This window comes from Cetorhinus maximus, chromosome 23, assembly GCF_964194155.1.
Source record: "Cetorhinus maximus chromosome 23, sCetMax3.hap1.1, whole genome shotgun sequence".
NCBI lineage: Eukaryota > Metazoa > Chordata > Chondrichthyes > Lamniformes > Cetorhinidae > Cetorhinus > Cetorhinus maximus.
The window spans coordinates 8,179,593-8,323,771 of record NC_135901.1 but is presented as its reverse complement, the minus strand read 5'-3'; the positions used below and the strand labels follow the sequence as shown (position 1 = coordinate 8,323,771).

Genomic DNA, 144,179 nt, shown 5'->3' with positions numbered 1-144,179 from the left:
CTGGTGTGTCAGCAGGTTGAATGACTGAGTGAATCCCTTCCCACACACGGAACAGGTGAAGGGTCTCTCTTCAGTGTGAACTCGCTGGTGTCTCAGCAGATTAGATGACTGGTTGAATCCCTTCCCACACACAGAGCAAGTGAATGGCTTCTCCCCAGTGTGAATGCGTTGTTGAGTTTCCACCTGGGATGGCGATCTGAATCCCTTCCCACAACCCCTGCATTTCCAAGGTTTCTCCAAGGTGCGGGTGTTCTTGTGTCCCTCCAGTTTCGATGATCAGTTGGAGCCTCATCCACAGACAGAACATGTGTACAGTTTCTCCCAGCTGTGAATGGTGTGATGTCTTTTCAGGCTGTGTAACTTGTGAAAGCTATTTCCAGTCAGTGCACTGCAACAATCTCACTCCAATATGTGTGTATCTTGGTGCTTTTCCAGTCACACTGATGTTTGAAGCGTTCTCCCACAGAGAGAACAAGTATTTCTCCTTCCACATTCAAAGGATGATGATTTTCAGACCCTGATGAATTGAGTGACTCTGTCAGATGTTGATGTTATGTTTGGTTTAAGTTTCTCACCTGTAAATCCTCCCCTTCTGATTACCCTGTAAAATGTATTTTCAGAAGTTATCACTGTAGGTACAGCATAGAAATTCAGAACAGACTATTCTAATTTCGATAGAACATTTCTTCCTATTTGTCTCAAAGGTGTATATCCCCGTCCCACACATGCTCCCCAACGTGTGGAGATCCAAACCCTTCACACCACTTCCACCCTCCACTCCCAGTTTTATCCCTTTCTACTCCTGCCCGAGTTTAGTTCTTCAGCTCCTGTGTGCAGAGTGAGACTAAAATGAATGAATCAATCATTTTCTCTCCTGATCACTGGGACCCTGAAGGCCCGCCCACTCTGTTACGACACTAATATGGCCGCGCTTGCGCTCTGCACCCCGCTGAAACAAGATGGCGGCCGTTGACTTCTGGGAAAAGCCCTGAAGCTGCAAACGCGGGACCTACAGGTTCTAATTCGGGGCTTGCGGCCTTCACCGGGTGTTAATGAACCCTCTCCGCCCTCCCGCCGGTTCCCCGCCGCCGCCTCTTCCCGGCTGCCGAGTGACAATACCCAGCGTTCGCTGCAATAAATGGAGAAATTGTTGGAAATACCCAGCAGTTCCAGCAACATCTATACAGAGAGAGAGAGTTAATGTTTCAGGTCTCTGACCTTCCGTCAGTCTGTAATAAACCCCTCCCTCCAGCCGCTTTCGTTCAGCCTCTGGGAGCCGCACTCGCTTCACTGAGGCTGCGCACGACCCCGCTCAGCCTGGAGCCGCACCGCGCATGCTCAGCGCAATCAGGCGGACTGTGGACGGGGGGGCTTCCCGCGCTTGCGCGCTGCGGCCCTTCTGGTGGAGATGGGCCATATCCACGCATGTGGTGTATTGTAGGTAGGACCATCAGCCATTAATTGAAACAACAGAAGAATATTAATGTGTCAGAATCATTGAAAAATAGCATCGGAGAAAACAGTGAACATTATCTACACCCATTCCCATCAGTCTCTCCAAATTAATATGTTAATACAAATAATTAATTTGATAATTATAAAAGGTGTTTGCCTTCAAGTTTATCTAATTGTGTTCCCGCTAATTCATGGCCACAGTTTATTTCTTCCTCCCAGCCCCTGAACTTCCCCTGAAAGTGAAATATTGATGAGTGGTGAACGATTGTCCTGGGAACCAACAGGAAATGGAATTCAGAGGCTGGAGGATCAATGGAGAAGCAGCTTCTGCGTAAAATTACAGGGCTTGACAGCTGGAACCTGAGTTGACAAGTTAAATGGGTCTGTGTGAATACCGATAAACAAATTATCTTTTAAAAATTTATTCCAGATTTCTTTCATTAAAAAACAGCTTAACTGTTGTTGGTATTTTGTTTTTCTGGTATCAGACTCTTCATCACCAGTTGGATCAGGTGTTTAAAGGTAATTCCTTTAAAGGTGATTCACCTTTCCATATTGCTGTTAATTAAAGATTTGGGGATTCATTTGTCCCTCATTATGCATCCATATGTGATATTTAGAGGGATAATTTCTCACCTTTCTACATGTTTAATCGTTAAATAAGCATCCTTTCCATAATTAGTGATCCACATTCCGTATTGGGGAGATGCATGATGTTTTCAGCCTTTAAAATTCTTGTCCGTTTGTTTAATTCTCTCCATGACCACACCCCTCCCTATCTCTGTGACCTCCTGGAGACTCCAACTCTCTTAATAAGCAACAACTAGATCCAGTGTCGGAAGGATTGGTGAATAGTCAGCTCAGGTTTAAGTTAACATTGAAAAGAGCACGAGTGGATATGAGACATTATTCTAGACATGATCTGGAATACACTGCCTGAAATGATGGCGGAAATAAATTCAATAGTAACTTTCATAAAGTGATAAATTCTTGAACTGGAAAAAATTGCACATCAGCAGACAAAAGGCAGACAAGTGGAGCCAGAATGGGTATGATGAGCTGAATGACCTCTGCCTGAATCGTATCATTTTCTGATTTTCTGAACTCATTGTTCCTCTAGTTCTGGTTTCTTACTCATAAAAAACCTACTCACTGATTCTCAGTTTCAGTTCCACCAGGGCCACAGTGCTCCAGATCTTATTACAGCCCTTGGTACAAACATGGACAAAAGAGCTGAATTCCAGAGGTGAGGTGAGGGTGACTGCCTCTAACATTATAGCATCATTTGACTGAGTGAGGCATCAAGAACCACAGTAAAATTGAACTCAGTTGGAATCAGTGTGGAAAACTCTGCTTGGAAATATATATAGCACAAAGAAAGATGATTATGGTTGTTGGAGGCCAATCATCTCAGTCCCAGAACACTGCTGCAGGAGTTCCTCAGGGTGGTGTCCTAGGTCCAACCATCTTCAGCTGCTTCATCATAACCTTTCTCTTGTCAGAGTTCATTCCTTCACTGTCACTGCACTTACACCACATAGATTGCAGCAGTTCCAGAACTGGATCACGATCACCTTCCAAGGGCAATTAGAGATGGGCAACAAATATTGTCCTTGCCAGTGATGCCCACATCCCATGCACAAATTATAAAAAGGAATTAAGCTATAATTGTCTGTTCTGAATTTCTATCCTGCACTGACTTTTGTAAACACCTTTTAGAGGATATTTGAAAAGTAGGATTTCCCCATCAAGGCTGGAAATTCAACACAGTCAAAGTAGGGTGAGGCCGTGCACTGGCTCCATGTGTGGGAAGGGATTCCCTAATTCATCAGCCCTGCTGATGCACCAATGCATTCACACAAGGGAGAGTCCATTTGTCTGTTCCCCATATCGGGAGGGATTTAATTGACTATCCAGACTTTTGAAAGATTGAATTATTTTATTCTGACAGTTGGCTTTGTTTCTGCTGATGTTAATGAACCATATAAGTGGGCCGCTCTTTAATATTGCAGATTGTTGTACATTTTTGTCTTTCCCATCTGAGTGTTTAGCCTCATCTGGTTGGAACTCAGAAAGGACAATATGGGGGAGGATCATATGGCAGGAACAGAACTTCAGCCTGGTCTCAGTCCTTCAGGGTCACACCGAGAGGGACAAACAGCTCTTTGATCTTTCTCATCTCACTTCACTGACAGCAAAACCCAAAGGCGGGTGAATCCTGAGGTGTGTAAGAAATGTGTCCCAGACATTTCTGTACAGTCTAAAGATGGCGAAGGTCAGGCTGTGAGGAGTCCAAGGCCACATAGAAAAATGGATGGAAAAATACAAACTCCCTGTAAATCTAACCCTCTTTTTTTATATAACCATCGTGTTTCAAAGCTCCATGGCACTGAGTAGAAGGCTGTTTTACAACTGTGGTTGAACAACCTGAATCAGGCAGTCTGGAAACGTGCCGTTAAATCAGAGATTGATGTAAAACTGTGCCCTGTTCCTGACTGAAACTGAAATGACAGGATTAAGTCACCAGTTTAAAAATGACTGTGGTGATTATTCTGTGAAGTTTTTAAGGTGCTGTCCTGAGTCCACTACTTTAAGCCAATGTTACCAACAGCTTGTATTGCCATAGCAACTTTAAGTTAAATGTAGTTAAAAATAAATAGTTTAAAGTCTGTTTCAAAATAACACATGGAGGAGTTCACAGGTTCTGTTTAGCTGTTGGGACAATTACAAAATAGTCATTTACCTCTAATTGAAAGGGACTTGCAGCAGTTTCAAGAAATGTCTTATTTTAATGATGTTTACATGTTAGATACGAGGATTTTGTTGCAATTTTCTTCAGCATTAGCTGAATTTGATAATCAATTAACTAATAAATATATCACTTAATCACTTCCTCGTGGCATTGTTCAGTCTACTATTGAATTAAATATTTAATGAACTGTGCTACAAAGTTTTGTTTCTTGGGAATTCTTATCTGCGATTTACTGTAATTCTGCTCCCAAATTTTTAAATTGGAGTTCCAACCAGGTCCATCCTTTTATCAGTCTGAGTAGCTACTCTTAACATCTGTCTGTTTTCTGTTTTGTAACCAACTTGCTCCACAACATTAAGTACAAAGTATTTTTCCTTAGTTCTGATGAAGAGTCATTCGGACTTGAAACATTGACTGTGTTCCTCTCCGCAGATGCTGTCAGACCTGCTGAGTTTTTCCAGGTATTTTTGTTTTTGGTTTGGATTTCCAGCATTTGCAGTTCTTTGCTTTTATTAAGTACAATATACAAGATGACCAAAATCAGGCCATGTGAAGTGAAGGGCCAGGGAGCAGAATGGATGGAAAGATGGCAACAAAACCGAAATCAGAGGGTTAGATTTACAGGGAGTTTGTAGCCATCTTTCCATCCATTCTACTCTATGGCCTGACCTTCAACCAGACCATCAATATAAGGGGAATTAGCACCATCTCTAATACCAGGAGGAAAGTAGAATCTGTAATTATCCAGGAATGTTAACTGTATTTTTCACTATCTCCCGGGGGAGGGAGGGGGTGGTTGGGGGTGGGGGGGGTGTGCTAATCACCCAGGGTGACAGCTCATTGTTAACGCTTTGTCATTGATTCTGTCCCAAATGTTGTTCACCGTAGATTTAAAGTTCAGAGAAAGGGGTGGGACTGGATGGCCAAAACTGCTTGCAGTCCCTGCAGGGTAATGCTTAGTTAAATTTCTAGAACATTGTGGCCCATAACCCAATATCCATCAGGTTGATTGGTGTCAGGCAAAATGTTGTCCGCCTGATCAGATTGGTAGTGTCCCACTGTATGCCTGTGAGTGTGTGCATGTGAGTGCTGTGTAAAACCTGATATCGATACAACCAGTCCCCATTTATTTTGTAATAACATGAAGTGTCTGCTGCTTTCCAGACCCCTTCCTTTCTCCTCAATATTATCCTCATATAGTTCACAAATTCCTGTGTATATCATCCTCCAACATGTCTATGGTCTCCATCGAGAGTTCCATCTGTCTTATCAACAGATAACAATGGGATTGGTGCTCATATGATTAGTTCTGACATACTGTCAGTCTGATTTTAAGGCTTTCTGGATTAATACATTGATCCAGATCTTCCCATTTAACACTAATCCATATTCACATTTGAGTTCCAGGTTTTTTTTTACATGACTCTCTAATGTAGAAAATATTTAACCCCTTACAACCCGATTCAGCACACTCCCTCCACACATACTACATAAGATTTCCTTTGACATAATTGTTCCTTTATAGTCTGTGTTCAGAATGATGACGGTATTAACCTTCTCTCTAACCTTTTTTTTTGCAAAAATATACTTTATTCACACAATATCTTCAACAACATTTCAAACCATTTCAAATTCTTCAAAATCACCATCACAAAAATACAATCTGGTTCAACTTTTACAACGTGTATCACGAAATGCAGCAATACAATAAATGAATATTACAATCATTTGCAGACATTCATTTTGAGCTGTACAGCCTGAGGGGATTTAAACAGTTCCCAGCCCCTCGATGCACTGTGGCAGAAAGCGACCCTTCCCCATTGCGCCTTTGCGGCGGCTGCCCCAAGCTTTAGTGCATCCCTCAGCACTTAGTCCTGGACTTTGGAATGTGCCAGTCTGCAACACTCGGTCGGGGACAACTCTTTGCACTGGAAGACCAACAAGTTTCTGGCAGACTAAAGAGCGTCTTTCACCGAGTTGATGATCCTTCAGCTGCAGCTGATGCTTGTCTCGGTGTGTGTCCCTGGGATCAGCCCGTAGAGCACAGAGTCCTGTGTCACAGAACTGCTTGGGCTGAACCTCAACAGAAACCACTGCATCTCTCTCCAGACCTTCTTTGCAAAGGCACAATCCACCAGGAGGTGAACAATGGTCTCCTCCCCACCACAGCCACCTCGAGGGCAACGTGCCGAGGGGGTGAGACTCCTGGCGTGTAGGAAGGATCTGATGGGGAGGGCCTTTCTCACCACCAGCCAAGCTACGTCTTGGTGCTTGTTGGAAAGTTCTGGCGATGAGGCATTCTGTCAAATGACTTTGACAGTCTGCTCGGGGAACCATCCCACCGGATCCACCATCTCCTTTTCCCACAGGGCCTCTAAGACATTACGTGCCGACCACTGTCTGATGGACTTGTGGTCAAAGGTGTTTCTCTGCATAAATTTTCCCACGAGGGACAGGTGGTACGGCACAGTCCAACTACTTGGGGCGTTCCGCGGCAGCGTGGCCAGACCCATCCTTCGCAACACCGGGGACAGGTAGAGCCTCAGCATGTAGTGACACTTGGTGTTTGCATACTGAGGGTCTACGCACCGCTTGATGCAGCCACACACAAAAGTGGCCATCAGTATGAGGGCGATGTTGGGCACGTTTTTTTCCCCCTTTATCTAGAGACTTGTACATCGTGTCCCTGCGGACACAATCCATTTTCGACCTCCAGATAAAGCGGAAAATGGCTCAGGTGATCGCCACCACGCAGGAGCGTGGAATGGGCCAGACCTGCGCCACGTACAGCAACAGCGAGAGTGCCTCACACCTGATGACCAGGTTCTTACCCGCAATGGAGAGGGAGCGTCGCTCCCACATGCCAAGTTTCCTTTTCACCATAGACACTCGCTCCTTCCAGTTTCTAACACATTCCCTGGTCCCTCCGAACCATATCCCCAGCACCTTCAGGCCGTCAGCCCTGACAGTGAAGGGGACAAAGGACCGGTCAGCCCAGTTCCCAAAGAACATGGTCTCGCTCTTCCCACGATTTACCTTGGCTCCCGAGGCCAGTTCGAACTGGTCACAGATGTGGATCAGTCTGCGCACCGACAGCGGATCCGAGCAGAAGACGGCGACATCGTCCATGTACAGGGAGGCTTTGATCTGAGTGCCTCCACTGCCTGGGATCATCACTCCTCTTATGTCCGGATCCTCCCTTCTCTCTAACCTGTCCTAATTCTTCTGCCGGTTCATTTATTGAAACCAGGGGCTCTCCTTGTTCCAATGGTGACATTCCCTGTCTGCCCAGTTATTCCTTGAAGTCAGACTTGAATTGCTTGTGCATTGCTTCATCATGTTCCCACATTTCACTAAGAACTGTTGAAATATTTGCTCCACACCCACAGGGTTTTATCTGTTTAAAGCCACCAACGGAAAGGTCCAGTTTTCTCCTGGAGTTTGAGACAATTCAGTTTTCAAAATGATGCAGAGTTTCAGCCAATGAGGGAGATCCGGGCTCAGCCCCGCCTCTCGTTCATTCCGATTGATTGGAGGACCAGCCGATCACGCTCGGGCCTCCAGTTCCTATTGATGCAAAACAGCTGTGAATCAACCAGGCATCTTGAGCTGGAGCATGCGCAGTGCCAATGGACACCAGCACGCAGGCGCAGTGTCGGGAAGTCTGGAGCATGCGCAATGCGATTGATGGCCTTGCGGGAAGAGGCGCCTGATTGTCCCGGAGAAGCGGGGTCAGAGCGAGGCGGTGGGTGGGAGGATTTGGAAACACTTTGTGGATCCGCAAACCCCGAGGAATCATTGTCAGCTCCTGGTTTGCAGCTGCGGGGCTTCTCCCTCCCGGGAACAGGCCCAGGTTAACGGCCGCCATCCTGGGGCAGCGAGTGGAGGATGGTTCACATCAGAGGATGGGGGAGGGGGGACAAGAAATAAGAGGTTACACTTTGGGCTCAGATCAATCAGGATCTGATCTGTGGGAAGGAAGGAAACCCTGGGAGGTGGGCGGGGAGGATTCAGAAACACCCGCTGGAGGCCCCAAACCCCCAATAAGACTCATTGATTTTATTGTCAGTCTGCAGACAGGAGCTGGAGAACTGAACCCAGGCAGAGGAGAGGGAGGGAGAAAACTGGGAGTGGAGGAAAGAAATGGTGAGATGGGTTTGGATTTCAGCCCAGGGGGGAGGGAGAGGGTGTGGGACGGGGATTTACAGCTTTGGGGGAACAAGAGAGGAAAATATGTTCCATTGAAAGTAGAATTGTCTTTTCTGAATTTCTATCCTGGACTGACAGTGATGACTTTTGCAAACTCCTTTTACAGGTTAGATGAGGGTTTGCAGATGGGAAACTTGAACCAATCATCACGTCAAGATCTGACAGAGTCACTCAATTCATTTGAACCTGAGCATCATCGGCCTTCGAATGTGGAATGATAAATATTTGTCTCTTCAGTCGGGGAGGGGGAAGATTTCAAACATTTGTGTGACTAGAAAAGCAGCAAGACACACACACCCAAGTGAGAGCGTTCCAGTGCACTGACTGTGGAAAGATCTTTAACCGGTTACGCAGCCTGAGAAAGCATCACATTGTAGTGGGGAGAAACCATAAACGTGTTCTTTGTGTGGATGAGACTTCAACTGATCATCCAGCCTCGAGAAACACAAGGACACCGGCACAATGGGGAAACCGTGGAAATGTGGGGACTGTGGGAAGGGATTCAAATGCCCATCCACGCTAGAAACTCATCGACGCAGTCACACAGGGGAGAGACCATTCACCTGCTCTGTGTGTGGGAAGGGATTCACAGAATTATCCAGTCTCCAGTCACACCAACTCATTCACACACAGGAGAAGCCATTCAGCTGCACTTTCTGTGGAAAGAGCTTCAGGCAGTCAGGCACTCTCATTACACACCGGCGAGTTCACACAAGGGAAAGGCCGTTCACCTGCTCTGTGTGTGGGAAGGGATTCACTAAGTCATCCAACCTGCTGACACACCAGCGAATTCACAGTGGGGAGAGGCCATTCACCTGCACTGTGTGTAGGGAGGGATTCACTCGGTCATCCCACCTGCTGATACACCAGCGAGTTCACACTGGGGAGAGACCGTTCATCTGCTCCGTGTGTGGAAAAGGATTTACTGATTCATCCTGCCTCCTGTCACACCAACGAACTCACACTGAGGAGAGACCGTTCAGCTGCACTTACTGTGGAAAGAGGTTCAGGAGTTCATCACACCTCATTGCACACCGACGAGTTCACACTGGGGAGAGGCCGTACACCTGCTCCGAGTGTGGGAAGGGATTCACTAAGTCATCAAACCTACTGACACACCAGCGAATTCACACTGGGGAGAGGCCGTTCACCTGCTCCGAGTGTGGGAAGGGATTCATTAATTCATCCAACCTTTTGGCACACCAGCGAGTTCACAAGTGACTGCAGGGACTGGATTATTCAGTTAATCACATCCAGGACTGAATCATTCTGACAGTTCAGCTTTGGTTCTGCTGATGTTAATACTCCCGGTAACTGGGCTTGAGTTTAATATTTGTAACTGTAACTAATTGTGTTCTAGGGGCTGCAATTTTTAAGAACTGCTGTCTGTGACCTTCCCTGTAGTTCAGGAACTTGCATCAGTAGTTAGTTCAGAACAATATTATGAACTTTTTCTTCAATCCTAAATTGATCTTTGGTACGAACTCTACAAATCAGTGACTGAAAGGTTTCACTGATTAACATCTCCAATTAGAAAGTGCTGATTAATCCTTGCTGACAATTCTTACTGACATACATATTACACACAGTGACAACTCCATTATCCACCAGAAAGAAGGGGAATGGGAATTGGTGCAGAATCGAGAGTCCCCAAATATTACCCCTCCCATCTGGTAGAAATCCCTCGAGTGGGAATGCAGACAAGTCCAATCCATGTAATGGGCTGTAGGAAATCACCATCTATTAACCGTAAGAAATCTTAAGTAAGTTGTTGAATATTGTAGAAATAACTCTCTTTCTTATGAAAAAAGACTCCATAGCAGCTTGGTGCTGACAAGCATGGATAGGGCTGTTGTCTGAGGACATGTCTCTAGCACAGGCCCTGAAGCAAGACATTTCTAACCCTGATACCACTGGATCCCATGACCCAGATGTAAAGCAGCTGTCTGTGGTTTTTTTAAATTCAATTCATTCATAGGATGGAGATGTCACTGGCTCAGCCAGCATTTATTGCCCTTGTTCAGAGGGCATTTTAAGAATCAACCACATCACTGTGGGTCTGGGGTCACATGTAGGCCAGACCAGATAAGGACAGCAGATTTCCTTCCCTAAAGAACATTAGTGAACTAGATGAGTTTTTTATGACAATGATTTCATGGGCATCAGTTTTTTTTTAATGAATTCAAATTTCACCATCTGCCATGGTGGGATTCAAACCCAGGTCCCCAGAGCATTAATCTGGCTCTCTGGAATACCAGTCCAGTGACAATACCACTACTCCACCGCCTCCCCAATGACTGTGTAAAGGTTAACACAGGCTCTTGAGAGGAAAAAAAAATCTCTTTGACTAGGAAGAAAATTCCATACTGATCCACATTGGCTCCAGTACAACACCCACACTTTGGCTCACACCAGCAAACTGTTGAGAAGAGTCCGCTGCCATCAGCTACAGAGCCCAGCACTTACTCTGCATCATCCATCTGTTTGTTCTCCGGGACAGTAAACTGTTCTCACTCCTTCAGCTTCAAGGGTCTCTTTCTGAAAGGGCTCCAGCCATGAGTCTGTAGCATGTGGGGTGTTTATGACACTATGGCAATGACCTGGAACAAGTTGTTTCAACATTCCCATGGGTCCACGAACAGACCCGTGATAACTCCACAAGCACCGATGAAGAGGAAGACCCTTGCCTGGCCAGAAATCTGGACCATCCAGGAACTTCATGCCAGGAAGGGATGACCCAGTGCATCATCCTAATTGTAACCAACTGGTCCACTATGCCCGTCACTGTCACGATAGGTGCAGTGTGGATACTGACAGTAACTGTGAGTCCTGCTTTCCCCCTCCCCCTGCACAGGAGAGTCCTGATCCTGTTGATCAGTGGCTGGAAAGAATGGAGGCAGTGATAGAGATTAGGTGAATTAGTAACAGAGTTTTGCTGGCTGTCATAGTGTATCAGGTACCCCAGGCACATATCTCCAGACTCCCAGTGACTTTAGCAGGGCTCCCACAGAGTTGTTTCCCCTCTCTGACATGATAGTGGGAGATCGGTATTCTGCATTATCGGTATTGATAATGAAGGCCATCAATAATCCACGATCTTCCCCCCGACCCCATGAAAGGTGTGCCCCAAGTTTTATCAGGCTTTGCAGAGGAGCACGAACCCGTCACCTCTGGTGATCCTGAGGTCCAGGCAGTTCTCGAATCTGTGCCAGGTGCATTCACATGGTTGTGGAGACATGACCAAACTGGAAGATATTAGCAGACTGAAACATCCTCCCATGAAGAAGTGTCCTTACCCTGCTGAGAGTATACCATACATTCGAAACACCGTCCAGTCATTGTTAATGCAGGGCATTGCTCGCAAATCTCAAAGATTCAAAAATTCTTTCAAGAAAGAACTAAAAAATTTGGAACCATTTGGCATTTAAGCGAAAATGCCACCAACTTAGGTGCTGAGAGAAGTGAAACGTTATAATTACTCAGTGAAAGTAAATCTTTAAGTACGAATTACAATGCACTTGTACAATTGTAACAGGCATTGAAAGGTTTGCTTCATGGAAGAAACACTTTAGGTTTCAAGTTATGTTTCAGAGTTGAAACATAACCAGTGGAAAGCTCCACCTCCTTTAACTCTTGTTGGTCTAAGAAGGTTGAATCTTTTGTTTAACAGTAAAAGCTAACTTTTTAAATTTTATTTTTCCTCAGTTCTAACACAGTCATTTGGAAAAATACTTGAAGAGAGAATCAAACAAAATAATAAAATTTGGGCAAAGATAAAAAAATTTAAACAAATGATTAGAAAAATAAGTTTAAAATGGTAGTTTCATTCATCGTTGATCTGAAGAAGTTATGTAACGTTTCCACAATTGTGCACATTTGAGAATGTTTGCTCTGTGCTTTTGCAAACATGCAGAAAAGTTAACCCTTTCCAATGACGTGATGTTTTGAACTAAAAATTTGGCTTTATCCCATGTGTTATCTTTAAAGACAAAGTACTTGAGAATGGGAGTTATCTCCAAACTGATTGCAAGTACCTAGACTTCTTTCTCTGATCCAATTACACCATATTATGAGAATATTAAATTGGATGGCAAAGTTCCTCCATGGCTCATGAATGAGATAGAATGGTAATTAATGCGATGCCCCACTGAGAATAAAAGATAGAGTAAGTTATACCACCAAATGGGAATTGGAATAACCCCCTCTCCCTACCTCGGGTACACTTCAATAGAATAGATCAATCTGGTAGCCATGTACATTCTAGTGAAACTCAGAGAAGTTTCGATGGGATGAGTAAATTGATAGCTTTCTTTGTTTGTATCCTTGCCTCTGAACTCTTAAGAAAACTGCATTTGATAGTCTGGCCACTACCCAAGGCATCAGAACCATAAGCAAAGATCTTCAGTCAGATGCCCTGTTTGATCTTTCAATAAGATCACATGAAAGTTCAAGAGTGGTTTGTATCAGAAGGAGCATATGTGGCATGATACTAGCATACCGATGTGAGTGTGCAGGTGTGATTTGTAACGTTTGAAAAAATTCCGAGGAGACTGCGACCTCCAGCCTTGGAGATCAGCATCCCCCTGATCCAGGACCAGTAAACCATTCCGAGGAGACTGTCACCTCCAGCCCCGGAGATCAGCATCCCCCTGATCCAGGACCAGTAAACCATTCCGAGGAGACTGCGACCTCCAGCCACGGAGATCAGCATCCCCCTGATCCGAGACCAGTAAACCATTCCGAGGAGACTGCCACCTCCAGCCACGGAGATCAGCATCCCCCTGATCCAGGACCAGTAAACCATTCCAAGGAGACTGTCACCTCCAGCCATGGAGATCAGCATCCCCCTGATCCAGGACCAGTAAACCATTCCGAGGAGACTGCGACCTCCAGCCACGGAGATCAGCATCCCCCTGATCCGAGACCAGTAAACCATTCCGAGGAGACTGTCACCTCCAGCCATGGAGATCAGGTTCCCCCCCTGCATATCCCCATCCATTTGTTCACACCGGGACCAGTAAACCATTCTCACCTGTTACGGGTTGTATGTTCTTTCTGCCTATTTAACTGATGTATCATATCTAAATTGTTGCTTCTTAATAAAATGCTTTAAGATCACCTAGTACTTCGACCCACTTTTTGGGTAATCTGTGACTCCCACAGTAAAATCTTACACTCGTCCATGAGAGTAACCGAAGGTATGAGGACTGAAATAACCTGGCTAATGATGAAGTGTTAGTTGTGGCTCAGTGATTGTATTCTTATATCTGAGTCAGGTGGTTGTGGGTTCAAATCCACATCCAGAAACATGAGCATAAAATCCAGGTTGATATTTTGATGCAGTACTGAGGGAGCACTGCACTGTCAGAGGTCCCATCTTCCAGATGAGACATTCATCTATGGCCCCATCTGCCCTCTCAGTTGGTGTAAAAATTCCAATAGTGTTATTCCAAAGAGCAGGGGAGTTCTCCCTGTTGTACTGCTTCATATTTATCCCTCAACAAACATCATTGAACAGATTACCTGGTCAAAGTCACATTTCTATTAGTGGAAAATGGCTGTGCATAAATTGGCGACTGCACTTTCTCCATTACAGCAGTGACTACGCTTCAAAAGAACTTAATTGGCTGTAAAGCACTTTGGGACATCCTGATGTTGTGAAAGGTGCTATTTCAATACAAGTTTCCATTAACAAAGGAGAAAAGGCCCAAAAATGAAACAGACGGTAACAGGATATCAGTCAGTCTCCTCTTAGAGAAATCAAGGACTCGAACACTGTGTTTGACACAAAGCTGATTTATTTAACCTATATCCAGAATATTAAACTCGAACCTAGTTACAGAGATTATTAACATCAACTGAAACAAACTCCAGCTGTCAGAATGAACATGGTAACAGCATAACACAGAATAACAGCAGAATCCAACTCCTGCAGTCACTTATGAACTTGCTGGTGTCTCAGCAGGTACGATGAACAAGTGAATCCCTTCCCACAGACGGAGCAGGTGAACGGTCTCCCCCTGGTGTGACTGTGTCGATGAATTTCCAGCACGGATGGGGATCTGAAGCCCTTCCCACAGTTGCCACATTTCCACGGTTTCTCAATGGTGCCAGTGTCCTCGTGTCTCTCCAGGCTGAATGATCAATGGAAGCCTCGTCCACACACAGAACACGTGCACGTTTTCTCCCCGCTGTGAATGGTGTGATTTTTTTTTCAGGCAGTGTAGCTGGTTAAAGCTCTTTCCACGGTCCGTGCACTTGGACACTCTCACTCGGATGTGTGTGTGTCTCGGTACTTTTCCATTCACGCTGATGGTTGAAATCTTTTCCGAAAGACAGAACAGACAAACATTTCTCCTTCCACATTCAATGGCCAATGATATTCAGGTCCTGATGAACCGAGTGACTGTCAGATCTTGACATGATGTTTGATTTGATATTTTCCTCTGCAAATCCTCCCATTCTAATATCCTGTAAAAGGAGTTTACAAAAGTCATCACTGTCAGTGCAGGATAGAAATTCAGAACAGATTATTCTAGTTTCTATGGAACATTTTTTCCTCTTCCTTGTTTCCTCCTAGCATGTTGCCCAATCAAACTAAAAGAAACCAAAATCAGCAACAAAGTCCCAACAAAAGCAAAGGGAACTTTCCCAGCTAAACCAGAATGTTGTTTCCAGTGTCTGAGACACTCTGTACCCTGAAGTGCCCACCAGTTGTGGAATGTACCAAGTATACCAGTGGACACTGTTCCCTCTCCAGGGCCACCTGGGCACAGACAAGACCATGGAAAATAGGTTGGTGGCCAGAGTGATTCCCCCCACCACCCTCCCCATGGGACTCACCCATCCTGGATCTACAAATGACTGTTTTAACCAGGTCCAGGACATCACGCTCAGTACAAGCATGAGATACTCGATATTAGAGAGTGTAAGGTCATACTTTGTGAAACTGGCCACAAAACTCTGTTAAGATGGCTGCAACTTAACATGTGACTACGGACATTAAACTGTGAACAGCGTTCGATTCCGTGGCCAATATTTAGTTAAACATGGAGCTGAATAAGGGAACTTCATAGGCACCTGTGAAGTTTAAACATCTCACTGTGCAAGGATGAACAAGCATGTGGGGAATATGAAGTCTCTATACTGTCGGTCTCAGGGTGCCATATCTAATAAAGGATGATATTTGAGCTCAAGGATGGGCAGAGATAAGAGTGAATGACCATTATCAACTTCTTTTGTTTCATGGTGGTCTGGACCCCAGAAGTGTTAACCCTGCAGTCTTGTGACTGGAATTGACTGTCAGTGACTGCAGTATAATACAACCTCAACAAAGCAAATCTGTGTCTGAAAGACATCTGAAGCACCAGGAAACATCTGAAACAACTGAACCATCATAGCTGAAAGTCTACCAATGCAGCCAAAGTACTGTACTTGTTCCAGCTTCCAAGCCTACCTGAGAACCAATCTCCTGGCTGTTCATTGACAAAAGGATGCACAGTTTGATGAGAATTATTTGCTTCTAAAAGACCTTCACTCCAACTAAAGGAACAGCTCAGCCAAGAAGACAACAGGCCCGTACTGATATAAAGACTGAGTTATAAATTCCATTTATATAATTACGGCTTTAACTTCATCTGTATCTAACTTCTGTGTGTGAGATACTGTGGGTGAGAAGAGTGTTTGAGATGTTGCATTTAAACATCCAGGGCAAGAGTGTGACAATAAATAACCTGTTTTACTTTTAAAAATCACCAGAAAGCCTACTGCTGGAATTTATTTTAAATTAAGAAAAAGTCACTCAGAAGGTAAGGAAATGACACACAAACATCCTGATTATGGACTGGAAGGGACCACCTAAATTCTGTCTGTAACAATGAGAAGATCCTCTGACTTACCCACCCGCACCCCTCCACACTTGGCAGTCAAAGATTAGGAGCCTGGGGCTGAAGTGTAACCAAAAGTTGTGTAACTCATTCCAGTAACAATACGGGGACTGCAGCCCTGCACTATATACGTGCCCCTTTAAACAAAACAGCACTAGGACCCGGTTGGGAACACAAATCCTGAAACCCCGCCCACTTTGTTACATCACCAATATGGCCGCACATTCACCCGCCCCCTTGAATCAAGATGGCAGCCGTTAACCTGGGCTTGTTCTCTGGAAATAGACTAAAAGCTGCAAACGCGGGAGCTGCAGGTCCGTATTCCAGATTTGAGGGCTTCACCAGGCGTTTAAAAACCTTCCCTGTCCACCCGCCGACTCCACCGCTGCCTCTGCATTTCCCTTTTCTTACCGGCTGCAGATGAGACAAAGAAGCATCTCGCCCAATCGCCATCCCTCGTGTTGGGCATGCACCCGACACTGCGCCTGCGCACTACTCTCTTGAGGCGTGGATAGGGAACATTCACTACCGCTCGGAATGCTGGGTATAGAACCCGCCATCAAAAATCAAATAAGCGAATAGTCATTTTTCGCTGTGATGTCGAGATTGGGGCAGGGTATCGCAATGAATAACATTCGGATCAAATCCTACTGCATTTCTGTCTCTGGCCACCGCATCTTTCCATCTGGTCTTAGACCTTCCCCTTCTTCCTGACAGTCCCATGTCCATTACTCACCTCACCACATTTCCTCTCTCTCTCCACAAATGAAGACCAGACCATTTCAATCTCTTCTCAGCTACTTCCATTGATGTTTCCACAATCTTCACTGACCCCCTGATGTACTGGTTCCTGATTGTATCCTTTCTTGTCACTCCACACATCCATCTCAGTATCTCTATCACATTAGTATCCAGGCATTGTTCTTCTCTTCTTGAGATTGCCCAAGTTTCTGCTCTGTATAACAAGGCCGGTCTCACAACTGCCCTGTAGATTCTTCTTTTTCAATTTCAGTGACAATTTTCTATCAAATCACACTGCACTGCACTTCTTCCAATTACTCCAACCAGAGCTAATCCATTTCCTAGTTTCCATACTTCCATCTCCTGCCATCACTGACCCCAGGTACTTGAAGCTATTCACATTCTCCAAGCCTTTGCCTCTAATCTTACACCATCACTCTGATTCTCTTCCCTGGACTCGAACTGACAGTCCATAGATAAAAGCAAAATACTTCGCATGTTGGAAATCTGAAACAAAAACAGAAAATGCTGGAAAAACACAGCAAGTCTAGCAGCATCTGTGGAGAGAGAATCAGAGTTAATGTTTCAAATCCGAATGACCCTTCTTCAGAGCTTTTCTGACAGACCATAGATTGGGTCTTTGGTTCACTAATGTCCTTTAGGAAAGAAATCTGCTGTCCTTACCCAGTTTGGCCTACATGTGACTCCAGTCCCACAGCAATGTGGTTGACTCTTAACTGCCCTCTGCAATGACCGAGCAAGTCAGTCAGTTCAAAGGCAATTAGAGATGGGCAACAAATGCTGGTCTTGTCAGCGACTCCCACATCCCATGAAAGAATAAAAACAAAACTAATCTTTATACCTGTGTCTTCCAGTGCATTTCTCCAGTTTCCCAGATATTGATACAAACATATGAATTAGGGGCAGGAGTAGGCCACTTAGCCCATCGAGCCTGCTCCGCCATTCAATAAGATTATGGCTGATCTGAATGTAACCTTACCTCCACATTCCCACCTACAACTCCCCGCCCCCCAAGATAACCTGTCACCCACTTGTTAATCAAGAATATATCTAACTCTACCTTAAACATATTCAAAGACTCTGCTTCCACTGCATTTAGAGGAAGAGAGTTCCAAAGATTCACTACCCTCTAAGAGAAAAAAATTCTCCTCATCTCTGACTTAAATGAGCGACCCCTTCTTTTTAGACAGTGGCCCCTAGTTTTGATTCTCTCATAGGAGAAAACATGCTTCCACATCCATCGTGTCAACACCCCTCAGGATCCTGTATGTTTCAATCAAGTCACCTCTTACTCTTTTAAACTCCATCGGATACAAGGTCACTCTGTCCAATCTTTCCTTATAAGATGACCTGCCCATTCCTGGTATTAGTCCAGTAAACCTCCTCTGTCCTGCTTCCATTTACATCTTTCCTTAAAAAGGAGACCAATACTACACACAGTACTCAAGTGCCCTGTATAATTGGACAATAACCTCCCTACTTTTGTATTCAATTCCCCACGCAATAAACAATAACATTCTATTAGCTTTCTTAATTGCTTGCTGTACCTGCTTATTAACCTTTTGAGATTCATGCACTGGGACACCCAGATCTCTCTGCATCTCAGAGCTCTGCAATCTCTCATCATTTAGATAATATGCTGTTTTACTCTTCCTGCCAAAAGGGACAATTTCACATTTTCCCACATTATATTGCCAGATCGTTTCCCACTCACTTAACCTAACTAAATCCCTTTGTAACCTCCTTATGTCCTCTTCACAACTTATTTTCCTACGTACTCAGTCATGTTCTCATCATCCTCACCACATTGCTCAATGTCATCTGCAAATATAATTGACCATGGCATTTCCTGTTATTCTTGCTCAGTTAGAACATCCGCGGCCATCAGGAAGAGGAAGGGGTTCAGTGTCCATCCTTGATGCAATTCAACTTTGACATTGAAACTCTCTCTCTCCCTCCATACTGCTTCTTACTCTTGGCTTGGCACTCCTTGGACATGTCCTGTAATAGTCGTACATGCTCCTCAGGGACTCCATGAATTCTAACACATCTCAAGACTTCCTCCCTGGGCACCCGGTCATAAGTCTTCTGTAGATCAATGAATACAGTCCTCATGTTGCATTGACCTTCCAGATATTTTTCCATCCCTTGTCTTAAAACAAAAATAGCATTGGGATATGTTTCTACTGATGTTAAGAAGCTCTAGCCCAGTTATATATGTTAATATTCTGGATAAAAGTCAAATAAATCAACTTGATGTTAACAGAGTGATGAGTCATTTAAATATCCCTAATACAAGTTTGTTCCTTTTGAAATGTTCTCTCTCTCCCCTGTTTTCTCCATCCTCACCTCTGACAACAGAAGAGCTTATGGACTTCTTTGTCTCTAAGATTGGGACATTCTGATCAGCTGCCTCTGCTGCTTCCCTCCACTCCATTAGTTCACTGGGCTAAACTTCCTCCAAAGATCTGACCAGCCCCAGCCCTGAACTCACATCTTTCTTTAGTTTCTCTCTTATATCCTCTTATCTTCTCACAAGCTCATCTTGTTCATGAGACCCAGCTTCATCTCTATTTACCCTATCCCCACTGGACTGCTGTCCACCCAGGAGAGTTTTGGAGGAGCGTAAGCTTATGCAGGGTGGAAGTTGGGAGACCAGCCAGGAGGGCAGTGGAATAGTCGAGTCTGGAGGTAACAATGATGTGGATGAGTAGCAAATGGGTTGGCGTGGGATGGAGACAACAGATATAGAGTTGGAAGGAGGCGATCTTCATGATGGAGAGGATATGTCATCGGTAGCTCATCCCTCAGCTCAGAGTCAGATCGGAAACTAAGGTTGCAATGGATCTGGTCCAGCCTCAGAATGTGGCAGGGAGAGGGATGGAGTTGGTAGTGAGGGTAACTGAACTTAGGATGGTGGGTTTTTATAGGCCTGAGTATTAATCCACCTCATGGGCCGCAGCTGTACAGACCTGAGCATTAACCAACCTCTGCCACGTATGATTCCATTACAGTAACAGGCCTTTCAGCCCAACCTCGATCTATAAAAAAAATGCCTGTTCACCAATTGGGCTTTCAATGACACTGTTACAATCCATAATTCTCCACGTGGCCGAATATGTTCCATCAGTGACTGCAGAGCCCAGTGTGATTACTCAGCACTGGGTTGTACTCTGAGCATGTGCAGTACAAGTGATGGATGTGGAACATGATGATCAGGATTTGATAGGAGATGACATTGAATTACAGAGAACATCGAGTCTGGAAACAGACTATTTGAAGCAACTCATTTGTTTTCATGGTTATCTTCAAAGTATCTCACTCCATTCCATCTCCCTCACTTCAGCCTTTCAGCTTTTCTTTCTAATCTCCTTTCTCTCGTGTACTCATCTAGTTTCCTTTGAAAGCAACTAAGTTACTTCACCTCAACTGCTTCCTGTGGTAGTAAATTTCACATTCTAACTACTCTCTGACTAAAGACATTTCTCCTTATTTTCCTGTTGGTCTTATTAGGAACTATCTTGAAGATATGGTCCTGGTTTTTGATCCCCCCCCCCCTCCCCCATGGAAACATTGGCTCCACTTCTACCCCGTACAACCCATTCATAGTTTAAAGAATCCTCTGGCAGGTCACATCTAAGCCTTCACTTTTCTAAAGAACAAAGCCCTATCCTTTTAATTTTCCCAATAACTGTAACCGCTCAGTGAGGATATCATCCTTAAAAATCCTTTGTGCACAAGCTCCAATGCTTATTTGACTTTTTAATTGTATGGAGACCAGAAATACCTACATGGTCCTAACCAATTTGAACAATATTTAATTATTTCTTAATTTGGTACCCCTGGAAATAAATCCAGGCCTTTTGTGAACATTTTTATTTGATTTGCTGACTTGCAATAACGTTTTTCATTATTCATCTCTTTCTAGAGATTGCATTTCTCTTCTTCACCATTCAGTTTTTTATTCTCTAAGGTCTAGGCAATGTTTGTATTTTTGCTCCCACGGTATATCATTGCTTATTGCACGAATATATGGGCAATGAGCAGGAGTCGGCCATTCATCCCCTCGTTGTTGAAGTTCATTTGCCACTTAACGACCAGTCTGCAGGTGTTCTAATGTCTTCTTGTATTATGTTACATTCTTCCTCAGTGTTAGAAATGCTGTTTGGCATCAGCTGCCAATATTTTCATTGTTCCCAAGTCCCGGTCCGTAGTGTAAATGATGAATAACGGTGTTGGATCATCACTTTGAACCTTCTTCCAATCTGAAATTGCGGGTGGATGTGGTGGTGATTGCATAGATTACATCAGGGAGGAGGGTCCAGACATTCGGGTTTCCACATAATAAAGTGTTTATTTTATGTATTGTGCCTCTCGAACTGACCTTAATTGGGATGCCGAAACATTACATTCTCTGCCCGCATTCAAGCTATCAATGGCGGCTTATTTACCCAGAACAGCCCGCGCTCCAGAAGGTCCCCTATCAATGACTATAGGAGTCCAGTGCGCAGGTGCAGTGTGGGTGTGCGCTCTGAGCATGCTCAGTTTCAGTCATGGTGACAGAGTGAGGAGGAGCGGACGGTTTGGGAGGCGGGAGGAGATTGTGGGCACAGGGTAGGAATGGAAACCGCGGCTGGACTGGGAACTGGATCAACTTCTGGGGTAGGCCTGAGACCCCGAATAAGAGGCCCGAAACCCCGCGTTTACCCCGCGGTGACAGGCCCGAGGACAGCGGGCTCACTGGCCGCCATCTTGCGAGTCGGGGCGGGGCGGATCCGGGAGGCGGGGCTTCCTCCCCAGTGACAGACCCGGGTTATTAAAACAAAAATTGCAGGAAAAACTCGGCAGGTCTGACATCATCTGGGAAGAGAAAGACAGAGTTGACATTTCGAGTCCGTATGACTCTTCTTCAGAATTGAAGAGAAGTAGAAATGTGGTGAAATATATATGTTAAAGGGCGGGGCGGTGGGGGCGGGGGTGCGGCGTGGGACTGGTGAAGCTGGATAGGAGGCCAGTGATAGGTGAAGGCAAAGGAGAATCCGATTACCCGGGCAACAGGCCGCCGCCATCTTGGGAGAGGAAGGCGGGGCTTGTTCAATGAGGGGGCTCTTGGGCGGCCATCTTGGTGAGGTAAGAGGCAGTGGGCGGGGACTCAGGGACCCATTGGCCTGTGCAGCATTGTAAGATGGAATTCACTTCCCCACTTCTCTGGGGAAGTGAAATAAAAACAAAAAACTACTGCGGATGCTGGAAATCCAAAACAAAAACAGAATTACCTGGAAAAACTCAGCAGGTCTGGCAGCATCGGCGGAGAAGAAAAGAGTTGACGTTTCGAGTCCTCATGACCCTTCAACAGAACTCGAAACGTCAACTCTTTTCTTCTCCGCCGAGGCTGCCAGATCTGCTGAGTTTTTCCAGGTAATTCTGTTTTTGTTTTGGATTTCCAGCATCCGCAGTAGTTTTTTGTTTTTATTTCACTTCCCCAGAGATCAGTGAAGGCTGGGTCATTGCACATTTTCAAGGCTGAGTTAGCTGCATTAATTTTTGATCCACAAGGCAGTCATGGGTTATGGGTGCGAGGAGAAATGTGGCGTGAAGGCCAGAATCAAATCAGCCATGATCTCACTGAGCAGGTTTGATGGGCCGAATGGCCTCTGCTGCTGTTATTTCTCACAATCTTATGAAGGTGGGCTGCTTCAGCGAGCGGAGTGCATGTTTGGCCATCTTGTTGGGGAACAGAGAATTGGTGGAACTTCAGCATCCCAGTCATCAGGAGATAAGAGGGGAACGTATGTGAAACAGGGTGTTAAACCTTCGGGGAACCAAGAGAGAAAAAAATGCTTCATAGAAACTAGAATTTTTCACTCTGAATTTCTGGTCTTTCCTGACAGCGCTAACTTTTGTAAACTCCTTTTACAGCATATCAGAAAGGGAGGATTTGAAAATGGAAAGCTCAAACCAAACATCACAGCAAGATCTGACAGAGCCACTTGTTTCATCAGGACCTGAATATTATCCGCCTTTGAGTGTAGCAGGAGAAATGTTTGTCTGTTTACCCGTGGGAAAAGATTTCAAGCATCAGTGTGACTGGAAAAGCACCAAGACACACACACCCATGTAAGCATGTTCCAGTGAATTGACTGTGGAAAGAGTCTTAACCAGTTAAACAACCTGTAAAACATTACCCCATTCACAGTGGAGAGAAACCACACACATATTCTGTATGTGGATGAGGCTTCAACTGATCATCCAATCTGGAGAGACACAAAGGCACCCACACTATGGAGAAACCATGGAAATGTGGGGACTGTGGGGAGGGTTTCAGTTACCCTTCTGAGCTGGAAATTCATCGACGCGCTCACACTGGGGAGAGACCATTTACCTGCTCCAATTGTGGGAAGGGATTCACTCAGTCGTCCAGCCTGCTGACACACCAGTATGTTCACACTGATCAGAGACCTTTTGAATGTTCTGACTGTCAGAAGAAATTTAAAAGCAAAAAATATCTTCTCAGACACCAACACATTCACAGTGGGGAGAAGTCATTCACCTGCTCCATGTGGGAAGGGATTCACTGCTACATCTAACCTGCAGAAACACCAGCGAGTCCTCACAAATGAAAGACCTTTTAAATGCCCAGACTGTGGGAAGTGCTTTAAAAGTTCTGGGGAAGTGATATGCCATCAACGTGTTCACACAGACGAGAGACCGTTCAGATGCTCTCACTGTGGGACTGGGTTCAGGCGATCATCTGAACTCACTGTACACCAGCGAGTTCACACTGGGGAGAGGCCGTTCACCTGCTCTGCATGTGGGAAGGGATTTACTCAGTCATACAACCTGCTGAAACACCAGCGTATTCACTCTGCTATGAAACCCTTTAAATGTTCTGACTGTGAGGAGAGCTTCAAAAGCAGCAATGATCTGCTGAGACACCAGCAAATTCACACTGTGGAGAGACCGTTCACCTGCTCCGAGTGTGGAAATGGATTCACTGACTTAAAACGTCTACTGAGACACCGGAGAATTCACGAGTGTCTGCAGGAGTTGGATTCTGCTGTTTTTGCTACTGTTAGCCACATCCAGTATTAATCACTGTATTAACCTCTGTATTAATCCTGAGGTGTGTAAGAAATGTGTCCCAGCCACTCTCTTCCATAGTTCAGAGCTCCAGGCATGGAACAGAAGGCTCCTTTATAACTGTATTTGGAGTCAAGAAGAGCAAGTGTGAATGCTGGAAAGTGTAAGATTTTAGTCCAGAAGTCACAGATTACCCAAAAAGGGAGCTGTTGAAGTCATTGGTGATTTTTCAGCATTTTATTAAGAGGCAACATTTAGATACGATACATCAGTTAAATATTCAGAAAAGATACACAACCTGTAACAGCTGAGAATGGTTTACCAATCCTGATCTCTGTGGCTGGAGGTGACAGTCTCCTCGGAATGGTTTACTGGTCCCGGATCAGGGAGATGCTGATCTCCATGGCTGGAGGTGACAGTCTCCTCTGGATGGTTTACTGGTCCTGGATTGGATGATCGGACAGATGAAGCTGATCTCTGCAGCTTGATGTGGCAGCCTCTTCTGTTCTCATTCTTCTGGATCTAGTCCAAGTGTTTGGTGTTAATCTGAAGCCAGATCATTATGGATCAGTTTGAAAAAACCTTTACTGTCCAAAATGATGTTCCCTCTCGAGCCTGTTTAAACTTCACTCAGACAGTTGGTTTACATGTGGGTCATCAGATCCAACCTGATCAGGGTTAGAGATCTCTTGTTTCAGGGACATTGATAGAGAGATGTCCTTGGTAGAGATAACAGGCCTGTCCTGTGTTTGTCACCCAGCAAGCCGCTGTGGAAGCTTTCTTCGTAACAGAGAGTACGAGAGCTGTTTCTATTAATATTCAATGAATTTCTTAACATCTCATGAAGATTATTAGATGGTGATATTTTACCAAACAAACTGTTAAATCAGAGATTGGTGTGAAACTGCGACCTGTTCCTGACTGAAAGTGATGTTTCCAGTCTGAAAATTTCCAAGCGTTTGTGTAACATTCTGGAGTCTCCCAATGTCAGGCAGTGACAACAACAACTTGGATTTACCCTTGAACAGATTAAAATGTCCCGAGACCCTTCACAGAGAATCAAAAGCTGGGTCGAAAAGGTAAGAAGGAGACAGGTTTAGTGAGGGAATTCAAGCCCCGAGGACCTCAGCAGGGTGAAAGCGCCTCCGCCAATAGTGGAGTGATGTAGGTGTGGGGAGCTGAAGGGGTCAGAATTTTATTTTTGTTCTTTCATGGGATGTGGGGGGTCACTGGAAAGGCCAGTATTTGTTGCCCATTCCTTGTTGCCCTTGAACTGATGGGTTGCTCAGCACAAGAGTCAACTACATTGTTGTGGGAGTTTGGAGTCACATGTAGGCCAGACCAGGTAAGGATGGTAGATTTCCTTCCCTAAAGGGCATCAGTGAACCAGATGGATTTTTACAACTATCGATTACTGAGACTAGCTTTCAATTCCAGATTCATTAATTGAATTTAAACTCCATCAACTGCTGTGATGGGATTTGAACCCATGCCCCCAGAGGATTAGCCTGAATCTCGGGATTACTGATGCAGTGATATTAGCACCACACCACACCACTGCCCTCAGCCCCTTGATTTCAGGAGCACACAAAATGAAGTTGAACACAGTTAAATGTGAGGTAGTAGATTTTGGTCAGAAGAATGAGGAGGTCATTTATTACTTGGAAGGTGTGAGCCTGGGTGGAAAAAAGGAACTAAGAGATCTCTGAGTATAATTGTATCATTCAGAGCAAGGCCATAAAATGAGCAAATCGAGCACTAGGTTTTATTTCTTGAGGAATGGAATTGGAATGTGGGGAAGTTCTGCTAAAGCTGCCTGGAACCCTGGTCAGACCACACTGAGAGTAATGAGTACAGCTCTGGTCACCATTTTATAAAACAAATAGAGAGACACTGGAGAGGGAGCAGAGAATATTTACAAGGATGATACCAGAAATACATATGAGGAAAGGATTGACAGACTGAGTCCCTTCCCCCTGAAAAATAGCAGGCTGAAGCGTGACCTAATAGAGGTCTTTAAAATTGTGAAAGATTTCGATAGAGAGGAAACAGAGAGAACGTTTTCTCTCGTGGGAAAGAGAATAACCAGAGGTCTTCAATAGAAGATGGTGTAAAATTATTAACACTGAACTCTGTTAAAACCCCTTTTGTGTTATAGTGAGGAAGGAAAATGGAGAAATAGGGCATAATATAAATTAATTCCACGGGAGAAAGATTCTGGGAAATAATGACAATCTTTAAAACACTTACTGCAGCTAAAAACTAAAGTTCTTGAAGATTGGTTGTGTAAGCCAAAGGCAGGAATGTAGGGGCCTCTCTGAGATAAATGGCAACAGGATGTAGCAGCCTGCAGGTACGAGGAAATAGAACCATGGTGAATACACGGAACATTACATGATTAACCAAGGCTAACATTCCTGACATGAACTGTGAATACGAAAATTTAGGTGATTAACTAAGGCTAACATTGCTGACATGAACTATACCTGACTGGTTAAGAGAAACATTCTCAGGGCATGATCACCACAGGGATGAATATTGATTGGGATGGGGCAGAGGTTAATTGGATAAGAGGCAACAAGAAAGAGATCCTCCTGAGCAAGGCCATGTGGAGGAGAAGAAGCCGAGACCAGCAGCCAAGAGAAGGAGAAACAGAGAAGAAACAGATTTGACACAGGTAGAATAACCCACATTAAACTGTAAATCATTGCCAGAGCTTGTTGCTGTAGTTTACATTAAACTTGATAAACTTGTCCTGACTCTGTCTCCATAAAGTTGTTTCACAATTGAAACTTTGTTACTATGTCTGTTTCTGTTGATAAATGAGGAATTAAAACCTCCCAAAAGTACAGATTGAGTTACTGTTTATATTAAAATAGACTGTATCGGTATTTATGTTAAAGTAGAATGTATCTCTGATTACATTACTGAAAACACTGTCTCAGATTCCTGCACTAAGCCAATGCCTCTATTTATAACATACTAGGATCTACCTCAGTTATTACTGCATTGCACCATATCTCTCCTTATATTACAATCGGCTATATTCAAGATATTACTGCACTAGACCCTATCTGATTATTACCAAACTCGACCATGTCTCTCTTTATATTACACGTTACTCTGCCTCAGTTCACAGAATTGTTACGGTGCAGAAGGAGGCCATTTGGCCCATCGTGTCTGCACCGGCTCTCTGAGCATTGTAACTTGGTGCCACTCTCCTGCCTTTTCCCTGTAACCCTGCACATTGTTTCTATATAAATAATCATCTATTGCCCTCATGAATGCCTCAGTTGAACCTGCCTCCACCACACCTCCAGGCAGTGCATTCCCAACTCGAACCAGTCGCTGTGTGAGAAAGTTTTTTTTCACATCACATTTACTTAGACCATAAGACATAGGAGCAGAAATTAGGCCATTCGGCCCATCGAGTCTGCTCCGCCATTCAATCATGGCTGATAAGTTTCTCAACCCCATTCTCCCGCCTTCTCCCCGTAACTTCTTTTGCAAATCACTTTAAATCATTGCCCTCTCGTTCCCTCGATGAGTTTCTCCCTATTTACTCTATCGAACCCCCACGTGATTTTGAACACCTCAGTCAAATCTCCTCTTCACCTTCTCCTCTCCAGAAGAACAGTCCCAACCTCTCCAAACTATCTTCATAACTCAAAACAAAAAACAGAATTACCTGGAAAAACTCAGCAGGTCTGGCAGCATCAGCGGAGAAGAACAAAGTTGACGTTTCGAGTCCTCATGACCCTTCAACAGAACTAAGTAAAAATAGGAGAGGGGTGAAATATAAGCTGGTTTAAGTTGTGGGGGGGAGGGGGAGAGAGAAGTGGTTGGGGGGGGGAGGTGGTTGTAGGGACAAGCAAGCAGCGATAGGAGCAGATAATCAAAAGATGTCACAGACAAAAGAACAAAGAGGTGTTGAAGGTGGTGATATTATCTGAAAGAATCTGCTAATTATGACTGGATGGCAGGACACGCAAGGTACAGCGTGGCGCCCAGAACTATATACAATATTCCAACTGAGGCCTAACGAGTGTCTTATATTGAGGGAACAGCGCCACTAATTGGCGAATACCTGTATTGCAGCCAGTGGCCCAGGAAGGCGGTTTGTCTCCTTTTAAGGCATTATGCAAATATAAATGGAGGACAGTATATCAGCTACCTTTTCTCCATCTAGAGGGATAGTTAAGCATGTTCTACAATACATGAGAAAAACTGAGCTGTTTAATGGAAAAATATGAACAGGGTGACGTTATGATTTTTAAAAATTAGTGTATGTGACTATGAGAGGTAGTGCTTGATGCCGGCTGGCAGCGTGTGAGAGTTTGGGGTATACTTACCTGGCAGGGGAGCAAACAATGATCATGCAGGTTGTTCTCCCAGGATGAGGCTATCCCATTGCACTTCGGGTGTGCTGATGCCTGCGATGTCCCCAAATGCGGGATACTCGACTGCAAAATTTGTGGTAGTGGGGGACTGCGTTCGCGCTCTCCCCTGGTTTACAATTCAAAAAATAGACTTCAACTTATTTGTTTAATGAGGTTCTTTGTTATATCTTATCCAATGTAAACAATTTGGGCCACAAAATACTCTTTCGAAATCTAGACTCTTTTGTTTTCCCTCCCGCAACTATCCAACCCCCATTCTTTTCCTCCCTGCGATTATCAACAGGCGATTATTCCATCTCCGCATCATTTTATCGCTGTCATTTCTTTTGCGGCCGCCAAATTCCACGCGCCATTTTTAACCCCGTATTTGCCCACTCCAATATTCTCTCTCAAACCCCCATATAATACCCAACCCACCATCAAAACAGTCCCTGCACTCCTTCCAGCACCACCCTCCACCTCCCAACCCACCCCGTATCTCTCTGGACTTCGTTATAATATCATCATTCATATACATTCACCATTTAAAACATGCAACTGCGAACCCTCACTATTTCAAACATGTGCAAGTACCCTGTCCCCATGTACATTCTAATTACCCCCCTCCGAAATCAACAGCAGCCTCCTACCCCCTCTGTATAATCTCCCACTTCAACAGCTCCCTCTGTGATTTCTACCTTCTCAAACTCCTGCCCCCCTCTCCCCATGTGTAAAGTCTTTCCCTGCCCCTTCTGCAGCTCACTTCCCCTGCTGTGTGTTTATCTCATAAACAGGCTTTCCATTCACTTGCCATTATTTCTTCAAGACTTCAATAGCGCCAAGCGAAGAAATAAACGGAGAAAGAAAGCTGGAGAGAGACAGAAAGAAATCTAAACCCAAAACCTCCGTAAAATGAATAGAAAATGACCAACAAGAATCCCGTTTCTGGGCGGCTCCTTTGTTGTGAGTCGGACTCGGTGGAAATGGAGAAGAAACCGGGAAGCCGCGGCGAGGATGGGGGAGGCGCTGCAGCATCGCTTTAATGGGCAGCCCCGACCCCCAGCCCGGGGAGATCACCGCACGGCCGCCGGGCCCGGCCGCTCTCATTCGGCCTCTGAGAGCCGCACTCGCTGTTCCTGAGGCTGCGCTTGCCCCCCGCTCAGTTTCTCCATTGAATCCTGTTTCTCTCCTTGTTTCTCCCAACTCATATTCACCGCCTCATTTTCTTTTCTTCCTCTGAGCCCCTGAACTCCATCTGACAGGGTCATGTTGGAGAGCGGACATTGACTGTCCTGGGAAACAACAGCAAGAGGAGCTCAGAGGCCGGAGGAGCAAAGGAGCAGCGAGTTCAGTCACCAATCGGGGGCATTGAGGACTGGACCCTGAGTCAGTCAGTCAGGGGAGTCAGAGTGAACCCCTGGGGAATCAGTCATCTCTGAAAAATTAAATGAGTATCTCTTTTATCAACAACACAAGTTAACATTTCTCAGTGTTTTTTTATTCTTTGTTATCTCAATCCCAGGACATCTTTGTTGGAGTTCCTCAGGTCAGTGTCCGAGGCCCAACCATCTTCAGCTGCTTTACCAATCACCTTTCATCCATCATAAGTCAGACTTGGGAATGTATCGCTGTTCCTTCACTGTCGCTGAGTTGAAATCATGGGCCTCCCTTCCTAACAGCACCGACACCACGTGGACTGCAGCAGTTCAAGGAAGTGGCTCACCACCATCTTCTCAAGGCAATTCCAGCTGGGCATCAAATACTGGTCTTGCCAGTGACACCCACATCACATGAACAAATTAGCAAAAGGAAAGAAACTGGAATTGTCTGTTCTGAATTTCTATCCCTTACTGACTTTTGTAAACTCCTTTTACAGGATACTTGAACAGGAAGATTTGCTGACAGGAAACTCAAAGAAAACATCACGTCAAAATCTGACAGATTCACTCAATACATCAGGAGCTGAATATCATTGAATCTTTAATATAGAAGGAGAAATGTTTTACCAATTGCACAGCCTGAAAAACCATTGCACCATTCACAGCGAGGACAAATTGTGTGGATGAGATTTGAACTGACCATCCAACACGGACAGCCACAAGGACACCGGCACCATGGTGAAACCGTGGAAATGTGGGAACTGTGGGAAGGGATTTGGTTCCCCATCAAAGCTGGAAATTCATCAACGCAGCCACACTGAGGAGAGGCCATTCACCTGCTCCGTGTGTGGGAAGGGATTCACTCATTCATCCAACCTTCTGAGACACGAGCACATTCACACTGAGCAGAGTTCAGTCATCTGCTCCGTGTGTGGGAAGGCAATCAGTCATTCATCAAACTTTCTGAGGCACCAGCAAACTCACAGTTTAGAGAGGCCATTCACCTGCTCTGTGTGCGGGAAGGGATTCACTCATCCTACCTGCTGACACACCAGTGCATTCACACTGGGGACAGTCCATTCATCTGTTCCTTGTGTGGAGAGGGATTTAACCGATTATCCAGGCTTCTGACTCATCAGAGAATTCACACTGGGGAAAGTCCATACACCTGCTTTATCTGTGGGAAGGGATTTAATCGGCCATCCAAACTACTGACACACCAGCGAATTCACACTGGGGAGAGGCCATTCACCTGCTCCATGTGCGGGAAGGGATACACCAATTCATCTGACCTGTTGACACATCAGCGAGTTCACACTGGCGAGAGGCCATTCACATGTTCCATGTGTGGAAAGGGATTCATTCGGTCATCCCACCTTCTGACACATCAACTTGTTCATACTGATCAGAGACCTTTTAAATGTTCTGACTGTGAGAAGACCTTTAAAAGTGAAAAGGATCTGATTACACACCAGCGAGTTCACGAGTGACTATGGGGATTGAAATCTGGTTACTGTTGCCGTTAATCCTGCTCAGGATTGAATTCTTTCATTCTGACAGCTGGAGTTTGTTTCTGCTGAAATATAATTGTGCAAAGGTGGGTGGCAGCTCAGAAAACTGGACAGAATTTAAAAAAAGAAAAGAATGACTGAAAGATTACTAAAGAGGGAAAAGGTCGAGAACGAGAGAAAGCTAGTTAGAAATATAAAGACAGATAGTAAGAGTAAATATTTATATTTTAAAATGAAAAGAGTTAACAAAGTGAGGGTTGCTCCTATAGAAAGTGAGTCTGGGGAGTTAATAATGGCAGATGAATTGAAGAGGGATTTTGCATTGTCTTCACTATAGAGGATACAAGTAATATGCCAAGAATGGCTGTAAATCAGGATTTGGAAGGGGGGAAGAGCTGAAGAAAATTACAATCACCAGGGAAGTGGTACTGAGCAAATTGTTGGAGCTGCAGACTGACAAGTCCCCCTGTCCTGATGGATTTCATCCTCGGGTCTTAAAAAAAGTGGCTAGTGAGATAGTTGATGCGTTGGTTTTAATTTTCCAAAATTCGCTAGATTCGGGGAAGGTCTCATGAGATAGGAAAATAGAAAAGGGAGGGAGACAGAGAGCAGGAAAGTATAGGCCAGTTAACTTAATATCTATCATAGGAAAAATGTTACAAGTGTTATAACAGGGCACTTAGATAAATTCAAGGTAATCAGGCAGAGTCAACAAGGTTTTGTGAGAGGGAAATCATGCTTAACCAATTTATTGGGGTTCTTTGAAGAAGTAATAGGTGCTGTGGATAAAGGGGAACTGGTGGATGTACTGTACCTATATTTGCAGAGGGCTTTTGATAAGATGTCACATTAAAGGTTATTTTGGAAAATAAAATCTCATGGTGTAGGGGGTAACATATTGACATGAATGGAAGATTAGCTAGCTAACAGGAAACAGAGAGTGGGCATAAATGGGTATATTTCTGATTAGCAGAATGTGATGGTTAGTGTGCCACAAGGATCAGTGCTGGGACCTCAACTCTTTATAATTTATATAAATGATTTGGATGAAGAAACCAATGGTATGGTTGCTAAATTTGCTTATGACACACAGGTAGGAAAATAAATTATGAAGAGGACATAAGGAGGCTACAAAAGGATACAAATAGGTTAGGTGAGTGGGAAAAGATCAGGCAAGTGGAGTATAATGTGGGGAGATGTGACATTGTCCATGTTGGCAGGACGAATAAAAAATCATATTTAAATGGTGAGAGACTGCAGAGCTCTGAGATTCAGAGGGATCTGGGTGTCCCAGTGCATGAATCGCAAAAGGTTAGTGTGCAGGTACCACAAGAAATTAGCAAAGCTGAAAGAATATTATCGTTCATTGCAAGGGAAATTGAATACAAAAGTAGGGAGGTTATGCTTCAGTTATACAGGGCACTTGGTGAGCCCACATCTGGAGTACTATGTGTAATATTGGTCTCATTATTTAAGGAAAGATGTAAATGCATTGGAAGCAGTTCAGCGAAGGTTTAGTTGATCATTACCAGGAATGGGCGGGTTGTCTTATGAGGAAAGGTTGGACAGACTAGGCTTGTTGGACATAGCATGTCAAACTTTGTTTTTCACACATTGTTGTACAATTTTGTCTTTCGTACCTGAGTGTTTAACATCACCTGGCTGGAGCTCAGGAAGGACAAACAGGGGGAGGATCATACAGCAGGAACAGAACTTCAGCCTGGGCGCAGTCCTTTAGGGTCACACTGAGAGGGACAAATGGCACTTTGGTCTTTCTCATATTTCTTCACTGACAGCAAAACCCACATGTGGATTAATCCTGAGGTGTGTGAGAAATGTGTCACAGCCACTTCTGTGCAGTATATACAGCCTAAAGATGACCAAGGTCAGGCTGTGGAGTCCAAGGCCACGTAGAAAAATGGATGGAAAAATACAAACTCCCTGTAAATCTAACCCTCTGATTTCTGTTTGGAATCATTGGGTTTCAAAGTTCCCAGGCACCGAGTAGAAGGCTCCTTTACAACTGTGGTTGTACACAACCTGAGTCAGGCAGTCTGGAAATGTGCTGTTAAATCAGAGATTGGTGTAAAAGTGTGCTCTGTTCCTGACTGAAACTGAAATGGCAGGAATAAGTCTCCAGTTTAAAAATGACTGTGGTGATTATTCTGTGAAGTTTTTAAGGTTTATTGGTGACAGTCCTGAGTCCACTACTTTAAGCCAATGTCAACAACAACTTGTATTGACATAGCACCTTTAACATAGTAAAACGTAGCTAAAAGTAAATAGTGTAAAGTCTGTATTAAAATAACACAAGGAGGAATTCACAGGATCCTTTTAACTCCTGGGACAATTATACAACAGACATTTGATCTCCAGATAAAGAAGGACCTGCACCATGTTTCCAAGAATTCCCTGCTATATTGATGTGTGTGTGTTAGATCCCAGGATTTTGTTGCAGTCTTCCTCAGTATTAACTGTACTTCCCAATTTGGTAATCAATTAATTCATAAATAAATCAGTTAATCACTTCCTCATGTCATTGTACACTGTGCTACTGAATTAAAGATTTAATGAACTGTACAACAAAGTTTTGTTAACTGGGAATTCTTATCTGTGATTTACTGTAATTCTGCTCCCAAATTTTAAAATTGGGTTTCTGATTTCTGAGTCCAAATCGTTTATATAAATTTGAATAACAGTGGTTCCAGCATTGCTCCCTGTGGAACATCAATTCCCACCTTTTACCAGTCTGAGTTGCTACTCTTAACCTCTTCTCTCTGTTTTCTGTTTTGTAACCCGCTTGTTATCCATAACAGTGTGCACAAGGTGACCAAGATCAGGCTGTGTGGAGTGAAGGGCCAGGCAGCAGATGGATGGAAAGATGGCTACAAAACCGAAATCAGAGGGTTAGATTTAGAGGGAGTTTGGAGCCATCTTTTCATCCATTCTGCTCTGTGGCCTGACCTTCACCGAGACCATCAATATAAGGGGAATTATCCGGAATACCAATAGGAAAGTAGAGGCTGCAATTATGCAAAGATGTTCTGCATTGTCTAAAATCTCCCACCAGGGCTGATCACCAGAGTGGCCATAAACCGCCTAATATCTATTGGTGGCTTAGCTTTTTGTCATTATGTCTGTTCAAGATGTTGTCCATTATAGATTAAGGTTCAGAGAAAGTGCTGGAATTAGATAGTCAAAACTGCTTTGAGTCCCTGGAGGGTGATGTTTACTTGAATTTCTATAACTTTTTGGTCCTTACAGACACTGATATTTTATCGCCAGTCTTAGTCAGTAACTTAGTTAGTTGGCGGTATGAGGCAAAACCTGGTCCACCTGATCGATAGGAAGTGAATTCATGTGGGTTTGTGTGTGTGTTGTGTCAATCCAAGTGGAAGGTCCCATGTCCTTTGTAACAACATGAAGAGTCTGGTTTTTTTTCAAGATCCCTTCCTTTCCCCTCACTATTATCCTCAGTTCAGAAAACCCTTGTGTACATCATCCTCCAGCATGCTACTGTCTCCACTAAATACTTCCATCGGTCTTACTAACAGATAGGAATGGGGTCACTGATATCACAGGAATAATTTCTGAAATGCTGCCATTCTGATTTTAAAGCTTCCTGGAGTAAGACATTGATCCAGACCTTCTCACCTAACACCAATCCTTATCCACATCTGAGTTCCAGATTTTAATGTGATTGTCCCATATGTTTAGCATCTGTCCATCTGTGAGAGATGATGGGAATGCAGCCTCAGAACTTTGGTGAGATCAGATGAGACGATCTGCTGCACTTCATCTGATGGCTGAACAAGTCGATTCTGTAAAGGCAAAAGTGCCTCGTATGAAGGTTTTCCTTACTCGTGTTGCGAGATGATTTCTGCTGACACCTTGTTTGTCTGTGTTGAAGTTTCTGAAACGACATGTTGCTGTGGTGGTGAACTCCTGCCCACAGCTGGTGTTTCCAGTTGCATCAATCATCAGTTAGCTTCCCACTTGTCATGATTAATGTTGAGGGCTTTCATGTCTCATCTTTGAAGCATTGTGATTGTGCAATATGGAAAACATGTTTAACCTCTTTAAACCTGGTTCAGTACATCCCCTCCACACACATTACAACAAATTGTCTTTGAGATCAGTTTTTCCTTTACATTCTGTATTGTTCTGAATATTAACCTTATCCCTGACCTGTCCTAACCCTCCTGCCGGTTCATTTATTGAAACCAAGGACTCCCCTTGTTCAAATGGTGAATTCCCTGTCTGCCCAGTTATTTCTTTAAGTTTGTGCCTTGTTTCACCATGTTCCCACATTTCAGTAACAAATATTGAAATATTTGTTCCACACCCACAGGGTTTCATCTGTTTAAAGCCACAAGCAAGAAAGGTCCAGTTTTCTCCTGAAGTTTGAGGCAAATCATCTTCCAAAATGATGCAGAGTTTCAGCCAATGAGGGAGATCCTGGTTAGGCCCCGCCCCTCATTCACTCCAATTGGCTGGAGGGCCAGCCGCACCCCTTTGGTCCTGCAACCTCTTGCTATTGGCTCAGAGCTGCCGTCAATCACCCAGGCATTGTGATGGGAGCATGCGCAGTGTGGTTGCTGGACATCAGTGCGCAGGTGCAATCCCGCCTCGAGTTTGGAGCATGGGCAGTGTGTGAGGGCAAAGGAAAGCTGCTTGTTTGTCAGGTCCGCAGCCGGTAAGATAAAGGGCGGAATTGCAGGAGAGATGCAACCGGCGGGTGGACACGCAGGTTTCGTAAACACCTTGAGCCGCTCTGAAGCCAGAATAACAAGCTACCGGTTCCTCGCTGGTATCTGTGGGCGGCAGTTGCCCCGATCCGCGTTCCTCGGTGAGAGGCCCGGATTAACCACCGCCATCTTGTGCAGCAGGGCGCATGCGCGGTCATCCCTGCCCCTGTCAGCAGGAGGAGAGAATATTGTGCATTTCTATCTTGGACTGACAGGGATGGATTTTGGAAAAGTCATTGATTTTATTGTCAGTCTGCAGACAGGAGCTGGAGAACTGAACCCAAGCAGAGGAGAGGGAGGGAGAAAACTGGGAGTGGAGGAAAGAAATGGTGGAGATGGGTTTGGATTTCAGCCCAGGGAGGAGGGAGAGTGTGTGGGACGGGAATTTACAGCTTTGGGGGAACAAGAGAGAAAACAATATTCCATTAAAACTAGAATTGTCTGTTCTGAATTTCCATCCCGGACTGACAGTGACGACTTTTATAAACTCGTTTTCCAGAGTATTAGAAGGGAAGGATTTGCAGATGTGAAACTCAAACCAAACATCTTCTGACAGAGTCAATTGATTCACCAGGACCTGAATATTCTCAGACTTTGAATGTGGAAGGAGAAATGTTTGTCTGTTCTGTCAGTGGGGAAAGATACTGAACTTCAGTGTCACTGGATAAACACCGAGGCACACACACACACCCGAGTGAGAGTGTTCAGTGAACTGACTGTGGAAAGAGCTTTAACCAGTTAAACAGCCTGAAAAAGCATCACATCGTTCACAGTGAGGAAAACCATACACATGTTCTGTGTCTGGACAAGGTTTCAACTAATCATTCAACCTGGAGAGACACAAGGACACCCACACTATGGAGAACTGTGGAAATGTGAGGACTGTGGGAAAGGATTCAGTTACCCATCCCTGCTGGAAAACCATCGACGCAGTCACACAGGGGAAAGGCCATTCACCTGCTCTGTGTGTGAGGAGGGATTTACTCAGTCATATGGCCTTTGGTCACACCAGTGAATTCACACTGAGGAGAAGCTATTCAGCTGCACTTCCTGTGGAAAGAGGTTCAGGCACACTTCAGCACTCACTGTACAACAATGCACCCAAACTGGGGAGAGGCCGTTCACCTGCTCCGAGTGTGGGAAGGGATTCACTCAGTCATTCCATCTTCTGACACACCAGTGAGTTCACACTGGAGAGAGGCTGTTCACTTGCACTTCCTGTGGAAAGCGTTTCAGACAGGCATCCTCCCTCATTTTACACCAGCAAGTTTACACTGGGGAGAGACCGTTCACCTGCTCCATGTGTGGGAAGGGATTCACAGTTTTACCCACCCTGCTGAGACACCAGCGAATTCACACTGGGGAGAAGCCATTTAGCTGCACTTCCTGTGGGAAGAGTTTCAGGCAGTCATCCAACCTCACTGCACACCAGCGAGTTCACACTAGGGAGAGGCTGTTCACTTGCTCGCTGTGTGGGAAGGGATTTGCAAAGTCTTTCAACCTGCTGACCACCAACGCACTCACATTGAGAAGAGGTTATTCAACTGTCGGTGTGTGGGAAGGGATTCACTCAGTCACGATGCCTCCTGAGACATCAGCAAGTTCATAAGTGACTGCAGGGGTTGGATCCTGCTGTTCTTGCTGCTTGTAAGCTTGTTTAATATTGATAGTCTGGCAATATTTTGTTTCTGCTGATGTTAACAACCCTATAACTGGCTGGAGTCTAATATTCTGAAGGTGTCACTGATTTTCAGGGCTGCAATGTCCCTTTTTAAAAGCACCATCTGTGATCCTTCCCCTTAATTTGAAAAACTTTCAGCAGGACCCCCTTGACAAAATTATGAACTTTTACTACAATCGTAAATTGATATTTGGTGAAAAATCTACAATTCAGTGTCTGAAAGATTCAACTGCAGGGATCTAAATATTTTTTTTCAATGCCAATGGGAAGAGGATAACCAGGGAAAGAGTAGGGCCCATTAGGGACCAATGGGCCTTGACATCTTGACCAACATTCAAGGCTATGGGCCAAGTGCTGGTAAATGGGATTAGGTAGGTAGGTCAGGTGTTTCTCACATGTTGATGCAGAATCGATGGGCCAAAGGGCCTCTTCTGCACTCTGTGATTCTGAGACGATTTCAGGTGTGACGGGAAAAATGCAGAGACACACAAACCCAGGTTAGAGCATTCCTGAAGAACTGTGTTCAGTTCTGGGCAACAAACATCAGGAAAGATAGAATGGCCTAGGAGGGAGTGTAGCACATATTTACCTGAGTGATCTGAGCTCCAAGGGTTAAGTTACAGAATGAGATTACACATAAGAGTCACAGAGTCATTATGGCACAGAGGAGGCCATTAGACTCATTGAGTCCATGCCAGCTATGTAGAGCAATCCAATCAGTCCCGTTCCCCTGCTCTATCCCCGTATCCTTGCAAGTTTATTTCCCTCATGCTTCTGTCCAATTTCCTTTTGAAATCACTACCATGTCCATTTCCACCCCCCTCATAGGCAGTAACCTCCAGGTCATCACCACTCACTGTGTAAAAATATTCTTCCTCACATCTCCCGCAGCTTTTACCCAAAATTTTAAACCTCTGTCCTTGAGTCCTTGTATGATCAGCTGATGGGAATAGCTTTTCTTTGTCCACCATATCTAAACCTGTCATAATCTCGTACACCTCTCCCAATCTCCCCTCAACCTCCTTTGCAGGAACCATTCTGGTAAATCTCCTCTGCACCTTCTCAATGACCTTCACATCCTCCCTAAAGTGAGGTGACCAGAACTGGATGCAATTCTCAAATTGTGGCCTAACCAGAGCTTTATAAAGAATTCAACATAACTTTCCTGTTTTTGTTCTCAATATCACTATTTATGAAGCTCAAAATCTAATCGGCTTTGCTAACCACTCTCGTAATACATTCTGTCACCTTCAGAGATCAAAGCCATGAAGCCCCAGGTCCCTCTGTCCCTGCTCACTCTTTAGAGCTGTGCCATGAATAATATTTTCCCTCTCCCTATTCCTCCTGATAAAATACATCACCTCACTGTGAGGGTTGTAATCCCTGGAATTTATAAGATTAAAAGCTGATTTGATCAAAGTTTTTGGGATATTGGAACTGACAGGATAGATAGAGAGGAACTATTTCCACTGGTTGGGGAATCTAGGACCAGTGGGCAGAGGCTAAACATAGAATCAGGTTCTAGCACCTTTTCAGGGAAAGGGTTCCAGATCAGAACAATTCTCTGTTGGTGCACTTCCCTGTTTTTGTACTCAGTACCTCTATTTATGAAGCCCAAGACCCCCATATGCTTCACTGATACCCCCTCAATCTGTCCTGCCACACGAAATTGGTTCCACAAATGGTTTAATCATCACTCGTACTCACAGAACCTACATAATGATACAAGATTTAAAACAGTTCCTGTAATATGTGCCCTGAACACCACACACCCGTCCCTAAGGTTATGTCATCCCATCTACAAGGACCTTGATGTTAGGATGATAAGGGAATTATCCAGGAATTTCATAAGTCAGAATGCAGGGAGAGAGATGGGTGGACTATGACCACCCAGTAGCCAAGACCCCGGCGTTAAGGCAGTTTTGCAAAACTCTGCAATCGTTCCTGTGATAGTGACACCAGTAAAAAGGGTGGAGGGAAGAGAGGGATCAGTGACTGGGCTGGAATAGGGGCCACGGCTGGCACGGCCGCTGGGAAGCACTTAGACATGGAGAATATGTGGGAACAGGACGAGGCTGTGAGGCAGCAATGGACAGGAATCTTCAGTAAAAGAAATAAAAGGCAGAGAGATGAAATCCTGGAACAACAAGAAGGAGTGAAATCCAGAAAAGAGATGGTGGACGGACGGATCGAGAGAAAAGGAACGGTCAGTGAGATCATTCAGCAGAATAAGATTGAGGTGAAAAGTCAGAACATGTCTAAAGCTGTTCCCTGTGTGATGTAAGGAGGGTTTTTATTGGATCAGATACAACAAGGCCAGGAGGACATTGAAAAGCAATAGAGAGTCCAACAATAGAGAGCCCAAAGGGTCTGGAGGGGGGAGAGTTAATAAACTCAGGGAATCACAGGCTGCACGAACCTCAAGTGTGACCCCAGACCCATTGTAAAGCAGTGAACAAATAAATCCCTGATTTTACTGAGACTCTTTTCCGTGTCGCAGCTCCTGTAAATACTGACGGGAAAGGGACCGGAATCTCAGGAGGCTCCAAACCGCTGACTGCTCGTGTGGAAGTGATCTCCAATCAGATTAACGTGCTTCTGCTGTGAGTATTCAATAAAGTGTCTGAACCTTTCATTGTGCTTCCTGTCCAATATCCCCCTCATCCATGGACTTTCTGTTTTACCAACTGGGGGAAACAAAATGCCCGTTCACTGATTGGTCTCGATGGCGGCTGGTTTATCCAGAATGCCCTGTGGGTCAGAAGGTCCCCTATCAATGAGAACAGGAACCCAGAGCGCCAGCGTGGGGACCGGGCTGTGCTCTGAGGCAGGGGCACAGCTGGGCGATGTTACTGAGGTGGAAATGGGTGGTTTTAGTGATTTGTAGTCAGAAGCTCAGCTTGGGCTGAAATATGACAAGAAGATTGTGAACAGTCTGGTTCAGCCTCAGAGACTGCAAGAGGGATGGAGTCGGTGGTTAGGGAGTGGAGACAATGGCTTTCATCTTCCCAACATTTAAATGGAGGAAATTTCTGCTCATCCAGTACTGGATGTCAGACAAGTTAGGACAGTGTGTGAGTTGGAGGTGATGGTGTTCATTGACACCTGTTACCTTCATACTTCTAGGTAGTGGATGTTGAGGGTTTGGGATATTCTGCCAAAGTTCTGGTTGAGCTGAAGATGTATTAAACACATCTTCACCCCCTGCACCTCCCACCTCTCTCTTTCATCCCATGGAGGCCAGAGTCTTGTGTAGACCCAGACCAGGTGACAGGTTCCATTCCCTGAAGGACATTAGTGAACCAGTTGGGTTTTTATGACAATCCGGCAGTTTTCGTGGTCACTTTTCCCTCGTGCCGGCCCCACAAATTACCAGATTCATTCAGCTCAATTTCACAACCTGCATTTGTGTTTTTGTGGATTCTCTCTCACACCTTTTTTTCTGTTTTAAATCAATTTCACAGGGTATTAGAAGGGGATGATTTGCAGTCGGGAAACAGAAACAAAACATCACAGCAGAATCTGACATTCGCTCGATTTATCATAACCTGAATATCATTTGATTTTGAACATGGAAGGAAAAAGTACCATTCACAGTGGAGAGAAATCGTACATGTGTTCTGTGTGTAGACGAGGCTTCAACCGATCATCTGGCCTGTCAAGACACCAGCGCAGCCACATCGGGGAGAAACCATGGAAATGTGGGGACTGGGGGAAGGGATTCAGATTCCCGTCAGAGCTGGAAGAGCATCGGCGGAGTCACACTGGGGAGAGGCCGTTCACCTGCTCAACGTGTGGGAAGGGGTTTACTCTTTCAAGCTACCTGCTGAGCCACCAGCGAGTTCACAGTGAAGAGAGACCTTTTAAATGCCCAGACTGTGGGAAGTGCTTTAAAAGTTCCTGCGAGCTGATGTCCCATCAACGTGTTCACACTGACGAGAGACCGTTCAGGTGCTCTCAATGCAGGACTGGGTTCTGGCGATCATTTCAACTCACTGTACACCAGCGAATTCACACTGGGGAGAGGCCATTCACCTGCCCTCAGTGTGGGAAGGGATTCACTCAGTCATCTCACCTGCTGACACACCAGCGAGTTCACACTGGGGAGAGGCCATTCACCTGCCCCCAGTGTGAGAAGGGATTCACTCAGTTATCTAGCCTGCTGACACACCAGCGAGTTCACACTGGGGAGAGGCCATTCACCTGCCCTCAGTGTGGGAAGGGATTCACTCAGTCATCTCACCTGCTGACACACCAACGAATTCACACTGGGGAGAAGCCATTCATCTGCCCTCAGTGTGGGAAGAGATTCACTACCTCATCCAACCTGCTGACACACCAACGAATTCACACTGGGGAGAGGCCATTCACTTGCCTCCAGTGTGGGAAGGCATTTATTAATTCATCCCACCTGCTGACACACCAACGAATTCACACTGGGGAGAGACCATTCACCTGCCCCCATTGTGGGAAAGGATTCACTACCTCATCCAACCTGCTGACACACCAGCGAGTTCACAAGTAACTAAAGTGGTGGGATTTTGCTGGTAATCACATCCAGGACCGAACCATGTTCATTGGGATCTGTTTCTGCTGATGTTAATAAACTACAGACCACTTAGGGGGGCTAATATTCTGGATAAATATCAAATAAATTAGTTTTGTGTTAAAAGACACAATGTGTTGAACCTTTTTAATATCTCTAACACAAGTTCATTCCTTTTGAAATGCTCTCCCTCCATCCTCACCCCCAACAACTGGTGTGAGGATCTCATGGAGCTTCTTTATCACTAAGATTGAGACAATCGGATCAGCTGCCTCTGTTGCTTCCCTCCTTTCCACTCGCCCTCCCTAAAATTCCCCATTACCCGAGCTCTGAACTCTCATCTTTCTGTTTTTTCCCTTCCATCTCCCCTCATGCCCTCTCAGAGTTCATCTTGTCCATGAAATTCACCTCTTGCTCTATTGACCCTACACCCACTAAACTACTGATCAATCAACTTCCCCATTTTCACTGAATATGTCAACAGTTTTCTCTCTCAAGTACTGTCCATCTCTCCTTCAAATCTGCCATCATTATACCCATAGAACCATAGAAAAGTTACAGCACCGGAGGCCATTCGGCCCATCTTGTCCATGCCAGCCCGAGGACACCCAGGTGCTCTTTCTAATCCCACCTTCCTGCACCTGGCCCATAGCTCTGTAGCTTACAGCACTTAAGGTGCAGATCCAAGTACTTTTTAAAAGAGTTTAGAGTTCCTGCCTCTACCACCAACGTGGTCAGCGAATTCCAGACACCCACTGCCCTCTGCGTAAAAAAGTTCTTCCTCATGTCCCCCCTATACCTTCTGCCACTTATCTTGAATCTATGTCCCCTGGTTTTAGAATTCTCCACCAAGGGAAACAATTTTATCCTGTCCACTCTATCTATTCCCCTCATCATTTTGTACACCTCAATCAAGTCACCTCTCAGCCTTCTTTGTTTAAGGAAAATAACCCCAACCTATCCAATCTCTCCTCGTAGCTACACTTTTCTAACCCTGGCAACATTCTTGTAAACCTCCTCTGCACTCTCTCCAGAGTTATTATGTCCTTCCTGTAATGTGGTGACCAGAACTGCACACAATACTCCAGTTGTGGCCTCACCAGTGTTTTATACAATTCCAACATTATATCCTTACTTTTATATTCTATACCTCTGCCAATGAAGGAGAGCATTCCATATGCCTTCTTTACAACCTTGTCTACCTGAACTGCTGCCTTCAGGGACCTGTGTACTTGTAGGCCAAGATCTCTCACTTCATCTACCCCTCTTAGTATATTCCCATTTATTGTGTAATCCCTGTAACTGTTTGACCTCCCTAAATGTATGACCTCACACTTCTCTATGTTAAAATCCATCTGCCACTTTACCGCCCACTGCACCAACCCATCTATATCGTTTTGGAGATTATGGCTATCCTCTACACTATGCACTGCTTGGCCAATCTTTATGTCATCGGCAAATTTCCCAATCTTTCCCCCAACGTTCACATCCAAATCGTTAATATATAACACAAACAGCAAGGGTCCCAACACTGAGCCCTGTGGAACACCACATGAGACAACTTTCCATTCGCAAGGGCATCCATTGACCATTACCCTTTGTTTCCTGTTACAAAGCCAACCTTTTATCCAGTTTGCCACATTACCCTGAATCCCATGGGCTTTTACTTTCCTGACCAGTCTGCCATGTGGGACCTTGTCAAATGCCTTGCTAAAATCCATGTACACAACATCCACTGCACTACCTTCATCAACCCTTCTTGTCACTTCCTCAAAAAATTCAATCAAATTTGTGAGGCAAGACCTTCCTTTAACAAATCTATGCTGACCATCCCTGACTGGTCCATACCTTTCCACCTGACAGTTAATCCAATCTCTCAGGATTGATTCTACTAATTTGTTCACTGCTGATGTAAGACTAACTGGCCTATAATTGTTTGGCATTTCCTTTGATCCCTTTTTAAACAATGGAACTACATTTGCATTTCTCCAGTACCTCCCCTGCATCTAGTGAAGATTGGAAAATCAACCTCAGAGCATCTGCTATCTTCTCCCTGACTTCCTTCAGCAGACTCGGAAACAATCCATCTGGCCCTCGTGACTTATCAGCTTTCAAGGATTTCAACCCTTCGAGTACTTCCTCTCTATGACTATCCCGTCCAATATCTCGCAGTGTTCGTCCTGGACTACTCTATCTACATCCTCCCTTTCCTTTGTAAACATGGAGACAAAATATTCATTCAAAACCCTTCCCACAGCCTCTGCATCCACACACAAGTTTCCATCTTCATCTCTGATAGGTCCCACTTTTTCCTTAACTAACCTTTTAGCATTAATGTATTGGTAAAACATCTTTGGGTTATCTTTAACTTTACTTGCTAAACTTTTTTCATGCCTTCTCTTTGATTTCCTTATTTCCTTTTTTACTTCGTCTAGGCTATCTGCAGTGCTTACTTCTTTGTGCCTATCGTACACTTCCTTTTTCTGTTTGATCTTCCCCTGTATTCCCCTAGACAACCAGGGTGGTCTAGATTTGGCAGTACCACTCTTATTTTTGTAGGGGACATGTCTACTTTGTACAATTAGGATCTCGCTTTTTAGTGCTTCCCACTGGTTTTCCACTGTTTTATCCTCCAGCAGTGCTGTTCAGTCCACCTCAACCAAGTCTCTTCTCATTTCTGCAAAATTTGCCTTCCCCCAGTTCAAGACTTTTGCTCCTGCCTTATCTCTGTATCTCTGTTCTTTTCCATGGTAATGCTAAATCTAACTGAATTGTGATCACTGTCCCTGATATGGTCACCAACTGTCACTTCACCCACTTGCCCTTCTTCATTCCCCAAGACTAAGTCTAGAATTGCATCTCCTCTCATTGGGTTTATCACTAATTGGTTAAAAAAAATTTCTTGGACACATTGCATGAAGTTTTCTCCCTCAGTTCCCATTATATTGTTTGAATCCCAGTTGATATTAGGATAATTGAAGTCTCCGACTATTATTGCCCTTTTGTTCTTACAAGCAGAAATTTGCCTACATATTTGTTCTTCTATCTCCCTTTCACTATTTGGGGGTCTGTAGTATACTCCCAGTAGTGTGACTGCCCCTTTTTTATTTCTAAGCTCAATCCATAAAGCCTCGTTTGTTGATCCATTAAGTGTTTCATCCCTTCTCACAATTGGAATTGATTCTTTAACCATTAGTGCTACCTGCACCCCTCCCCCATCCTTTTTTAATCTCCTACTCTATCGTGTCTGAAGACTCTATAACCAGGGATATTAAGCTGCCAGCTTTGTCCCTCCTTTAGCCAGGTCTCCGTTATAGCAATGAAATCCTGCTGCCATGTGTCTACCTGTGCCCTTAACTCATCTACCTTGTTTGTAATACTCCTTGCATTGAAGTTTAAACAGTTTAACCCCGTCAATTTCCCTTGCTGGACACTTTGTAAACTTTGCTTCTCCTGTAACTCCATGTCTATCACAACGTCCCTAGCTAATGTTCTACCTCCACTTTTCTGATCTGAATCTGACCTATCTGATCCTACTCCTGGGATCCCATCCCCCTGCCACACTAGTTTAAATACTCCCCAACAGAACTAGCAAAAGCTCCCACAAGGACACTGGTCCCAGCTCTGCCTGGGTGCAGCCTGTCCGGTTTATACACGTCCCACCTTCCCCAGAACCAGTCCCAGTGCCTCAAGAATCTGAATCCCTCCCAACTACACCATCTCTCCAGCCACGTATTCATTTGGCCTATCCTCTTATTCCTGCTCTTGCTAGCAGGTGGAACAGGGAGTTATCCTGAGGTCTTATTTTTAAATTTATTTCCGAGCTCCCTAGATTCTGCTTTCAGGCCCTCATCCCTCTTATTACCTATGTTGTTGGTACCAATGTGTACCACGACCACTGGCTGTTTACCTTCCCTCCCCAGAATGTCCCGCAGCCGCTCTGTAACATCCTGGACCCTGGCACCAGGGAGGCAACATACCATTCTTGATTCACGTTTGCGGTCACAGAAACGTCTGTCTGTGCCCCTAACTATTGAATCCCCTATCACAATAGCCCTGCCACTTGTTTTCCTCCTGCCCCTCTGAGCAGCAGAGCCACCCACGGTGCCATGAACTTGGCTGTTGCTGCTTTCCCCCGAGAGGCCATCCCCCCCAACAGTATCCAAAGCGGTATATCTGTTAGAGAGGGGGATGACCACAGGGGACTCCTGCACTACCTTCCTGAGTCTTTTACTGTTCCTGATGGTCATTCTGCCTGTGTAATCTTCACCTGCGGTGTGACCACCTCGCTAAACGTGCCATCCATGACTTGCTCAGCATCGCGGATGCTCCACAATGAGTCCACCCGCAGCTCCAGCTCTGAAACCCGATTCGCTAGAAGCTGCATTTGGACACACCTTCCTCACACATGGTCGCCATGGATGCTGGAAGCGTCCCTCATTTCCCACATCCTGCAGGAGTCTCAAAAAGCAAATCCTTGGCCCCACTCTCCTTCCATCTACTGCCCCATCTACAGCCTCTCTGTCCTCTCCAAAGTCCTTGAACGTGTTGCCACCTCCCAAATTCCTGCCCATCTTTCCCAGAACGCCATGTCTGAATCCCTCCAATCATGTTTCTGCCCCTGCCACAGGACTGAAACAGCTCTTATCAAAGTGACAAATGACATCCTATGTGACTGTGACAAAGATAAACTCTCCCTTCTCGTCCTCGACCTGTCTGCAGCATTTGATGTTGACCACATCATTCTGCACCTTCACCTCTCCCCTGTCCCCTGGGTGGGGCTGCTCTCTCCTGGTTCCATTTTTCTCTTTCTAATCATAGCCAGAGTATCACTCACAATGTCTTTCCTTTCAACTCACACAGTTACCTCTCGTGTCCCCAAAGGCCTCCTCTTATTTCTCATTAACCTGTTCCAATCAATGACATCATCTGAAAACACTGCCACTTATCACATTTACACTAACAGCTCCCAGCTCTGCCTCACCACCACGTCTCTCGACTTCTCCACTCTTCGTAAATTATCAGACTGTTTGGTGGATGTGTAGAAATTTCCACCAATTAAATACTGGCAAGTCATTGTTTGAATGGCTGGTAGAAGCAGATTTAGTTATAACTTTCAAAAGTGATTTGGATTTTAATTTAATAAGGAAAGATTTAGAGGGCGATTGGAAAAGAGCAGGGGAGTGGGACAGAATGGTAACATTTTCAGGGACGGTACAGGCACAATGGGCTGAATGGCCACCATCCCTGCTCCATGATTCTATCATCATGTTTATTATGAATCATTATATTATTATAGATGACAGGATCTCCTAACAGTACAGCAGAGAAGGAGGCTGGTTGGCCTATTGAATCTGTGCTGACAAATTCGACGAGCTATCCAGTTAGTCCCACTCCCCCATTCTTTACTCATCCCTGCATCATTTCTCCTTCAAATATTTATCCAATTCCTGTTTGAAGGTTACTCTCGAACCTGTATCCATCAGATAGTGAATTCCAAATTCTTAACACTTGTTACTGAAAAGATTTCCTCATGATGTTAGTGTAAAAGCAAAATATTGCGGATGCTGGATATCTGAAATAAAAACAGAAAATGCTGATCAAACTCAGCAGGTCTGACACCACCTGTGGAGAGAGACAGAGTTAACAATTCGATTCCGTATGACTCTCCTTCATTGCACAATACCAAATATAGGATAGCCTGTTCCCTAGTCGGTTCCTCGACATTCTGGTCTAAAAGACATCTTGTATACTCCAGGAATTCATCCACCACAGTATTATTGCTAATTTGGTTTGCCCAGTCTATATGCAGCTTAAAGTCACCCATGATTATCGTAGCACCCTTTTTACATACATCTCTAATTTCCTGTTTAACACTGCCCCCTACCTTATCACTACCGTTTGGAGGCTTATAGACAACTCCCACTAATGTTTTCTGCCCTTTGTTGTTTCTTAGCTCCACCCGAATGATTCTAGATCGAGATTTTCTGAGCCAATATCCTCTCTCACTACTGCACCGATTTCATCCTTAACTAACAATGCTTTTTGCTTGTCTGTCCTAAATATCGAGTACCCTTGGATATTCAGTTCCCAGCCTCGGTCACCCTGCAGCCATGTCTCTGTAATCACAGTCATGTCATACCCGTTTACATTTATTTGCACTGTTAATCCATCTACCTTATTGCGAATGCTCCATGCATTCAGATACAGTGCTTTTAGACTTGTCTTTTTAACATTTTTTATACATCTCTTTTTGTACTATGGTCCTATTTGCTGCTAGCCCTTGTTTCCTCTGCCTTCCACTTTTGCTTTCTACTTTTCTATCTTTCATTCCTATCTTTGTTTCCCTTTCTTGTGTCTCCTCACTCAGTTTCCCATTCCCCTGCCAGTCTAGTTTAAACCCTCCCCCACAGTACTAGCAAATACCCCTGTGAGGATACTGGTCCTGGTCCTGCTGGGGTGCAACCCAATCAGCTTTTACATGTCCCATCGTTCCCAGAATCAATCTCCATGCCTCAGGAATCTAAATCCCTCCCTCCTACATCATCTCTCCAGCCATGCATTCATCCAGTCTATTCTCCTATTCCTGATCTCGCTCGCACATGGTGCTGGATTCCCCATACCTAGTTGCCCTTGAGAAGGTGGAACTGCAGCAGTCCATGTGGTGTAGGTACACCCACAGTGCTGTTAGGAAGGGAGCTCCAGGATTTTGATCCAGCAACTGAAGGAATGGCGATATATTTCCAAGTCAGGATGGTGAGTGGTTTGGAGGCAAACTTCCAGGGGGTCGTGTTCCCATCTATCTGCTGCCCTTGTCCATCGAGATGTCGTGGGTTCAGAAGGTGCTGTCGAAGGAGCCTTGGTGAGTTCCTGCAGTGCATCTTGTAGATGGTACACACAGCTGCCTCTGTTTGTTGCTGGTGGAGGGAGTGAATGTTTGTGAATGGGGTGCCAATCAAGTGGGCTAATTTGTCCTGGATGGTGTCAACTTTCCTGAGTGTTGTTGGAGCTGCACCCATCCAGGCAAGTGGAGAATATTCCATCACACTCTTGACTTGTGCCTTGTAGATGGTGGACAGGCTTTGGAGAGTCAGGAGGTGAGTTATTTGCGGCAGAATTCCCAGCCTCTGACCTGCTCTTGGAGCCACAGTATTTATATGGCTGGTCCAGTTCTGTTTCTGCTCAATGGTAACCCCCAGGATGTTGATAGTGGGGGATTTAGTGAAGGTAATGCCACTGAATGTCAAGGGGTGATGGGTAGATTCTCCCTTGCTGGAGATAGTAATTGACTGGCACTTGTGTGTTGCGAATGTTACTTGGCACCTGTCAGTACAAGCCTGGATATTGTCCAGGTCTTGCTGCATTTAGACATGCATTGCTTCAGTAGCTGAGGAGTCGTGAATGGTGCTGAACATTGTGCAATCACCAGTGAACATCCCCACTTCTGACCTTATGATGGGAGGAAGGTCATTGCTGAAACAGCTGAAGATGGTTGGGCCTAGGACAATACCCTGAGGAACTCCTGCAGTAATGTCGTGGAAGTGAGGTGATTGACCTCCAACAACCACAACCATCTTCCGTTGTGCTAGGTATGAATCCAACCATTATAGAGTTTCCCCCCTGATTCCCACTGACTCCAGTGTTGCGAAAGCTCTTTGATGCCACACTTGGTCAAATGCTGCCTGGCAGTCACTCTCACCTCACCTCGGGAGTTCAGCTCTTTTGTCCATTTTGAACCACAGCTGTAATGAGGTCAGGAGCCGAGTGACTCTGGCATTAGTGAGAAGGTGTTATTTCTAAGCAAGTGCCACTTGATACAGAAACAGGCCCAATCTCGATGTGGTGATGAAAATTTTTGTTCACAAATTAAGCTTTGAGTGACACTGTTACAATCCATAATTTTGCATGAATCAGAATGTGCCCCATCAGTGACCACAGGAGCCCAGTGCGATTACTCAGCACTCGGTTGCACTCTGAGCATGTGCAGTACAAGTGGTGGATGTGGAACATGCTGATCAAGAGCCAGTAGGAGATGTCACTGAATTACAGAAAATATCAAATCCAGAAAGAGAGCATTCTGTTCAACCAGTAGGAGATGACACTGAATTACAGAGAATATCGAGTCCAGAAACAGAGCTTTCTGTTCAACTGACCTGTGCTGGAGTTTATGTTTTGCATAGACACATTCCATTTCATCTACCTCAAGTCAGTTTTTCAGCATATCTTTCTTGACACAGGTACCAGCACTGAATTAAAAGCAAAATACTGTGGATACTGGAAATCTGAAATAAAAACGGAAAGTGATGGAATAACTCAGCAGGTTGTTTCCACCAGTTTGTACCAGCATTGATCTTTGTGAATTTCAACTTCGACCTTTTTCCAATCTGCCATTGCAGGTGGAGGTGGGGGTGAATTGCACAGATTGCATCATGGAGGAAGGTCCAGACATTCGGGTTTCTACATACTTTAAGTACCTATTGTGTGTATTGCGCTGTCATGAAAATATAATACTTTTCATAATATTATTTTGATATATTGTAAAGGTTGGTTAATAGTGGAGTTTGGATTAGTTTCTCTGTGTTGATGTGTGTGGTGGTGGGGGGGTGGGAGGGGGGGCGGGAGAATTTAATGGAATTGGAGACAGCTGGTCTGCAGCTTTTGAATGATCAAAAGGGAAGCTAGGTTTGAAATGCTAAATACACAAACCTGGCTGAAGTTTTAGAATGTGAGGTGCGAGGAACATTTGCATTTTTATATAAATTAGGTTAGTTTGAACTTCAAACAGATGGTAAGATGTTACACCTAGCCATAAGAAGCTAAGTCATACAGTGTTTATTTTTCCCAAAGGTTACTGATAATATGAGTACTATGAAAAATTTATAATAAAGTTAAAAGTAAAGTTTCAAAGAAATATTGGGAATTGGAATTTACATTAAGAGAGAAGCATGTATAAAGGAGATGAGGTTATATGTAAGAGGGAAGGCATTCTAAGATCTAACACAAGTGTGAAAAGCCTCCAGCCTGTATGCATTTGCTGTCTACAGGAACTGAAGCTAAGAAAATTCACTTTGAATATCACTGCCCAAGGTTTTGTGTGCTTTACCAAGGTCTGTTAAACTTATGTTTTGTTTCACTGTTGCCTTAACAGAGGTGTAACTGGGAGCTAGATTAATTAGGGGAGTTAGGAGTTATTATAATCGTAATTTGTAGACCTATGAATGTGCTTAAAATCTTTTATTCTGTTAATGAATGTTTAATTTAGTTTTAAAAAAACTCTAATTGTGGGTGGACTTATTACTACTGAATTCAAGGCACGCATCTCGAGATAAAATACAAATTGCAAAACAGTAGTGGCAGCTGTTTCAGGTTTCGCTCTGCGATTTGAGCAGCTCAGCATTTACCATCCGCCGTGCCATAACAGCGCCCCGGGTCCCGATCTCGATTGGGAAGCCGATGCATTGAATTTTGTGTTCCCAAGTCAAGCTATCAATGGCGGATTATTTACCCAGAACAAACCGCGTTGCAGAAAGTCCCCTATCAATGACTATAGGCGTCCAGTGCGCAGGTACAGTGTGGGTGTGCGCTCTGAGCATGCTCAGTGTCAGTCATGGTGACAGAGTGAGGAGGAGCGGACGGTTCGGGAGGCGGGAGGAGATTGTGAGCACAGGGTAGGATTGGAAACCGCGGCTGGACTGGGAACTGGATCAACTTCTGGGGTAGGCCCCAGGCCCCGTGTTTACCCCGCGGTGACAGGCCCCAGGCCCCGTGTTTACCCCGCGGTGACAGGCCCGGGGGGGAGGGATCGATGGAGCCGGCGGCTGGACGGGGAGGATTTGGAAACACTTTGTGGATCCGCAAACCCTGAGAAATAATTGTCAGCTCCTGGTTTGCAGCTGCGGGGCTTCTCCCTCCCGGGAACAGGCCCAGGTTAACGGCCGCCATCCTGGGTCAGCGAGTGGAGGATGGTTCACATCAGAGGATGGGGGAGGGAGCACAATAAATAAGACTTAATTTATAAAAAATAAATAAATTTGGGCTCAAATCAATGAGAATCTGATCTGTGTTTGGGAAACTGTTAACAAATGGCCCCTTGTAAAACATGATCTCCATTTGTAGAATTTATTAAAAGGATACAGAGAATTATCCAACACTTTATTTAGATTTCAGCCCAGGGAGGGGGGAGAGTGTGTGGGACGGGGATTTGCAGCTTTGGGGGAACAAGAGAGAAAAAATGTTCCATAGGAACTAAAATTAACTGTTCTTCATTTCTATGCCGTGCTTACAATGAGGACTTTTGAAATCTCTGCTTACAGGGGCATCAGAAGGGAGAATTTATACACTGGTAACTCAAACAAAACATCACATCAAGATCTAACAGAGTCACTTGATTCATCAGGAGCAGAATATCACCGGCCTTTGAATGTGGAAGGAGAAATGTTTGCCTGTTCTGACTGTAGAAAAAAAAAATCACTCATCTATATGACTGGAAAAGCATCAAGACACACTCACACCGGTGAGAGTGTTCCAGTGCACTGACTGTGCAAAGAGCTTTAGCTAGTTACACAACCTGAAAAAAAAATTACAGCATTTACAGTGGGATGTTATGAATTCCACGTACACATGTTTTCTGTGTGTCTGTGTGTGTGTGTGGACAAGCATTCAACTGATCATCCAATCTGGAGAGACACAAGGGCACCCGCACCACGGAGAAACCATGGAAATGTGGGGACTGTGGAACTGGACTCATTTCCCCATCCCAGCTGGAAATTCATCGGCGTATTCACACTGGGGAGAGGCCGTTCACCTGCACCGATTGTGGGAAGGGTTTCACGCAGTTATCAAATCTTCTGACACACCAGCGTGTTCACAGTGGCGTGAGGCCGTTCAGCTGTTCCGTGTGCGGGAAGGGATTCATGAGTTCATCTAACCTAGGGACCCACCAGCAAGTTCAGACTGGGGAGAGGCCGTTCACCTGCTGTGTGTGTGGGAAAGGCTTCACTCAGTCATCTGCTCTGCTGACACCAACTTGTTCACAGTGATCAGAGATTGTTTAAATGCTCTGACTGTGAGAAAAGTTTCAAAGGACCAATAAATCTGCTGAAACACCAGCGAGTTCACACTGGGGAGAGGCCGTTCACCTGCTGTGTGTGTGGGAAGAGATTCACTCGGTCGCACAACCTGCACAGACACCAGCGAGTTCACACTGGGGAGAGGCCTTTCAACTGCCCCATCTGTGGGAAGGGATTCATTTTTTCATTTAACTTGAAGAGACACCAGAAGTTTCACATATGACAACAGGGGTTGGATTCTGCTGTTATTGCTGTTGTGAATCACATCCAGGTTTGAACTAGGTTCATTCTGATAACTGGGGTTGGATTTTCACTTTCTGATGGGGGTGGGAACCGGGACTTGTGTGATTTGAAAATTACTTTCCCGGTCGGAGGCACTGGATCCGCTGCCTCTGAGACAGTTTGTAATTTTCAAAGTGCCGGTGGAGGGGAGGAAACAGGAAACCCACTCACCACCAATTAACGGCCCCTTAATCTCATTAAAGAACTTGTTAAGGAGCCTGTCTGGAACAGAATGGGATTTTCAGTCTTCTGGATTCTAAATTGATTTATGGGGTACAGGTTGTTTGCAATAAATCCCCAATTGTGAATGAAATCACCAGGTTCTACAGGACTGAGCATCCGGCAGGAATGAACACTCTAAATGGTCATTTTAAAAAGATTTATTAACCATTAAAATGTGGAAAGGTAACAAGTTAGAAAGATAAAAATCAAGTTTCAATTAACAGTAAGAGGAGAATGTTTAACTTTAACAATTAAACAGACTTCTCACAACTTTCCTCGGTTGATCAGGCTGAAGACATGAAGTGAGGATAACCCTCCGTCATTTGATACACAGATAACATGCTAACAAAATGGCTTCTCGAAATCTTCATTTCTACACTTAAAAGATGCTGTAAGCCCACCTTAGCCAAGTTATTGGAAATGGCTAATTGGTCTATGGTTTGTCAATAATGTGACAAGAGTTAACTCCAGTGGTTTTAGCTAATTTGCCACATTGTCTTAAACTTAGGACAGTGCCTTCCTTTAAGCTATGTCTCTCATCTTGATGTTTTTTCAGGAGCCCATTCATTAAGACAGACTCAACAATCAAGGACAGTGTGTGTTCCTGATAGGGAGCAAGTCCGAGGCTTATCCCATTTCTTTCCCAGCTGTTACAGCACTTTAATTCTCTCATAAGAAATGCTAATGGAGAAATATTGAGATAACATGAAGCGACTTCTAAGCAACTACCAATCATCTGTTGCCCGTCAATCACTGCTTCGTAATACTGTTTTGGGAAAGTTTGTTGGAAAAGGTTAAAATCATCAAAATGGCTTCTTATCTCAATGTTAGCAGAAAATTGTGTTTTGACATTGTTAGCTTATTACAATGAATATGACATGAAATGAACCTGAAAATGGTTGGGCTACACTAAAATCTAGTACCCAGGCTTACTTACAGGATGAAGTCAGATAGTCTGCTGCACGTTAGCGCACAGCTGTGGAGTTACCATAGATCGAAAGGAAGTTAATTTTCATCTGGTTTTTGTTTGTTGAATTTGAGGGATAGACTTGTTCCGGTTTGAGCGCTGTATCTTGATGTCCGTGCACACTTGTATTGTCTTTATTGTCCTGGTCATTTCATGAGCTGCTAGCTCCCCTCGGCAAAGCAGTAGCAAACCCCAAAATGGCTGCCTTTGCTGCTGGACAGGAAGCTCCCTGCCCCCGGAGGCACTTGGTGCCTCGGTCTGGATGCTGAGCTCACCTCCTGCCAAAACAGCTTATTTACATTTAAAAATAATGCAGCAAGAGCGATGCAGTTCAGGTGCAGATTGCGGACCCAGAATTCATCCAGTGTCAGGTTCCCAACCCTCTTTGAAAATCCAGCTCTTGGGGGTTTATTCCTCTTGATGTTAATAATCCCTGTAACAGGGCTGGAGTTTAATATTCTGGTTAAATGTCAAATAAATCACTTTGGCGTCAAACACACAGTGTGTGGAATATTTGTTTTCTTCAGGATAAGAGGAGACTAATTGAAATCTTGTTCTCGACTGTTCCATTTCTGGGCCTTTTCTCTTCTGTTAAAGAAAGATTTTTATTTCTGCAGAGCCTTTCATGACATCAGGATGTCCCAAAGCATTTTACAGCCAATGAAATTCCTTTGAAGTGCAGTCAATGTTGGAATGTAGGAAATACAGCAGCTAATTTATGCACAGCAAGATCGCATAGACAACAAATTGATAATACCCAGATAATCTGTTTCAGTAACGTTGATTGAGGGATAAATATTGACCAAGATTCCTGGGATAAATCCCCTGCTCTTTGAAATAATGTCAATGGATCTCTTACACCCATCCATTCTGTCTCAGTGCAGTCTCTGACAGTCTCTCCCTCAGTACTGCGGTGGAATGTTAGCCTGGATTTTATGCTCATCTTTCTGGATGCGGATTTAAATCCACAACCTCCTGACTAAGACATGAAAATGCAACCACTGAGCCATGACTAACACATCATCATCACTCTGGATTATTTCAGATCCTAGACCTTTGGTTACTCTCATGGACAAGTCCCAGCTCCCCCATACCTTCCAGAGTGTCTCTCCCAACCTTGATAGCAAACATCATCTCACTTTTCAAAAAAGGAGGAAGAGAGAAAATGGGGAACTAGAGGCCAGTTCATCTAACATCAGTAATTGGCAAAATGTAGGAATCTACCATGAGGGATGTGGTAACAGGGCTCTTAGAAAATCATTAACTGATCGAGCAGAGCCAATATGGATTTATGAAAGGGAGATCATGTTTGACAAATCTGTTCAGAGCTTTTTGAAAATGTAATAAGTCAGGAGGATAATGAGGATATCAGTAGATGTGTATTTGGATTTTCAAAAAGCATTTGATGAGGGGCCACACGAGAGGTCATCACACAAAATTCGGTCTGGTGTTTGGGGGGTATCTGAGCATGGACTGAGGATTGGTTAATGGTCAGAAAACAGAGAGTGGGAATAAACAGGACATTTTCAGGTTGGCAGGCTGTGACTAGCAGGTACCACAAGGATTAGCAGTTGTGCCTCAGCTATTTACAATCGATATCAATGACTTAGATGAGGGGACTGAGTGTAATGTATCCAGGTTTTCTGACAATACAATGTTGGGTGGGAAAGTAAGTGCTGAGGAGGACACAAAGAGGCTGTACAGGGATATAGACAGGTTGGGTAAGAACATGGCAGATGGAATACAACACGGTGAAGTGTGAAGTTATCCACTTTGGTAGGAAAAAAAAGAATATTTTTTGAATGGTGCGAGACTGGGAAATATTTGCATTCAGAGGTGTTCTTGTACATGAATCACAGAAAGTTAACATGCAGGTACAGCAAACAAATGGTAAATGGTCTGTTAGCTTTTATTACAAAGGGATTGGAGTATAAGAGTAAAGCTGTCTTACCACAATTATACAGAGCATTGGTGAGGCATCACCTGGAGTACTGTGTGCAGGTTTAGTCTCCTTACCTAAGGAAGGACATACTTGCCCTGGAAGGAGTGAAACAAATGTTCACCAGACTGGTTCCTGGGATGAGGAGATTGTCCCATGAGGAGAGATCGAGCAGACTCGGCCTCGATTGAATGGAGTTTGGAAGATTGAGTGATCCAACTGAAACATTCTTAAATGGCCTGACAAGGTAAATGCTGAGAAAATGTTTCCCATCTGGTGAATTTAGAACACGGGGATCAGTCTCAGAATAAGGGGTCGACCATTTAGGACTGAGATGAGGAGGAATTTCTTCACTCAGTTGTGAATCTTTGGAACTTTCTATCCCAGGGATCCGTGGTTCTCAGTTATATTTAAGACAGAGGTCGACAGAGTTTTGGGTACAAGGGGAATTAAGGTTTCTGGGGAGTGTGGATCTGAGGTAGAAGATCAACCATGATCATATCGAATAGCAGAGCAGACTTAATGGGCCAAATGGCCTCTTCCTACTCCTATTTATTACGTTCATTAAACCTCAGTCTGGTTCCCCTCAAGCTGCTGAGTGAGTGAATTAAATCTTTCTTCACAAATCACCCGGATACCAGACTACAAGTCAGGCCATGAACATTGTTCATTGTTTACAAATCACAGTGAAATGTGGGCACACAGACCTTTTCTAGACATGTCTAAATGTAATCAGAGTTATCCAGCAGTTCAGCACTAATGGGGAGAGCTATTTCATAAAACAAGGAACAAAGACTCCACAGGATATTCAGTGATTCACTGTAAATCAGCACGAATGGCTGAGTATTAATTACAGCAGGGAGCAGAGTCTGAGGTTATCAATTGGTGAGTTTATTTTCAGAGTAATTCCTTCAATATTTGACAAGTTAACAGCTTTGAACAGCCCGTCTCTCAAATAGCTCGAGCCTACTTGTAATTAAAAACATTCAGAACTTACCGAGCTTCATCCTCGAGTTACAGAACAGACTTTCTCCCATCAATATAGAGCTGCAGGATTGCACTGTGATCTCTTTATTGTTCATCTTTAGTTCAAGACAGTTTCTGAGTGATTTACATTGAAAACGAGGTTTGCAGACACGATGGTCTATTCACACATAATTGAGAGATGGTGCGGGTACACGCTAAGTCTAAACTGGGCAACTAACATTAGAGATCAACCCCAACTGTCAGAATGAACATGATTCAGTCCAGGATGTGATTAACAGCAGCAATAACAGCAGAATCCAACCCCTGTAATCACTTGTGAACTCTCTGGTGTGTCACCAGGTAGGATAAGCGAGTGAATCCCTTCCCACATCCGGAGCAGGTGAACGACTTCTCCCCAGTGTGAACTTGCTGGTGTGTCAGCAGGTTGGATGACTGAGCGAATCCCTTCCCACACTCAGAGCAGGTGAACGGTCTCTCCCCAGTGTGGGTGCGCTGGTGTGCAGTGAGATGAAATGATTGCCTGAACCCAGTCCCACAGTGAGAGCATCTGAATGGTTTCTCATCAGTGTGAATACGTTGGTGGTATTGCAGATCCCCAGAACTTTTAAAGCTCTTCCCACAGTCTGGACATTTAAACGGCCTCTCGTCAGTGTGAACTCGCTGGTGTCTCAGCAGGTGGGGTTTCTGAGTGAATTTCTTCCCACACTCAGAGCAGGTGAACGGCCTCTCCCCAGTGTGAGTGCGCTGGTGTGCAGTGAGATGAGATGGTTGCCTGAACCCAGTCCCGCAGTGAGAGCACCTGAATGGTCTCTCATCAGTGTGAATACGTTGATGACATTGTTGATGCCCAGAACTTTTGAAGCACTTCCCACAGTCTGGACATTTAAACGGTCTCTCGTCAGTGTGAACTCGCTGGTGTTTCAGAAGGCGGGATGAAGTCCTGAGCCTCTTCCCACACTGTGAGCAGCTGAATGGTGCATACGCAGTATGAATGCGCTGGTGCTCCCTCAGTCCATGTGGGTTTTTAAAGCTCTTTTCACAGTCAGGGCATTTAAACTCTCTCTTGTCAGTGTGAACTTGCTGGTGTTCCAGCAGGTGGGATGAGCGAGTGGATCCTTTTCCACACGTGGAGCAGGTGAAAGGCCTCTCCCCAGTGTGAAGTCGCTGGTGTCTCTGAAGGCAGATTAACTGAGTGAATCCCTTCCCACACACGGAGCAGATGAACGGCCTCTCCCCAGTGTGACTGCGTCGATGAGTTTCCAGATTAGACGGGGATCTGAATCCCTTCCCACAGTCCCCACATTTCCACGGTTTCTCCCTGGTGTAATCGGTGCTTTTTGCTTCCATGTTCAAAGGCTGATGATCTTCAGGTCCTGATGAATCGAGAGACTCTGGCAGATTTTGATGTGATTTTGGTTTGACCTTCCTAACTGCAAATCCTTCTCATACTCTGTAATGTGAATTCAAAACAGAAACAAAGAAATATGAAAGAGAACCCACAAAAACAGAAAGGCAGGTTGTGAAATTGAGCTGAATGAATCCGGTAATTTGTGGGGCTGACACGAGGAAAATGTGACTATGAAAACTGCCAGATTGTCATAAAAACCCAACTGGTTCATTAATGTTCTCGAGGGAAGGGAATCTACCTCCCGGTCTGGGCCTACACGAGACTCTGGCCTCTATGGGAGAAGAGAGAGTGAGAGGTGGAGGAGGGAAAAGAAGATGGATTTCATAGATCTGCAGCTCAACCAGAATTTTGATAGAATCTCCCAAACCCATGACCCCCACCACCTGGAAAGACAAGAGCAGCTGGTGCATGGGGAAGCCATCAGCTCCAAGACACACAGCAGCGAGTTCACACTGGGGACAGGCCGGACACCTGCTCCACATGTGAGAAGGGATTTAATCCATCATCCAACCGGCTGATACACCAGCGAGTTCAGCATTGACTCCAGGGGTTGGATTCTGCTGTTATTGTTGCTGTTGATCACACCCAGTACTGAACCTTGTTCATTCTGATAGTTTGGGTTTGTTTCTGCTGATGTTAAAAATCACTGTAACTGGACTGAAGGTTTAATATTCTGGAAATCGGCTTGTTTTATTTTGTAACCCTTACTCTTCAAATAAAGTATATTTCTTTGGCCTAAAACAAACAGTCATTTACTTGTAATTGTTTTCAATTTAGTTACTGTATTCAGTGCTCATCATGTGCTCTGATCGACATGGTGAAGATCAAACACAGATTGTGTGATCACTTTGTGGAACAACCTCTGAGCTTGACCCTGAGCTTCCAGTCACTTGTCATTTTAATTCTCCGCCCCACTCCCACTCTGACCTCTCTGTCCTTGGCCTCCTGAACTGTTCCAATGAAGCTCAATGGGAGCTCTAGGAACAGCAGCTCATCTTTCGATCTGGCATTTTACAAACTTCCAGACTCAACATCAAGTTCAGCAGTTTCTGCACCAACAGAGAGTTGTCAGGATCTGGAACTCTCTACCTGAAAAGGTGCTGGGACCTGACTCGAGAAGGAATTTTAAAAGGAAGTTGACAGGGATTTGAGAATGAGGAACATATGGATTACAGACAGAAAGTGGGTGTCTGGGGCTAAACATGATTGCTCTTTCAAAGAAACAGCACAAGCATAAAGGGTTGAATGGGCTCTTTCTGTGCTGCAAGTTTCTATAATTCTAGAAGTTGGCCGTTTAGTCCCTCGTCCCTGTCAGATTTAAATTTAATCTCGCATCAACTGCTGTTTGTGGAACAGAGTTCCTAACTTCTACCTCCCTTTGTGTGTAGAAGTATTTGCTGACTTCACTCCTGGAAGGTCTGGCTCTCATGTTTACACTATGCCCCCAGAGTCTAGGACTATGACTCTTCTTTGGAACTGACTGAATCTTTGTCTGAATCTGGGGAAGTGAGGACAAGCATGGTCAAAAAATTGTAGCCATGTCTTTCACAGTGAAATGAGGAAACAATCGTTGACACAAAGCTTGACAAGTTTGGAGTTTTCTGCCACAAATGACAATTCCCTCACCAATATCACTACCCATTCACTCCACCTTCCCCTCTCAAGATGACAATAGGCAGTTGCCTGCATAAGCCAGGCTTCTTACCAGGGTTTCCAGTCCCGCACACACCATGTGTTTTTTTATTCTATGATGGGATGTGGGCATTGCCCATCCCTAATGGCCCTGGAGCTGTGTGGCTTGCTGGGCCGTTTCAGAGTGAACCACATCACTGTGGGGCTGGAGTCACATGTAGGCCGGACTTGGTAAGGACGGCAGATTTCCTTCCCTAAAGGGACATTAGTGAACCAGATGGGTTTTACGATCATTGATAGTTTTATAAATTATTAACCGACTCTTGGAGTCCAGGTATCATTCAGGTAAAACTGTGCTGCACTCACAAGGACAATAACCCATAGTCCTCTGTTGGGACTTGAACCCATGTCCCGAGCCCAGTGGCATTACCACTGGGGCACCGTCTCCCCGCCCTCCAAGCTCGCGCGCGGTGTCCAGGCTCCCCCCGGTTCACAATCTGCACCCGCCCTCCGAGCTCGCGCGCGGTGTCCAGGTTCCCACCGGTTCACAATCTGCACCCGCCCTCCGAGCTCGTGCGCGGTGTCCAGGCTCCCCCCGGTTCACAATCTCCACCCGCCCTCCGAGCTCGCGCGCGGTGTCCAGGCTCCCCCCGGTTCACAATCTTCACCCGCCCTCTGAGCTCGCGCGTGGTTTCCAGGCTCCCCCTCCCCGGTTCACAATCTCCACCCGCCGACTTCATTTCTCACCCTTCGTGATCTCAACTCCACCGCTCCTTCTTCCAGCTCCGGTTCTAGTACTGCGCATGCTTCAGTCGCGGCCTAGCCCCGCCCATCCATCACTCCAATTGGTTGGAGGGCAAACCGCACCTGCTCTGTCCTCCAGTCCCGCCTCTCTCTTCCTATTGGCCCGGAACCGCTGTCAATCAGCCGGGCATTGTGAGCTGTCAGGTGAGAGGTCACTGTTGGGAGCGGGTTAATAAACCCCGGGCGGGGTTTACAAATCCCGAGTGCGGCCCCAGAGCCGAATATTAAACAATGAACATTCTCCACTCTCACTATCCGCCGGACAGGTAGATAAGGTGGTTAAGAAGGCATATGGGATACTTGCCTTTATTAACATTTAAGTTATGAAGAGAGGTTGGATAGACTTGGGTTGTTTTCCTTGGAGCAGAGAAGACTGAGGGGTGACCTGATCGAGGTGTACAAGATTGTGAGGGGCATGGACAGGGTGGATAGGGAGCAGCTGTTCCCCTTAGTTGAAGGCTCAGTCACAAGGGGACACAAGCTCAAGGTGAGGGGCAGGAGGTTTAGGGAGGATGTGAAGAAAAACTTTTATACCCAGAGGGTGGAGAATGCGCTGCCTGGGAGAGGGTGATGAAGGAGGATTGCCTCACATCCTTTAAAAAGTACTTGGATGAGCACTTGGCACATCATAACATTCAAGGCTATGGGCCAAGTGCTGGTAAATGGGATTAGGTAGGTAGGTCAGGTGTTTCTCACGTGTTGGTGCAGACTTGAAGGGCCGAAGGGCCTCTTCTGCACTGTGTGATTCTGTGAACAACCTCAAACAAAGAGACCAGGACCCTCCGAGCATGCACAATTCACCCGGCCAACCCGCAGCAGATAGAGCGGTTTCTGAGATGTTTGGGACTGTGGGTAATACAGATGCCATTAGAGACCCAGAGTCCGTTGATCATTAAAATAAAAGCAAAATACTGCAGATGTTGGAAATCTGAAATAAAAACAGAAAATACTGGAAAAATTCAGCAACTCTGGCAGCATCTGTGGAGAGAGAAACAGAGATAATGTTTCAAACCCACTACGGCTCTTCATTGGAACTGACCTAATTTTTGTCTGAATCTGAGGAAATGAAGACAAGGTTATGCTGATATAGAGTTTGCAAACTAAGAAAGACCAAGGCCCATCTCCTACCATCCAAACCCTGCAACAATGGATCTGTTGGCCAATCTTTGCAATGAATCCGTTTCATTAATTTGTAACAAACAAATATATAATTCTTCTGCTATGCTTTGCATTTGATGGGAATTATCAAATGTTTTTACGACTACGAGCTTGGGTTGTGGACGGTGGTGTCTTCACTCTTCTCTGTTGTTCGAATCCAGAAGGGCTACTGTAGTTAAAAGGACTTGGCTTGCAAAATACAATTGCATTTAGAGGGATAAAGGAACATTTTAATATCATAGTTCAGTGACACCTGATCACTTACCAACTGCGTCAGTTTGTAAAAACATAAAGAAAATAATCACAGCTGCTACAGGTTATTCTCTAGCTACAACGAGATAGATAAGAAAGGAATCAAGACAAAGGAATCAACAGTGCAGAGGCATTCGAAGAGAATGGTGTGGTTAACAGTGTCAATGACTGCAGACAGGATGAGAAGGAAATTGCGGCAGAATTAACCTCTGCCATATTCACATAGGCTGTAATTTGTGACTTAAATAAGAGCTGTTTCAATGTTGTGGCAGTTACAGAAATCTCATTGAAGGGATACAAACATGGAGTTCTGGGAAAATGTGCTTGGATTTGGGAGGTGACAAGGACTTTAGAGAGGAAAGGGTGATTAGAGTGGTAGTTGGCAAGAACATTGCGGTCAAGGGCTTGTTTTCTTGAGTATAAGTAGTTATGGCAGATTTAAAGGAAAGGACAGTACCTGAAGAGAGTGAGCTGTTAACAATATCAGCGAACATGGGAAGGTTGGGTGATCAATTGGAATAGGAATGGAGGAGGTGGGTTTTATGGAAAAGATAAGTTCTGAGAAGCATGAGGGAAGATTGGAGAGAAAAAAGCAGATTCAGGGCTGCAGCAAGGTGGCTCTTTAGAGGCGGTTTGGCCCACAGAGTCAGTGGAAGGGAGGGAAGCAGTAGAGGCAGCTGATCGGATTGTCTCAATCTTAGTGACAAAAAAGCTCCATGGAAAGTTTGGCCCAGGTCTCTCTCCCTCTTAAAAACATTGACATCTTTTGCTTTCCCGGCTTGACACATTTATTTGTCTGACAAAGGATGGCATCTTTCTTAATATTCACAATTAAAGGGGTGGTTACCCAGGGGCCAATAAATTAATATAGGGCAGAGGTATATCTAGTGTTGTTAAATGGTACATGTTATTTATTTCTCTCTAATTAAGTACATTTATTTCATTCCTTGTGAATAAATCCATTTCAGTAACAATTGCTGAAATGTTTGCTCCACACCCAAAGGGTTTCATCAAGTTTTCTCGTGGAGTTTGAGACAAAATCAGCTTTCAAAATAATGCAGAGTTTCAGTGGCCAGTAAGTTCACAGATGATATAAAAATTGGTGGTGTTGTAAATAGTGAGGAGGAAAGCCTTTGATTACAGGATGATATAGATGGGCTGGTAAGATGGGCAGAGCAGTGGAAAATGGAATTTAACCGTGAGAAATGTGAGGTAATGCATGTTGAGAGGACTAACACGGCTAGGGAATACATAATGAATGGTAGGACCCTAGGAAGTACAGAGGATCAGAGTGACCTTGGTGTACATGTCCATAGACCCCTGAAAGCAGCAGCACAGGTAGATAAAGTGGTTAAGAAGGCATATGGGATATTTGCCTTTATTAGCTGAGGCGTAGTATATAAGAGCAGAGAGGTTATGTTGGAGCTGTATAAAACGCTAGTTAGGCCACAGCTGGAGTACTGTGTGCAGTTCTGGTCGCCACACTATAGGAAGAATGTGATTGCACTGAAGAGGGTGCAGGGCAGATTCACCAGGATGTTGCCTGGGCTGGACCGTTTCAACTATGAAGAGAGACTGGATAGGCTAGGGTTATTTACCTTAGAGCAGAAAAGGCAGAGGGGGAACATATTAGTGGCTTACAAAATTATGATGGGCATTATTAGCGGAGGTGTCAATAATAGGGGTCATGGAATTAAGGTAAGGGGCAGGAGGTTTAGAGGGGATTTGAGGAAAAAGATTTCACCCAGAGGGTGGTAGGAATCTGGAACACGCTGCCTGAGGGGTTGGTAGAGGCATGAACCCTCGCAACATTTAAGAAGTATTTAGATGAGCACGTGAAAAGCCATAGCATCAGGGCTACGGGCCAGGTGGTGGAATATGGGTTTAGAATAGACAGGTGCTTGATGGCCGGCACAGTCCCAATGGGCCGAAGGGCCTGTTTCTGTACTGTATAACTTTATGTGACTCTGTTCAACAAATGAGGGAGATCCGTGCTCAGCCACGCCCCTCACTCACTCCGATTGGATGGGGGACCAGCTGCTCCCGTTCGGTCCTCCATCCCGCTCCTTCCTCCTACTGGCCTGGAGCTGACATCAATCACACGGGCATTGTGAGCTGGAGCATGTTCAATACGGCTGCTCCATCTATATCGGTGCGCATGCGCATTGCGAGTGGTGTCCAGAGACAGACAATTGAAGGGGTGCTTACCCAGGAACAAAAGCAAAAATTGCTGGAAAAACTCAGCAGGTCTGACAGCATCTGTGGAGAGAAAGACTAGTTAACATTTCGAGTCCATGTGACTCTTCATCAGAACTAAAGAGAAATAGAAATGTAGTGAAATATAAGCTGTTAAAGGGGGTGGGACAGGTGAAGCTGGATAGAGGGCCAGTGATCGGTGGAGGCAAAGGAGAGACTGCAAAAGGTGTCATAAATAAAAGGTCAAAGTGGTGTTGACGATGGTGATATGAGCTAAAGGATGTGCTAATTGTGACATTAAGGGTGGAAAGCAGGATGAGCAGTGACAGATGGCTCTGGTGGGGGTGAGGTGCGGGGGAGGGGATCGAAATAGGCTTAAAGATGGGGAATAAAGAATGAATAGAAATAAATTTCAAAAATAATAATAGAAATCAGTGAAAAAAGAAAATATATATATATATATAAATAAAATTAAATTTTAAAAGGGGGATAAAAGAGGGGGTGAGGATGGAGGAGAGAGTTCATGACCTGAAGTTGTTGAACTCAATGTTAAGTCCAGAAGGCTGTAGAGTGCCTAATTGGAAGATGAGGTGCTGTTCCTCCAGTTTGCGTTGAGCTGCACTGGAACATTGCAGCAGGCCAAGAACGGTCATGTGAGCATGAGAGCAGGATGGGGTGTTGAAATGGCAAGCAACAGGAAGGTCTGGGTCGTGCTTGTGGACAGACCAGAGGTGTTCCGAAAAGCGGTCACCCAGTCTGTGTTTGGTCTCTCCAATGTAGAGGAGACCACATTGGGAACAGCGAATGCAGTAGACTAAATTGATGGAAGTGCAAGTGAATTGCTGCTTCATTTGAAAGGAGTGTTTGGGCCCTTGGATGGTGAGGAGGGGGCAAGTATAGGGGCAGGTGTTGTACCTTCTGCGGTTGCATGGGAGGGGGTTGAGGTGTAGGGGGTGATGGAGGAGTGGACCAGGGTGTCCCGAATGGAATGGTCCCTACAGAATGCCAACAGGGAGGGTGAAGGGAAGATGATGTTTTGTGGTGGCATCATGCTGGAATTGGCGGAAATGGCGGAGGATGATCCTTTGAATGTGGAGGCTGGTGGGGTGATAAGTGAGGACAAGGGGGACCCTATCATGGTTCCGGGAGGGAGAGGAAGGTGTGAGGGCAGATGCGCGGGAGATGGGGCGGACACGGTTGAGGGCCCTGTCAACCACTGTGGGTGGAAAACCTCGGTTAAGGAGAAGGAAGACTTGTCAGAAGAACTGTTTTGGAAAGTGGCATAATCAGAACTATGCGACGGAGGCGAAGGAACTGAGAGAATGGGATGGAGTCCTAACAGGACGCAGGGTGTTAGGAGCTGTAGTCGAGGTAGCTGTGGGAGTCGGTGGGCTTGTCATGAATATTGGTGGACAGTCTATCACCAGAAATTGAGACAGAGAGGTCAAAGAAGGAAAGAGAAGTGTTAGTGATAGACCATGTGAAAGTGTTGGAGGGGTGGAAATTGGAAGCAAAATTAATAAATTTTTCCACGTCCAGGTGACAGCATGAAGTGGCACCGAAGCAGTCATCGATGTACCGGAGAAAGAGTTGTGGGTGGTTGGGAGACTATGAGGTTGGAAGCTGTGGAGGGAAGATCTCCTTTTGACACACAAAATAAACCCAACAGCCATGTACTGTGTGCAGTTCTGGTCACCAAATTATAGAAAGGATATAGAGACACTGGAGAGGGTGCAGAGAAAATTGATAAGAATGATATCAGAAATGCATGGGTTTACATATCAGGAAAGGATGAACAGACTGAATCTCTATTCTCTTGAAAAAATATGTCTGAAGCTGAACTAATTTAGGACTTTAAAATGATGAAAGTTTTAATGGAGGGGAAACAGAGAGAATGTTTCCTCTTGTGGGGAAGAGCAAAACTAGAGACCTTCAATATAAGATAGTCACCGAGAAAGCAAATAGGGAATTCAGAAGAAACTTCTTCGCCCAGAGAGTGGTGAGAATGTGGAACTCAAGACCACAGGAAGTGGGTGAAGGGAATAGTATAGATGTATTCATGGGGAGGCTAGACAAACATATGTGGCTGAAGGAAATATTAGGTCATGATGGTAGATTTAGAAGTGGAAAGATGAGAGGTGGCTTGAGTGGAACATAAACACCAACATGCACTGGTTGGGCTGAATGGCTTCTTTCTGTGCTGTATATCCTATATAATCCTGTGTAAGGCTTAACTGATCGTCCAACCTGGAGAGACACATGGACACTAGTAACAGGGTACTGCACACAGTACTTAGCTGTTGGGTTTATGTTGTGCATCAGGTAAGCTTTGCTTTTTGCTTCAATGATAGATGTCATCTCTGCTGAGTAGGTCTCAAACCAGCCTTTGTTGTGGATTCCCCTTTACCAAATGTTACTGCTGCTATGTAAGAAATGATTGAACTCAGCGACTTCCAAACTTCATCAATATCAATGTTGATTGATTAAACTTTTATTGATGTGCCTGTAAAATATTTCACTGTTTTGATTCCTGTTGTTTGATAATTTAATTTCATAATGGAGGTTTCACTTTGAAGAGTGTGTAAGTCAATAAGAATTGTCAGCAAGGATTAAGCAACAGGGAGAAACCGTGGAAATGTGGGGACTGTGAGAAGGGATTCAGTTCTCTATCCCGGCTGGGAACTCATTGGCACAGTCACACTGGGGAGAGGCCATTCACCTGCACTGTGTGTGGGAAGGGATTCATCGAATCATCCAGCTTCCAGAAACACCAGCATATTCACAGTGAGGAGAAACCGTAAAACTTACTCCGTGTGTGGGAAGAGCTTCACTCAGTCATCCATTCTCCAGATACAGTCTGTGAGAATTCTGTTCTTTCTTTGACTGTGTATTAATATAGTCTGCAGAAGTTGTGTTCTTTCTTTGCCTGTGTGTTGATCTGTAGGGTAGAATCTGTGGAGGTGATGTCATGCTTTGAACCGGCTTGTCTGAGTTTAGAACTGTGAGATGGTGGAAGTGCAGAAGTTCTATGTAATCACAGAGGAATATGTGTGTGCTCTCATCAACAGGCGAATGCTGTTCACATGAACACACCTGTGATTGGACAAGAGCCACATGATTGAATAGTGAAATGTCCATGGACAGTTCTGATTGGTGGCCTCAGAGGAGCCAGTTGGGGGGTTCCCAGCATAAGAACAGTCCACCTGAGGGATTTGGTACATTGGAGAAAAGAACAAAGGAAAGAAGAGAAAGAAACACGAAAGCTGGAAACTCCACAAGAAAACTGGAAGCTCCAAGGGAAGAAGTGTGCTCTGCTGTCCAGATATGACAAGGGAAGTATACAGCTCACGTTGTTCTGTAAATCACTGCCTGAAATTTACCTTTAGTCTTTAAGTTGCACCATATCCTGAGACTGACCCCTTGTTCCAGACGCCCCCCACCACCCACCCCTCCAAACCCAGCCTGGGGAAACATCATCCCTGCATCCAGTCTGTACACTTCTGTCCGAATTTTAAACGTTTCAATGACGTCCCCTCTCATTCTTCTGAACTCTAGTGAATACAGCTCTAGTCGACCCAAAACTCTCCTCATACAACAATCCTGCCATCCCAGGAATCAGGCTGGTGAAGCTTTGCAGTCACTTCCTCTGTGGCAAGTATATCCTTTCTTCGGTAAGGAGACGAAAACTGCACACAATACTCCAGGCTGCCTGCTTCCAGCTCTGTGACATCTCCCATTGCCCATTTCAAAATGATGCAGAGTTTCAGCCAATGAGGCTGATCTGGACTCAGCCCCGCCCCTCATTCACTCTAATTGGTTGGAGGATCAGCCGTCGGTGCTCATGCCTCCAACCCCGCCCCCTCATCCTATTGGTCTAGCTCCGCCGTCAATCAGCCGCGCATCGAGAACTGTCAGGTGAATAAACACCGGGCAGGGGGGCGGGGTTTACAAATCCCGAGTGCGGCCCCAGAGCCGAATATTAAACAATGAACATTCTTCACTATCCGCCGCTTCCGGCTTCTCTCCGGGAACAACCTCAAACAAAGAGACCAGGACCCTCCGAGCATGCGCGATCCACCCGGCCAACCCGCGGCAGATAGAGCGGTTTCTGAGCAGTATAGTATTGTGGGTACTGCGGCCGCCATTGGAGATCGACCTCACTTAATCTTCGTTTGATTCTAGGGAAGTGGGGGTGAGATTCCGCTAATGTCGGTGTTGAAAAATAAGAAAGATCAAGCTCCATCTTCTACCATCCGCACCCTGCAATAATGGAGCTTTTGGCCAATCTGTGTAATGACTCTTGTTTCAATAAGTCACAGAAGACACAGTTGCTCTGCAATGCCTTGCATTTTAATGGGAATTTTCAGATATTTTTACTGCTATTAGATTGGATTGTGGACTATACCATCTTCACTTTTCCCTGTTGATCTAATCCAAGAGCGGTGATATATTTAGAAGGACTTGGTCTGTAAGAGACAGTCAGTGTGAGACTGATAATGGAACATTTTTATGTTAATGTCTAGTGACACATGATCATTTTCCCAGTGAGTCAGTTTGTAAAAAAAAACCTCAAATAATCACAGCTACTGCAGCTGATCCTCTTGCTACAATTTGATAAGAAAGGAATCAGGGATCAGTCCCACCCAGCTGGACAACAGTGAAGAGGCATTGAAGGAATTTTTGTTTTAATTCATTCATGGGATGTGGCTAGGCCAGCATTTATTCACCATCCCTATGGATGATTTGGTTAATGGTGTTAAAGACTGTAGATGGGCCAAGAAGGACAAAGGACAATGAGGGAGAGTTTACCTTGGTTACATTGGATGCAATTTGGGACGATGAGAAGAGCTACTTCGATAATGTGGCAGAGGCAGAAATCTTATGTGTCGAGGGGCCAAATGGCCTACTTCTGCTCCTATTTCATATGTTCAGATTCAAAAATGGAATTCCAAAAAGATGGGCAGGATTTGGGAGGTGTCAACACATTTCAGGACTTAGAAGGGGAAAGGGAGCTTGGAGTGGTTTACAAGGATGGTGGGATCAATGGTTGATTTTATTGAGGAGGGGGTGATAATGTCAGATTTGAAGGAGAGAGGAGCAGTGCCTGAAGAGAGAACTGTTAACAATGTTAACGAACATGGGAAGCTTGGAGATCAACAGATGAGTGAAAATAGGGCTGAGGTAGCAGGAGATGGGTCTCATGGCAAAGCTAAGTGCTGAGAAGGAACGAGGGGACATGGGAGAGAAACTACAGAAAGATGCACGTTCAGGGCGAGGGGGGAACATTCAAGGTCAATTGGATTGGTGATCTAGTGGAAGGGAGGGAGGCAGCAGAGGCAGCTGATCAAATTGTTTCAATCTTAGTGACATGAGCTTCTCACACTTGTTGGCGATGAGGATGGAGGAGACAGGGGAGAGGGAGAGCCCTTCAAAAGGAACTAACTTGTCTCAGAGATACTATAAAGACTCAACACACTGTATTTAACACAAAGCTGCTGATCTGAATTTTATCCACAATACTATGCCCCATAACTGGGCTGGAGTTTATTAACATCAGCAGAAACAGACCCCAATGAACATAGTTCAGTTCTGTTTGTGATTAACAGCAAAATCCAATCACGATAGTTACTTGTGAACTCCCTGGTGTGCCAGTAGGTGGGATGACGAGTGAATCCCTTCCCACACTCAGAGCAGATGAATGGCCTCTCCCCAGTGTGAAGAACTGGTGTTTCAGTGGGCTGGAAGTGTATTCAAAATCATGAGGGGTCTGGACAGGGTTGATGGGGAGAATGAGATGAGCTCCCCCTTCTGAAAGGATCAAAAACGAGAGGGCACAGATTTAAAGTAGTTGGTAAAAGAAGCAAAAGTGACACGAGGAAAACCTTCTTCACGCAGCGAGTGGTTAAGGTTTGGAATGCACTGCCTGGGAGTGTGGTGGAGGCAGGTTCAATTGAAGCATTCAAAAGGGAATTAGACTGTTACCGGAAAAGGAAGAACATGCAGGGTTATAGGGAGAACGGCTCTAAGTGAAATGACCACGCAAAGAGCAGGTGCAGTCACGATGGCCTGAATGGCCTCCTTTTGCACTGAAACAAATCTGTGCCTCCTGGCCACTTCGGAGGCTGAGGATGTTTCTCCTTATGGGAGAGACCACAACTAGGGGCCACTGTTTAAAAATAAGGGGTCTCGCATTTAAGACAGAGATGAGGAGAAATTTGTCCTCTCACAGGGTCGTCAATTGTGGAATTCTCTTCACCAGAAAGCAGTGGAGGCTATTGAATAATTTTGAGGTTGAGTTAATTCTTGATTGACAGGGAGTCAAAGATTATGGGGGAAAGTAGAGTTGGGGCCTCAATTAGATCACCTATGATCTTATAACATGGCTGAGCAGGCTCACAGGCCTGAATGGCCTACACCTGCTCCTAATTCATATGACTAACTGCTTTCTACCACAAGGCCTTTCACTGGGAGGGCCACTGTAGATTTCACCTTCTAGCTCCAAGCCGGGCAAATTTTCCAGCTTCTTTTCCCTCACCAACTCCAAGTGAGCTGCAAACTACACAAGCCCAGATGTGCAACTGCCTTCTGTGGGAAATACCCAGATAAATTAAACAAAAGAACCTTCTAACTCCAACAGCCCATCTCCATGGCAACGTGGCATGCTTTGGGAGATTCCAAACAGAAATGCATGAATATCTTTTTCCATCCATACAGCATTTTATTTAATGATCCATATGAAATGTGCAATGGATATTCGCAACAAGCCTCAAAGAGCATCAGCCCACTGGAAACAAAATTGTGAGACCGGCCAGTCCAGCAGAAAGGGATCCTCCCACTTCACCAACTGTCAGGATGAACATGGTTCAGTCCTAGATGTAATTAACAGCAGCAATAAGAGCAGAATCCAATCGCTGTGATCACTTGTGAACACGCCGGTGTGTCTGCAGGTGGGATGACTGAGTGAATCCCTTCCCACACACAGAGCAGATGAATGGCCTCTCCCCAGTGTGAACTCGCTGGTGCCTCTGCAGGCTGGATAATCGAGTGAATCCCTTCCCACACTGAGAGCAGGGGAATGACCTCTCCCCAGTGTGAAGTTGCTGGTGTAGCAGCAGGTTCGATGACTGGGTGAAACCTTTCCCACACACAGAGCAGGTGAACGGCCTCTCCCCGGTGTGGACTCGCTGATGTGTCTGCAAATTGAATAACCGAGTGAATCCTTTCCCACAATGAGAGCAGGTGAATGGCCTCTCCCCGGTGTGAACTTCCTGGTGTGTTAGCAGGTTGGATAACTGGGTGAATCCCTTCCCACACTCAGAGCAGGTGAATGGCCTCTCTCCAGTGTGAACTCGCTGGTGTCTCAGCAGGGTTGATGAATCACTGAATCCCTTGCCACACTGAGAGCAGGTGAATGGCCTCTCCACTGCATGAACTCGCTGGTGTGCGTGCAGCTGCCATGAACCACTGAATGCCTTCCCACACTCAGAGCAGGTGAATGGCTTCTCCCCAGTGTGACTGCGTTGATGAATTTCCAATGCAGACGGGCATCGGAATCCCTTCGCACAATCCCTACATTTCCATGGTTTCTCCATGGTGCAAGTGCCCTTGTGTCTCTGCAGGTTTGACAATCAGTCGAAGCCTCGTTCACACACAGAACCTGTGTACGGTCTCCCTGGCTGTGAATGCGGCAATGTTTCTTCAGACTGTACAACAGTTCATAGCTCTTTCCAAAGCCAGTGCATTGGAATACACTCACTCGGGTGTGTGAGAATCGGTGTTTTCCAGTCACACTGATGTTTCAAATATTTTGAAGCAGACGTAACAGACAAATATTTCTTCTAGGTTCAAAGGCTGCTGATATTCAGATCCCGATTAATCGAGTGGCTCTGACAGATCTTGACGTGACCTTTGGGTTGAACTTTCTGACTGCAAATCATCCCCTTCTAATGTCCTGTAAAAGGAGTTTACAAAAGTCATCACAGATAGTCTGCGATAGAAATTCAGAACAGACAATTCTAGTTTCTATGGAACATTCTTTCCCCTCTCATTCCCCAAAAGCTGTAAATCTCCATCCCCAACATGCTCCCTGCATTTTGAGCTCTCAGGAATGTTCAGACAGATTCAAAATGTTAGCTCTGTTTCTCACTCCACATATGCTGCCAGACCTGCTGAGTTTTTTTGCACCATTTTCTGTTTTACTCCCTTCGTTCTCACTCTGTTATATCTCATTTATACACTCCCAATTCTCCTGAAGGAGCCAAAAAGATTGTAATACTTGATTAGCGATACAGAGGGGATTTGAGGAAGAACTTTATTTAGACAGCGAGTAGTCGTGGCCTGGAATTCGATGCCTATGAGGATGGCAGAACCGGAGATGATCAATGGTTTCAAAATGAAATTGGATAGGGAGTTGAAAGAAAAACTTTCAGGGGAACGAGGATACAGATGGAGAATGGGATCGACTGGATTACTCTACAGAATGTCAGCATGGATCTGAGTTTCCAATTGGACACCATCTGTGCTGTAATGAGTCTATGACCGGAAATATATAATGCAGCTACAGTATTATTACAGGACTAGAAATAATAATAAATGAACTTTAATACAGAATAATAAATAACTAGACATTTCTCTGTTGTTACGATCCCTGTGGAAACCAATAACCTTAAAGTAAACAAATTCCCAGACAACCCCAACGGAATAAACAGAAGGACAAGGTTTTATTTTTTAAAAACGATTCCTGTAACAATCAAACTAAATTCAACATAAATGAAGCCTGCATTAACAGACAAATAGCATTTCAATAGACCGGATAAATATGAATTTAAACAGCTGGAGCATCAGCCTGATCCATAAAATCACCAGCATTTCCCCCCTCAGCATATTTGGCACTAATTCCAGTTACAGAGTCCCGCAACTCTCTGTACTTCCCAGGGGAAGGAAAGAAAGTGATTTACTCACAGATGTTGGACCGAGGAAGAAGTTTTAATGTTTATGAAGCTAAAAACAAATGCTGTGCCGTTTAAAATCAAATTGCATTGGAAGAAAATGAGGAGAAAACATTTTACACAGTCCCCTCCCCCACTCCCATAGCTGGCAGCCCAGCACGCAGGCGCAGAAAGCGCTTTCTGTCCGGAGCAGGCGCAGTGCGGCTGCCGTCAGCGGTCGCTCTCGATCTCTTTTTGGACCAGCCGGTCGCCGTCGACAAAGGGGGAAGGGGCAATTCGCTGAGCGGCTTCTCGCTCTGGCCGGAGCCGTCAGCCGGTTGCCTGGAAACTTTGGCTCGAGGAGGTGCAGGGAGAGGGGGAACAATGGGTGGGGCTCCCGTGTCCGCGCGCCTGGTCCGCAAACTGGAACCCGAGGACGTCACCGCGGAGCACAGTCAGTCCTATTGGCTGACTCAGGCGACACAATGATTCAGAGGAACGTTCCCAGTTCACATTGAGAGCAATGGACTTGATGGTCAAAGTCTCTCACCCGAACACGCGCTCGGATTACCTCTCCCTCATTGTAGTCGGACCGAGGTTAACCAATAGGAGGAGCTGGACGACCGGAAGGTGGATGGTCCTCCAACCAATCAGAGCGCGGGCACTGTCGCAATGACGACACGGAGCTTCCCCCATTGTTTGAATGCGGATGAATTTTTAAAACTCTCCGTTACTGCCCAGCAAAGCTGCTGATGCTGCTTCTCTCTCTGAAGGAGGATTTAGCTTCTCACACAGGAAAACTTTCTCCCCAGTCCCGTGTCAAATACCTGTGAGTAAAACACTTTCTTTTTCTCCCCCTTTCCATTTCTTTTCTAATTCTGGGTTTAAATTGTTGACCTGCAGGAACTGAAGGGAAAGGAAGTGAATCCAGTGAGGGTGCAGACTCTGGAAAGGTTGGCCCTGGTCTCTCTTTCTCTCTCGCTCTCTCTTAAAGACATTGACATCCTTTACTCCCTCGGCTTGACACATTTATTTGTCTGGCTAAAAGGATAGCCTCTTTCCTAGTATTTCCAATAAAATAGGCGGATTCCCCAGGAGATGCCTGACATTTAAGGTGACAGTAAACTAATATAGGGCAGAGATATGTCGAGTGTTTTTATATGGTAAATATTTGATATATTTTTTGTTGACCGATAATAACTTTCATTTATAACTATGTCTACTTGTAATATAGTACTCTAGCTACCGTTATATATTTCCAGTCATTGAGTCATTACAACACAGGAATGCATTCAGCAACTCAAGTCCATGCCGACTCTCTGTAGAGCTATCCTCCCATTCTCCCTCTATACCCTGTTCTCCTACACGTTTATTTCCTTCAAGTGTCCACCAATTTCATTTTGAAATCACTGATCATCGCGAATTCCACCACCCTTGTAGGCAGTGAGTTCCAGGTCATGCACACTCGCTCCTAAGTAAAGCTCTTCCTTGCATCCTCTCTGTATCTTTAATCAAGTAATGCAGTGTACATTATGCACATTTTAAATCCAGTAATGTATACATATATATATATAGCCTGCAAATTGATTTCCAAGGCCCCTGTGCCCTGGACTGGAAGCAGTGCACATGGATCTGCTGATCAGCATGAAATGGCACCTTCGGGAGATTTCGGAGGTACAGCAGAGTGAGAATGGAGGGACAGGGAGTTACTGCTTCTGGGGAATACGAGAGAAAGAATGTTCCATAGAAACTAGAATTATGTGTTGTGAATTTTTATCCTGCACTGACAATGATGACTTTTGTAAATTGCTTTTACAGGATATTAGGAGAGGACTTGTATCTGGGAAACTCAAACCAAATATCGCATCAAGATCTGACAGAGTTATTGGATTCATCAGGACCTGAATATCATCAGCCCTTTGAATGTGGAAGGAGAAATTTTCTGTCTGTGGGACAGAAAAATGTTCTGTCTGTGGGAAAACATTTCAAGCATCAGTGTGACTGGAAAAGCAATGAGACACAGACAACTGAGTGACAGTGCTCCAGTGCACTGACTGTGAAAAGAGCTTTAAACAGTTATACAGTCTGTAACAACATTACGCCATTCACAGCGGGGAGAGATTGTACACATGTTCTGTTTGAAGACGAGGTTTCAACTGAGCGGTTAACCTGGAAGGACACAAGGACACCTGCACCATGGAGAAACCATACAAATGTGGGGACTGTGGGAAGGGATTCTGCACCCCATCTGCGCTGGAAACTCATCAACGCATTCACACTGGGGAGAGGCCTTTTACCTGCTCTGAGTGTGGGAAAGCATTCACTCAGTCATCCACCCTGCTGAAACACCAGCGAGTTCACTCCGGGGAGAGGCCTTTCGTCTGCTCTGAATGTGGGAAGGGATTCAGTAATTCATCTCACCTGCTGACACACAAGCGAGTTCACACTGGGGAGAGGCCATTTATCTGCTCTGAGTGTGGGAAGGCATTCACTCAGTCATCCAACCTGGTGATGCACCAGCGAGTTCACACCAGGGAGAGGCCATTCACCTGCCCTGAGTGTGGGAAGGGATTCAGCGATTCATCTGCCCTCCTGACACACCAGCGGGTTCACACTGGGGAGAAGCCTTTCATCTGCTCTACATGTGGGAAGGGATTCCCTCAGTCATCCAACCTGCTGACACACCAGCGAGTTCACACCGGGGAGAGGCCTTTCATCTGTTCCGATTGTGGGAAAGGATTCACTCAACTATCCCACCTGCAGACACACCAACGTGTTCACAATGGGAAGAGGCCATTCACTTGCTCTGGATGTGGGAAAGGATTCATTCAGTTATGCAACCTGGTGATGCATCAGCGAGTTCACACCAGGGAGAGACCGTCCATCTGCTCTGAATGTGGGAAGGGATTCAGAGATTCGTCCACCCTGCTGAGACACCAGCGAATTCACACTGGTGAGAGGCCATTCACCTGCTCTATGTGTGGGAAGGGTTTCAGTCAGTTATCCAGTCTGCTGAGACACCGTCGAGTTCACAAGTAATTACAGGGGTTGGATTTTGCCGTTATTGCTGCTGTTAATTACATCCAGGACTGAACCATGTTCATTTTGACAGCTGGTGAAGTGGGAGGATTGGAGATGTACTAGAATGGTGCCAGGGATGAAAGGGCTTGGAGGAAGATTCAGTCATGGTTTTCAACAGAAAATTGGATCATTATCTGAAGGGGAAAAATTGACAGGGTTATGTGGAAAAGATAGCAGAATGACACTATGTTCGCTGCTCTTGCAGAGGGCTGGCACAGACACAATGGGCTGAATAGCCTCTCTTCAGTGTTGTAACCATTCCATCATTCTAGAACACCAGCTGGATGATTTTATTCAACACAGCATGACAGTGGGTCGCACTCTTACCTCTGAGTCAGGAGGTGCTGCGTTCGAATCCCCAACCCAGAGACTCAAGCCCCCAGAATCCACGGTTGACACCTCCGGTGCCAGTTATGAGGGAGAGCAGTCCTGACAGAGAGACCGTCTTTCCAGTGAGACATTAACCCGAGAGCCCCGTCTGCCCTCTCAGGTGTATGTAAAAGATTCAATGGCCACAATTGGAAGGAGAGCAGGAGGGGGAGGAGATCTCCCCTGGTGTCCTGGTGCCTGATATTTATCCCTCAATCAACATCAGTGAAAACAGACACCCTGGCCATTGCCGTCTGTGGGAGCTTGCTATGCACAAATTGGTTGCCACGTTTCCTACAGTGCGACCACATTTCAGAAAGTGTTTCATTGGCAGTGGAACACTTTGAGACTCCATGAGGTGGTGGAAGGTGCTATATAAATGCAAGTTTATTTTTAAATCAACACACTCCTATTCTTACAGGCAGATTCTCCAGCAGGAGCAGGAGCCAGCTGACCTGAGGGTGGCGGGGAGAGGCAGTGCAAGAACTCCCAATGTGGTCCAATCTGCTTCCGTCCAAAGGCCACCGAATACATTGTGAGAACTGGCTATTTAAAGGGGGTGCCTTATCTTGCTTGTCTGAGAATCCATCCCTTTCCCCCTGTGAAATGCTGACTGAGAATAGATTTTGGGGCTGGTCAATGTACTGAAAGTACCTCTGCCATTGAAGATGTTTGTCTGTAAACAATTGATCTCACAAATTAATGGATGGATTTACCGAAACTTGGTACACCAACCATGCAAGAACTGTCCTATCTTTGGTGCAGTTCCGGATCCTGGAATTTTTTTGAAGGATCCGTTCACATTGGGAAATCAGGAGAATTGACTTTTTCTTTTCAATTGTTGTGGTTTGTTTAATTTCAAATGGCGATTGCTTTGGAATGTTGTGGATTGTCTCTGCTGCTGGGGTGGAATTTATCACAGCTGTCAAAATATCAGCAGAGTTTTCAGAGCAGGTTGTTGGCTGTGGATTAGCCTAAGGCTTCCTTGGTCTTAATAAAAACATTTATTTTTTTCAGCTTTGTCCTTACAGAGAATGTTTTCATCCCTATTTGTTTGTCTGTCTGTAACAATATATCTTAAAAACTAATGGATGGATTTGAACAAAACGTGGTACACAAATAGAGTATGGCCAAAGGAAGAAATGATTAGATGTAGTGAACATGCAAACTGGATCCAGGCACTGGATTTTTCATATTCAAATAGTGGGCCCTGTTTTCTGCACACAAAAGGAATTTGTCCAAGCATTTTGCCTTTTTAATTAAACAGGAGCTTGGGGGACAATTGTTCCCTGATGCATTCCCCATGGCAGCATCTCAACCAATCAGAGTCGACTTGCCATTTCTGAATTTGAACAAAAGCTTTGGGTAACTGTTCCCTGGTGCATTCTACATGGCAATGCCTCAACCAGTCGGGGTCCATTTGACAACCAATCAGCACCCTGTTTCTCAGACAGTATAAACTGTTGTTCACTTTGACATTTGGTATTCTTGCATCTATCCTAATGAGTGCAAGAAGAAAAGCTTTGACAGCATGTCTCTTTTTTCAGCAATATTCAAATGTTTAAAAGGATTTGATAACATTGGGAGATTGGTTGAAATAACATTTTTTTCTCCCCAACAATTCACTGTAAATAAGAACAACAAATTGGCTGAAAAGTCACATATGCTTGCACTAGCAAATTGGTTAATTTTAGTGGTAAATGTTCACGATCCGGACCATTTCCGGATTCAAAAATAAGTTATGTACATGTAGTTAAAAATTCTATTTATGAAATCACACAAACGACCGTTTCTGCTTACTGCGCAAAGGTAAAGGATTGTACAGACATCAGCTAATCCCACACTCCCAATAAAGTATATAGTCTGGTGTCAGCTGATTATATAATCAGAAAAATGCTGATGTAATCTTATGACATCATCACAATAGAATGCGATGACATCAGCGGATTACACAATCCCATTGGAAAGGTTTGATGTCAGCTCGATCTTAGACATAAGTAGTGTAATGGGAAATGTACAGAACTGGACCAGTTTTCTTCAGTCAACAAACTCTGCTGCCCGTCTCCCAACTCACACTCAGTCCCATTCACCTATCACCCGCTGTGCTCACTGACCAATACTGGCTCCCACTCAAGCAATACCTCGATTTTAAAATTCTCCTCTTTTTCAAATCCCTCCCCAGCATCCTTTTTTTCAAATCACCACATGGTCTCACATCCCCCTCTCCCCATCTCTGTAATCTTCTCCATCCCTAAAACCCTTTGAGATATCTGTGCTCCACTAATTCTGGCCTCTTCAATATCTTCAATTGCATAACAACTGGGGGCTTTGCCTTCAGCTGCCTGGGTCCCACGCTCTGGAATTCCCTCCTTAAACCTCTCTGCCCCTTGATCTCTTGTGCTTCTTCAGGAAACTCCTTAAAACCAAGCTACAGGTCATCTCTTTATGTGGCTCGGTGTAAAATTTTGTTTAGTAATGGCACCTGTGAAGCAGATGATTAAAGGTGCTATACAAATGCAGGTTGTTTTTGTTGTTGTGGTTTAATCATGTTCAGCGGAGGTTGCTGTTGTTAAGCAGTCAAAATGCTTTCTTGCTGCCTCCTGAGAGAGCTATAGGAAGGCTGTTGACTACAATTGGCCATGCAATCTTCAATGTTTAAATATATAGAGGATTGGAGACATTGTTATGTCGGTCCCTCAGAACTAAAGAGAAACTTGCCTCTTTAAATATATATACCAGGAAGAGGCTGAAATGAAATTTGACCCTTTTAACCTTCACAAAGACAGGAAGCTCAGATTCACAGGCTGCAGGAGTCCATTTGGCCCATCATGCCCGTGCCATCTCTTTGAAAGGAATTTCTGATTCATCCAACTGCTCTCCTCTTTCCCTACAGCCCTGCAAATTCTTCCCTTTCAAATATTTACACCTTGGAAATAAATAATCGAATCTGCTTTCAGGCAGATCAGAACAACTCGCTGTGTGAAAAAAATAAAATTTACATAGAAACTAGGAGCAGGAGTAGGCCATTGGGCCCTTCGAGCCTGCTCCGCCATTCATTATGATCATGGCTGATCATCCAACTCAATAGCCTGCTCCTGCTTTTTCCCCATACCCTTTGACCCCTTTCACCCCAAGAGCTATATCTAACTCCTTGAAAACATACAATGCTTTGGTCTCAACTACTTTCCGTGGTAACGAATTCCACAGGCTCACCACTCTTTGGGTGAAGAAATTTCTCTTCATCTCAGTCCTAAATGGTCTACCCCATATCCTCAGACTGTGACCCCTGGTTCTGGACTCCCCCACCATCATCTCACCTGGATGCTTTGCCAATTACCTTAGAGGGACTCACTTTCTGTTAAAACAGCCTGCCAATTCCTTTCACCCACTTTCCCTAAAGTGCATAAATCTAATCAAAAGTCCAGCAAAATCAAATATTTTTACTGATAAAATTTATTAATGTAACAGAACATGGTTTAAAAAAACCAGAAAATTACTTGAGGATCAAAGACAACCAGAGTAAAAGGATGTTTTAACAATGTTCTGGATCCAAATGGTTTCTTTTTGGCTCCTCTGTACCCTGTCCTCATGACTCCCCACTTTGGACACAGGAGCATTGAACCCCGGGGAGGTCACACCACCATCACTCCCTCCCTGATTGGCTGGAGACCCATTTCCCAGTCAGTCCTCCGGCACCTTCCTGTCTCCCTCTATTAGTGCGACGTCCCTCTATTAGTGCGACGTCCGTGGCAGTTTCCTAACTGGGCCACAAACCCTGTTATTCTCAGCTACATTGAGCCTTCAGCTCCATCGCCTGGCTGTCATTCACATGCGCAATAGAGAGACAGAAAGGCGTAGGAACTCAAATGGGAACTCAAAACTTTGGCTCTAAACCAACACTGTAACATTTGTCAGTCCTGTATGTGTTTTTTATACTAGGGTTTTTATTATTAGATTTAGGTGCTGGAGGCAAAGGGTGGGGGCTTTTAAAGGGTAACTTTCCCTTTCTAAATTTGTATTGTCTATCGTGTCAGCTGTGGCTCAGTGGATCTCACTCTTACTTCTGAGTCAGAAGGTTATTGGTTCCAGTCCCAATCCAGGGGCCCAAGAACAAAAATCAAAATCGACATTCCTGGTGCCAACACTGAGAGAGTGCCGCACTGTCAGAGCCGCTGTCCTTCAGTCGAGCAATACACCAAGGCCCTGTCTGCCCTCTCAGGTGGGTGTAGAAGAACCCACAGCCACTATTTCGAAGAAGGGCAGGAGAGTTATCTCCAGCAGGGACTGGGAGAGAAATCCTGGGCCCCAGTGCTTTTCCTGTTTCCAGGCTCTCAGGCTTCTCCGTGCAACAGACCTTTTAAGGGGCCAGAGAACGAAGACTGAATGGCTCACAGTTGTATCTGTTTGGTCATCAGCAAGTCCGAAGACTCTGCTGATTGCTGCTTCTCACCACAATATATTTTCAATATCTGCAACGCAACATAACTTTATCACGATATTTCTAACCTCAAAAAACTCAGAAAAAACAGCAAGATGGAGCGAGATAACAGGTAACTGGACAAAAGGACAATATTGAAGTATATGGAAAAGACTCTTGTGAATTATGTATAGTAAAACAGGTTACTGATTCACACTGAGCTCAATCTGCACTCCTGTCCTGGTGATCTCATCCCACAAATCCTGCTCACAGTAAACTTTCACCAGCAACGAAATAAACAGAACTCCAGCCAGGATTACACCCTCTGTTCGCACGATAATTATAGATGACAAAGGCCATCGAGTACTGTTCATCACACCTATCTCCATACACACATATGTATTAGGAGCAGGAGTAGGTCATTCACCCCCATGAGCCTGCTCCACCATTAGATAACATCCTCTACATTTCACCAATGACTACAACTCAAAAGTGCTGAATTGGCTGGAAAGTGATTCGGGGCATTGTGAAAGGTGCTGTATAAATGTAGGTTTTGTCTTTCTTTCATTATACCTGCATGCAGTGGGCAGAGTGACAGTAGCAATGGTGAAAGTGGAGGCCCAATGCTGATTATTTAAAGATAATTAATCACCGAGCAATCAACTGATGTTAGCAAAGTGGCTACAAAGGAATCACTACATTTACAAAAACAATTCAGATCTGTACCTAATCTACCCCCAAAACCCCTCTAGCTCCCCTGAACGTCCTTCCAACCATCCCCCCTTCTCCACCAAACTTCCCCGACCTCCCTCCAAATTTCCCCCAACCCCTTCCAAACTTCCCCAAATCCCTCCAACTTCCCTCCAAACCTTGACCTACCCCTCAAACCCCCTCCGAACTTTCCCCAACCCCCAAACTTCCCCACAACCCCTCTCAAAACCTACCCCCAACCACCCCTTCAACCTACCCCCACATCCCCCAAACTCCCTCCCACATCCCCCAAACCCCCTCCAAACTTCCCCCAACCCCCTCTAAACATGCCCCCTCCCTTCCCCCCACCCTCCCTTCCCCCCACCCCTCCTTCCCCCCCACCCACCCCTCCCCCCCACCCCCTACCCACCCCTCCCCCCCACCCCCTACCCACAACAGCATCCAATTGGTTGTAAAATTACAGGGATTTGACTGACTATTTCTCAAGCAGGAAAACTCTCAGTTTCTGCTGCTGTTGCTTCTCACCTTCGGGCAGCTTTGTGGTTTCCTGGCGGGCTTTTCAAAAAAATTGGAATTGCAAAGCTGCCTGAAGGTCAGAGGCAGCAGCAGCGACTCGTGAAATTGACCTGACACTGACAGACTGACTTAGAAAATATCAGAACGCTCAGCCTGACAGATCTGTTTTTTAAGCTGGTCTGTCAGGTCTGTAGCTCTAGCTGCTCAGTGAGGACGATGCAAAACTGTTTGAAACAACGAGCCCGGCCCACACCTACTCACCTCCCCCACCCACAACATCCCAGGTCCTGCTGTTTGGTACTGTCTGAACCCCACTCTCCCGGGCCTTGATTCCTGGTGTCTTGGGCCAATATTTATCCTTCAATCAACATAACCACAAACATATCATTTGGGTCATTATCACATTTCTGTTTGTGGGATCTTGCTGTGTGCAAATTGGCTGCTGAGTTTCCTACATTACACCAGTGACTACATTTCAAAAGTGGCTGTAAAACGCTTTGAAACATCCTGTGGTTGTGAAAGGCGCTATAGAAATGCAAATCCTTGTTTAATTGTCAGCAAATTTGGATACATTACACTCAGTCCCTCATCTCGATCATTCATGAGGATTGAGACCTCATTTTGTGTATGAACCTCCTGGTTGACACCTTTCCGAATGCTTTTTGAAAATCCAAATACACCACACGCAAGATGAGGAATTATTTGTTTTAAAAACACAGCGAGTTGTTACGATTTGGAATCCACTGCCTCAAAACCGACTGGAAGTAAATTCAACTGTATCGTTCAAAAGGGAACTGGACAGATTCTTGAAAGAAAGAAAAAATTGCAGGGCAATGGGATTAATTGGAAAACTCTTTCAAAGAGCCTCCAATTGCCTCCTACTGTGCTCTATGAGCCTCATGTGCATTTAAAGGATCTTCAGTTGTGGGTGACATATTAAAGCAATCAGTGCCTCCTATTCTCTGTATGTTTAGTTTAACACTTCAATCTCCCCTTCACATTCTCTGAAGTGGCGGATGGAGTTTAATACAGGGAAAGTTGAGGTGATGTAATTTGGCAGAAGGGACAGGTAGAGGCAACACAGGCGTAATGGCACAGTTCCAAAGAGTGAGCAGGGACAGAGGGACCTGGGGGTTCATGTGCAGAGATCTTTGAAGGTGGCAGGACACAGTGAGAGAGGAATTAGCAAAGCATGGGGGATCTTGAGCTTCAGAAATAGAGAGCTTGGGTTGGATCTTCGGTACCGAGGTGGATAGCTTGGATCTGGAAATTTCCCAATTGCCGGACCTGCCTCGGTCTAAAGGTTCCCAAATGTTGTGATCTTCACTCGGGGGCAGGGGGAGGGGGGGGGGGGGGGGGGGGGGGGGTGGTGCTTTGAGGTGGTGGTTATGGATGGAGTTGGTTGCTGTGCCACCGGAATCGGAGCTTAGGCGGTTAACAGGATGCCCGAGCACTGAGGTGAGCTGGTTAAAAGGCCTGCCTCCATTCTCTGGGCTTGATCCCAGTTGCATTGTTAACTTTTGGAATCTCTGGTCCTCGCCAGTGGCACCCACGTGCCAAGAGAATGTTTTAAAAATAAATTAATAGACATGATTATTTGGAATAATTGCCCACCCACCAGGGGCAGCAACCCAACACAATCCCTCCTCACTAATTGCAAGTGAGCCAATTGCAAGCCCCCTCCTGACCCCAAGGCCCTTATACACTCCATGCCAGCTCATGCCAACTCTTGCCATGGCACGGACCCCCCATAGCCCCTTTTACCCTACATCCCAACTCACATTATTCACCATGGGCAGACCCCAGGAGCCAGGTTGAGATTAAATAAAATAAAGTTCTAAAAATCTAAAATTAAACAAAACTCCCATTCTTGAAACCTTATTCAAAACTTTTGTTTAATCTCATATAAAAACCAACATACTTCTGTCCATACCACTTCAAAGGCAGCTAAACCCTTAATGGTCTCTTTAAGTTGTCAAAGTGTGGACTCAGAACAGCTGCTGAGATGACTGTAGGTTTTGGAAGTCAGCCAAGCATTCATAAATAGCCCTTAGGGAAATGCCAGCAATTACTGAAACTGCTGGGACTGATGCTACATTGTATAGCCAATTATTTTTTTCACTTACACTGACAGCTGCAGACGAAGTCAGGAGAGCAGGGGATTTAAAAAAGACTTTCGATCATGACAGTTAAACAGACCCTATCCACCCAACAAGAGTCTTTACGTCTACTCCATAAAGTCATGACTTTCACACTATGAGTTAACTCCCTTGCAGAAGGCAAAATGGTGCCTGTTTGAACTCAGTGCTGAGTTCAGATGGCTCTGCTGAGTTCAGGTTCAACTTGGGTGTGAATCAAGCACTGCCCCTGTCCCCTACTGGCAAAAATTGGATCTGTGAAAACTGGGAGTGGGACTTCCGCATCCGGGTCCCACCCACAATTTTTGAAGGTAGGTGAGTCTTTCTGACTCTGAAAATCCAGGTCATTGAGTAAAAAAGCAGGGAAGTGACATTGGACCATCATAAAGCTCTGATACTCTAAAGCCAAAATGGACATGTCCAGGCATTGCAACATTTTTGAATCCAACTAAATGCTGAGGTCACGAGCTTTCTGGTGAATTCTCCATGGCAACAACTTGACCAATCGCAACTGACTTGCCAACTAATCAGCACCCTTTTCTCACGCAGTATAAATAGTTGCTCCCTTTGAAATTTGGTGTTCTTGTGTTTGTCCTGATAAGTGCAATATGAAAACTTCGAGAGCATGTCTCTTTTTGCAGCAATAAATGACCTTCATCAGCTTCTGTGGAACATTTCAGTGGAAATGTGCACTCCCAGACCACTGGAAACAAAGTTGTAAGACTGGCCAGTACAGCAGAAAGAAACCCTTTGACCTTCCCACTTCACCAACTGTCAGAATGAACATGGTTCAGTCTTGAATGTGATTGACAGCAGCAATCACAGCAGAATCCAACCCCTGTAATCACTGGTGAACTCGCTGGTGTCTCAGCAGGTGAGATGACCGAGTGAATCGTTTCCCACACATGGAGCAGGTGAACGGCCTCTCCCCAGTGTGAACACCCTGGTGTCGCAGTAGGGTGGATGAATCACTGAATCCCTTCCCACACTCACAGCAGATGAAAGGCCTCTCCCCAGTGTGAACTCGCTGGTGTGTGAGCAGGTTGGTTAACTGAGTGAAACCCTTCCCACACATGGAGCAGATGAATGGCCTCTCCCCAGTGTGAACTCGCCGGTGCTTCCGCAAGATGGATGGATCAGCAAATCCCTTCCCACACTCAGAGCAGGTGAATGGCCTCTCCCCAGTGTGAGCTCGCTGGTGTCGCAGAAGGTTGCATAATCGGCTGAATTGCTTCCCACATACAGAGCAGTTGAATAATTTGTCCCCAGTATGAACTCGCTGGTGTATCAGCAGGCTGGATGAATCACTGAAACCTTTCCCACATTTGGAGCAGGTGAACGGTCTCTCCCCCGTGTGAACTCGCTGGTGTGTCCGCAGATTGGAAGAGTTAGTGAATCCCTTCCCACAATCAGAGCAGGTGAACGGCCTCTCCCCGGTGTGAAGTCGCTGGTGTATCTGCAGGTGGGATAACTGAGTGAATCCCTTTCCACAATCAGAGCAGGGGAACGGCCTCTCCCCAGTGTGAATGCGGCGATGAGATTCCAGCGCAGATGGGGACCGGAATCCCTTCCCACATTCCCCACATTTGCATGGTTTCTCCATGGTTCGGGTGTCCTTGCATTCCTTGAGGTAAGATGTTTAACTGAAGCCTCATCCACAAACAGTACACGTGTTCGGTCTCTCCCGGCTGTGAATGGTGCAATGTTTCTTCAGTCTGTGCATCTGGTTAAAGTTTTCTCCAAAGTCAGTGCATTGGAACTCTCTCACGTGTGTGTGTACGCGAGCTTCTTGGTGATTTTCCAGACACAGTGACTTTTAAAATCTGTTGAAGCAGACAGAACAAACATTTCTCTTTCTAGTTCAAAGACTGATGATATTGAGCTCCCATAAATCAAGTCAGGTCTGGATGTAATGTTTGGTTTGCGATTTCTGTCTTTACATCCTCCATTTCTAATATCCTGTAAATGGAGTTAGTTTCTCAAAGTCATCACTGTCAGTACAGGATAGAAATTCAGAACACACAAGTCTACTTTCTATGGAACATTCTTTCCTCTTTCATTCCCCAAAGACTGTCAATCTCGATCCCACATATTCTCCATCCAATCTCAATCTGCTGACCTAACAGATCCATGCCCATCGCTTCCTGTCCAGGACACAGAGACCTGAAAATGTTCAGGCAGGCTGCTGGACATGGAACTCACTGTGTGGTGGAAGTGGAGATGGTCAATGATATGAAAATGAAACTGGGTGTGCACTTGAAGGAAATAAACTTGCAGGGGAACGGGGATATAGAAGGGAAATAGGACTGACTGGGTTACTCTACAGAGAATCAGCTTGGATTTGAATTACTGAATGGACTCCTTCTGTGCCATAATGACTGACTCTAAATATATAACATAGCACAGTGCTATGTTACAAGACTAGAAATAATAATAAATTAACTTTATGACAGAATCATAAATAACATATCTAATATATATCATATAAAAACACCAGGCATATCTCTGTCCTATATTACTTTACTGTCCCCTTAAATGTCAGCCATCTCCTGGGGAATCCACCACTTTAATTGTGAACATGAGGAAAGAGGCCATCCTTTTAGCCAGACAAATAAATGTGTCAAGCCGAGGGAGCAAAGGATGCCTGGATGAGTGCAGTTCCAACAAAACTCAAGAAGCTTGACACCATCCAGGACAAAGCAGCCCTCTTGATTGGCACCCCATCCACAAACCTTCACTCCCTCCACCACCGACGAACAGTAGCAGCAGTGAGTACCATCTATAAGATGCACTGCAGGAATCCACCGAGGCTCCTTCGATAGCATTTTCCAAACCCACGACTACTACCATCTAGAAGGACAAGGGCAGCAGTTGGATGGGAACACCGCCACCTGGAAGTTCCCCTCCAAATCACTCACCTTCCTGACTTGGAAATATATCCCGTTCCTTCACTGTCACTGGGTCAACATCCCTTCCTTACATCACTGTGGCTGTACCTACACCACATGGACTGCAGCGGTTCAAGAAGGCAGCTCACCACCACCTTCTCAAGGGCAACTAGGAATGGGCAGTAAATGCTGCCCCAGCCAGTGAAGCCCACATCCCGTGAATGAATAAAAGAACCAATGTCCAGCCTGATACAAACCGGCTCTTCATTGATCTGGGAGCTGCGGCCCCGCTCGGTGCAAACGGGGAGGGGGGAACCGGTCAGTTTATTTCCGGGGTTTGCGGTTTACACAACATGTTTCCGGAGCCTCTCCGTCCACTCGCCGGATCCATCGCTCCCTCCGCCCCGGCGTCCCCCCCTTTACCCATTGTGGACCCGTCTCCCCATCGCCATTACCCGCACTGCGCATGCTTCAGTCACAGCCGAGCCCCCGCCCCTCCATTCACTCCGATTGGTTGGAGGACCAGCCATTCCTGCGCGTTCTTCCAGTTCCCCCCGCCCCACTCCCTCCCTCCCTTTCCCTATTGGTCCGGAGCTGCCGTCAATCACCCGGGCATTATGACGGTTTCAAACGCTGAGAGCGGCCACAGACTCAGCCTGACTTGCTGATTCTTGGCAGCATTTTCTGTTTGGGAATTAGAGCTAGAGATGGATGGTCAGTTCCCCTCTGTCCGGGGGGGATTCACACTCATTTCCCCAGTGCAGTGATTATCACCTTTACTTTATATGAGAAAGTCCCCGGTTCAATCCTGGCTGGAAACTTTGTGTTTAACATTGTTACTGATGAGGAATTAACAGTGAGTTTAGTTTCATGTCGAACAGGGTGACAGTTCCTGTTGTCTCATTCCAGAGAAAACGGATCCACTCTGACCCAAAAACAAAATACTGTAATACTCCAGGTGGAAACCCGACCTAGAACTAGGGGGGGTCACTGTTTAAAAATAAGGGTGGCCCATTTAAGACAGAGATGAGGGGATTTTTTTTCTCGCAGAAGGTCATGAGTCTTTGCAACTCTCTTCCTCAAAAGGCGGTGGGGAGTCTTTGAATCTTTTTAAGGCAGAGCTGGATAGGTTCTTGATAAGCAAGGGGGGCGAAAGGTTATCGGGAGTAGACGGGAATGAGGTTACAATCAGATGAGCCATGATCTCATTGAATGGCAGAGCAGGCTCGAGGGGCCGAGTGGCCTATTCCTGCTCCTAATTCGTATGTTCGCACGACCTCAAAACAAACTATTGGAAAACCTCAGCAGGTCAAATATCTACGGAGAAGGAAACAGAGTGAATGCTTCAGGTCAGTAACCTTTTATCCAAACTTGAAAAAAATTAAAGATCTAACAGTTTACCAGCAAGTGCAAAGTCAGCAAAAAGAGAGGGAGAGGACGGTGGGGTCGAAGGTTTTTTTAATGATGGGAGACAACAGTGGATTTAAACGTGAGAGGGACAGTACCAAAAGAGAGAGAGAACCGTTAAGGATATCGTCTAAAATGTGGAAGTTGGATGGTCAGCAGTTTAGTGAGAATAGTGTCAAGGAAGCAGAAGGCAAGATGAGCTCTGAGTGAGATAGAAGATAGGAGAGAAATTGGAGAAAGATGCAAGTTAGGGGAACAGGCAGGTGTTTGTGTGGCCGTAGAAGTGACTCCAGGATGGTATGTTGCCTCCCTGGTGCCAGGGTCAAGGATGTCACAGAGCGGCTGAAGGACATTCTTCTGGGGGAGGGTGATCAGCCAGAGGTCGTGGTCCACATTGGTACCAATGACTTAGGGAGGAAGGATTTAGTCCTGCAATCAGAATTTAGGGAGCTAAGTAGAAAATTAACAAGCAGGACCTCAGCAGTAGTAACCTCCAGATTACTCCTAGTGCCATGTGCTAGTGATTACAGAAGTAGGAGGATAAGGCAGATGAATGCATGGCTGGAAAAGTGGTGCCGGAGGGAGGGCTTTAGATTCCTGGGACAGGCTCTGGGAGAGATGGCACCTGTAGAAGCCAGATGGATTGCACCTGAACAGAGCCGGGACTGAGCTCCTTGCAGGGCGTTTTGCTAGTGCTGTTGGGAGGGCTTTAAACTAGCTCAGCAGGAGTGCAGGAACCAAGAGAAAATATTAGAGAGGAATACCAGGGTGCACAAAATACTGGGAGGGACAGAGAGTACTAGTTTAGAGAAGAGTAAGTTAATAGGTAAAGTCGGGGCAAGGGAGAAAGTAACAAAAGCCAAATCAGGGTTATTGTGCATGCATGTAAATGCACAGAGTATAGTAAATAAGTTTGGGGAGTTACAGGTGCAGACTGCCATGTGGAAATGTGATGTTGTGGCAATAACAGACCTGGCTCAAGGAAGGGCAGAACTGGGTGTTCAATATTCCCGAGTACAAGGTGTTCAGAAGAGACAGGAAAGGAAGGAAAGGATGAGGGGTGGCGGTATTGGTTAAGGAGAGCATTGCAGTGCTGGAGAAAGAGGATGTCCCAGAGGGTTCAAGGACAGAATCAATTTGGCTAGGGTTAAGGAGCAAAAAGGGTGCAATTACATTGCTTGGTGTAGCCTATAGACCGCCAACTAGCGGGAAGGGTGTAGAGGAACAAATCTGCACGGAAAATACAGAGAAATGCAGGCATTATAGAGTAGTTATAATGGGAGACTTTAATTACCCGAATATAGATAGGGACAGTGGTAGTGTAAAGGGCGGAGAGGGACAAAAGTTCCTAAATTGTGTTCAGGAGAATATTCTCCAGAAGTATGTGTCTAATCCACTGTTGGACCTGGTTCTTGGAAATTAGGTTGGCCAAGTAGATCAAGTGTCAGTGGGGGAACATTTAGGAGATAGTGATTATTGTATTGCATGTTTTAGGATGATGATGAGAAAAGCACGATAGGCAATCCAGAGTAAGAATAATTAATGGGACAAGAGCCGACTTCAATGGAACAAAAATGGAGCTGGGCCAGATAGACTGGAACAAAAGATTGGCAGGAAAAACTGTAGCTGAACAATGGGCTACCTTCAAAAAATGAATTGGTTCGGGCACAGTCAAGTATTTAGACATTCACCTGAGTTGCCATAGCCTCCAGGGCTATGGGTCAAGTGCTGGAAAATGGAATTAGTGTAGTTAGATCTTTGTTGACCAGCTCAGACACGATGGGCTGAATGGCCTCCTTCTGTGCTGTAAACGTCCATGAGTCTATATTCCATCTAAAGGGAAAGGTGGGGCTAACAAATCCAGAGCTCTCTGGATGAAAAAGGAGATTGAAATTCAGATAAAAAGAAAAAGTGCACTTATGACAGGTGTCAGGTAGAAAATACAATTGAGAACCAAGTGGAATACAAAAGGTTCAGAGGGGAGGTGAAAAAGCACATGAGAGAAGCGAAGAGGGATTATGAGAAGAGACTGGCAGCCAACATAAAGGGGAATCCCAAAGTTTTCTACAGGCATATAAATAGTAAAAAGTTGATAAAAAGAGGAGTATGGCTGATTGGGGACCGAAAAGGGAATTTACACATGGACGAAGGGGCCATGGCTGAGGTATTAAATGAACACTTTGCATCTGTCTTTACTAAGGAGGTAGATGCTACCCAAGCCATGGTGACAGACTCTGAAGGGTTCAAAATTGATAGGGAGGAAGTGTTGAATAGACTATCGGTACTAAAACTTGACAAGGTACTGGGACCAAATGAGATGCATCCAAGGATATTGAAAGAAGTGAGAGTAGAAATTCCAGGGGCACTGGCCATAGTCTTTCAGTCTTCCCTAAACTCAGGGGTGGTGCTAGAGGACTGCAAAATTGTAAACATTATGCCCTTGTTCAAAAAGGTTGCAAGGATAAGCCCAGCAATTACAGACCAGTCAGTTTAACTTCAGTAGTGGGCAAGATTCTAGAAACAATTATTCAGGATAGAATTAGTAGTCACATGGAAAAATATGTGTTGATAAGGGAGAGCCAGCATGGATTACTAAAGTTTAACTAACTTGCTGGAGTTTTTTGAAGAGGTAACAAAAAAGGTGAATGAGGGTAATGCAGTTGATGTAGTGTATATGGACCTTCAAAACGCATTTGACACAGTGTCACACAACAGACTTCTGAGAAAAGTTATTGCTCATGGAATAAAAGGGACAGCAGCAATGTGGATACAAAATTGGCTGAAAACTGGGAAGCAGAGAGTAATGGTCAATGGATATTTTTCAGGCTGTAGGAAGGTTTGTAGTGGAGTTCCCCAGGTGCTGGTATTGGGACCCTTGCTTTTCCTGATATATATTAACGATCTAGATCTTGGTGTGCAGGGGACAATTTCAAAGTTTGCAGACGATATGCAAGTTGGGAGTGTTGTGGACTGCAAGGAGGACGGTGTGGAACTTCAAGAGGACAGACAAGTTGGTAGAGTGGGCAGATAGATGGCAGATGAAGTTCAATGCAGAGAAGTTTGAGGTGATGCATTTTGGTAGGAAGAACATGGGGATGTAGAAGCAGAAAGACCTGGGTGTATATGTGCATAGATCATTGAAAGTGGCAGGACAGGTGGAGAGAGCAATTAGTAAAGCTTATAGTGCCCTGGGCTTTATTAATAGGGACATAGAGTACAAGGGCAGGGAAGTTATGCTGGATTTATATAAGACACTCACTAGACCTCAGCTGGAATATTGTGTACAGTTCTGGGCACCATGTTATAGGGAGGATGCGAACACATTGGAGAGAGTGCAGAAGGAGTTTACAAGAATAGTCCCAGGGATGAGAAACTTCAGCAATGGGGATAAATTGGAGAGATTAAGGCTGTTCTCCTTGGAGAGAAGAAGGCTAAGAGAAGATTTGATAGAGATGTTCAAAATCATGAAGGGTCTGGACAGAGTAGACGGGGAGAAGCTGTTCCCACTCGTAAAAGGATCAAGAACGAGAGGGCACAGATTTAAAGTGATTTACAAATGAAGCGAGTGGGACAGGAGAAAAATCTTTTTCACACAACGAGTGGTTCGGGTCTGGAATGCACTGTCTGGAAGTGCGGTGGAGCCAGGTTCAACTGAGGCATTCAAGAAGGCATTAGATGGTTATTTGGATCAAAACAATGTGCAAGGGTACAGGGAAAAGGCAGGGCAATGGCACTAGGCCATGATGCTCATTTGCAGAGCTGGTGCAGACACGATAGGCCGAATGGCCTCCTTTTGTGCCGTTAAAATTCTGTGATTCTGTGAACATCAGCAAAAACAGACCCCAAAGAACATGGCCCAGTCCTGGTGTGACCAGCTGTAAAATCCAATCACGGTAATTACTTGTGAACTCGCTGGTGTCTCAGAAGAGCGGAAGACTGAGTGAATCCCTTCCCACAGTCTGTGCAGCTGAACGGTCTCTCCCCAGTGTGAATTCGCTGGTGTACAATGAGTTGAGATGATCGCTTAAATCCAATCCCGCATTGAGAGCACCTGAATGGTCTCTCATCAGCGTGAACACGTTGATGGGACATCAGTTCCTGGGAACCTTTATAACGCTTCCCACAGTCTGAGCATTTAAACGGTCGCTCCACAGTGTGAACTCGCTGGTGTCTGAGCAGATTGGATGACTGAGTGAATCCCTTCCCACACTCCGTGCAGGTGAATGGCCTCTCCCCAGTGTGAATTCGCTGGTGTACAGTGAGGTCAGATGATTGACTGAATCCAGTCCCGCAGAGAGAGCACCTGAATGGTCTTTCATCCGTGTGAACACGTTGATGAGACAACAGTTCCTTGGAGCTTTTATAACACTTCCCACAGACTGGGCATTTAAAAGGTCTCGCGTCAGTGTGAATTCGCTGGTGCCTCAGTAATGTGGATGAGCGAGCAAATCCTGTCCCACACTTGGAGCATATGAATGGTCTCTCCCCAGTGTGAACTCGCTGGTGTGTCAGCAGGTCTGATGAACAAGTAAACCCCTTCCCACATTCAGAGCAGGTGAATGGCCTCTCTCCAGTGTGAACGCACTGGTGTTGCAGCAGGTCAGATGAATGATTGAATCCCTTCCCACACTCGGAGCAGGTGAATGGTCTCTCCCCAGTGTGAATTTGCTGGTGTATCAGCAAGTTGGATGATCGAGTGAATCCCTTCCCGCACTTGGAGCAGATGAACGGCCTCTCTCCAGTGTGAACTCGTTGGTGTACAGTGAGGTCAGATGATCGCCTGAAACGCATCCCACAGTGAGAGCATCTGAATGGCCTCTCATCAGTGTGAACACGTTGATGTATCAGCAGGTGGGAGGACTGAGTGAATCCCTTCCCACACTCGGAGCAGGTGAATGGCCTCTCCCCAGTGTGACTGCGCCGATGAGTTTTCAGGTCAGACGGGTAATTAAATCCTTTCCCACAGTCCCCACATTTCCACGGCTTCTCCCTGTTGTGACTGCATTTATGTTCTGATCGGTCAGATAATTGGCTGAAGCCTCGACCACACACAGAACACGTGTACGGTTTCTCTCCACTGTGAACAGTGCTTTCTCCTTCCGTGTTCAAAATCCGGTGACATTCACATTATGATAAATTGGGCTGCAAATCCTCCCCTTCTAATATCCTGTGAAATCGATGTAAAACAGAAAAAAGGGAGTGAGGGAGAACCCACAGAAACACAAAGGCAGGTTGTGAAATGGAGCTGAATGAATCTGGTAATTTGTGGGGCCGGCACCAGGGAAAAGTGACCATAAAAACTGCTGGATTGTCGTAAAAACCCAACTGGCTCACTAATGTCCTTCAGGGAATTATTATTATTTATTATTATTATTTAAATGGAGAGAAACTTCAGAATGCTTCAGTGCAGAGGGGTCTGGGTGTCCTCGTGCATGAATTGCTGAAAGCTAGTATGCAGGTACAGCAGGTAATAAGGAAGGCAAATGGAACTTTGGCATTTATTGCTAAGGGAATAGAGTATAAAAATAGGGAATTATTGCTGCAACTGTACAAGGCATTGGTGAGACTGCACCTGGAGCACTGTACACAGTTTTGGTCCCCTTACTTGAGGAAGGATGTAGTTGCATTGGAGGCAGTTCAGAGGAGGTTCACGAGATTGATTCCAGAGATGCGGGACTTGTCTTATGAGGAGAGATTGAGCAGTTTAGGCCTATACTTGCTAGAGTTTAGAAGGATGAGAGGAGATCTAATTGAGGTATATAAGATGCTAAAGGGGAGAGACAAAGTAGACGTGGAGCGGATGTTTCCTCTTCTGGGGCATTCTAGAACAAGAGGCCATAGTTTTAAGCTAAGGGGTGGTAGATTTAAATCAGAGATGAGGAGGAATTACTTTTCTCAAAGTCGTGAATCTGTGGAATTCACTATCTCAGAGTGCAGTGGATGCCGGGACGCTGAATAAATTTAAGGAGGACATAGACAGATTTTTAATTAGTAACGGGTTGAATGGTTATGGGGAGAGGGCGGGAGTTGAGGCCGAAATGAGATCAGCCATGATCGTATTGAATGGCGGGGCAGGCTCGAGGGACTGAATAACCTACTCCTGCTCCTAGTTCTTATTAATGGAACCTTCCACCCAGACTGGGCCTATGCAAGACTCTGGTCTCTATGGAAGGAGAGAGAGAGAGAGAAGTAGGAGAGGCAGCAGTTGAAGGAGAGGGATTTTATATACCTACTACTCGACCATAACTTTGACAAATCTCCTGAACCACTAGCCTCCAGCACCTAGGACCAGGGTAGCCGGTGTATGTGAACACCAACTCTCCAAGTTCGCCTTGAAGTCACACACTCTCCTGACTGGTCTGACATCCAGTAATGAATGAACAGAAAATTCTTTCATATAAATACTGGGAAGACTGAAAGTGTTGTCTTCAGTCCCTACTACAAACTCCATTCCCTAACAACTGACTTCATCTCTCTCCCTGGCAACTGTCTGAGGCTGAACCAGACTGTTCAAAACTTTAGTGTAATACTTCACCCCAAGATGAGCTCTTTTTTAAAATCATTCGTTCATGGGATGTGAGCATCGCTAGCTAGACCAGCATTTATTGCCCATCCCTAAGTTAAGAGTCAACCACATTGCTGTGGGTCTGGAGTCACATGTCGGCCAGACCAGTACAAGGACGGCAGAATTCCATCCCTAGAGGACAGTAGTAAACCAGATGGGTTTTTACTACAAAAAAAAACCCATCTGGTTCACTAATGTCCTTTAGGGAAGGAAATCTGCTGTCCTTACCTGGTCTGGCCTACGTGTGACTCCAGACCCACAGCAATGTGACTGGCTCTTAATTGCCCTCTAAACAAGGGCAATCAGGGATGGGCAATAAATGCTGGCCTAGCCAGCAACCCCACATTCCATGAATAAGTAATGAAAAAAGCTTACAACCACACATCCTCATCATCACCCAGACGGCCTGTTTCCACCTCAGTAACTTCGCCCAACTCTGCCCTAGTCTCAGCTCACCTGTTGCTGAAACTCTCATCCATTCCTTTGTTACCTCTAGACTTAACTATCCTAAGGCACTCCGTGCCAGCCTCCCACATTCAACCTCTCTGTAATCTTGAGGCTATCCAAAACTCTGCTGCCCTTGTGTTTACTCACACCAAGTTTTCCTCGCCCATCACTCCTGTGCCCGCTGACCGACAAAGGTTCTTGGTTAAGAAGAATCTAAATTTTTAATTTCTCATCCTTATTTTCAAATTCCTCCTTGGCCCCTCCCTGTCTCTGTAACCTCCATCAGTCTCATGACCCTCTGAGATATCTGTGCTCATCTAATTCCAATCTCCTGAGCATTCCTATTTTAACTGTTCCACCTTTGGTGGCTGTGCCTTCAGTTGCCTAGGCCGTAAGCTCTGGAATTTCCTCCCTAAACCTCTCTGCCTCTCTACCTCAATTTCCCCCTTTAAGATACTCCTTAAAGCCTACCTCTTTGACAAAGCTTCTGGTCACCTGCCCAAATATCTCCTTATGTGGCTCAGTGTCAAATGTTGCTTTGTAATATTTCTGGGAAATGCCTTGGAACATTTTGTTACATTAAAGTTGCAATATAAATACAGATTGTTGTTATTGATTTGGATATATATCATTGTTTCTTCTTCATCACTGGTGAATAACCTGTAACTCCTTATCTAACATCATTGTGGGAGCACCTTCACCACACGGACTGCAGCAGTTCAAGAAGGTCAAACATCATCTTCTCCACAGGTAACTGGGGATGGGAAATATCTGCTGCTGGTCTTGTTAGTGACGCCCAAATCCCCAGAATAGATTTTATAAGTATGCATTTGTAGAATAGATTAAAAGCATCTACAGAAATATTTTTTCCTAAAACAATGATCTTTTACATTTCATGGCCAGTGTCTGCTCAGCAACCTCATCTTCCCCAGAACCTACCTCCCTTTGACAATTTCACGTTGGAAATTGCCGGGTCCTTGTGGTTAAACCCAGCAGCTTCTCCTCCATCTCCACTCCAGCTCAAACTGATACAGCAAAGGCTTTGAAAATAAAATTGGATAAGTACCTGAAGAGAAAAAGCTGGGCTATGAGGAAAGGGCAGGGAGTGGGACTAGCTGATCTGCAGTTGCACACAGCCAGCACAGGAATGACAGGATAAATGGCCTCCTGTATTGTAATCATTCTATGGCTGCATGAAAAAGTCTAACACTGGAGGCCAGGGACCAACCTCTCCAATCAACACCCACCCAAATACAAATCCGTTCTTAATTGGTTCATCTCTGTTCCCAGACTCAGTTCTGTGAGAAATGCCTGCAATAAAACCAAACCAAAATATTGCAGCTGCTGGAAATCTGAAATAAAAAGAGCAAGTGCTGGAAATACTCAGCAGGTCAGGCAGTAACTGTGGAAAGAGAAAGAGTTAAAATTTCAGGGTGTACAGAATGAATTATGGGGAATACAAATGAAGCAGAATTTGACAGTCAATATAAGCTCAGAAGTGGGAGAGAAATGATCTCTAGTGCAGGAAAAACAATTCCTGGCCATGGGAAGATAAAGCTGGTAAATCAGCAGTGAATAGCTGGGGGGATGGGCAGCAGTGGAACCTCATTTAGACACAGTTGGTGAAAATAACAGTAAAATACCAAACATGGTTAAAATACACCCAACATTAGAGGCAGAGGGATCCATACAACGGTAGAGAGGTGATTGTGAAGGGTAAGGGTGAAACAGAGCAATGGATGGACATGGATTCAGATCCACAGTAAAGGAGCCACACCAGCCCCAGAGCCATGGGACGACAGCGCAGCACTAAGAGCTCTAAATTGTCGATGAATGTTCAATAATACTCACCCCTGAAACAATTTCACTGTTTTCAAATTTAAAATCTCCTGCTGGAGCCTGCAGCTGGAAAGATATCAGAAGCACTGGAGTCAGAGAAAAATCTCACAGACTTCAAATCTTCTAGCTCTCTGTAAAAGGAGATTACAAAAGTCATAAGTGTCAGATGCAGGTATAAATTCAGAAGAGACAAACATTTCTCTTGATTTGAGTTTGCTGTGTGTAAATCCTCCCCTCCTAACCCCTGTAAAAGGGGTTCCAGAATCCATCACTGTCAGTCCAGGATAGAAATTCACAATATTCTCTCCTCCTGCTACCTGGTCCAAGGTAACTTAAGCAAGGACATATTTGCACTGGAAGCAGTTCAGAGAAAGTTCACTAGGCTGATTCCTGGAATGAGAGGCTTTGCCTCATGAGGAAAGGTTGAGCAAGGTGGGTCTCTATTCATTGGAGTTTCGAAGAATGAGAGGTGATCTTATTGAAACCTGTAAGATTCTGAGGGCACTTAACAGGGTGGATCCTGAGAGAGCTTTTTCCCCTCATGGGGGAATATGGAACAAGGAGGCACCATTTAAAAATAAAGGTTTTCAATAAACTTGACTGAGATGCGGAAGACTGAGGTGAGGAGAAATTTCTTCTCTCAGGCATCCATTAGTCTGTGGAACTCTCTTCCCCAGCAAGGAGTGGAGGTCTGGTTATTGAATAGATGCAAAGTTGAGTATTGCTAAAAAAAAAGGGACACGTTGAAGCTTTTCACCTTGTACTGAACAGGACAAATGGCAAGAATACCAATATAGGGAGAAAACAACTATACATACTGTATGCAAAGCGAGTGCTGATTGGTTGGCAAGTGGGCTCTGATTGGTAGAGGCATTGCCATGGAGAATGCACCAGTGATAGTGACTGACAGTTAACTGCCAAACATTGCAAACAGACCATACCCAACCAGCCTGTGTTTGCAAAGCTCAAAACAGTGTCCAATATTAGATGTGATTCCGTGATTGGACAACATTTGCTAAATAATCGTCAGTGTGCTAAAAATTACATTGACAACCAATTTAAGATTCTCAGTTGGGCTTGCAGTGTGGTGCATTTGCATGTACTGAAAGATACATATATTAATAGGGCTCAGTTCTTTGCAGACAGAAAAAACATATACACACATTGCGCCTGTTTCAGCTAAACAAAATAAGTGACAGCCATTTGCTGACTCATTCCTCAGGACAATGCCTTGACCAATCAGGGTCAAACTGTCTGGTTCAAATTTCAAACAATGCTTGGCAGTTAACTGTCAGGCACCATTACTAGTGCATTTTGCATAGCAAGCCTCTATCAATCAGAGTCCACTCGCCAACCAATCAGCATTCTCTTTACATACAGTATATATGGTTGTTTTTCCTTACATTGGTATTCTTGCGAAGTGCCCCGATGAGTACAAGACGAAAAGCTTCCACATGTCTCTTTTTTTCAGCAACACTCAAGTTCTTTACTACCAAATGACTAATTGAGACCGAGTTAGACAAATTTTTCATCTAAGCATCAAAATGAGGGGCGGGCAGTGCAGTTAAGACCACAATCAGATCAGCCATGGTCTCATTGAATGGTGCATCATGCTCAATGGGCCGACAGGCCAACTCCTGCTCCGAGTTCTGATGTTCTTATTCTTATGTTGTTAGGATGGCAGCGCTTGCACCCAGCAGCACATTGCCCTTCAAACGATGGCACATGTGTCTCTTCCCCCCCACCCACCTTAAACCAATTTATATTTCTCCCTTGTTGAAACTATGCTTCAGTTCTGCTGAAGGGCCATGAGGGCTCGAAACGTTGACTGATTTCTTCTCCGCCGATGCTGCCAGACTTGCTGAGTTTTTCCAGGTAATTCTGTTTTTATTTTGTTTTGGATTTCCAGCATCCGCAGTAGCTTTTAGCTTTTTGTTTTTATCCCTATAAAGATGGCGGCTGCTAACCTGGACCTGTCACTGACATCAACTGTGTCGGGCCTCTCGGTGTAAACAACGGATTGTATCAAAATTACTGGAACAGACTTCTCACCCTCCAGACGCTTTTTTAATGATGGCGGATAAGGAGACCCAGAATGCTCCGCGAGAGTGAATACACCCTATCTCCATCAGAAGGGCAGTTACGCCTAGGCGTGGGAAGGCCCCGCCCCCGGAAGCCGCCTGCGTGCGCGGAGCATGCGCAGTGTTGCTCCAGACTGAGCGCAGCCTCCGTGAGAGTGAGCGCGGCTCCTGGAATCTGAATGGGAGCGGCCGGGAGCGGGAGGAACAAGGATTCCTGTAGGAGCTGTTAATCCATTTCACACAGGCAGATACTTTTAATTTATGATGGGCTTATAGGAGTCAGTAGCAAGGCAGCTCATATTGCCAATCCCCAGTCGCTTGTTGAGAAATTGATGCTGGGTTTTGTTCTTGAACCGCTGCAGCCCGTGTGGTGAAGGGGCTTCCGCAAAACTGTTAGGTAAAGACTGAGAGGATCTTCATCCAGTGATGAAGCAACAGTGATGTGTGTCCCAGTCTGTAACATTGACTTATATTTATAACAGTGATGTGTGTCCCAGTCTATAACACTGACTTACATTTATAATGGTGATGTGTGTCCCAGTCTGTAACACTGACTTACATTTGTAACGGTGATGTGTGTCCAAGTCTGTAACACTGACTTACATTTATAACGGTGATGTGTGTCCCAGTCTGTAACATTGACTTACATTTATAACGGTAATATGTGTCCAAGTCTGTAACATTGAATTACATTTATAACGGTAATATGTGTTCCAGTCTGTAACATTGACTTACATTTATAACAGTGATATGTGTCCTAGTCTGTAACATTGACTTACATTTATAACGGTGATATGTGTCCAAGTCTGTAACATTGACTTTCATTTATAGAGCGCCTTTGATGTAATCAAACATTCCAGGGTGTTTTATGGGAGTTTTACAAAGCAACATCTGACACCGAGACACACACAGATATCAGGGAAGAAAGTCAAAAGTTTGGTCAAAGAGGTAGGTTTGAAGGAGTGTCTTAATGAGGAAAGTAAGTTACAGAGGTGGAGAGATTTCATGAGGGATATTGTGAGTTTTTGCCTTTGGCCCAGCCACAAACACTGAAGGAACTGAAAATGGGGATGCTGAAGAGACCGGAATTAGATGAGCACAGAGATCTCAGAGGGCTGTGGGGCTGGAGGAGATGACGGAAATAGGGGTGAGCAAAGCTTTGGAGAGATTTGGAAACAGATGAAAGTTTTAAGATTTGAAGCACTGCTCAACCTGAGCCTAAGTAGCTCAGTGAGCAGAGTAGTGAAGGGTAGCAGAGTTTTGGATGAACTCAGCTTTACAGAGAGGTTAAATGTGGGATGAATTAGAATATTCAAATTTAGGGAGTGGAATGGATGAGAGTTTCAGAAGCAGATTAGCTGACTCAGGGGCAAAGCAGGTGAGATTACTGAGATGGAAATAGGCGGTGTTCTGTGGTCAGGAGATCAGCAGGTGGGAAACATGACACTGAGATTGTGCCCAGTCTTGTCCAGCCTGGGACAGTTGCCAGGGAGAGGAATGAAGTCAGTGGCTATGGAATAGTTTAGAGCGGGGACTGAAGACAATGTCTTTGGTCTTCACGATATTTAACTGGAGGAAATTTCTGTTCATCCAGTACTAGGAGTCAGACAAGTCACGACAGTTTCAACTTGGAGGGGAACTTGGAAGTGATGGTTTTCACATACACCTGCTTCTCTGGTTCTTCCAGATGGTAGAAGTTGAGGGTTTGGAAGTTTCTGTCAAAGTTTAGGTTGAGTTGTGGATATATAAAATCCCTCTCCTTTGCCCCCTAATGCTCCCACATCTCAATGTCTGCCTGTTCTCTCTTAGAAGCCAGAGTCCAGATCCAGATGAGATGGTGGATCCCTTTCCCTGAAGGACATTAGTGAACCAGTTGGGTTTTTATGACAATCCATCAGCTTTCATGGTCACTTTTCCCTAGTGCCGGCCCCACAAATTACCAGATTCATTCAGCTCAATTTCACAATCTGCCTTTGTGTCTTTGTGGGTTCTCTCACTCACTCCCTTTTCTCTGTTTTAAATCAATTTCACAGGGTATTAGAGGGGAAGAATTTACAGTCAGGAAATTCAAACCCAACATCACTTCAGGATCTAACAAAGTTGCAGAATTTATCGTAACCTGAATATTGTCGGATTTTGAACATGGAAGGAAAAAACACCGTTCACAGTTGGGAGAAACCGTACACGTGTTCTGTGTGTGGACAAGGCTTCAACCGATCATCTGACCTGTCGAGACACAAGCGCAGTCACACTGAGGAGAAACCCTGTAAATGTGAGGACTGTGGGAAAGGATTCAATTTTCCAGTTCAGCTGGAATCTCATCGCCGCAGTCACACCGGGGAGAAGCCGTTCACCTGCTCCGAGTGTGGGAAGGGATTCACTCTGTCATGTAACCTGTTGGCTCACCAGCGAGTTCACTCTGACGAGAAACCTTTTAAATGCCCAGACTGTGGGAAGTGCTATAAAAGTTCTGGTGAACTGATGCGCCATCAACGTATTCACACTGATGAGAGGCCATTCAGGTGCTCTCGGTGCCATACTGGGTTCAGGCAATTATCTGACCTCACTGTACACCAGCGAGTTCACACTGGAGAGAGGCCATTCACCTGCTCCGAGTGTGGGAAGGGATTCACTCAGTTAGCCAACCTGCTGACACACCAGCGCATTCATACTGGTGAGAGGCCGTTCACCTGCTCCTTGTGTGGAAAGGGATTCACTACATTATCCAACCAGCTGGAGCACCAGCGAGTTCACACTGGGGAGAGGCCATTCACATGCACCGTATGTCAGAAGGGATTTGCTCACTCATCCACCCTGCTGAGACACCAGCGAGTTCACAAAGATGCATGAGAACGCCACCATCTTCATGTTTCCCACCAAGCCCCACGCCATCCTGACTTGGAACTATATCGCCGTTCCTTCACTGTCACTAGAAGAAAATCCAGGAACCCCTTTCCTAACAGCACTGTGGGTGTACCTATCCCACACGGACTGCAGTGATTCAAGAAGGCGGCTCACCAGCACCTTCTCAAGGGCAATTAGGGATAGGCAATAAATGCTGGCCTGGCCAGTGACACCAGCGACACCCACATCCCATGAACGAATAAGTAAAAAAACTTATAGTGCTTGAATTTTGCTGTTAATCACACTTAGAACTGAACTACGTTCCTAGTTTATTTCTGCGGATGTAAATGAACTCCAGCCCAGTTATAGGGATTAATATTCTGGATAAAAGTTAAATAAATCAGCTTTGTTTTAAATACACAATATGTTGAGTCATTTTAATATCTCTAACACGTTAGCTCCTTTTGAATTGCTCTCCCTCTCCTCTGTCTCCTCCATCCTCACCCCCAACAAGTGCTCATGGAGGAGCAGCTCATGGTCTTCTTTGTCACTAAAATTGAGACAATCCAACCAGCTGCCTCTGTTGTTTCCCTCCCTTCCCCTAACCTACTGGGCCAAACCTCCCCTAACGTTCCCCTTATACCGAGATCTGAACTCACATCTTCTTCTAGTTTCTCTCCCACCTCCCCTCATGCCCTCTCAGAGCTCATCTTGTCCATGAGACACACCTCCTGCTCCATTGACACTATTCCCACTAAACTACTGACTGCACAACCTCTCCATGGGAAGATAATGCAGTGGATTCGGAGCTCTCTTCCCCCCAGCTCTGATCTAAGAAGCTGCAGCTACACTGGAGATATTTATATTTAACTTGTTCACCACATTCGTCATCTGGCCCTGTTCAAACCATAACCACAAGGATATCTGTGTATTGTTCTGAGTGTGAACACAAGGCTGTGTCACTATTACACACAGGTACCATTTCCTTGGTTCACATCTCTATACAATGACCAGCTCTTTACACATCCCCTTCCACACTCAAATCAACATCACAAATACAGATTATCTGCTCATTATCAGATTAGTTGTGGGATCTTGCTGGTTCCTCAAATCCCCTGCCCTTTATTTTCAATTTATGCCCCATGGTTATTGACACCACCTCTAAGGGGAAATGTTTCTTCCTATCTACCCGATCTATGCCCCTCATTATTTTGTACACCTCTATCAGGTCCCCCCTCAGCCTTCTCTGCTCGAAGGAAAACAACCCTCGCCTATCCAGTTTCTCTTCATAGCTGAAACGCTCCAGCCCAGGCGACATCCTGGTGAATCCCCCCTGCACCCTCTCCAGTGCAATCACATCCTTCCTATAGTTTGGTGACTAGAATTGCACACAGGACTCCAGCTGTGGCCTAACTCACATTGTATACACTCCAACATAACCTCCCTGCTCTTATATTCTGTGTCTCGATTAATAAAGGCAAGTGTCCCATGTGAGCTGGGGTGGGGTGGAGACAGGCGACATTATGGAGATTAAAATATCTGGTGTTAGTGATGGTGCGGATATGTGGTCAGAAACTTATCTTGGGGTTAAATCTGACACCAGGATTGTGAACAGTGTGGCTGAGCCTCAGACAGTTCCCAGGGAGAGGGATGCACACGGCCGTTATGGAACAGAATTTTCCAGGCTGATCAAATCCACAAGGGAGACTTGGCCAAACTATCACAATGATTTTTCTATTTGCATTTATTACAAGGAGGCTTGTGCACTGAAGTCAGAAGTAATGAGTCCACGGCCACCTTCAGAGATTTTAAAGATTAATTTAAAGTATTTATTAACAAAAGAAGAAAAAACTTAAACACACACACACACAAAATCACAGTTACACAGTTACTTAATCTTATAGCATTTCGCAAAATTCATACTTAACCAGACTACCAACTACACACTTCCTTTAAGGCAACAGCCCAAATAGATTCCCAATTTATAAAGACATTCAGTACTATTACCACAAGCACCCACTCGACAGTGAAATTCCAAAGGCCTTTAACACAACCTTGGTTACTGGAACAGCAAACGTCTGGAGGGTAGCTAGAGGCTTCCCCCACCCCCCCACCACCCCCCCCCACCCCACCCCCACAAGTCTGTTTCACACGTTGCACCTTTCAAGATCTCACATGGCCATACCCCACACAACCTTCAATCCTTCTTTAAATATATTTTATACCTTTTGATTTGTAAATCCCATTGTTTTCTTTGTCTTTCGAAGTTACTTTTCCCAGAATACAAAAATCTTTCATGTTGTTATTATGGCCAGCGCTTTTGGGAAAAACAAATGCAATCACTTTGCCTGACTTATCTTGTCAGTTGTAGACATTACACCATCCCTTTGAAAATCAAACAACTCCTTCTTTATCTAAACATGTAAATTACCTTCACACCTTATCCACTGAGACCTCATTCCAGCTCACTCATCCCCATTTCAAATGCTTCTTTTACACCTCACTCCTTTGATAATTTAAAACTTGCAGTCTAATTGTCTTTAGTTAATTAAATTAGCCACACACACTGAAACATAAGCTTGCTTTACAATATCCCACAATAATATCAGAAAAAATCTGATAGTTCCTTGACAATTCGAAGTGGTGACTGAAGACAATGGCTTTGGTTTTCCCAAATTTTGATTGGAGAAAATTCCTGCTCATTCAGTACTTGGTGTCGGATAAGCAGTTTAATAATTTAGTAACAGTGGAGGAATGAAGAGGGATGGTGGTGAGGTAGAGCTGGGCGTTGTCAGTGTACATGTGAAAACTAACATGGTGCTTTTGGATGATGTTGCCTAGTGGCAGCGGGTAGATGAGAAATAGGAGGGGCCAAGGATAGATTCTTGGGAGACACCAAGTTCAAGGACTTTGTAGAGAAAAGGGAGTTTGGAGATGGGGTGGTAGTTTGTAAAGATGGTGGGATAAAGGTTTGTTTCTTCTCAGGAGGGTGATGGTGGTGGATTTTAAGGCAAGAGGGACAGATAAGAGAAAGAACCGTTAACAATATCAGCTAACTTGGAGAAAATGGATGGTCAGCAGTTTCGTGAGAATAGGGTCAAGGCAGCAGAAGGCAGGTCTCATTGACAAGATGAGCTCTGAGAGAGCAAGAGGGAGAAAAACAGGTTCAGGGCAAGGGGCAGGGGGGAGCTTTAGAAAGAGTTTGGCCCAGTGGGCCAGTGGAAAGAGGAAAGCAGCTGATCGGATTGTCTCAATCGTAGTGACAAAGACGATCTATGAGCTCCTCACACTTGTTGTTGGAGGTGTGGATGAAGGAGACAGAAGAGAGGGAGAGCACTTCAAAAGGAACTAATTTGTGTTAGAGATATTAGAAAGACTCAACACGATGCAAGTTTAACACAAAGCTGATTTATTTGACTTTATCCAGAATATTAACCCCTACAATTGGACTCGAGTTTATTAACATCAGCAGAAACAGACCAAATGGACACAGTTCAGTCCTGGATGCGATTAACAGAAAAACCCAATCACTTGTGAACTCGCTGATGTTTCAGCAGTTTGGATGAGGTTATGAATCCCCTCCCACACTCGGGGCAGGTGAATGGCCTCTCCCAGTGTGAACTCGCCGGTGTCTCAGCAGGGAGGATGTGGTTGTGAATCCCCTCCCACACTCGGGGCAGCTGAATGGCCTCTCCCCAGTGTGAACTCGCCGGTGTCTCAGCAGGGAGGATGTGGTTGTGAATCCCCTCCCACACTCTGAGCAGGTGAATGGCCTCTCCCCAGTGTGAGTGCGCTGGTGTGTCAACAGGATGGATAAGCGAGTGAATCCCATCCCACACTCTGAGCAGGTGAATAGTCTCTCCCCATTGTGAATTCGCTGGTGTACAATGAGTTGAGATGATTGTCTGAACCCAGTCCCGCAGTGAGAGCACCTGAACGGTCTCTCATCGGTGTGAACACGTTGATGGATCATCAGGTCCCCGGAACTTTTAAAGCACTTCCCACAGTCTGGACATTTGAAAGGTCTCTCGTCAGTGTGAATACTCTGGTGATTCAGCAGGGTGGATCTGTTAGCAAATCCCTTCCCACACTTGGAGCAGGTGAATGGGCTCTCCCCATTGTGAATTCGCTGGTGTACAGTGAGGTTAAATAATGTCTTGAACCCAGTCCCACAGTGAGAGCACCTGAATGGCCTCTCGTCAGTGTGAACACGTTGATGGGCAGTCAGTTCCCGGGGACTTTTAAAGCACTTCCCGCAGTCTGGGCATTTGAAAGGTCTCTCGTCAGTGTGAACTCGCTGGTGTGTCAGCAGGGTGGATGAGCGAGCAAATCCCTTCCCACACTCGGAGCAGGTGAACGGCCTCTCCCCAGTGTGAACTCGCCAATGTTTCAGCAGACTGGACGAACAAGTAAATCCTTTCCTACACTCAGGGCAGGTGAACGGCCTCTCCCCAGTGTGAATTCGTTGATGATTTTCCAGCTCTGATGGGTAATTAAATCCCTTCCCACAGTCCCCACATTTCCACGGTTTCTCCCTGTTCTGACTGCATTTATGTTTCAACAGATTAGATGATCGGTTGAAGCCTCGTCCACACACAGAACACGTGTACGGTTTCTCCCCACTGTGAACGGTGCTTTTTCCTTCCATGTTCAACTTCCGATGATATTTGGGTGACGATAAGCTGGGCAACTCTGTCAGATCCTGATGTGATGTTTGGTTTCAGTTTCCCAACTGCAAATCCTCCCCTTCTAATACCCTGTGAAATTGATTTAAAACAGAGAAAAGGGAGTGAGAGAGAACCCACAAAAACAGGTTGTGAAATTGAGCTGAATGAATCTGGTAATTAGTGGGGCCGGCACCAGGAAAAAGTGACCATGAAAACTGCTGGATTGTCATAAAAACCCAACTGGTTCATTTATGTCCTTCAGGGAAGGGAACCTGCCACCCAGTCTGGGCCTACACAAGGCACCGGCCTAGATGGGAGAAGACAGGAAGAGAGAGAAGGGTCGGGGTGGGAGAGGGAAGGGTTGAAAAAGAGGGATTACAACTCAACCAGAATTTTGACAGAAAATCAAAACTCTGAACCTCCACCACCTAGAAGGGCCAGGCTGGGAGGTGTGTGTGAACACCATCACCTCCAAGTTCCCTTTCAACTCACACACCATCCTGATTTGTCTGACATCCAGTACTGGACAAACAGAAATTTCCTCCACTTAAGTATTGGGAAGACCAAAGCCATTGTCTTCAGTTCCCACTACAAACTCCACTTCCTGGCCACCGACTCCATCCCTCTCCCTGGTAACTGTCTGGGGCCAAACCAGTCTGTTCACAACCACTGGGTCATAGTTCACCCAAAAATTAGCTTCAAACCACATATATGCATCATCACCAAGGCCGCCCATTCCCAACTCAGTAACATCGCCCGACACTGCCCGACTCACTGCTCATCCTTTCCTGAAACTCTCATCCATTCTTTTGTCACCTCTAGACTTAACAATCCTGACCGGCCTCCTACATTCAACCTCCCTGTAATCTTGAGATCACCCAAAACGCTGCTGTCCGTGTGCTTACTCGCACCAAGCCTTGTTCACCCATCAGCCCTGTGCTCACTGACCTACAAAGGCTCTGGGTTAAGAAGCACCTAAACTTTAAATTCCTCATCCTTATTTTCAATTACCTCCATGGCCCCTCCCTATCTGTGTAATCTCCTCCAGCCTCACAACCCTCTGAGATATTTGCGCTCCACTGATTCTGACATCCTGAACATTCCCGATTTTAATTGCTCCACCTTTGGTGGTCGAACTGCCAAAGCCAAAAGCTGTGGAATTTCCTCCCTAAACCTCTCTGTCTCTCTACCTCACTTTCCTCCTTTAAGAGACTCCTTAAAAACTATCTGTTTGACCAAACTATTGGTCAAATGCCCTAACAGCTCCTTATGTGGGTTTCGTGTCAAATGTTGCTGTATAACACTCCTGTGAACACACATTGGAATGTTCTATTACATGAAAGGCACTATATAAATACACATTGTTGTTGTTGATTTCAGCATATATCACTGTTCCTTCATCATCACTGGGTGAATAGCCTGTAACATTGTGGGAGCACCTTCACCACACAGACTGCAGTGGTTCAAGAAGGTCAAACATCATCTTCTCCACAGGTAAGTGGGGATGGGTAATATCTGCTGCTAGTCTTGTTAGTGAAAGGTCAGGGAGTGGGACTAACTCTTGCTCTTACAGAGAGCCAGCATGGGCATGATAGGCTAAATGGCCTCTGGCTGTATTGTAACCATTCAATGATTCTATGACTCAATGAAAAAGGACCAACACTGGAGGCCAGGGACCAACTTCAGCCATCAATGTCTACCCTGCAAAAACCGGCTCTTAACTGGTCCGTCTGTGTTTCCAGATTCAGTTCTGTGAACAACGCCTGCAATAAAATAATAGCAAAATACTGCAGCTACTGGAAATCTGAAACAAAAAGAGAAAATGATGGAAATTCTCAGCAGGTCAGGCAGTAACTGTGGGGAGAGAAAAAGAGTTAGTGTTTCAGGGTGTGCAGAATGAACTATGGGAAGTAAAAATGCTGCAGAATTTGATGGTCAATATAAACTCAGAAACAGAAGAGAAATGGACGACAGTGCAGGAAAAACAATTCCTGACCATGAAACATACTATGGGAAGATAAAGCTGGAAAGCCAGCAGCACATGATCAGGTGATGGGCAGTGGTGGAAACCTCATTTAGACGCAGTTGGTAGAAGTAACAGTAAAATGTTGAACATAACTAAAACACACCCATTATTAGAGACAGAGGAAGTTAGACAATGGCAGGGAGGTGATCAGGGAGGGCAGAGGTGAAACAGAGCAATGGGTGGACATGGATTCAGATCCACAGTAAAGGAGCCACACCAGCCTCAGAGCCATGGAACCTCTCACAGATAACAGGGAATAGCACTAAAAGCTCTAAATTGTAGAGGAATGGTCAAAAATACTCACCTCTGAACCAATTTCAGTTTTCAATATTAAAATCTCCTGCTGGAGCTTGCAGCTGGAAAGATATCAGAAACACTGGAGTCAGAGAAAAATCTCCCAGTTGAGGAAATACCCGGGGAGTGGGGGTGATGTCACTGATCAATTGTCGGTGCGTGATGACATCACAGACACGAACACTGAACATCTGGGTCTGTGCAAACCAGTGATCACCACACATAATGAAGGATGTGAGGGTCCTTGAGAGGGTGCAGAGGAGATTTACCAGAATGGTTCCAGGGATGAGGGATTTTAGTAACAATGTTAGGTTGGAGAAACTGGGGTTGTTCTCCTTGCAGCAAAGGAGGTTGAGGGGAAATCTGATAGAGATGCAAAAGTTTATAAAAAGCTATAAAAGATAAGGTTGAAGCATTTGCCACAATCTTCAGCCAGAAGTGCCGAGTGGATGATCCATCTCGGCCCCCTCCGGAGGTCCCCAGCATCACAGATGCCAGTGTTCAGCAAATTTGATTCACTCCACAGCTGAAGGCACTGGATAGTGCAAAAGCTATGGGGCCCTGACAATATTCCAGCAATTGTACTGAAGACTTGTGCTCCAGAACTTGCCTCGCCCTTAGCCAGGCTGTTCCAGTACAGCTACAACACTGGCATCGACCCAGCAATGTGAAAAATTGCCCAGGTATGTCCTGTACACAAAAAGCAGGACAAATCCAACCTGGCCAATTACCACCCCATCAGTCTATTCTCGATTATCAGTAAAGTGATGGAAGGGGTCATCAACAGTGTTATCAAGCGGTACTTGCTTAACAATAACCTGCTCACTGACGCCAAGTTTGGGTTCCATCAGGGCCACTCGGCTCCTGACCCCATTACAGCTTTGGTGGAAACATGGACAAAAGAGCTGAACTCTGGAGGTGAGATGAGAGTGACTGTATCATGGCAGCATTTGACCAAATGTGGCATCAAGGAGCCCTAGCAAAACTGGAGTCAATGGGAATTGGGGGAAAACTCTCCACTGGTTAGAGTCATACCTAGCACAAAGGAATGTGGTTGTGGTTGTTGGAGATCAATCATCTCAGCTCCAGGACATCACTGCAGGAATTCTTCAGGGTAGTGTCCTAGGCCCAACCATCTTCAGCTGCTTCATCAATGATCTTCCTTCCATCATAAGGTCAGAAGTGGGGATGTTCACTGAAGATTGCACAATGTTCAGCACCATTTGTGACTCCTCACATATTGATGCAGCCCACGTCCAAATGCAGCAAGACCTGGACAATATCCAGGCTTGGGCTGAAAAGTGGCAAGTAACATTCGAGCCACACAAGTATCAGGCAATGACCACCTCCAGCAAGAGAGAATCTGACCATCGCCCCCTGACATTCAATGGCATTACCATCACTGAATCCCCTGCTATCAACATCCTGAGGATTGCTCTTGACCAGAAACGGAACTGGACTAGCCATATAAAAATAATGGCTACAACAGCAGGTCAGAGGCTAGGAATCCTGTAGTGAGTAAGTCACCTCCTGACTCCCCATAGTCTGTCCACCATATACAAGACACAAGTCAGGAGTGTGATGGAATGTTCCCCACTTGCCTGGATGAGTGCAGCTCCCACAACACTCAAGAAGCCTGACACGGTCCAGGACAAAGTAGTCCACTTGACTGGCACCATATTCATAAACATTCACTCCCTCCACCACCGATGCACAGTAGCAGCAGTGTGTACCCCATCTACAAGATGCACTGCAGGAATTCACCAGGGTTCCTTAGACAGCACCTTCCAAACATGGCCGGTACCATCTGGAAGGACAAGGGCAGCAGGTAGATGGGAACACCACCACCTGGAATTTCCTTTCCAAGTCACTCACCATCCTGACTTGGAAAAATATCGCCGTTCCTTCACTGTCACTGGGTCAAAATCCTGGAACTCCCTTCCTAACAGCACTGTGGGTGTACCGATAGCACATGGACTGCAGCGGTTCAAGAAGGCAGCTCACCACCACCTTCTCAAAGGCAACTAGGGATGGGCAATAAATGCTGGCCCATCCAGCAAAGCCCACATCCCTGTGAATGAATGAAAAAAACATAAGTTATTAGCTAATCATAAAAGTATCACAGACACAGATTTAAGGTAAGATCTACAGGGGGAATGTGAGGAAGAAATTTCACACATTGAGTGTTAATGACCTGGAACTCAATGCTTAAACTCAAATACTGATAATATCCAGGTCCTGATGAATCGAGTGACTCGAGTCAGATCTTAATGTGATATTTGCTTTGAGTTTGCTGTGCGTAAATCCTCCCCTTCCAATCCCCTGTAAAAGGAGTTTCCAAAATCCATCCCCGTCAGTCCAGGATAGAAATGCACAACATACTCCCCTCCTGCTGACAGGGACAGGAATTACCGCGCATGCGCCCTGCTGTACATTAACCCCGCTCAAGATGGCGGCCGTTAACCCGGGCCTTTTGCTGGAGACGCGATCCCGCAGCCTTCGCCCCGCAGATAGTTTCTTATTTTGGGTTCAGAGCCGCATAGAGTGCTTACAAACCCTCCCCGTCCACCCACCGGCTCTATTTTTCCCTCCACTCCGCTCTTTATCTTACCTTCTGTGGATCCGACAAACAATCCTCTGTTCACCGCCATTACAAACACTGCGCATGCTCCAGATCACAGTGCCCGATGGATTGACGGAAACTCCGGACCAATAGGAAGAGGGGGCGGAGCTGGATGTCCGACCGTGAGCGTGTGATCCTCCAACCAATCGGAGTGAATGAGGGGCGGGGCTGAATCCGGATGTCCCTCATTGGCTGAAACTCTGCATCATTTTGAAAGCTGATTTGTCTCAACCTCCAGGAGAAAACTGGACCTTTGTTTGTGGCTTTAAACAGATGAAACCCTGTGGGTGTGAAGCATACGTTTCAACATTTGTTAATGAAATGTGGGAACATGATGAAACAATGCTCAAACAATTCATGGGCTGACTTAAATGAATAACTGGGGAGACATGGAGTGTTAACATTAAAACAAGGAGAGTCCCTGTTTCCAATAAGTGAACTGGCAGAAGGGTTAGGACAGGTTCAGGAGAATGTCATAATTCAGAATAACACAGACTCTGAAGAAGAGTCATACGGACTCAAAACGTTAACTCTGTCTTTCTTTCCACAGATGCTATCAGACCTGCTGAATTTTTGTAGCATTTTTTGTTTTTCTTACAGACTATAAAGGAACAGCTGATCTCAAAAATAATCTTTTGTAGCATGTGTGGAGGGGATCAGCTGAATCAGGTTTAAAGGGGTGAAATGATTTTTTTTCTAGATTGGACAATCACATTAAAATCTGCAACTCAGATGGGACCATTGATTATTGCAGATTTCCATCAGTGCATTATTCCAGGAAGCCTTAAAATCAGACGGACAGTATTTCAGAACCAGGGTTCCAACTATACGGGGGCAATGGGCAATTTCATCCCAGAAAAGCCCACAAAAAATCAATCACAGCGACAGCCACTATAAGAACAACATTTGTCGGAGGCAGAATCTGTGGGCAGGAGCTCCTCCAGTCGCAATGCAGAATCCCAGCTGCTGGGGTGCTGGGTAATTGTGAGTGAAAAATATTTTTTTTGTGATTACTTTGTGGTTATGGGATTGAAACTTTGACCATAGACCAATCAATATAGATCAGAACCAAACGATAAAGAAACACCAATGCACGGAACTTCCATTATACAGCAGAAGGAAGGGGAATGGGCATTTTTGAAGAATTCACAGCAAGTTAGTAGAACATGACTTGCCCTTAACACGTTTGAGCTGGCTTGAGATATGTTTAAATCACTTCGAGAAATGGAACATGGCAGAGCACCCATTTACTAGGATTTACGTGTGATTTTTCCTTTTATTTGTTCACAATTGGGTAGCAGAAAATTGTTTTCGTTCTCTATTTTGTGTTTCAATGGCACCGCCGATACCCACAATCTCCTGCGTGTGTGAAAGTGCCCTAGTCACTGTACAGGAGCCCAACGCGCAGGCGCAATGCTGATGATGATACCTGGAGCATGCGCAGTGTCAGTTTGCTCAGAGCCCTGGGAGTGCGGGCGAGAGTCGCTGAGGCGGAGAGAGGAGCGGAGCTAGGAGCCTGGGTGGGGAGGATCCAGAAACACCCGGTGTAGGCCGCAATCCCGGATCACAGCCTCCATCACCCGTGTTTGCAGCCCCGGGGCTTCTTCCCGGTGACAGAGCCGGGTTCAGGGGAAGAGGCTCCGGAGCGGGAGATTCAAAAACTGCGGGGAGACCGCGGGCCGCCCGGGGGCTCAGAAACTGGGGGGACGGACACAGGGTCCGGGTAAGACCCACCTGGGAGGGTCCCCCCTCCTGTGTCCCGCCTGACGGCAGCTGGGATCCCGCCTGAGACCCTGAATCAGAGACACAGGAGCTGGAGAACTGAACCCAGGCAGAGGAGAGGGAGGGAGAAAACTGGGAGTGGAGGAAAGAAATGGTGGAGATGGTGAGATGGGTTTGGATTTCAGCCCAGGGAGGAGGGAGAGTGTGTGGGACGGGGATTTACAGCTTTGGGGGAACAAGAGAGGAAGAAATGTTCCATAGAAACTACAGTTGTCTGTTCTGAATTTCAGTCCTGGATTTAAAGTGATGACTTTTGTAAACTCATTTTACAGGGTATGAAACGGAGGTGACTGGCAGACAGAAAACGCAAAGCAAACATCACATCAAGATCTGTCAGAGGCACTGAATTCATCAGGACCTGAATATCATCATCTTTTGAATGTGGAAGGAGAAATATTTGTCTATTCTGTCTTTGGGAAAGGATTTCAAACATCGGTGTGACTGGAAAAGCCTCAACACACACACACACCTGAGTGAGAGTGTTCCAGTGAACTGACTTTGGAAAAAACTTTAAGCAGTTACACAGTCTGCAAAAATATCTCACCATTCACAGTGGGGAGAAACTGTTCACGTGTTGTGTGTGGACAAGGCTTCAACTAATCGTCCAACCTGGAGAGAGACAAGGACCCCCACACCATGGAAAAACCATGGAAATGTGTGGACTGTGGGAAGGGATTCAATTTCCCATCCCAACTGGAAGTTCATCGGCGCAGTCATACTGGGGAGAGACCGTTCACCTGCTCCATCTGTGGGAAGGGATTCACCCATTTGTACAACCTTCGGACACACCAGCGAGTTCACACTGAGGAGAGGCCATTCACCTGCCCTGTGTGTGGGAAGGACTTCACTCGGTCATCCCACATTGTGACACACCAACTTGTGCACACTGATAAGAGACCGTTTACATGTTCTGACTGTGAGAAGAGTTTTAAATGCAGAAAAGATCTGCTGGTACATCAACGTATTCACACTGGGGAGAGGCCGTTCACCTGCTCCGTGTGTGGGAAGGGATTCATTCAGTCATCCCACCTTCTGACACATCAACTTGTTCACTCTGATAACAAATTTTTTAATTGTTCTGACTGTGACAAGAGCTTTAAAAGCAAAAAGGATCTGCTAACACATCAATATACTCACACTGGAGAGAGGCCATTCACCTGTACCAACTGTGGGAAGGGATTCAGCCGTCCGTCTGCCCTACTGAATCACCAGCGAATTCACACTGGGGAGAGGCCGTTCACCTGCTCTGACTGTGGGAAGGGATTCATTAATTCATCCAACCTTCTGATACACCAGCAACTTCACACGGGGGATAGACCGTTCACCTGCTCTGACTGTGGGAAGGGATTCACTCGTTCATCTAACCTTCTGACACACCAACAGGTTCACACTGAGGAGAGACCATTCACTTGCTCCGTGTGTGGGAAGGGATTCACCCGGTCATCCAACCTATTGAATCACCAGCGAGTACACACTGGAGAGAGGCCGTTCACCTGCTCTGTGTGTGGGAAGGGATTCACTCAGTTATCCAACCTGCTGACACACCAGAGCATTCACAGTGGGGAGAGGCCATTTACCTGCTCTGTGTGTGGGAAGAGATTTTCTCATTCATCCTATCTGCTGAAACACCAGCGAGTTCACAGTGGGGAGAGGCCGTTCACCTGTAATGCCTGCGGAAAGGCATTCACTCAGTCATCACACCTGCGAACACACCAGTGGATTCACAAACGATTGCAAGGTTTGTATTCTACTCCTGTTGATGCTGTTAATCATACCAGGACTGAACCATGTTCATTCTGACTGTCCTGACCTGATGATGAGGTTCAATATTCTGAATAAATGTGAAATAAATCAGCTTTGTTTGTATATTTTTGTTTTTCCCCACCTGAGTGTTTAACGCCACCTAGCTGGAGTCAGAAAGGACAATCTGGGGGAGGATCTTACGGTAGGAACAGAACTACAGCCTGGACACAGTCCATCAGGGTCACACTGAGGGACCCCCAAACAACACTTTGGTCTTTCTCATCTTTCTTCACTGACGGCACAATCCCAATGTGGGTGAATCCTGAGGTGTGTAAGAAATGTGTCCCAGCTGCTCTCTTCCATGGTTCAGAGCTCCTAGACACAGAACAGAAGGCTCTTTTACAACTGGGTTTAGAGTCAGGAAGAACAACGGTGAATGCTGGAAACGTGCTGCCAAATGAAAGATTGGTGTAAAATTGTGATCTGTTCCTGACTGAAAGTGAAACAGCAGGTTTAAGTTTCCAGACGGAGAATGGCTCTTAATAAGTCTAAAATGTTTCAACGTGTTTGTGTGTCAGTCCCGAGTCGCTGAATCGAAACATGCTGAAATTTATTGGGTTAAAATCTGCATTAAACTAGAAGCTGGAGGAGTTCACAGGAGGCTGTTAACTGCTGTGACAATAATACAACAGTTTGATTCCCAGAAAAAGAACGACCTGCAGCGTATGTCCAAGAATTCCCAGTTTTATTGATGTGTGCTTCCCACACACTGTCCTTTTAAATATACCTCACTCCTACCAGCCTTTAACTATCAGAAAGGTAACAGAGAGAAGGCTGAAGCTGTGTCTGCCCCTTTAACTTCACAGTGTCAGGACCCCTTTCGTCCCTTTAAGAATGAGTGATGTGTTCAGCTGAAGATTCCTACTGGTAGTTTTCTGGGCGGTTTCCTTATTCTGATCATTCCCGGTGAGCCTTGGGTGTGTGAACCCGCCCCACCCCCAGGCACGGCAACCCAGCCCGTCCCTGGGTGTGTGAACCTGCTCTATGTGGTCCTCGCCTGTGGGCTCTCGTGTTTCTCTCCATCTCGTTTATTCTGCTCCTTCTGCTTGAAGTTGCTGTTTGTGGAATTATCTGGAAGTTTAACAGTAACGGTATTAACCAATGTTATGGTCAAACTGTAGATGTAAAATGTCACCTTAGCTCCTTAAATATTTTAGTAGCAGTTTGGTTACAGTGACAACACTGATTTTAGAATCTCTAAATTGTGGATTTCACCTTCAGAACCTGAGCATATTGACCAGGCTTCTAACCTCATCATGATATTCAAAATCTGCAATTGAAATCTGGTCTCAGTGATAGTGTCCATGAAACTATCATTGATCGTTGTAAAAACCCATCTGCTTCACTAATGTCCTTTATGGAAGGAAATCTGCTATCCTCACCTGGTCTGGCCTACATGTGAGGCCAGACCCTCAGCAATGTGGTTAACTCTTAATTGCCCTCTGAAATAACTGAGGAAGCCACTTTGTTCAAGGACAGTTAAGGTTGGGCAACAAATGTTGGCCTTGCCAGTGACACCCACATCCCATCAAAGAATAAAACAAAATATGTTTTGCATGTGAGGATTTAATCATTTCAAGCATAAATTTAATCCCATTGACAGCTATCAGCAGCTAATAACCCTGTTATGTTTTTGATCATTAAAGGCTGGTAGGAGTGAAGTATATTTAAAAGGACAGTGAAGCACACATCAATTTCTAATGACTCAAGTGTTATGTGGGTAATATTTGTGTCGAAAGGATGGGGTGAATCTTGTAACAATCTCCCAGTGATTAACTAGGATTGAGGGGCAAGACTAAAGGTGAGCATTAGTGCACTGTACTTTACACTACTTAGTGATAAAACTTCTTGTGTTAAAGTTTACTAATTCACACTGGTGTAGTACTGAGTCAATTGCTCAGATTGATTTTTAATGTTAAGGATTATTTTTCCTGCAGGATTTTCTATTTAGCTTCCACCTGACCCACTGATAGTGTCAGACAGAATCTAGAACTGTCTCCTCAGTCGAATGGACTGCTGCAGGATCCTAATGGTATCCAATTAAAAATCTATCTTCTGGTTAACAGGCACAACTGAAACCAGCTCAACACAAAATGGTGTGTGTGAGTGTGTGCGCACACACACTTGAGGGTAGCAGTGGAAGGGTGCTTTTCTGAATGGAGAGCTGTGACTAGTGGTGTTCCGCAGTGATCAGTGCTGGGACCTTTGCTGTTTGTAGTATACGTAAATGATTTGGAGGAAAATGTAACTGGGCTAATTAGTAAGTTTACAGACGACACTAAGGTTGGAGGAGTTGCAGATAGTGAAGAGGATTGTCAAAGGATACAACGGGATATAGATCGGTTGGAGACTTGGGCAGAGAAATGGCAGATGGAGTTTAATCCGGACAAATGCGAGGTAATGCATTTTGGAAGGTCTAATACAGGCAGGAATTATACAGTAAATGGCAGAACCCTTAAGTGCATCGACGGGCAGAGGCATCTGGGTGTACAGGTCCACAGGTCACTGAAAGTGGCAACGCAGGTGGATAAGGTAGTCAGGAAGGCATATGGCATGCTTGCCTTCATTGGCAGGGGTATTGAGTATAAAAGCTGGGAAGTCATGCTGCAAATGTATAGAACCTTGGTTAGGCCACACTTGGAATTTTGCGTGCAATTCTGGTCGCCACATTACCAGAAGGATATGGAGGCATTGGAGAGGGTGCAGAGGAGGTTTACCAGGATGCTGCCTGGTCTGGAGGTTATTAGCTATGAGGAGAGGTTGGAGAAACTCGGATTGTTCTCACTAGAGCGACGGAGATTGAGGGGCGACTTGATAGAAGTTTACAAAATTATGAGTGGCATGGACAGAGTAGATAGAAGCTTTTTCCTAGGGTGGAAGAGTCAATTATTAGGGGACATAGATTTAAGGTGAGAGGAGAAAACTTTAGAGATGTGCAGGGCAAGTTTTTTACGCAGAGGGTAGTGAGTGTCTGGAATTCGCTGCCAGAGGAGGTGGTGGAAGCAGGTATGATAGTGGTTTTTAAGAGGCAACTTGACAAATACATGAATAGGATGGGAATAGAGGGATACGGACCCCGGAAGTGCAAAATGTTTTAGTTGACAGACAATATGATCGGCGCAGGCTTGGAGGGCCGAAGGGCCTGTTCCTGTGCTGTCCTTTTCTTCTTTGTTCTTGTGTCTATGTGTCTGATTGTGAACGCATCATTCTTCACGTTTGCAATGTATTTCCTGAAGTAATTATCCCCAGCAAGTATTTTAGTCCTTTATTTCCATTTATTCCAAATGTAATATCTTTGCAAATCTTTTCATAGCACTGACAATTATCTGGAACCCATTCTCTGGGGTGCTGCTGTTTAGAAAACAATCTCACATTGACCATTCAATTACCAATATGAGCACATCTGTCCACAAACTCACTTCAACTCTCGAGTCCGTATGACTCTTCTTCAGACCGTATGGTCATCTTCAGTCATACGGACTCGAAACGTCAACTCTGTTTCTCTCTCCACAGATACTGTCAGACCTGCTGAGTTTTTCCAACATTTTCTGTTTTTATTTCAGATTTTCAGCATCCACAATATTTTGCTTTTATTTCACTTAACTTCTCTCCTCTTTCTCTCAGATACCGAGTCACTTAATCTCTCTGTTTCAGAGAGCACCTAAGCTCACTTAGGTTATTTCTCAGAGAGAGAGAAAAAAATTAACACACTTAACCTCACTTAGCCTCTCTTCTCTGTCTGAGGCAGTGCTCAACGTACAGAGAGTCATTCCCCTCTCTCTCTGTTTCACTCTCTCACTCTCAGACAGGCCTCGATTCACTTTAACTCTCCTATTTTCTGATAACTGTTTTTGGGCAAAATTATTCATTTTATATAATTTCCCCTTATTTCTCCCAAGGATAACCATCAGCTTGTTTCCCCCTTCAGTGAATATGGTAAAACCCCAAATAAGCTCATATGTTTAAATCTTTAAATTGGGAATGGAGGTGAATGTAATGCTGAGACTGGCAGCAATCTGTGTGGTTCTTTTTGATGCTGTCAGAGTGAGTCACCCTCACAGGCAGGAAGACTGTTCTCGGAGATAACATGAAACTAACACCTGCTGTTTCATTCTCAGGAAACACAACTTCCTGTTTCTCTGCTGCTGGTTCCTAACCACACATCTCACTTCTGAGCAGAAAATAAATCCAGGGGCTACAGTCGGGTAAGAACATCTGTCAAGGCGGCCTATATCTGGCCAGAGAGTCAGGGCAGAGTCACACAGATTACATTGCGGTGACATTTACAAATAAGCCTGTTGTTTCTGTTCAGAGTCTCCATTCCCGGACATATGTGGCCGTGTCTGTGGATCAGTAACTGAGTTCCCTCTGCTCTCCATAGCCAGGAACTGATAGCCTGCTCCTTTCCATTTTATATCATTCTCTCATATCATTATGTATTCCTTGCTTCCTCTATTTCTCAGCTTTATCTCTCACCACCTCATCTTTCTGTTTTTCTAAGTGTCTCAGTTTTTCTCTCAGTTTATGTCTCTCCTTTCCACTATATCTCTCTCGATGTCAGTGTGTTCCTGTTTAATTGAGATGTTCAATATCATGAAGGGTTTTTGATTGATTAAAGAAGGAAAAATGGCGAAAGGCAGAAAATGCTGGAAAAATTCAGCAGGTCTGGCAGCATCTGTGGACAGAGAAACAGATTTAAGGTTTCCAGTCCAACATCACTCTTCTTTTGAGCAGGAAAAACAGGGGTTGTCCTTCTTAGATCAGAAAAGCTTAGGGGGAAATTTAATGGAGATGTTCAAAATGAGGAAGGATTGGTAATAATGTCGAAAGGGAGAAACTGTTTCCAGGAGCAGGAAGGTTTGTAATCAGAGGACTCAGAGATTTAAGATATTTGACAACAGACCCGGAGGGAGTGATAAGGAGAACATTTTTACGCAGTGATTTGATGTGACCTGGAATGCACATACTGACAGGGGTTTGGAAGCAGATATGTTAGCAATTTTCAAAGGGAATTGGATCAATACTTGAAGAGGGAATAATTGGCAGAGTTGTAGTGAATGGGACTAATTGGATGGTTCACTCATCTTTATGACATTCTGAATTTTCCTCTCCTGAGGTTTTAACATTTGATCTTTTCAATCATAATGTGTCTCAAACAGAAGATTTAAAACGTTGGTTTCGACGAGCTGTCAAATCTGTTTCCTGTGTGTCTGTGTAACTCGGGAACTGCAGGCAAGGGTGAGAAGGAACCGGTTCTTTTCAGTTCCTCTAACAGATGCACCATTGTCACCTCAGATACCAGAAATCTCTGGAGTTCCCCATGTCGTCATTACCCTCCCCTTGGGTATAACAGCTCTCAGTCAGGTGGAGTCAGTCACACGTATCTCTGTCATGATATTTCCACTCCTATTTTATCACACACCTCCCTGTGACACTCACTATAACACAGCCACCCAAATATCATTGCTTCCTTACACCTTGTCCTCCTATTACAATCGAATCTTTATTCGGCCTCTTGTCTCCCTTAATGTAAGATTACCTGTAGTTAAAGCCACCTCTGTTATTAAGAACTGGAATTGGCCTTTGTGATTATTTTTACACCAGACTCTAGTCGGTCTCGCGTGCTGCTGTCATAACTCCCTTCACAAACCCAAAGAGGAAGAGGTTGTTTTTTAATGAGTGGGCGGACACCTCAAACCTGCAATCATGTCCCAGAAATCCCTGCCTTGCTGGATGGAGCAACTGCCCAGAATTGTCCCGTCTGTCATTCCCTTCACTCCTTCTGAGTCTAAGAAAATAGCCAGCAAAAGAACAGAGATTCCCATTTATAATGACACCAGGCGCATCAGTTTAGATGATGTGGTTGGGTCTCTGGAGAGGGCTTGAACCCACATCCTTCTGACTTTGGGTGAGAGTGCCACCAATTAGTCAATGTTGGCGTCAGTTCATATTCCAATAGACCGTGTCTGTGTTATTACACTCAACCCATCCCATTCACATTGCATTGATCCTTGGCTCTGTTATTAGGGATTAGGCAACACATTGATATCATATTATATCAATAGACCATGACTCGCTCGCACTGCTATATGAGACCCAATCTTTGGTTTTGGTGCACTAGGTACTGACTGTATTATCATCACATTGGATCCAATGATGAATTCACTAACACACTGCAGCCTGACTCTTATTATTGGAACAAACACTGTATTTGTTACACTCAAAGAGAGCCAAACCTTTGCTGTTCTTCCTTCGGGCCCCATCTGCACTCTTACTGTATCAGACCGTGTGTGTCATTGTTACACTTATACTCTGCCACTGTTATTATCAGAAAATAACCTGCCTTTTATTTCATTTCTGGTGTCCAATTTTATTATTATCATTGGAAATATTTTTCCTGCCAGTTTTAAATTGGAACCTGTTTCCGGTATTTGATTGTCACATTTCCATGTTTTTAACTTGATTATTTAGTCTCTATGTGAATTTCCTCATATAATTCACACTGCAATTCAGCCTTTGGTCTGAAAACTTGTTTCTTGAATAAAATACCGTTATTATAGCTCACAGTATAGGATCATAAGCTCAGAATTACCACTTGGCAGGGTACAGGAGGGTAAACAGACTGGGATTGAACCTCACCATCACACAGCACCTTCACGAAAGAAACGGAGAAAAATCTGAGTGTTGCATCCCTGTTGATGTTGTTGGGCCATATTCTACCACCTGAAGCATTCTGGGTAGCATCATCTGCCACTGTCTTCAGATGGTACAGGGGCTAAAGGAAGGTGTTCAGCTCATCATGTTTGTACCAGCTCATTAGTGGAGCCATCGAATTAGTCCCACTCCTCTGCTCTTTACTCCTAGACTTGGATATTTCTTCTCTTCAACTATTTATTCAATTCTCCCAAGAATGTTGCTATTGAATCTGCTTGCAGCACCCTTTCAGGCAGTGCATTCCAGATCACAAAAACACACTGCTTAAAAAAGATGTTCTGAAATCTGTGTCCTCTGATTAGCTATTTTTCTGCCACTGGAGACCCTTCCTCTTTCTTTAGTTTGTCAAAGCCGTTCATGATTTTGAAAACTGCTATTGCATCTTTTTTCTTTCAGACTGCTGCAGTCCATGTGGTGTCAGTTCTGGGCATTTTAAGGGTCAACCATATTGCTGTGGGTCTGGAGTCATATGCAGGCCAGACCAGGTGAGGATGGCAGATTTCCTCCTCTAAAGGACATTAGTGAACCAGATGGGTTTCTATGACATTTGATAAGGACTTCATGGTCATCATGAGATTTGGTGGGATTCGAACCCAGTCTCCAGAGCATTTTCCTGGGTCTTTGGATTACTAGTCCAGTGACAATACCACAATGCCACCACCTCCATTTTTGACCCTTTGCTCCAAGGAAAACAATCCCCGTTTCTCCAGTCTCTCCATATAACTGAAGCCTCTTATCCTTGGTACCATTCTAGTAAATCACCTCTAAGGCTTTGAAATCCTGTTTAAAGTGTGATGCCCAGAAATGAATATGGCACTCCAACTGAGGCCTAACAATTGGTTTATAAAATCAGTATTAACTCATTTAACATAAACACACTCAAAATAAATTGTTGAAAATCTGCACTAAGATATCACATGGAGGAGTTCACAGGAGGCTGTTAACTGCTGCTGCAATTGCGTAACCGACATCCGATCCGCAGATAAAGAAGATAACATTGTGGTTATCCATTGACAATCCCTCATGTCAGGGATGATTCTTTCTTGTCGATGACTGGGCGGAAGTGAGATGTCAGTGTTAGCTGTGGGTTCACAAACGACTAATGAGCCCTATTTTAGCCTTGCAGGCTCTCCCAACAGTGAGGACATGGGAAACAAAAACAGAATTACCTGGAAAATCTCAGCAGGTCTGGCAGCATCGGCGGAGAAGAATAAAGTTGACGTTTCGAGTCCTTCATGACCCTTCAGCAGAACTGTTGAAGGGTCATGGGGACTCGAAACGTCAACTTTATTCTTCTCCACCGATGCTGCCAGACCTGCTGAGTTTTTCCAGGTAATTCTGTATTTGTTTTGGATTTCCAGCATCCGCAGTTTTTTGTTTTTTATCAGTGAGGACATGGGGGTTGTCAGCCTGTGGAGTTGGTGGTGGATTGTTGACACGAGCAGCTGCCCTCGCTGTTTGTCTCTCTCAGTGGCTGCTCTTGTTGATTGAAACGTTTTTGGATGATGAATCACCATTTTGGAGGTGATTGGGAATCTGCTTCCCAAGTGTTTATGTTGATAGAACAGAATGTCATGGAGGCCTTGAGATTGTCTTTGAAAAGTTTCCTTTGGTCCCATGTGAAGGGCCTCCCTGGTGTAGCTCTGAGTACAGCACCTGTTTGTCAATCTGAATTCAAGCATTCTGATGACATGCCCAGACTTAGTGGTTACATTACTGGATTACTAATCGAGAGGGAATAATGATCTGGAGATGTGAGTTCAAATCCCATCACAACAATTAGAGATTTTAAATTCAATTAATTCGATAAATCTGGAATAAAAACCTACTATAAAAGCTGTTATCAGTGATTATGAAACGAATGCATTGTTACAAAAGTCCAACTGGTCCCCTGACATCCTCGAGGAGCGGAAATCTGCCATCCCAGCCTCATCTGGTCTTCAGGTGACTCCAGACCAACAGCAATGTGCTTAATGGTGCATAAGCCACTTGGTCATGTGAAAACCGCTCAGAGAAAGTAAAATTCAATTGGATTGCAGCGGTTTGGGAAGGCAGGTCACCATCACGTTCTCAAGGGCAATTAGGGATGGTAATAAATGCCTGCATTGCCAGTGACACCCACATCCTGTGATGAATGAAAAAAAAGGAGCTGCAGCCTGTTTCCAGGTTTCTCTGTGTTATTGGTGTGTGACAGTATAACTAAAAATACACTACCAGGAATATCCACAAGACGACAATCCTGACAGTTACTCACTGAAAGGATTCACTCAGTCACCCCATCTGCTGAGTTCACATTTGACTGGAGGTATTGGATTCCGCGTCATTGCTGCTGTTTTGGTAAAACTTTGGGGGATTTGCAATTCACCATCAATTCCCTTCTTTTTGGTGGATAATGGAGGTTCTGTGCACTTGGGCTTCTGTATAATTTGGTTGCTAATTTTATTGACTGCCCAACACTCGCCCCAATCCCCACATCGTTGCAAAAAAAAGGATTCACGATTCACCAATTAGGCCATTCGATGGCGAGGACTTTACCCAGCATCGCCTGCGGTGGTGACTGTCCCCTATTCCCCACCAGAGGAGAGCAGTGCGCAGGCGCAGTACCGCCCAGTGTTTGGAGCATGCACCATAATGGCGATGCGGAGTCTTTTGTCTGTCTTATCTTCAAGCTGGTAAGGAAATGAAAACACGGAGAGATCGATGGAGGCGGCGGGAGGACGGGGAGGATTTCTAAACATCTTGTAAAGGCTCCAAACCTCGAATAAGACCCTGAGATACTCCCGTTTGCAGCCCGGTTCTTTTTTCCGAACAAGCTCAAATTAACGGCCGCCATTTTGGTTGAGCGGGGAGCAGAGCGCATGCACAAACGTCATGGTGACACAACAGGGAGTGGGCGGGGCTGCAGGGATGAATCTGTTCCCAACTGGGTCCCAGTGCCCGGGATTTGTTGTTTTGGGCACGCGTCAGTCTTCTGTGGTCTTGCCTGTCCCCTGGTGGCCAGGGCCAGCGAGGATGCAGTGTCCATCCATATGGTTGATGCCTTCTACAAACAGTGGGCCCCTCAGCTTGCAGAGTGTCTCATAGTCACTGCAATTAACATTGTGGTTTAATTGTGAAAATTCCATTTGCTTTTTTGCCTTTTGGGGCTCCTTTTAGTTTGATTTAGATCACTTGTTTGGAAGAACAGAGAGAGAAAACTAGAAACTAGAATTGTCTGTTTTGAATTTCTAACATGAACTTATAGCGATACTGACACTGTCAACTCTTTCTGCAGGATATTAGAAGGAGATGATTTGCATAGAAAACTAACCAAACATCAAATCAACACCTCTCAGAGTCAGTCGATTCATCAGGACCTGAATATCATCAGCCTTTGAATGTGGAAGGAGAAATGTTTCTCTGATCTGTCTGTGGGAAAAGATTACAAACATCAGTGTGACCAGAAAAGCACCGAGACACACACACACCCGAGTAACAGTGTTCCAGTGCACTGACTGTGGAAAGAGCTTTAACCAGTTACACAGCCTGAAAAAACATCACACCATTCACAGCAGGGAGAAACTGTACATGTGTTCTGTGTGTGGACAAGTTTGCAACAGATCTTCCAACCTGGAGAGACATAAGGACACCCACACCATTGAGAAACCGTGGAAATGTGGGGATTGTGGGAAGAGATTCAGTTTTCCATCCCAGCTGGAAACTCACCGACGCAGTCACACTGGGGAGAGACCGTTCACCTGTTCTGTGTGTGGAAAGGAATTCACTAAGTCATCCAGCCTGGGGTCACACCAGAGAGTTCATAGTGACGAGAGGCCTTTTAAATGCTTTTACTGTGGAGATTGCTTTAAAACCTCTCCTGATCTAATTAAACACCAGCTTGTTCACACTGACAAGAGACCATTCAGTTGCTCTCACTGTGAGAAGAGATTCAGACAATCATCTCACCTTATTCAACATCAGCGAGTTCACACTGGGGAAAGGATATTCACCTGCTCCGTGTGTGGGAAGCGATTCACTCAGTCATCCAATCTCCAGACACACCAACGCACTCACAGTGGGGAGAGGCCATTCACCTGCTCCGAATGTGGGAAGGGATTCAACCGACCATCCAACTTGTTGAGACACCAGCAGGTTCATGTGTGACTGCAGGGGTTGGATGCAGCTGCTAATCACATGTTTTGTTTATTTCTGCTGAAGGTAATAACTCCTATCACTGGGCCAGAGTTTAAAGTTCTTTGCGGGGCAAGTGCTGTGCCGGGACTGCAGCAAGTAGGAGTTTCTGGAGAATATTGTGATCCTGAACTATCATATCTGTGGTGAGTGTCTGTAGCTCAGGAAACCTGGGCTCAGGGTTATTGAGCTGCAGTCTGAGCTGCAGACATCAGGGCCATCACGGAGGGGGAGAGTCAGCTGGACACTTTCTTTCAGGAAGCAGTCACAGCCCCAAGGTTCAAGAGAAATTTACAGTTAGTCAATGGTCAGGATATATCAGAATATGTCAAGGAAATCAGTTTTAGCATCTGTGGTCTTAATTTCTCTGGGTTAAGAGGAGAAAAACTGACATCTGGACTTAGTGTGTGTCAGTCAAGGCACCTTTCCCTTCTTTAAGACGCTGGAACATTGATTCTGATGTTATCAGTGAAATTAACTGATCTGAGAAATTGAAAGGATTCTCGTTACAGCACATCAGGGATTTCAACCTAATTTCGACTTTGGGACAATCAGAATACTTGGTAATAGACAAGACACTGAACGGCTTGAAGGGATGACTCTGAAGAAGAATCATATGGACTCGAAATGTTAACTCTGTTTTTTTTAACTCTCCACAGATGCTGTTAGACCTGCTGAGTTTTTCCAACGTTTTATGGTTTTGTTGCCCTTGAACTGAGTCGCTTATCACACCATAAGAAGTTAAGAGTCATCCACATTGCTGTGGGTCTGGAATCACATGTAGGCCAGATCAGGTAAGGGCAGCAGGTTTCCTTCCCTGAAGGGCAGTGGTTAACCAGATGGGATTTTACAACAATGGTTTCATGGTCATCATTATTGAGATTAGCTTTTCAATTCCAGATTATTACTTGAATTCAAATTCCACTGGGATTTGAACCCTTGTCCCCCAGATCATTAGCTTGGGATTCTGGATCACTAGTTTAGTGATATTTCCACTATGCCACCATATCCCCCTCCCTGCCCCATGCCACACACAAATAAATTATTGATTAATTTATTTCAAGTTTAATGAGAAAATGATTAGACCTACCCTGTACCTATGTCTAACCCATTGGAAATCTGTGAAGTTATTGGATTCAAACAAACCCATTCGCTCCTCCTCAGCTCCACAGTGAGTGAGACAGGGAAAAGCAGAAAAGCAGCAATATTCCGCCCCACACTCTCCAATCGCCCGCTGCCAGCAGAAAGTGGCGACTGCAGCTTCAATCAGTGGGTTAGTGCCCATCCCTGGGATACAAGATACTCCAACCCAGGTCAAACCTCCCAATACACCCAGCACCAGCTCAGGGAAATGCAGGTAGATTATATCCCGGTCACTGAACCTCCAAGCAGCATTTACAGAATACCCGAGTGAGTGTGTCGCAAATAAAAACAACTTTCTAAATATTTTCACTGCAAAACTCCTTCCTTTTTAAAAGTTGACTGTTGTGAATCTGAATATGAGCACCATGGGATTTGTGTTACCGACTGACTTGTTTTCCATTGTTTGTCCGACAGGTTTGCAACTCAATTTGTGTTGGAGATTGAAGAGAATCTGATCTCAAAATGAGGTCACAAAGCAGGTAAATATTAAATCCAGGAACAAATCCTGAAGAAAATGGATCACAGTGTTTGGAAGGAGATGCAACTAAGAAAGAGAAGCTGTGAATGATTGAATGGAAAGCATCAGCCCCTTGAACTTCTGGCTAGCACAGTCAGTAGTGCATGAGGCCTGTAACCTCAGGTTTGTGGGTTCAAGCCCCACTTTGGGTGCTGTTGCTTTTTCTTTAAACTTTGGTGCTTTCATGGGTGAACCTCAGCTCTCCATTCATCCACTGTGTCACTGTGCTCCAACTGAGTCTTTCTCCATCCTGCTTTGTCTTTATCACAGTTGCTGGTTTATGAAAGCAAACTTCCTCCACTTCACTGGAAATGCTAGAGACCAGTTTGTAGGTGCGGCCTAATGTACAATGAATGATGACACTTTAAAAGTGGCAAGTTTCACTCAAGCCCCGGGACCAACAAAACTGCTCAGAGTCACTGAGTTAGAATGGTCACTCCCTGGGTGCCCAATAGCAGTGGACCCATGTCAAGAATGATCTGATTCATAAGATTAAGGGAGAGAAATTAGCGAACTCCCACTGAAACCTTATTCACATCAAAAACAGTTGGGAAGAGGAAGCATTTCATAGGCTGGGTTTTATTTTCTTTGGAAAGCTGCTGGAATGGTTTGGCTGAGGGTGTCACTAGTTCTGGAACACAAGTCTTCAGAGATTTGATCTGATACGTTGGTTGTGAGATCGCTTACCTCTGGCTATCATAGGCTCCTTCCACTGTTTGGCAAGCAGTCCTGTGTTGTAGGTTCACCAAGCTGACATTCCGATATGGCTTGTGCTGCTCCTGACCTGCTGTCCTGCACTCTTCATTGAACCAGGCTTGATCGCCTGGTTTGATGTAATTGTGGAGTGAGGGATATGCTGGGCCATGAGTTTACAGACTGTGGTTGAATACAATTCTGCTGCTGCTGATGGCTCGCACTGCCTCATGGGTTCCCAGTCTTGAGTTGCTAGATCTCTTCTGAATCTATCCCATTTAGCACAGTGGCAGTGCCACACAACATGATGGAGAGAATTGTCAATGTGAAGGTGGGACTCTGACTCCACAAGGGCCTTGTGGGGTCATTCCTATCAATACTATCGTGGACAGATGCATCTGTGACAGGTAGAATGGTGAGAATAAGTTCAAGGATTTTCCCTCTTGTTGGTTCCCTCACCAGTTGTCACAGCCCCAGTCTGATAGAGCTGGAGGCAGCAGGTTATTAAACCCTGGAGGAACTGCCAGACCCAGGTATAAATTAGTGTTCTTCTGCTGCATGGCGTGTTGCTGTTTCGAAACACCTTCAAATCACAGTTGTATTCTGAGGACAAGGAAAGGCTATGATAGAGGAATCCACACAGACATTCCTCTTTTCCCCCCACCCTCCAATTTCACACTGACACATCTTACTCCTCCTTCCCTCTAACTTCATGCTATCACTTTCCTGCTCTCACCACGGTTCCAGCTCCTGCCATTTCAGTGCCTCCACCATTACTTATTGCCTTGTTGATGTGTTTGAAGTGACTGAGTGTTTTTGCACATTATGGGAAGCAATTCCTGGACACAGTGCGGAGCTGTGTTTAATCACTTGATACAACAACAACAGGATGCAGATGTGAGGAGCTTCAAATGGCAGGGAGAGGCCAGGAGCTGCGCTGAGGGGGCTGGGGGATGATGGGGAGTGGGAGTTCTTGTTGCTGGTGAGGACCAACTGGCAATTGTGCTTCATCTATGTGGACTCGACACCCATGCTCATGGCCATGAACTTTGGGACAATTTTTGCGCTTCCTTGGTTTCGATTAAAAAAAACATTTTCCCATATAAACCTAATGTGATGGTTAATGTTTCAAATGGGACTCACTAAGAAGGAATACATCTTGCATGAATTGTACTCAATAATCAATCCCCACCCCCCAAAATAGTGTTAAATATCAGGCTGCATGACATATTTCACATCGTTACCAGCTTTTGTAACAAAATCTGAATAGTTGGGTGGACACAGATGGGAAGTGGATTATGAAAAAAGATATTGAAGACAACAGTGATTAAAAACAGAAGTGAGAAAAAACAATGGGGTCAGATGAATGCTGGAGCTGTAGAAAAAAAATTGAGAAACAAACACTGGTTATTAAGGTTTTTGAATAAATTAGTCTGGGAGACAACCAGCTTCAAGACATTTGATTAAAGTAAATGTATGTGATAGAACAAATATGAAATGCGCAGCTATTCCCTATGTGTTATATTCACAGCAGATCTACCAAAGCACAGATCATACTGAGCCAGATTATCTGCTGTTGTACAACCATAGGAATGTTATACAATGTGATGAACCATTTAACAGAGACACGGATTTATGTTGCTAAAATGTGTGCGTTTCCATTTTTATTGTATGGAAATTGTGTTTTTGTAAAGGTGTTATATAAATGCAGATTTTTGTTGTTGTTGACTGTTTGGAGTGATTCCATTGCCATTTGAGATGGAAACTCTTGTGTAGTCGCACCAGGGGGAGGATTTTCAGAGCTGACAGGACATGGCAGCAAAGCCACATTGTGACAGACCATTCAGATAATTTACACGTGTGAAAGGATTGACTGAATTTTCGCACCTGGTGGAGAGAGGCTTTTTAAACGTTGTGTTTGTGGGTAGCGATTCAGTTGTTCTTCCCGCCTGCTGGGGCACCAGTAAGTTCATATGTGACTGTAGGGGTTGGATTCTGCTGTTATTGCTGCTCTTTGGAGATTCTCTATTTTCCACTAAATCCCATTCTCCTTTCTGCTAGATAATGGAGGGTCCGCGCAGTTGGGTTTCAGAATTACAGAATCTCTCAGTGCAGAAGAGACCCTTCGGCCCATCGAGTCTGCACCGACATGTGAGAAACACCTGACCTACCTACCTAATCCCATTTACCAGCACTTGGCCCATAGCCTTGAATGTTATGATGTGCCAAGTGCTCATCCAGGTACTTTTTAAAGGATGTGAGGCAACCTCCACCACCCTCCCAGGCAGCGCATTCCAGACCGTCACCACCCTCTGGGTAAAAAAATTTTTCTTCACATCCCCCCTAAACCTCCTGCCCCTCACCTTGAACTTATGCCCCCTTGTGACTAACCCTTCAACTAAGGGGAACAGCTGCTCCCTATCCACCCTGTCCATGTCCCTCATAATCTTGTACACCTTGATCAGGTCACCCCTCAGGCTTCTCTGCTCCAACGAAAACAACCCAAGTCTATCCAACCTCTCTTCATAACTTAAAAAACCAGGGCAACATCCTGGTGAATCTCCTCTGCACCCCCTCTAGTGCAATCATATCCTTCCTCTAATGTGGCGACCAAAACTGCACACAGTACTCCAGCTGTGGCCTCACCAAGGTTCTATACAACTCCAACATGATCTCCCTACTTTTGTAACCTATGCCTCGATTGATAAAGGCAAGTGTCCCAAATGCCTTTTTCACCACCACGCTAACATGCCCCTCCGCCCTCAGAGATCCATGGACACACACGCCAAGGTCCCTTTGTTCTTCAGAACTTCCAATGTCATGCTATTCATTGAATACTTCCTTGTCAAATTACTCCTTCCAAAGTGTATCACCTCACACTTTTCAGGGTTAAATTTCATCTGCCACTTATCTGCCCATTTGACCATCCCGTCTATTTCTTCCTGTAGCCCAAGACATTCAACCTCACTGTTGACCACCCGGCCAATCTTTGTGTCATCCGCAAACTTACTAATCCTACCCCCTACATAGTCATCTATGTCGTTTATATAAATGACGAATAATAGGGGACCAAGCACAGATCCCTGTGGTACGCCACTGGACACTGGCTTCCAGTCACTAAAGCATCCTTCTGTCATCACCCTCTGCTTCCTACAAGCCAAAACCTTGTCAAAGGCTTTGCTGAAATCCATATAAACTACATCAACTGCACTACCCTCATCTGCACACTTGGTTACCTCTTCAAAAAATTCAATCAAATTTGTTAGGCATGACCTCCCTCTGACAAAGCTATGCTGACTAACCCTGATCAAACCTTGCCTATCCAAGTGGCGAAAGATTCTCTCCTTCAGAATTTTCTGCAATAGTTTCAATATAATATAACGATATAATTTGTTTCCTACGTTTATTATTTGATCTTCCTGCCCCAGTCTCCGTACCACACCAGGAAAACAAATCGCGATACAATAATTTGTACTTTCAATGGCGACGCCTTCACCCATCATCCCCCGCGGTGGGGAATATCCCCTATCCACATCACAGGAAAGCAGTACGCAGGCGCAGTGGGGAAAAAAACATTGGAGCATGCGCATAGGGAGAAATGGCAATGGAGAGACGGTTATTTGTCGGATCCGGATCGGTAAGGGGAAAAGTAGGGGGACGGAGGAAGCGATGGATCCGGTGGGTAGGCCGAAAGGGTTCGTAAACATGTTGCGTAATCCGCAAAACCCCGAAAAAGACCTTAGCGTTCCCACTTTTGCACGGAGCCAGGACGGCAGTTTTGTTCCGATTGCAGCCCCGAGATAACGGTCGCCATCTTTATTGTGGGCGGGGCGCAGCACGGCGCGTGCGCAGCCGCCATCTTTGTTGTGGGCATTTTTTGAAATGTTCCCAATGACAGACTGAGGACAATTGTCCATCAAGCTGCTTCACACTTTGAGTTACAATGTGTAATTGATGAGGCAAATCAACGATATATGTCCAAGGCAGTGACAATAATTATGCCTTTAGCATAATTTTCCAAGGCATTTCACAGAAATATTACAAAGTAACGTTTGACACTGAGCCACATGAGCCATATTAGGGCAGGAGACCAAAAGCTTTGTCAAAGAGGTAGGTTTTATGGAGTATTTTAAAGAAAAAGAGTGAGGCGTAAAGCTGTGGCCTAGGTAACTGAAAGAACAGTCACTGATGGTGGAGCGATTAAAATCGGGAATGCTCAAGTGCCTGGAATTAGATCAGTGTAGAGATCCTGGCGAGGGGGCGGCGAAGGTTGTGGCTGGAGGAGAATACAGAGATCGGGATCATCACAACCATGGAGGAAAATATGAGAATTTTAAAGTTTTGGTGCTTTTAAAATGAGAGCCTTTGTCGATCAGTGAGCACAGGGGTGATGTGTAAACAAGACTGAGTGTGAGTAAGCACATGGATAGCAGAGTTTTGGATGACCTCAAGATTCTGGGGGTGGGAGGATGGAGTTGAATGTCGGAGGCCGGTTGGGTATGCATTAGGATAATTTAGACTACAGGTAACAAATGAATGGATGACGCTTTCAACAGCAGATAAACTGAGACTAGGGCGGAGTCGGGTGATGTTACTGAGGCAGAAATAGGCGGTCTTGGTGTTGATGCGGATATGTGGCTGTAAGCTCATCTCGCGATTCTGAACAGTGTGATTCAGCCTCAGGCAGTTGCCAAGGAGAGGGAGAGAGTCAGTGGTTAGGGAGTGGAATTTGTAGTAGGCACTGAAGGCAATAATGTGAGCATTGGTAGCTCAGCCAGCATTTATTGCCTATCCCTAATTGCCCTTGAGAAGGTGGTGGTGAGCTGCCTTCTTGAACCGCTGCAGTCCATGTGGTGTAGGTACACCCACAGTGCTGTTAGGAAGGGAGTTCCAGGATTTTGACCCAGTGGCAGGGAAGGAATATTTAAATGGAGGAGATTTCTGCTCATCCAGTGCTGGATGTCAGACAAATCTGCACGGTGTGAGACTCGGACTTTTTAAAATTCATTTATGGGCGTTGCAGGCTGGGCCACATTTATTGCCCATCCCTAATTGCCCTTGAGAAAGTGGGAGTGAGCCATCTTCTTGAACCGCTGCAGTACCTGGAGGGAAGCTTGGAGGTGATGGTGTTCACATACACCTGCTCCCCTCATCCTTTTAGTTAGTGGAGGTTGAGGATTTGGGAGATTCTGTCGAAGTTCTAGTCGAGCTGTAGATATATAAAATCCCTCTCTTTCACTCTCTGCCTCCTCTTTGTCTTGGTGGCAGGTTTCCTTCCCTGAAGGACATTAGTGAACCAGTTGGGTTGTTATGACAATCCAGCAGCTTTCATGGTCACTTTTGCTAGTGTCAGCTCCACAAATTACCAGATTCATTTATCTCAATTTCACAACTTGCCTTTGTGTTTTTGTGGGTTCTCTCTCACTCCCATTTTTTCTGTTTTAAATCAACTTCACAGAGTATTAGAGGGGGAGGATTTGCAGTTGGGAAACTCAAAGCAAGTATCACATCAGGATCTGATGGAGTCGCTCAATTTATCGTAACCTGAATGTCATCAGATTTTGAACGTGGAAGGAAAAAGCACCGTTTACAGTGGGGACAAACAGTGGAAATGTGGGGAATGTGAGGAGAGGTTCAGTTACCCGTCTGAGTTGGAAGCTCATCGACGCATTCACACTGGGGAGAGGCCGTTCACCTGCTCCGAATTTGGAAAGGGATTCACTCGGCTATCCGACCTGCTGACACACCAGTGAATTCACACTGGGGAGAGACCTTTCAAATGTCCAGACTGTGGGAAATACTACAGAAGTTCTGGGGACCTGATGTACCATCAATGTCTTCAAACTGTTGAGAGACCGTTCAGGTGCTCTCACTGTGGTACTGGGTTCAGGGGATCGTTTCAACTCATTGTACACCAGCGAATTAAGTAGTGAGAGGCCATTCACCTGCTATGTGTGTGGGAAGAGATTCACTCCATTGTCTCATGTGCTGAGACATGAGAGAGTTCATACTGGGGAGAGACCTTTTAAATGTCCAGACTGTGAGAAGTGCTATAAAAGCTCTGGGGAACTGATGTCCCATCAACGTGTTCACACTGATGAGAGACCATTCAGGTGCTCTCACTGCGGGACTGGGTTCATTCGATTGTCTGGACTAACCGCACACCAGCGAATTCACACTGGTGAGAGGCCGTTCAGGTGCTCCCACTGTGGGACTGGATTGAAGCACTCATCTCAACTCACTTTATCTACCTCATGTAAACCTGTCATAAATTTGTACCTCTCTATAAATCTCCCCTCAATCTCGTTTGCTCCAAGGAGAACAACCCCAGTTTCTCCAACCTAACCTTGCAACTAAAATTCCTCATCCCTGGAACCATCCTAGTAAACCTCCTCTGCACTCTCTCAAGGACCCTCACATCCTTCATAATGTGTGGTGACCACTGGTTTGTACAGACCCAGATGTTCTGTGTTCGTGTCTGTGATGTCATCACACACTGACAATTGCTCAATGACATCACCCCGCTCCCCGGGTATTTCCTCAACTGGGAGATTTTTTTCTGACTCCAGTGCTTCTGATATCTTTCCAGCTGCAGGCTCCAGCAGAAGATTTTAAAATTGAAAACCGAAATTGTTCACTTGTCGGCTTAGTTAACCATTCATCTAGAATTTAGAGCTTTTAGTGCTGTGCTGTGTTGTCTGTAAGGGGTTCCATGGCTCTTGGACTGGTGGATCTAATCCATGTCCTTCCACTGCCCTGTTTCACCTCTGCCCTCCCTGATCACCTCTTTGCTGTTGTCTAACTTCCTCTGTCTCTGGGTGTGTTTGAGCTGTGTTTAGTATTTTACTGTTACTTCTGCAACCGTGTCTAAATGAGGTTTCCACCATTGTTCATCCCTCGACCTTGTGCTGCCGACTTACCAGTTTTATCTTCCTGCAGCATCTTACAGTCAGGAATTGTTTTTCCGGTGCGATTGTACATTTCTCTCATGTTTCAGAACTTATATTAACCATCAAATTCTGCATCATTGTAATTCCGTGTAATTTATTTTGCACAACCTGAAATGTTAACCTTGTTTCTCTCTTCATACATTCCAGCAGATATTACCAATCCCTAGTTACCTGTGGAGATGATGATGTTTGACCTTCTTGAACCGCTGCAGTCCGTGTGGTGAAGGTGCTCCCACAGTGCTCTTAGGTAAGGAGTTACAGGTTATTCACCAGTGACGATGAAGGAACGGTGATATATGTCCAAGTCAATGACAAAAGTGTGATATAAATACAAATTAATGTAATAAAATATTCCAAGACATTTCACAGAAATGTTACACAGCAAAATTTGACAATGAGCCTCATGAGCAGACATGAATTCAGGTGACCAAACGTTTGTTCAGAGGTAGGTTTTAAGGAGCACCTTAAAGGAGGAAACTGAGATAGGGAGTTGGAGAGGTTTAAGGAGGAATTTAAAACCCTTGTGGTCTTGGCAACTGAAAGAGCGGCCACCAGTGGTGGGGTGATTAATATCAGGAATATTAAAGAGGCCAACGGTAGATAAACAAATGTTTCAGGGGGTTCTGTGGGTGGAGGAGATTACAGAGATAGGGATGATCGATCGCAGCCAGGGAGGAAATCCATTGAGTGGAGGGTTGTGTGGGTATTATGACACAGCCAATGGTAAATGCTGAGATGTTCAAATCCCGGAAGGAAACTTGAAACAACTGTCATAACCCATTTTTGCAATTTGTGTGTTTCGAGATGCAGGCTTTGAATTCAGTAGTAATAAGACCACTGAGTCTCAGGTTTTTTATAAAACTAAATTAGACATTTATTAATACAAGAAAGATTGTAAGCACATACATATGTCTACAAAATTACTGCTATAAAAACTACAAAAATCCCCTAATTAACCTGACTCTCAGTTACACCTCACTTAAGGCAACAGTAAAACACAGATTTAAACAAGCAATGGGCCTAGTGCTGGAAAATGGGATTAGAATAATTAGTTACTTGTTTGACTGGCGCAGACTCAATGGGCCGAAGGGCCTTTTTCTCTGCTGTAGACCTCTATGACCCCTGGCAAAGCACTCCCTGGACAGTCACATTCAAATTGAGTTTCTTTCAGCACTGGGCTCTTGCATACGGACTTGATGGAGGCTTTAGATCTTAGAATCCCTCTCCTTTTACCAACAGCCTTCTCTTCCTTGATACATATTTTCCTCTTTAAATGCAAATTCTCATTGTCACTAGCTTTTTTAAAATTTTTAATCTTCTGTCAATAAGACTCTTTCATAATACCCACTTTGCTAGTAAGCTTTGAAAAAATAAGCATATTGTTTCTGAGTTACACCTGGTTAGGTGTAATATTTCACTCACTCTTTTGAATGGTCTATTTAAAAATGCAAATTGGCCCTTTTACATCTCACTTTCTATTTCTCTATGTTTATCTAATTACCATTTCAAATCTACTTCTCTCCTATACATCAAAGCCTCTAGACCAGCTGGTTTTAATCCAATTAAGACACACATACATAGATACAGACACCACTAAACTCTATTTTTAAAAATTTTCAATAACATTATGGGCATTATTATATCTTCTTGACATCCCCCTCCTTAACAAAAATGAACTCCCATAATTCTAAAAGACAGCTTTTTTATTAACCCAACTTACACTATCTCCTATACTTAACTATATACTTACACTATTACATTACCAGTTGCATTCATTAACATAATATATATGCAAATCCTTGGTATCAGCAGAAATCATTCCAGTTCAGTGTCCAGGTGTTAAAATGTCCAATATTCCCTTTATGTTTCAAACACTTGATAATGCATCTGCAATCAGATTCTCTCACCTAGTGACATGTATTATCTGTAGATTAAATGGTTGCGTTAATAAACTCCACCTGAATAGCCTGGCACTTTTGTCTTGAAATTTGTCCCGAAACTTGACTTTCACATCCTTTGGAGCCACCTTACCATATCCAATAGTATGGTCTAGATATGTACCTTGCACTTTTTCAAATTCACTTCTAGTCAAGCTCATCACCAAATTAGCTTCTTGTAATCGAGTAAATAACTCTTCCAGATGCTGTAACTGCTCCTCCCGTGTCTGACTGAAAACTATTAAGTCATCAATATAAACCGCACAATTGATTAGACCTGCAAATACATTTTTTTGTCAGTATTTGAAATGTCACAGGTGCATTCTTCATGCCACTGGCATGACTTTAAACTGATATAGTCCATTTGGCGTCACAAAAGCCTTTGCTCTCTCCGAAAACGGTACTTGCCAATATCCTTTTAGCAAGTCAATCTTTGTGATAAATTTTGATTGTCCCACTTTCTCAATACAACCCTCTAACCTTAGGATATGAATCTGCTTTTGTCACCGTATTCTCCTTTCGATAGTCCACACACAGTCTCTGTGTTCCATCCAGTTTCGGTACCAGTACTATAGGCGAGCTCCAGTTACTGCAACTAGACTCAATGATATCATTTTGAAGCATGAAGTCAATTTCTTTCTGTACTTGTAATAACTTTGCCAGATTTAATCTATAAGGATGTTGCCTCCTCGAAGATGAAACTTCTACAGAGACATCATATATGGCTAAATCTATCCTCCCCAACTTATTTCCCCAAATAGCTTTTTATGACTGCAATAGCTTTTCCAAATCATTTTGACACTTGTCTGGAAGGGAACTCAATATTACGTTTAAGCTTTCAAGTTCCCCATAGTATCCAATTTGACTAGAGGAAAATCAATGTCAGTGTTCTGCATTCCTACCTCTTTCTCATCATTTACCACCACGAATACCTCTTTTTGTTTCTCTTCCCTGTCAAAGTACTTTTTAAGCATATTTACATGACTCACCATCTGCTTTCTTCTATCTGGAGCATTTGTTGAATAATTAATTCACTCAATTTCTTTTCAATCCTGTAAGGCCCACTAAACCTTGCCTTTAACAAGTCACTCAGTACTTGTAACAGAACTAACACTTTGTCTCCGGCAATAAAATTCTGAGCTGTAGTCTTCCTGTGTGAATAACATTCTGGGATACATTTTGCCTCTGTTTCTGAGAAAGCTGTCTGATATAACTATTTTAATTGCAAATCTTTTGCTGCAACTCAATTAATTGCCTTGAGTTAAACACTTCAGTTGAACTGTCCTCTGCTGTGTCTTTACGAACAATGTTATCAAACACAGTGCCTGCTCATTGTATTTCAATACCTTCTTCATGCCTTTGAACTGCTTATCCTTTTTGTTTCTCTTGCTTCAACCTGTGTGCCTGTGAATTCGTTATCACACAACCTGGAAACAATCCAGGATGCTCCCCTTGTAACACCTCTATTGAAAACACTTCTGCAGGCTGCTGACCTACCATTGGCATCACCCACATTTGTGATCCAGCTATATCATTACCCAGAATAAATTGAACCCCTGCAATGGGCAATTTTTCCACCACCCCAACAGTCACTTCGTCAGTTTTCCACTTACTCTTCAAATTTATCTTCCACAATGGAATAGGTTTAGCATCTCCATGAACCCCAATTATTATCACCTGTTCCTGCAATACTTCCTCTGCACAACAACTATCACTATCCCACAACATTAAGGATTGACTAGCCCCGTGTCTCTTAAAATTTAACATCTTTACCTACTCCACCCTTTACACATGGAAAGACTTTCCCTTCACACACAAAGTCTTTAAACATTTCTGCAACCTGCTCCTCAGAATTCTCTTGGGTAAGCTCAACACATTCCCACTTCTTTACCTATCACTGATTCTCCCTGTTTTACTTGTACACAAACCACTGGTTTATCCTGTGCCTGAGCCTCAGAACACACAGTACTTTTACTTCCAAAACTTTCCTGCACCTGAATGATTCCAACAAATTCTGCAATTTCCAACATACTGACTTTGTGTGTCCTTCTTTATTACAATGAAAACACCTCAACTTTCAAATGTAACTTCTACCCTCAACACCTTCCTTTTTATTCTGAGAAAAAACTTCCTGGGAATTTCCAGCTACTCCTCTTCCCTGACTACCCATCTTCTTTTCACCTTCCCACTTTTTATCCGTTTCCAATTTGAAAGGGTGACAAAAAAAGGTTTAGCTCTATGAACTAACTCACAATCATCAGCTGTCTCTGCTGCTTGTCTTACCGTTTGAACCCTCTGTTCCTCCACATTTGTTCTCACTACCAAAGGGATTGAATCTTTAAATTCTTCCAAAATAATTACTTCTCTAAGCACTGCATATGTTGTCTCTATTTTTAATGCCCGTATCCACTGTTCAAAATTACTTTGTTTTACTCTTTCAAATTCGATATGTTTGCCCACGCTGTTTTCTCATATTCCTAAATTTCTGCCTGTATGCCTCAGGAACCAACTCATATGCACTCAAAATAGCCTTTTTTACCACATCATAATTCACCGACATTTTTGATAACGAAGCATATACCTCATGTGTTCTACACACCAACCTGGATTGTAACAGCAATGTCCACTTCTCCTTGACCATTTCACCAGTTTAGCTATCTTCTCAAATGAAATAAAGAATGCTTCAATATCTTTTTCCTCAAACTTTGGAAGAACTTGTACAATTTAAACATCTCCCCACCGGGTTTTAGGTTACAGGTTTTTTCCTCATCAGAATCTGAGGTCTCTTTTTTTAACTTCCAGCCTTTTAAGCCGATATTCTCTGTCTCTTTCCTTAGTTCACTCTTTCATTGCTAACTTTTCCCTCTGGAGATCAAGTTTTTGCATTTCTATTTCTTTTTGAAATAATCTGTCTTTTTCCCTTTCTTTTTCTGCTGCCTCTAGTTCCAGTTTTTTTTTCATGTCCTTTGCTTGTTCAAGTTCAAGGTTCTTCAGTTCAAACTGAAGTTGCACCACCTCTATCTGTGACTCACTGATGCCAGGTGTCACTTCCAACTTCAAATGCTGTGCTATCACTTCAACTATATCTGCTTTCCTAGCCCCCACCGGTAACCCCAATTGCAAGTTATCCACCAACTCTGTTAACTTATTCTTGGATACTTTCTGTAACCCAGTCAGAGTTATATCTTCTACTTCCATAAAGATTTAGCCATGGATACAGGCATTTTTGCAGTCTCATCACTTCAAAAATACCTCACACCCATTCCTGAATTCAAAGTGCTTCTCGTACTCGTAATCTAAAAATCACCAATCAAAAAAATCAAGGAATTACAAATATATCCCTCAAAGAGCCCCCAATTATTATGACACAGCCAATGGTAAATGCTGAGTTGTTCAAATCCCAGAGGGAAACTTGAAACAACTGCCATAACCCATTTATGCAATTTGTATGTTTCGAGATGCAGTCTTTGAATTCAGTAGTGATAAGACCACAGAGTCTCAAGAGGTTTTTTATAAAACTAAATTAAACATTTAATAATACAAGAAAGATTGTAAGCACATACATATGTCTACAAAATTACTACTATAATAACTACAAAAATCCCCTAATTAATCTGATTGTCAGTTACACCCCAGTTTAGGCAACAGTAAAACAGATTTAAACAGATCCCTGGCAAAGCCCTCCCTGGACAGTCACATTCAATATGAGTTTCTTTCAGCACTGGGTCCTTGCAGACAGGCTTAGAGGCTGGAGGCTTTAGATCTTAGAATCCCTCCTCCTTTTACCAACAGCCTTCTCTTCCTTTATATATATTTTCCTCTTTGAGTGCAAATTTGCATTGTCACTCGGTTTTTTTTAACTTTAAACCTACTAACAATAAAACCCTTTCATAATACTCACTTTACTCGTAAGCTTTGAAAAAAATAAAGACATTGTTTCTGAGCTTCACCTGGTTAGGTGTAATATTTCACCTCTTTTGAAAGGTCTACTTAAGAACGCAAATTGGCCCCTTTACATCTCACCTTCTATGTTTATCTAATTACCATTTCAAACCAATTTATCTTCTCTACATCAAAGCCTCTAGACCAGCTGGCTTTAGTCCAATTAAGACACACACACTTAGACACAGACACCACTAAACTCTATTTTTTAAAGAATTTCCAATAACATTATAGGCATTATTATACCATCTTGACAGCGGGTGGAGTTGACTACAGAGATAGGGATGATCGCAGCCAGGGAGGAAAACAAGGATGAGAATTTTTAAGTTTTGCTGCTTCTTAACCGGGAACCTTTGAAGATCAATGAGCAAAGGGGTGAACGGTGAACAAGACTTGATGCGAGTAAACACACGGGCAGCAGAGTTTTGGATGACCTCAAGATCACAGGGAGGTTGAATGTTGGAAGCCGGCCAGGACTGTGTTAGGATTGTTAAGTCTAGAGGTAACAAAGGAATGGATGATGGTTTCAGCAGAGGATGAGCTGAGACGAGGGTGGAGTTGGACGATGTTACTGAGGTGGAAATTGGCGGTCTTGGTGATGATGTGGATGTGCTTGGAAGCTCATCTTTGGGTGAAATATTTTTCCATGGTTGTGAACAGCCTGGTTCAGCCTCAGGCAGTTACCAGGAAGAGGGATGGAGCCGGTGGCTGGGAATGGAGTTTGTAGTGGGGACTGAAGAAAACGGCTTCACTCTTCCCAATACTTAAATGGAGAAAATTTCAGCTTATCCAGCACTGGATGTCGTACAAGTCAGGACGGTGTGTGACTTGGAGGGGAACTTGGAGGTGATGGTTTTCACATACACCAGCTACCCTGGTCCTTCTCGGTGGTGGAGGTTGAGGGTTTTGGACATTCCCACACAGTTCTGATCAAGCTGTATATGTATATAAAATCTCTCTCCTTTACCCCCTGTTTTCTTTCTTTATTTCTCTCTTGCTCTCTTTTCATTCAGTTCTATTTCCCAACCTGCCTTTGTGTTTTTGTGGGTTCCCTCTCACTCCATTTTTCGGTTTTAAATCAGTTTCACAGGATATTAGAAGGGGAGGATTTGCAGTCAGAAAACAGCATCTGAAGGAGTCGCCCAATACATTGTAACCTGAACAGCATAGCATTTTGAACATGGAAGGAAAAAGCACTGTTCAAATTGGAGAGAAACCGTGGAAATGTGGGGACTGTGAGGAGAGATTCAGTTACCCGTGTCAGCTGGAAACTCATCGACGCACTCACACTGGGGAAAGACCGTTCACCTGCTCCGTGTGTGGGAAGGGATTCTCTCGATCATCCCAGCTGATTACACACCAGCGAATTCACACCGGGGGGAAA

At 44.8% G+C, this 144,179-nt stretch overlaps 7 protein-coding genes, 1 long non-coding RNA gene and 1 other non-coding gene across 11 annotated transcripts in view; 5 read left to right on the top strand and 4 right to left on the bottom strand.

Annotated features, from left to right (window-relative positions):
- LOC144697774 (uncharacterized) overlaps positions 1–42,367 on the top strand; it is a 59,676-nt gene extending 17,309 nt beyond the window's left edge. The window contains 7 exon segments of the mRNA XM_078569771.1: positions 9,050–9,558; positions 23,438–23,605; positions 23,688–24,149; positions 34,230–34,319; positions 39,796–40,088; positions 40,343–40,445; positions 41,506–42,367. Coding sequence (XP_078425897.1) covers positions 9,050–9,558; positions 23,438–23,605; positions 23,688–24,149; positions 34,230–34,319; positions 39,796–40,088; positions 40,343–40,445; positions 41,506–42,367 — 2,487 coding nt within the window.
- Positions 28,489–28,653, top strand: LOC144698584 (U1 spliceosomal RNA). The gene has a single exon (XR_013580532.1). It is a non-coding gene; the product is annotated as a U1 spliceosomal RNA (small nuclear RNA).
- Positions 42,368–52,000: 9,633 nt separating the features above from the next.
- Positions 52,001–54,188, top strand: LOC144696883 (uncharacterized). Of its 2 annotated transcripts, none has more exons than XR_013580266.1 (2): positions 52,001–52,104; positions 52,702–54,188. It is a non-coding gene; the product is annotated as an uncharacterized LOC144696883 (long non-coding RNA). The 2 variants fall into 2 exon arrangements; XR_013580267.1 differs by having other exon boundaries at positions 52,001–52,056; positions 52,702–53,959.
- Positions 54,189–57,995: 3,807 nt separating this feature from the next.
- LOC144698177 (uncharacterized) lies at positions 57,996–60,050 on the bottom strand. Its single transcript, XM_078570124.1, has one exon. It carries the CDS (start codon positions 59,199–59,201, stop codon positions 58,164–58,166), a length of 1,038 nt encoding a protein of 345 aa, XP_078426250.1. The 5' UTR covers positions 59,202–60,050; the 3' UTR covers positions 57,996–58,163.
- An 11,818-nt stretch (positions 60,051–71,868) lies between these two features.
- LOC144698207 (uncharacterized) lies at positions 71,869–73,075 on the bottom strand. Its single transcript, XM_078570174.1, has one exon. It carries the CDS (start codon positions 72,894–72,896, stop codon positions 72,222–72,224), a length of 675 nt encoding a protein of 224 aa, XP_078426300.1. The 5' UTR covers positions 72,897–73,075; the 3' UTR covers positions 71,869–72,221.
- A 3,217-nt stretch (positions 73,076–76,292) lies between these two features.
- Positions 76,293–116,726, top strand: LOC144697773 (uncharacterized). The gene is made up of 5 exons (XM_078569770.1): positions 76,293–77,264; positions 102,968–103,534; positions 114,762–114,867; positions 115,199–115,212; positions 115,905–116,726. The coding sequence occupies exons 1-5, from the start codon at positions 76,428–76,430 to the stop codon at positions 116,724–116,726; spliced, it is 2,346 nt and encodes a 781-aa protein (XP_078425896.1). The 5' UTR covers positions 76,293–76,427.
- Positions 86,117–87,304, bottom strand: LOC144698195 (uncharacterized). The gene has a single exon (XM_078570154.1). The coding sequence runs from the start codon at positions 87,064–87,066 to the stop codon at positions 86,308–86,310; it is 759 nt and encodes a 252-aa protein (XP_078426280.1). The 5' UTR covers positions 87,067–87,304; the 3' UTR covers positions 86,117–86,307.
- On the bottom strand, positions 106,929–113,175 carry LOC144698171 (uncharacterized). 2 transcript variants are annotated; one of them, XM_078570117.1, is made up of 2 exons: positions 113,133–113,175; positions 106,929–108,291 (listed from the first exon to the last, which is right to left on the bottom strand). In XM_078570117.1, the coding sequence occupies exon 2, from the start codon at positions 108,180–108,182 to the stop codon at positions 107,103–107,105; it is 1,080 nt and encodes a 359-aa protein (XP_078426243.1). In that variant the 5' UTR covers positions 108,183–108,291; positions 113,133–113,175; the 3' UTR covers positions 106,929–107,102. The 2 variants fall into 2 exon arrangements, with proteins under 2 accessions (XP_078426243.1, XP_078426242.1); XM_078570116.1 differs by lacking the exon at positions 113,133–113,175 and adding an exon at positions 112,397–112,770.
- A 10,033-nt stretch (positions 116,727–126,759) lies between the features above and the next one.
- LOC144697772 (uncharacterized) overlaps positions 126,760–144,179 on the top strand; it is a 37,519-nt gene continuing 20,099 nt past the window's right edge. Inside the window, 5 exon segments of the mRNA XM_078569769.1 lie at positions 126,760–127,558; positions 130,387–130,391; positions 135,625–135,850; positions 135,933–136,100; positions 144,041–144,179. The exon segment at positions 144,041–144,179 is cut by the window's right edge and continues 514 nt beyond it. Coding sequence (XP_078425895.1) covers positions 127,011–127,558; positions 130,387–130,391; positions 135,625–135,850; positions 135,933–136,100; positions 144,041–144,179 — 1,086 coding nt within the window. The 5' untranslated portion in view covers positions 126,760–127,010.

Coding starts and splice junctions, on each gene's coding strand:
- LOC144698195 (XM_078570154.1), bottom strand. CDS start 87,066: ATGGAGAAACCATGCAAATGTGGGGAATGTGGGAAGGGATTCCGGTCC.
- LOC144698171 (XM_078570117.1), bottom strand. CDS start 108,182: ATGGAAGGAAAAAGCACCGTTCACAGTGGGGAGAAACCGTACACGTGT.
- LOC144698207 (XM_078570174.1), bottom strand. CDS start 72,896: ATGGAGAAACCATGGAAATGTAGGGATTGTGCGAAGGGATTCCGATGC.
- LOC144698177 (XM_078570124.1), bottom strand. CDS start 59,201: ATGGAAGCAAAAAGCACCGATTACACCAGGGAGAAACCGTGGAAATGT.
- LOC144697773 (XM_078569770.1), top strand. CDS start 76,428: ATGGAGAAACCATACAAATGTGGGGACTGTGGGAAGGGATTCTGCACC. Junction 77,265..102,967: donor TGAGACACCGTCGAGTTCAC/AAGTAATTACAG, acceptor TGTAAATGTGAG/GACTGTGGGAAAGGATTCAA. Junction 103,535..114,761: donor ACCAGCGAGTTCACAAAGAT/GCATGAGAACGC, acceptor TCCCGGTGACAG/AGCCGGGTTCAGGGGAAGAG.